General features: G+C 39.4%; 2 protein-coding genes and 1 long non-coding RNA gene across 4 annotated transcripts; 2 read left to right on the forward strand and 1 right to left on the reverse strand.

Moving 5' to 3' along the window:
* The first annotated feature begins 7,836 nt into the window (after positions 1-7,836).
* Positions 7,837-29,373, forward strand: RGMB (repulsive guidance molecule BMP co-receptor b). The gene is made up of 3 exons (XM_050328479.1): positions 7,837-7,982; positions 10,389-10,900; positions 18,543-29,373. The coding sequence occupies exons 1-3, from the start codon at positions 7,892-7,894 to the stop codon at positions 19,209-19,211; spliced, it is 1,272 nt and encodes a 423-aa protein (XP_050184436.1). The 5' UTR covers positions 7,837-7,891; the 3' UTR covers positions 19,212-29,373.
* A 5,041-nt stretch (positions 29,374-34,414) lies between these two features.
* Positions 34,415-91,126, reverse strand: CHD1 (chromodomain helicase DNA binding protein 1). 2 transcript variants are annotated; one of them, XM_050328477.1, is made up of 37 exons: positions 90,835-91,126; positions 88,867-89,075; positions 72,332-72,536; positions 71,170-71,274; positions 70,370-70,437; positions 66,090-66,239; positions 65,529-65,803; positions 62,137-62,362; positions 61,197-61,297; positions 60,761-60,939; positions 59,624-59,751; positions 58,882-59,098; positions 58,282-58,371; positions 57,291-57,481; positions 56,320-56,508; positions 55,849-56,011; positions 55,165-55,317; positions 54,621-54,692; positions 52,760-52,909; positions 52,031-52,179; positions 51,685-51,781; positions 51,463-51,558; positions 50,316-50,492; positions 49,980-50,140; positions 48,615-48,656; positions 47,766-47,896; positions 47,252-47,390; positions 46,375-46,525; positions 45,254-45,376; positions 44,772-44,909; positions 42,296-42,559; positions 41,732-41,872; positions 38,305-38,483; positions 36,917-37,013; positions 36,654-36,711; positions 35,589-35,799; positions 34,415-35,393 (listed from the first exon to the last, which is right to left on the reverse strand). In XM_050328477.1, the coding sequence occupies exons 2-37, from the start codon at positions 88,917-88,919 to the stop codon at positions 35,030-35,032; spliced, it is 5,433 nt and encodes a 1,810-aa protein (XP_050184434.1). In that variant the 5' UTR covers positions 88,920-89,075; positions 90,835-91,126; the 3' UTR covers positions 34,415-35,029. The 2 variants fall into 2 exon arrangements, with proteins under 2 accessions (XP_050184434.1, XP_050184435.1); XM_050328478.1 differs by lacking the exon at positions 42,296-42,559.
* A 1,454-nt stretch (positions 91,127-92,580) lies between these two features.
* On the forward strand, positions 92,581-100,987 carry LOC126646833 (uncharacterized). The gene is made up of 4 exons (XR_007630411.1): positions 92,581-92,655; positions 94,551-94,629; positions 95,706-95,771; positions 100,869-100,987. It is a non-coding gene; the product is annotated as an uncharacterized LOC126646833 (long non-coding RNA).
* Positions 100,988-144,179: the final 43,192 nt, after the last annotated feature.

Below are 144,179 nucleotides of genomic sequence, written 5' to 3' on the forward strand. Positions count from 1 at the left end.
CCTTTTTCCACTCATGTTTCCTGCCCTTTTTCCCTTCACATTTTTCTTCCTTTTCCCCTCATGTTTCCACACTTTTCCCTCATGTTTTCTGCCTTTTTTCCTCTCACATTTCTTGCCTTTTTTCACTGACTGGTTCCTCTCAGTGACTGTTTATCCCCAGTGGTTTGTGGACTTGCTTTCCTCTTTCCTAAGAGTCTGCATGTTGCTGAACAGAAAGACTGTTCTCAACCTGAAGAATCTCATTAAGAACAACCTAATCAGAGTGGACTTTCTGCTTTCGTATTTTTTTCCCCCCAGTTCTACACAGTCTTCATAATGATCTAAAACAAAGAGGTAGACTTCGGGATACACAGTTTAGATGAGCACCCATTACATGATCTGCTTCCAGTAGATCTCTTTCTGTATCACCTTGCAGTCACTATGACTTCTGCCTGAAAAACATCTGTTGTGATGCCTCTTTGAGTTAAAGGAAGTCCACCTGTATAGGAAATGCTTTTGGGCCTTTGTTGGTTTGATCTAATTTTCAAAGGTGCAAACCAGGGAGCTGCTTCTTGTTTCCACCCATTTCAATTGACTTAACATCAGATTAAAGAACAGACAGCCAAGGTTACAATCTGGCTTGAGTATCTTGATGTGTACAGAGCAAAGATGCAATACTGGATTATTTCACCAGTTGTCTATTGATGTCCATCTAAACAGGTGGCTGAAAGTGGGGCCTCCGCCCACCCTGGGCTGCTCCAAGGCCTCTCCTGCCCCAGCCACCATGCTGTGTGTGGTGGTAGCCCCTGCCGCCATCTTGTGCGTGGTGGCTGAGGGCAGGGACGCACATCCCCAGACAGGGGTGTGGGCGCTGTTTCCAATCTTTTACTTTCCCAGACTGGGATTTGGAAACGTTTCTTCTTCCCTGGGTTACACTGCTTCTTCCTTGTCCATACACAAGCTGCTGTCTTACTCATTTTATACTAAGAAATAGGAATAAGAGGATTCAGATGAGCATCTAAACCATCTCCGATCTCTGCAGCTTCAGCCCATGGTCCCCTGACACTCTGCTTCGCTCTTCCAGCCTTCTCTCTGCCACAGCAATAGATATCATTCAGCCCTCAAAGCTTTCCATAGGATCTGTTCCTCTACCATCTCATGTTCATTAGCTGATTTCTGCCTCCAAGCTCCCCATAAGGCTGCTTTCTCCATGGAAGCATCTAGGCATGCATTTCTGCTCTTGCTCTTCATTTGGAGAGGACCAGCCTAACATTACAAGACAAGGATAAGACTAAGACAATTCTCCAGGGACTGCATTAAAAATATAGTGATTAGTACAGGTTTATGTATTTTCTGTAGCCTTTTTTGACATACATTTTATGTTTTGACATACATTTTACAAAACTGTTTATGCTACATAGCATTTCAGAAACAGGTCTTTAAAATCTTTTCTATCTTAAATAAAGACATATATTTGGGTTCCAAAATCACATTTCCTAAGCTGAGTCCAAACTACAGACCTTCTGGAGGTGCCTGTCCATACCCAAATTGAAGCCACGCTTTCTTTGTCTATCTACCTCTATACCTCTTCTCTTCAGCTGTGCAGGGGAGAGAAAATATAATGAAAGACTCATGGGGTCAGGACAAGGAGAGGGAGAGACCAGTCACCTATTACTATCATAGGCAAAACAGGCTCTGCTTCAGGAAATTACTTGGGTTTATTACCACTTAAATCAGAGTAGGATAATGAGAACTAGAACCAAATCTTACAATACCTTCCCCCTACCTCTCTCTTCTTCACAGAGTTAACTTCACTCACAGTTTTCCCTACCTCCTGCCTCCAAAGGCACAGGAGGATGGGGACTGGCGGCTGCAGTCAGTTCATCACATGCTGTCTCTGCTGCTTCTTCCTCCTCATGGGGAGGAGGGTTCACATTCCTACCCTGCCCCAGCGTGGGATCCCTCCTGTGGGAGCAGTCTTCCATAGGCTTTTCCAATTGGAGTCCTTCCCATGGGCTGCAGTTCTTCACGTACTGCTCCAGTGTGAGTCCCTTCCAAGGGCTGCAGCCCTTCAGTAACAGGCTGCTCCAGCTTGGATCCCCCATCTGGAGTCTTATGTTATGGTTTAACAGTTAATAAAACTTTAAAAATTAGACTTCTGTGTTACTACAAGCACCTCTAAACACCTCCACTCCTGATCTTTCTTTCCCAGAGCTGGAAATATTGTCATCTCTCCCTTTTAGTCTTCCTCTGGAGTAAATTTATTGATTCTTCTTAAGCTGGATTTTTTGTGCTGCTTCCAGTAATTCTTCCATTTTCATCTGACTTACACTTTGCTCTTCTTTTGCCAGCATAATACTTCCACACATTAATCATCCACCTTATTTGTGATACATCTTTGCCAACTTTTTTAATCCTTAATGGCCTTCCTTGGGAGCTTTCATATGCATATTCAAATTCTCAACTTTGTTGTTCAAGTGCATTCCTTGCTGTCACTTTTGCCTTATTCTTCTCACTAATATCCTAACTTGCTGCCATCTCCTGGAAATCCCACTAGTTACACAGTTCAAAAAATGTCCAAACCCCACACAGTCTTTAGACTTCCATCCATTCCTACTCTACATTAGGAACAAATTCATCAGATGATACAGAAATCTCTACTTTTATATCTCTTCATGCTTTAAACACAAAAGATAAACCAGAGTAAATTTAACCTAAATGGGACTGGTAAATAGTGCTTCATCATGCACTTCCCAATTTTATTGTTCTCCCTTTTATGTCGCCTATAAAGGCTCGCTATATACCATTTGTTACAGCATGCTGGTCTTGCTACCACCTGCAAAGCTTGCCAACTTTTGGATTCACACATTAAAAGTAGGGAGGAAAACAAAAAAAAATAGAGAGAGGAACACATAAGCTTGATCTGAAAAAAAGACAAGAATTTCCACACACACACTCCCTAGAAGAAATCAAGAGAAAGCACTTGCAATTCAGTTCCAGAAGACAACTTACTATATGAAACTACAAAATAGAGGAGGAAAACTGTCCTTTTCACCCTTAAATATTTGTTACCTGCAATAATACGTCCTAACTACGCTTTACATGTGGAACTTTGACTAGGCTGCATCCCAAATATACTATAGTTTAAATATACAGAAGACTAAAGATACCAACACACAGTCAATTGACTGTAAGAAATATCACTAGTACCTGCTTTCTAATCAGATCTGATAACCAATTGTCTGGCCAGTTTGTTCCCTTCTTTCTGCTGCCACTCTTTCAGCCATAGCAAGGGCTGCCAAACGTCTTGACTGAGTGCAAAATACATGACATAGTGTTCCAGTGTGGTAGCAGCTGTCAAGAAGAGAGTGAGTGATCTGTGAAGAAGTGGTTCAAATTCACTTTTTAGTTTGAGACAGTGATAGCTTTTTTACCACAGTGAAACAATTTAAATGCATCTCAATATTACAAAGATTGCAGAAGGCTTCTCACTAGGATTATCACTGACAACTAACGCGAAGGGACATAAAGGCAGCAAAAAATAAATTTATTTAATTTAAATAAATTTCTTTAATTTTCTTTTTCTTTAAAAAGAGATTTCAAGTACGATGTGTTTTTAACAAAAAAAAAAAAAGTTGAAGCATCTGTCCCCTGCCTCAGGGAAATCTGTAAGAAAAAGCCAGGAAGATAATCTTTCATTTTAATACAATATATACTACTCTGGATGCTAAGAGCAGACCTAGCTTTAGAAGCAAAAGGATTACAGAAGAATCATAGCTACTTTCCCTTCAATGTTTTATATTATTTTAATGAAAAAAGTAAATCTATCAGAAAATTCTGCAGAATCTGAACTTTTCTGGGGAGTCAGAATTTCAAAAGCAAGAAAGTGAATTGGAACACAAGATTTTTGACCACATAGGAAAACAAAAGCCTTAAAACTAACAGAAAGTAACTGCTTATGACAAATGTTACAAAATTGGCATTAGTTTTATAAAAATAATTATATCTTTTTTCACTAAAGAAACAAGGAGTTTTTCCCAATCCAGTCTCTCCAATAATCAAAACAATTTTATTGTCTACCATTTTTACGATTTCCTCCTATTTTTTCAAATTCTGATAGTGATTGCCTGAAGAAATCAAACTCCGATTCCCCTCTTTTCACTGGATCCTGGGGGATACCATCATTAAGGCTTCCACTTGTCTTGTTAATTTCTTTTCTGTGAAGAGCAAGTTACAAATACACAACAGAAGAACACTAAAACACTGTTTAAAAATTGAACTTTAAAATTAAGATTCCTGACTTTATATTTATCCCTGTGGGTAAACTGACAAGCCCATCACACACTTAGAAGTCATATTCATAGCAGTAATATTCATAGCAGAAGTCATATTCATGACAATGTGTCCTGTTAGGGGGGTTGAAATAAATATTTTTCAAAGGAGGTACACCTTTCATAGACACTTTGAACAAAAACAGACTATCCCAGTGCACTGATCTCAGTCAAAAAAGTTACAAGTATGAAAAAGGGAAATAGAAACTAAACAAAATCAGGGTGGTGTATTTTCCTGGCCTTTGAATTTGTGTATACATTCACATCTGCAGAGTTTGCCCAGAAATATCCACTGTATAGTTAAACCAAGCATGTAGTCGGACAAAAAAAAAAAAAAGTAACTTTACTGTGATTCATATGCCTTCTTTCACATCCTCCCTGGTCTTTCATGCCCTCCTTTCAATCAGTCTTACATAACATAATGCTCTAGTCCAAGATTTGTTCTTAAATCACACCAATTGAACTGTGCTATATCTAGAGCTCTGGACCCATGCGGCACAGTGGGATGTACTAGAGAGTAATGCATAAGTACAAGGAATCTGCACATTTTCTATGGAGGCTACTTCACATTCAGCATTGCAAATGCTATCCTATAATGTCTTAATCGTTATTTTCTGGAAGAATGGAAAGCTTGCTGTAAATTCAATTATACATTTTTAATGTGATTAACAGATTGATACACTAAATTACAAGCTCTGTCTTGCCATGCAAAACACAGACTAATAGATTAGGAGAATCAAAAATACATTCTTGAGAAGTAAAGATAAATTGTACTCTACTCCTTAGGTTATGCCTTATATTCCTGAGGAACTGTATTTCAGTACTTTTGTTAGCTTTCCTCTGTTAATTAAACAATCCCATTAAACAACTGAAACAGCTGAAAACAAATAGTAAAGTAAGACTTAAAGCAGGCACATCATGAATGAGACACATCCAATAAAATGAGGCATACTGGTACAAGTGTTTTCTGTTTACTACACCCAGTCTTGCACACAGAAACACAACATAACTCTTACACTCACAACTGTTAAAGTAATAATTTTATGAAAAGCATTGTTTTTAAAACAAAACAAAACGTCGTATCAAGAGTTTATCTTCCAGTGAACTCTTTTCCATTCTTGAAATCAAGAAATCTGGAGAGTAGTCTCTTAGGAAGAGATGATTCTCTATTTTAAGATGTTAAAATCTAATTTATAAGGTGAAAAACCAAAAAATAAACTTCTTGCTTTATCAAGAACATGAATTTCTATAAGCAGAACAGACAGCCTCATTTTCTCAAGGGGATGTTCTTACACAGGATGACAGTAATACCTCTCTCTTCAATCTCAGCCCACAGATCTTACATGAAGTCAAGAAAATTAATGTGTTTGTTTGGAGGGAAGGGTGTCAATTAGGAAGGGTGCCAATGAGGAGGAGACAGAACAGAAAGGGGTTTGTTTCGTTACTTGGATTGTAGGTTGCTTTTTTCAAATGGTGTTGGTTGACAAGACCATATCAGAAGACACACTGAATATACCAGATTCAACAGCATATGGCATTTCCTCACTCCATCTTTGGCAGAAGTTTTGTGTGTTTTTATTGTAACAGGAAAACTGAATTAAACTCCATACAGCATATTTTGTATGGAGAACCAAGTTATAAAGTTCTGATCGTCCTTCTTCCTTACAGTCAGGTATTGATTTGCTACTTTTCGGGGAGGGGAAAAAAACATATTTTAGGAGTAAGTAACCTACTCTAGGTTAACTTTTATCTGCCAAGGTACGAGTGTCTATGCAAAACCTTTTTAAAAAACAGAGCAGGTCATGGTGAGAAGTCTTTTTTATGGATCCATGAAATCCACAAAACAGTATATTGTCACAGGCAGAAGTTGCTGGAGGTAGATGAAAGGTGGTCTTTATAAGGCCTGCTTTATTTCTATGATGCCTCCGCTACTTAAACCTGGTATAGAAGCACAGGGTGGTGCAGGAAGTACTGTGTGGTACTCCATAAGTATCTAAAGTGATGTTTTCTAATGCATATCCACATGCTGAACGTAAAATAAAACTGTTTAAATTTAGGCTTTTTGTTACTATGATTCAATATGTAAATAGAAAAAAAAATACTCAGATACTACCAAAAACAGCTTGGATACTTGCATCATTTCTTCTTCTAGTGATCATGACTTTTTTCCACAACTTTGTAGGTCTTTACCTTTAAATAGGAATTTACTTTTGCATATTATGATCAATGTCTTACATCGAGGTCTGCTATATGTAAAAGAAAATTGTGATGAGCACATATAAATTAGGTAAACTCTCAAGCATACACATGTATGAAGATGGGGTTAGGAAATTGCTAAATTGATATAACACAGTAAAGATAACATTCATGTATTTGAACTCTCTGACAGAGTTCTGTGTAATTCCCATAACATAAAGTATATTTTCTAGTGCTTTTTCTCCTTTAAAAAAATCTATCAAAGTACACCATGCCTATATCAAACAAAGTTACTTTTACTCTTCATTTAGACTTGTTGTAGAAGTTGTCAAAGTCTTCTCCCGTATCAAGTTGTCATACACACACACACACACAAGCCCAAACAAAATTCTGCCTTTGCGTAGGGCTGATATCCGCCTTAAAGTAAACCGGCGGTGCTCAGGTCGGGCGGGAAGAGCCGTCGGCGGTGGAATTAGAGATGCTGTCCAGAGCGGAGCAGCTCCCGGCTCAGGCATCCCACCTGCCTTCTGAAAAGAAAACACAGCTACTTCAAAATCCAGCAGCGCTTCTTGTACCAACACGGCCGTGAAACTCCGCTGTTTGTCCCGGTTCTGCTGCGGGTGTTCTGTGAGCCTTGATGGACACGAGTAGGCGCTGAGAACCCTCTGGCTTCCAAGAAAAATCCGCGGACGTGGCTTGTGCCGGGACAGCTCCGTCTGCAGCAGATCGAGTCGGTCCCACCCCTGCCTGGCGTGGACACCTGCGCTGCTCCAGCCGCGGGGTCCCTACCCTGTCCCGGCCGTACTCCCAGCCCATCCCGGCGCTGTTCCCAGCCCCGTCCCGGCCGTGTTCCCAGCCCATCCCGGCGCTGTTCCCAGCCCCGTCCCGGCCGTGTTCCCAGCCCGTCCCGGCGGTGTTCCCAGCCCGTCCCGGCGGTGTTCCCAGCCCGTCCCGGCGCTGTTCCCAGTGGTGTTCCAGGCTCTATCCCGGCAGCGCCCCCTGGTGGTCGCGCGCGGCCTCTCCCGCCACTCGGGGCCCGTTGAGCGTGGTGCGGGAGCGCGCGCGCGCGCGCGGACGCGGTGACGCACGAGGTGGGCGGGGCAAGGCCACGGGAGGGCGCCGGGAGTGGGGGACAGCCTTGACGGACAGCAAGGCAGGCCAATGGGAGGCGGTCCGGCGGGCGGGGCGGGGCCGCAGCGTTCTGGGGCCGCGGTGACGCAGCGGGCCCGGCCCTTTGTAGGCGCCCAGCCCCGGCCCGGCTGTGACGGGGCCGCCCCGCGGAGCGGGAGGAGGAGCGGGAGCGGGAGCAGGAGCGGAGAGGGCGGGGGAGGAGGGGAAGGACAAGCACCGAGGAGGACGTCGCCCGCCCGCGCCGCCGCTGCCTCATGCCGCGGCCCCGTCCTGCTGCCGGGGCTGAGCCGCGGCTGAGCCTCTGGCCGCTGCTGGGGCTGCTGCTGCTGCTGCCGCCGGACGCAGGTACCGCGGGGGGCGGGCGGCGCTGGGGCGGGAGCGCGGCCGGGAGCGGGAGCGGCGCGGGCGGGGCCGGGAGCGCGGCCGGAGCCCCTTTCTATCAGGTAGAGCCGCTCCTGAGGAGGGGCGCGGGAGCTGGGCCTGTTTACACAGCTGCTTGTCCAGCTGAGAGGAAATCTCGTTAGTGCACATAAAATATCTCCAAGGCGGGTGCCGAGAGGATGGTGCCAGAGGCTTCTCGGTGGTGCCCAGCGAGCAGTAGCTATGAACTAAAACACAAGAAGTTCCATCTCAACATAAGGAAGACCTTCTTTACACTGAGGGTGGCAGAGCCCTGGGACAGGCTGCCCAGGGAAGTCTCGGACTCTGGAGGCATTACAAACCCACATGGACACGTTCCTGTGTCACCTGGGTTAGGTGACCCTGCCTTGGCAGGGGGCTTGGACTGGAGCATCTCTAGAGGTCCCTTCCAGCCTTAACAGTTCTGTGAATCTCCGATTTATTCGGCTGTTTACTGACTTGCTCAGCTAGCATGATTTATATATGATCAAAACAATATCACGAATACAACTGAGGGAAATAAAGTGATGCTTTGAAAGTCAGTCTCTGAACCCACCATTACCTGTGTTATTTTGCCTGCCACAGGGTTTTTTTGTTTGTATATCAGAAAACACAGAATTTGGTCGGATTTTGTGTAGGTTTTTTCTGGTTTTTTGTAAAGGTACGTACAACTCTACAGTTGCACAATGATGCACAAAGATAGAGAAAAACTTTCTGCTTACACAATTCATGATCGCACTTAGCTATAGTTATAGAGTGCCTCATTCTACTCTGTATTGTCCTGGGATTTTGACAGGAGATTTATGTTAGCTGTGCATCACTGGGAAAACATATTGCCGTTATAAATTCATGGTTTGGATATTCAGAGTAAGTCATGTGAGTACTGACTCAGGAGGGTCAGCTAAGGGGCAAGCAAAGAAATTGTTAATATCCCCTCATTGCTGTGTGAATTGCAGAAGACAACTGTTTAAAAATGAAAGTGCTACATTGATCTGCAGTCCGTTTTTCGCTTCTCGTGTCTCAGGAGTTTCTGTTAAATATATTGCATATTGTATTTTCCCTTTTTTTTCCTCAACACTTCCGTTTATCTTTGTAGGCATTTTTGTGGTGTTCAGAATCTGTTTTATGGCAGTTTGAAATTACAGATTAATATTTCCACAGTTGAGTTTTATAGGTCATAAAAGTAACAATGCATCATGTTTTTAGTAGATAGTTTTGCATACCTGGAGAGCTGTTGCATGAAGTTGCACATATTCTTTATGAAGGGTCTTTGGATGGGAGAGAATGCTAGACTAGAATCCTAGACTAGGGTCCTCCTGGTTTTAGAGTTTCTCCTGGAACTCTGTGGCTCCGTTTCCCTTAGTGTGTGTGCAGTCCCGTTCATTTTGTTTCTGTTCCTGGTAAGTTCTTGGGTAAAAGTCACCAGCAGAAGACCATTGCTGTGTGCCATGTGAATCTGGAAGGATTTCAGATCATTACTGTGAGAACTGTGGAGGAGAGGACTGTTCAACTTCAGTTTGCTTGCTGGGATTTTAATTGTGCTCTTTTGTGGAAATCAGGTGATCAGATAAGGCCTAACTGGTTTGTTCGTGTAAAGTGAACTGCGTACCTGTTGCGTACATCTGATAAGTACTTCAGGCTTTCGTGGCTAAAGGGTTTCTTTGCCCCGGTCTTACTGAATTACGGTGTAAGAGAGGCTGCTACTGCAGTGTTCAGATGTCTTAGCTCGAAACTTGCACACTAGACAGCTGTGGTTTTTTTTCACTTATTAGCCTCCAAAAAATGAGCCATGAAGCTTTAGCTCTGACAGTGCCAGGGAAATAAAGCAAACTGCCTGCTCAGTTTCACAGTTTCCTCCCCTCTGCTGTGCTTTCTAGAAGAGAAACTCTGATTTCTGCTTCATTCATTCTGTTTTTGCTTGAACATATATTGCTTTGCTGCCTTTACCGCATTCTTCTGAGGAGCAGCATTCTGTAACTTGTGTAAAGCACTGAATGACTAAATAGAGACTTTCTCACTAAGTGATTAACTTAAGCACAGAATTGCATCATCACCTTGATATCTGAAATGTTTGGCTTACACTTGACAGGACCTAGTGCTCTTTATTTTCATCTAGACAGTATCAGGTGTTGGATTAAGACATGCATGGGTCCTGTCATCCTCTGAGATACTCTCTATTCTCTATCCTTCTGTCTCACAACACCTTTTTCTCTGTTATGTAGTGCTTCCCTAATGGGTGAGCACTGTAAGTTTCCTTTGGGTTGTTTTCTACATCACCTTTGGGTGTGGAATGGAGTATTGCCACCCAGGAGGTTTGCTTGATTTCTCTCTACCATCTCTTTTTGTGCTTAGGTGACTGCCAGCTGCACACACCTTGTGGAATCCAGAAGTGCACCACTGATTTTGTGTCCTTCACTTCCCATCTAAACGCAGCTCTTGAGGACTTTGATCTGGAGTTCTGCAAGGCCCTGCGTGCATACTCTGCGTGCACCTATCGCAATTCCAAAGTATGCCGTGGAAACCTGGTCTACCATTCTGCAGTGCTTGGGATCGGCGACCTCATGGCCCAGAGGAACTGTACCAAAGATGGACCAACGTCCTCCACCAACCCTGAAGTGACCCATGATCCTTGCAATTACAGTGGCCACACAGAAGCCAGAGAACATCAGGGAGGGGAGAAGACTCCTGCTCCTACTTATCTATTTTGTGGCTTGTTTGGTGATCCTCATCTCAGGACATTTAAGGATCACTTCCAGACATGCAAAGTGGAAGGTGCTTGGCCCCTCATAGACAATAACTACTTGTCAGTGCAAGTGACCAACGTGCCTGTGGTCCAGGGATCCAGCGCTACTGCTACAAATAAGGTACAGATTTATTTTAAGCTCTGTGCATGCATGGAGCAGTAAAAGGCCAAGACAGCAAAGTAAGTCATTTAGCCCTTAATGGTTAAAGAATTGTAACAGCTTGAGAATCTTCTATACAGTAGTACAATAAAGTAAACCTCTTACCCTCTTCATTTCTGAGCATCAAACAAAACTTAAAACAGATTCTTTCCTTCCCTCTGCTTCTGCCTATGGCAAGAAAACTTGTGCTTATCTCCCCATAAGCCTGTAAGGACAGTAGATACAACACTTCAGAACAGTTATCAGATTATTGTGCATGTGTGACTGCCTCTGCATTAAGTAGAAATTTAAAAAATCATAGAATGCTTTGGATTGGAAGAAACCTTAAAGAAGGAAGGAGTATAAGTCCCTGCTTTTCATTAACTCTCTAAACTGTAGGGCTATAACAGTAGAAAATTAAAAAAACAGGTGGTTCAGAGCAGAAACAAGGAGGTAACTGCAGAGAATTAAAAGAAGCAAAAAAATTACATGGAAGCTAAATGGTTGTCAGAAGGTCTTAGTACTTGAAGCAGCGCCCTTAAAATTCTGCTGAGCGTATTAAGCCCCTGCTGAGACAGGCAAGACTTAAGATTGCTCTCCTCTCAGGAACTTGAGGAATAAATGCACTAGTATTGATAACTTATGTCATTTCCTTAACTTAAGAAAAATACTTGTCTCTTCCTGCTGAATGCAGGCAGCAAATGGCTCCGTCAATAAAAGTTACTTAAGTGTACATCTGAAGCTGATGTTGTCACAAAGCTCGTTCACTTTCTGGAGTGAAATGGCCTTTTTTCAAACTGTAGTAGTGTAGCTCTTGTCTTGTGAAGGTCAGGCTGTGTGAACATCATTTCAGTACTATCGATATTGGAGAATTTTCATCATTTTAGTAAGCTTGGAAGTAGGCTTTTTTATTACAGGGTTTGGAAGCAGGAGCTACTGGTCACAGTAAGTTAGAGCCTACATATCTTCCATGGAGTTGGCTGTGCAGGAGAATTAAGGGAAAATCAGCTTTGCTATTAAATTTGTGCTGGATCCTGAGGTACTGACTAATGTCATTGTGTGTGTGAGTGAGCAGGGGTTGGACTGAAACTCAGATTAACTTGTGCCTGTTCCAGGAACAGTCTGCATTGTGAATGAGTTCTGAAGGTGTATAAAATAAGGCAATGAAGCTGACCTGAGTAAGCTTTGCAGAAGAGATGTCCCTTGCAGTCTGCTTTAGTGGCTTTTTTTTCAAGACTCCTAAAGTGTAAGAAAAAGCTGCCTTTCATAATCTGCAGTAAGCTTTTATCCTCAGTTCTGCTATACTCTTGTAGAATTTTCTTTATTTCCTTGTTCCTTGTAATAGTAGAGGAAAAAGCTGAGACTCTTGTGAACAAATTGTGTGACTGTGATGGTTGTAGATAGGTGATCTTAACTTAAGCCACATCCTGAAAATTATTGACTATGGAGCATGTTATGCTGGTATATGTTTTCTCCAACAGACAATCAAGAGGAGGACCCAAGGAGATAAATGTTTGTACATACTGAGGGAAAATATGTTTTTAAAAGGCATGCCTGCTGTCTTTACTTATTGCCCTTTTTTTGGTGTTTTTCTTTGACTTGTCATTCTGGGCAAAACGGCAATACATCTCTCTTTAGTAGTAGTGTTTTATCATCCCTGTCATTACAAAAGTATGTCTAAGTATGAAGAAGCAATTAAATAAGACATATGGCTTAGGATATTAGAAATATATTTAACGGTAGTATATGTTACAAGTTTTACAGTCGTTGAATTGCTTTTTTTTGGCAGGTAATAGAAGTTACCACACGTGTCTGTAGGCAGTGGAGGTTATTTGAATGTACAAATAACTTAGCAAGATAAGTTTTTGTATCTCTAACACATCCTTCTACTTCTTTTGTTTCTTTATGGAACAGGCTGCTATAAATGAAGTACAAAACGCTTGTTTAACTGTGCTGCCACTGCTAATTTCATTCCTGTAACATTTTTCTCTGCAAGAATTCCATTTTTACTGTAGTGCACTATCTGCTGCTGGGTGTACTTAACTAATTTTGGCCACAGGGTAGCTTAAAGGACTTTAAAGAGGTACAGGTCAGCGACATTTATCTGCGTAGTGTAATCCCTAGCCAAGAGCATCCAAAGAGGTCTTCTGCCTTCACAAGAAAAGTTTCCAGAACATTATCCATTGTTAGTCTGGCTGTTTTTTCATTGCAGTATTTGAAACAGAAGTTTAATAGGGAATAAAAACAAGGGTATATGCTGAACTTAAATCATGCAGAAGCCAAAGCAAATATTAACCTAATTAGCCCCCTCTAAAACACACCTAATGAAAGGAAGGGAAATAAGAGTAGAAGATTTAGTTTTTCCTGTATGCATTTTTCTTAGGGTAAGTGACTTATGAAGCTGTAGAAACATAGTATTTAATCTTCACCCCATATGTAGTGTGCTTCTGAAAGGTGCGAACTGTCCGTTGCCCTTGTAGGAAATTTCGGATTTGTCTGAGCTGTCTGGGGTACTAACCTGTGAGGCTTGAGTAACCCCAGTAGCATAAGGGCTGCCCATTAATTTCTTAAAGGACAAGAGAAGGTAGGAGGACACCTCAAGTAAGAACATGAAGAGTAAATGTATGTTGTTTCTCCCCCACCCCCCAGCGTGCATCTGGCATGAAAGTATGAAAAGCAGGATTTGGAAGGGCACATTGTGTGAGAGTTGTGTATTTATTCTCAAAATGCTCTTGGCAATTTGTTTGTAGGTGTTTTGCATATTTGTGTTGCCCGAAAAACATCTGTTTTTCCACCGTGAACAAAAGCTATTTTATATTCTGTGGTCGAGCTGAAACTTGAAACTCCAGTTTTTTTGAGCTTGCCTGATGTTCTTATGCCCCTTGGCATAGGATCCTCCGGTTTTTCAGATGGAGAAGGATCATCACCAAGGAGCTGGGAAACTGAGTTAAAGCTCCTCTTTTCTTTTTCTTTCTGACAGACTTCTTGTGTGGGTTTTGAGTAGGTCACTGGCATCTTTTATGTGTGATTTCTCCAGCTATAGATAAAGAACTCCCCTGTCTTGGAAGTGGTTTTGCAATTTCCTGAGGATAAATGTCTGTTACAAGGGACTGTAGAGGGAGTAAGTAGGAAGGGTATTGTAGAATGCATTAAATAAAAGGTTGGGCTTTTTTAAATTGTGTGCTTTATTTGGAGGAGTATGAAATCTGTATTGCCTTTCATCTCTATGACAGGTGTTCTAGATATCTCTGGAGTAGTTGTCCTTGAATAGCAAATGAGACAGAAGCTTGGGCTTGCCAATGGAAAACTTTGCTTCTTGTTTGCATTAATTGGCAACAGAGGTTTTCCTACCCAGGTGTTTTGTAGTAGATAGCTTGAGGGTGAGAGAGTGAATGTAAGGACACAGAGAAAGAAAAAACCACAGAGCTTTTTACTGTAATGAATATATTGGGTATAAACCTTGGAATCTGGGAATTGGTACTATTAGCAGCAGAAGGTAACACTGGATATAAATGTTCATTTTCCTAGAGCCAAAACACTTCAAGTATCTCCTTTTGCAGCATGGTTTCTGTTTTTTCAGGAAATCATTACAGAGTGATCACAGTGTACTTGGTCTCCTGTAAGTAATATTAAAATGTTTATCTTCCAGTTACCTTTCAGTTGTTTTTCTAAGTAGGAGCATCAGATGTCTGGTTATGTGTCATTATTCTTTTCATCTTTGTAGACATCTTGCCTAAGGTGGAGATGAATTTGTCTTTCTCAGAAATAGTACATACTGCAGTTTTGTTGGAGAATATCGTAGAATCATGTAGGTTGGAAAAGACCTTTAAGACCATTGAGTCCAGTCACGAACCTAACACTGTGAATTCCACCTCTAAACTTGTTTCTTGAGTGCCATATGGCTTTTAAACATTTTTGGGGATGATGACTCAAGAGGCTGGGCAGCCTGTTTCAATGCTTGACAGCTCTTTCAGTGTAGATATTTTCCCTAATCTGAACCTCTCTGGCGCAGCTTGTGGCCATTTTCTCTTACCGTGTCACTTGCTACTTGAGCACGATTTCCCCCGTGTCTACAACCTCCCTTCAGGTTGAGAGTGATAAGGTGTCCCCTGAGCCTCCCTTTCTCCAGGCTGAGCAACCCCAGCTCCCTCAGACATTCCTTGTAGAACTTGTGCTCAGACCCTTCCCTAGCTCTGTTGCCCTTCTCTGGACACGCTCCCGCACCTCAATGTCTTTCTGCACTTGAGGGGCCTGAAACTGAACACAGTGCTTGAGCTGTGGCCTCACTGCTGTCCAGTACAGGGGAGCAGTCACTGCTGTGGTCCTGCTCCCTCACTACTGCTGATCCAAGCCAGGATGCCCTTGGCCTTCTTGGCTACCTGGGCACATACCAGCTCATGTACAGACAGCTGTCAACCAGCGCCTCTAGGTCCTTTTCCACTCTGTCTTCCCCAAGCTTGGCAATGCTACGTTAATGGTTGGAGTCCATGATCTTAAAGGTCTGTTTCAACCTGAATGATTCTAGGATTCTATTAAATGCATAGTAAAATAGCAACATATAGGGGTACCTACAGCACTGTGATTGCTTTTTTAGCAGTAGGAAAGACTAGTACAAGAAATCAGAGTTGAAAGTCTTGGTTTTGTTTAAAGCACACAAGCCAGGCACCTTCTACATATACCTTAAGGTCATCTAGAAACTGCAGTTTGACAGCTCAGTAACACCATGTTTGAAAGGCCTTGCCTGTGCAGTGGAATTTAGGAGATCTTTGTGATCAGTGCAGTCCTCAGTACTGGTATCAGTAGCAGTGGGAGGATGAAGTCCAAAACAAAATGTGCAAATGGGACGTGCGGGGTTTTTATTCGTTTAGTACTCTTACTATAGGTGATGTTTGTTTACTGTATCTTCAGGTAAGTCTCTGGAAACGTTTATATTCATCTTTCAGGGTTCCTCACTGCAGAAGAGCTCTGTATGTGACCAGAGAACAGTACTTTCAAAAATCTTTCTTCATCTGATATTTGGATCTTTTGGTCCTAGGTTTAGAAAGAGCAGCTAGTCTCTAGTCTGTGAACCATAAGCAGCTTTGTGGAGGTGTTCTTGCAACCAGCCATAGTGTAAAAAGTGCTGTAGGTGCACAGACACATATAATACATGTTAAATTTGTTTGAAATCACTTTTTCACTTCCAGTGCTTTCTGTTACCTTGAGAAGTTAAGCAGATAAAGCTTTGTAAGGAGATCTGCTTTATCTCTCTTTGCAACAAACTCTGGAGTATCTCTTAATACCAGGGCATGATATTGAGGTAAGAGTGTGTGATAAGGGAAAGACCATGCAGAATTCTGGTTTTACTGATCTAGCCTGTGGATTAGATGGATGTCATGTGACATACAACACAATATTCAAACAATATTCAAAACTAATGTCTTGAGCTGCAGTATTTAAATTTGAGTATGTCCTTGGAAAGTCTTAATGGTCTCTTGATTCTCTATTTGGAGTGTCCTTGCAGCCTACATGGAGGTTTTTATTAATGTTATATATTATAATGTAATGTTATTGCTAATCTTGAGTTAGGGTGGTGGCTTCTCTTCTCCCTCATGTATCTGAAATTGTGTGCGTTTCATTGTTGCAGAACAGGGGGGTTGGAGAGAACAGTTTAGTGGCTGCTTGCTGATAAATTTTGCCAGATGCCTTGCTTAAATGTTTTTATCCAGCAGCCAGTTCTGTGTCTCATTAAAACAATTAACTCTTTTTAACTCCAGGCCTATTCAGGTACTGAGCAGACAGAGCTTTACTTCTGTAAATGTGTAAATCATTCTCTCCTTGCAGAGCAATGCAAATGTGCGTGAGGAAAAAGAGGAGTGCTTCTTTGTCTGAGCAGGCAGAGATAGAAGTCTGCTTCATCAAAACTGTGTTATACAAAATAAAAGACCTGATTTACTGCATGAGGGTCTGGATTATATGCAGAAATACTACTTCCATGAGAGGTCTCAGGTTTCTCTTCTCTGGGTTGCTGAGCTTACTTTACTAAGCACAGAGTTGTGAGGTTGTCTTTACAGCAGTGGGGGTGCTTGGACATATTCTGAATTTTGGATGTAGGCGTTCCACAGCTTAGCTGTGGTCCACAGACATCAGTTTACCAAATGGCTTGACTACAGGTGGTCTCAAGCTTTGTAGCTGATACAACTCAAGCTGTTCAACTGATTGACACAAGGAAAAAACGTTGGAAAAATAAAATCATCACATGTGGGAACATACAAAAGCAAAATAGGAAGTATCATCTGTGTTGAGAGACAGAAAGACAAAACATCAGCCAACTGGGACAAGCCAAACATTGAAAATAAATTAATACTCTTATTGTGGTAAGAAGTCTGCACAATCCACAGGAGAAACCGTTGTAATGGGAGGAGAGAGATAGACCTTTGTTTTATACAAGTGATATGGAGAGGTGAAACTAATGAGGGTACAGGTTTTATCTGAATTGTCTGTTGACTCTTTTTTAACCTCTACCTCATACTTCAAAACAGAGGGGCAGGACACAAAAGCTGTTGTGCAGAAGTGTGCTCATTAACTGATACAAGAATGTGAGGTTTCTTTAAAGCAGATTTTAAGCAAAAAGTGTAACATTAATTTTAAAATACATTCTGATGTGTTTTGGGGTAATCTGAGTGTCTTAGCAGACGGTTTAAATCACAGATTATAAGTAATTTGATGTAATCAGTCAATGCTGAAAATAAAATAGTGTTGCTGGTGCAGAATTTCTTTTGACCTTTTCCAGAAGTTTCTCCCCTCAGAAACTCTAAAAAAAGTAGCTTTATCTGTTTCTAATATTTTTTATGTGATTCCTCATTATACTTTTTATTTTGGGAAAAGCCACTAGACTAGGTCTGACACATAGCCTAGTTACTACCTTCAAGTAAGACTGGAAGACCTGCTTTTTCAGTTGTGACTTACTCCAATAATTGTAAAGGTTTAAAAGGCTAGTTCTAACCTTAAAAGAACGAGTAATTGCTTTATGTTCCTGGTTTCCGTGTTGGAAGCCACTCTTCAAAGGTCTGTCTTTGGGTATCTTTCAGTCTTGCTTTGTTTCTTCATGGGCATATTTTCTACCAACAGAGGACTGGAAGTGTCAAATCTCCCAGTTCCTAGGACAAATGGATCCTGGAGCCCAAAGCAATTGTTTGACTAGTTGTTCTTCCCTTCCTGGTTGTGATTGTACCTTTCCATGATTTGGCACAGTCTCATTCTGGTTTTGTCGTAGTGGCCAGCATTGTGGAAATGACTTGGCACTTCTCTGTCATTGCAGGAGCCGTTCCAGAGCAATCAGGAACTGTCAGGCAGAAGGGAATTGTGATGCCTAATTAAATAGAAAGCCTTTTCCTTTCCTGACGTCACAGTTGTTGCTAATAGTCCTTCTTCCAGGACAACCTAAGAACAAATCTAACAATTGGTAAAATACTACTTTAAGCATGTGGACCGTCTGTTTACCTTAAGGCTTGAGTTGTGGACAACTACCAGGCTCTGTGGTAGTGGTCAGTCCCAGACAAATTCAACTGCAAAATAGAAAAGAGATTGAGATAATGATTTTTTTTCCACTAACGTTGCTCTTTTTGCCCCCTTTCCCCTCCAGATAACTATTATCTTTAAATCATACCAAGACTGTACAGAACAGAAAGTGTATCAAGCAGTGACTGATGACTTGCCTGCAGCTTTTGTGGATGGTACGACAAGTGGAGGTGACGGGAACACCAGGAGCTTGCACATCGTGGAGAAGGTCAGCGGGAAGTACATCGAGATGCACGCCCGGCACATCGGAACCACAGTGTACGTGCGGCAGCTCGGGCACTACCTGACCCTGGCCATCCAAATGCCTCAGGAGCTGGTCATGGCCTACGAGGAGAGCCAGGACCTGCAGCTCTGTGTCAACGGCTGCCCCTCCAGCGAACGCATCGATGACAGCGGTCACTTGCCGTTGCCTGTGATAAGCAAATTGCTTCCTCGGGGCAGCACTGCCCATCCCCGATCGGTGTACACGCTGGAAACCGCCACCACCAAATGCCATGAGAAGATGCTGGTGAAGGACATCTACTTTTACTCATGTGTATTTGACCTGCTCACCACAGGTGATGCCAACTTCACGGCTGCTGCTCACAGTGCCTTGCAGGATGTGGAGGCACTACACCCCAAAAAAGAGCACTGGCATATCTTTCCCAGGAGCAGAGGTGGTGCTGTGGGCAGGGATAGCAAATTCTTTGTCTGTCTTGGACTTGTGTGCTTGATCCTTGTTGTGTTTTTGTAGGTTGTTTTTTTTTTTGGTCTGTAAACAAAGCTTTGAAATATATATTGTCATAATATATTGAGTAAAGAGGAGTATATATGTATATACCATGTATATGAAGGGATGTTTTGTCTTGGGACATCCACCAGATTGTACATATTGTGTTAACTGTTTTCATGTATGTTTGATGCAGTGTTCTTTGTATCTATTTGTTTTACAGTTGTTGAAATGTTTTATAATGTCCCTGCACTGGGACATGATAGAGAGCACTTTATTTTTTACATATTAAATATTTAAGTGTGTATCTGAGTAACTGTGTATTACACATAAAATACTCAGTGCTCCCTCTAAGTACTGCTTGGTTTAACACATTTTTTTAAATTGAATTAACTTGTGGGTTTTTCCAAGAGAGCTTTACTTAATGCCAAACATGTGGGATATTTTGAAGCTAGTGAATGGTCTTTGGAGAGAGCTTAAACTTAAAGGGAACACGTGTTTTTTCACAGGCCCTCCAATTGTCTGTCTTTTAGAAGTCTACAGATTTATATTTTTTTTTCATGCTAGGAAACCCCACAATGTGTCCGTCTTTGCAAAATGTTTTAGATGTGGTTCATCAGTATACCAGTAAGTATATGTGTGCACGTGAAAGAGTGGCTGTGCAGTGTATAAATATTTTGAATTATTATAGTAGACAAACAGTTGCCTGCCCTGCTGAGGAACGTCAGTAATGTGGTGTAAGTGACCCCTGGTGGGGTGCAGAGAAATTGGGGATGTAGGCCACATACTGGGCAGGCAATTTATAATGAAAGGCTCAGTTTGTCTCTTAGCCAAATAGGATGGATAGGATATTGGATAGGAATGTGCTGAATACAGTTCTTATACTTCTTTCAGATGGTTGTTTTCCCTCTACTAAACAAGAGGTGTAGTTAAATTTATGACCAGCAGCTGTAAATCTGGCCAGTTTGTTAAAGAGACAGTGTGTGAGGAACCAAGAGCAGGAACCATCCCCTCAGGGTCCCAGTTGTACAGTTCCTTTGCAGTGTTTGTGGAGATACTTAGAAGAGCTTTAACAGTTATCTCTGTTATTGGTGCATTCCTCCTGAGAGGTGTTATAAAAATCCTCTTTTTAAGTTGCTGTAGAACTCTCAGACCAGAAGAACCCTGGAATAGAAATTATTTACTTTAAAACTAAATAAGAGATGGTGAAATGGGAAGAAAAAATTATATAGAAGAGTCCATAAGATTACAGAACTTTTTGATCAGGATGATCTGCTGAGTATGTATGGAAGCTGTAATACTTCATCTGCAGGGCTAATCACACGGTGTGAAGGTAAATTCAAAGTGCCAAAAGTTAAAGATCCATAAAAACCAGAGCTTTGCATGTTGTTTTGCTAATAAGCTCGTGTTACAGCTAGGATTTGAGCTGTGTGAGGAACAATCTTATGTGGTAAATATGTGAGCAAAATGATCTATGGAAGTTGCTGTGGAAAGCAAAGGGAGCTTTAAATATGTATATGTTTACTGTACACAGAAGGCAGCTGTCATACCTGCAAGAATTCACTCTCCCAGGTGTTGATCTATCACCATAAACTCTGCAGAAGGCAGTGTAACATGATTATCAGTATTTTTATTGCCACAGCCTGTCAGCTGTTACTGACACTGCCTGTTGTGGGCCTTTGTCTTAAACAAGCTAGGTGATGCCTTGGATATTGGTGGCTTATCCAAAACAGTTTTTTAAGTATCTTCTTAACCAGAGTGTTTCCTAACCATATGCTAACAATGGTTGATGATGGTTCTCTAGTTGCCTGACAACTTCTATAGGAAGCATGTTGCAGGACTGAGCAGAGACTGTGTGCTTAATCCTTCATTTTGTGTGTACAGAAGGCTCCTAAACAAGGGTGTTATGAAAGGAAATAATAGGCTTACCTGCCTGTCAAACAAAAAATACTTTTTTATTTCCTGACTGGAAGAAAAATCTGCATAGAGCGCTTGTTAAGTGGAACACAACCTGAGAGAACAACCTGGCTTTTGTTCTTATGGCCAAGTTACGGCCCTTCAGTATTGCATTTCTTTTCAGACTGCTGCTGTACTGCCAGAAAATAGATCACCAACTATTTATGTTTTCTTACCTTAGCATTATGGCTACCATGCATTTGTTTTATGAGTTTTGAGGCTGTGCAAGTGCCTATTTACTTACGTACACTGCAAAGGGAAGCAAGCAATGTTGCAAGCTTTGTACTGCCTAATGAGAGTTTCGTTAGTGGACATGTTTTGGAAAAAAGCCCAAGAGTCTTGTGGCTTTCTTCTGTTTTGACAGACACACAGAACAGTTTATAATCTTGCATTTGTTTTCTTCATGTAAGTACAGCTGTGGTGTTTTACTGAAATTTTCGTGCTTAGGTTATTTAATTCCCATCTATATCTTGACTGGTACAAATTTTTTTCTGTCTTTTCCAGTTATTACAGACTGCTATCTACACAATGTCCAAACAGGACTAGTAATGATTCAGGTTTTTTTAAAAGGTACTCTGTGTTTTTTACAAGATAAATGTTCTCTGTGTTGTGCTGCTACTTCTCTCCAGATGTATTCAAAACAAACAAGAATTGTGGGGATCAGTGTTGTTCATGAGTTTGTGGAGAGCAACATAGCCACGGATCAAGTACAAGTATGCAGGTAAATTTGTGATGCTGATGTAGAACAGTTGCATCTGATCTGATTCTGAATTCTTTATGTTTGTAAACTAAAGTTCATTGAAATTAAAAGCTGCTGATAGTAAAGACCTGTGAACAGTAAGATTGATTACAGTCTTTGTGCTGGACTGTGTATCAGAACTCATAACTAGATATAAAAAGGACATTGTGTCATACGTGGAGTGCCAATAACATTTATAGGGATTATTTTCATGATTACAGTGGTTTTAAAGCTTAATTTCCTCTTTTATGTACATCCCAACAGTAGACAAATACTCCATTAAATACACAAAATATGCACATGTCATTGATTCTAGGATGTGCTGAGGGCTGGGTCTGCGGAAGATCTTATATGTGTGGTTGGTGTGTGAAGCATTTAAATCTGAAACTGAGACAGTTTCAGCTTGAACCCAGATGTTTCTTTGGGATCTCTACTTTCCTTCTTAGTCCAGTAAAGCCCCTCAAGGAATTTGGATTAAAGCCTCTCAGTATTTTGTTGCTGAGCCGAGAAAACAAATGTGGTCTTGAGTTTGTGCCTGCACCCTAGTCAGATTTACATGTTGTTCATCTGCCTGGTTTACTTGCAGGACTTTCTTGGCAGGTACCTGACCAGCTCACTCATGTTTGGCAGATAATAGTAGGAGTTATTTAGACTGTAGTGGTGTTAAGCACTCTGCTGGAGTTTTGGAGAGGCAACTTGAAATTCTTCTTCTGTCTTGGTCTTTCACATCTGGCGAGAATAACAGCTGGGAGCTGTTATGAAATAAATGCCATTCTGTGGTGTTACTAAACATGTAAGCCCTCTCTGTATTCAGTGAAGTAAATTGCAGTATTGTAGGTTGGGTTGAATTGCCTTTTGGAGATGCCTACTGCTGTTGTTCAGTAGAGTGGGAAGCCCAGACAGCTGTTTTAAAATGAAGTCAGGTGAAATTAGTCCAGCCCTGATGGGAACATTTTAAATTCCAGCCTAGGTTTGTATCCAGCGACAACCTATGCTTGGTAGAGACAAGCCAGCTGCTCCGACACTTGCTGCACAGCACCCCATCTGTCTCCCAGGCCTGTCTGATGGATACATCGTGGCCTCTGAAAGCCTCACAGCAGACCTGGGCCTGGCCTGTACTCTGATTCTCTTGAAAGCAGATGGCAACAAAGCCGCCCTTTCCTTGCTGTACTGGCCCCTTCTCCCTTCCCAAGGCAGTTTTGTGTGAGGCACGGGAAGGCCAGAAAAGAAAAAAAAAAAGCTGGAGTTGGGAGAAAGGAGGGAAACTGAGGGGGTAAGGTCTTAGTGGTAAGGCTTCTTACCTTAATTTTGGCCTCTAAATCCCAGACTGTTTACTTTTTCCAATGGATGATGCAAAGTACATAACAAGTCTGCATAGGAACAAGGGTTGTATTTTCTAATTAGAGTGATTTATCTTTTAGTCTGTTCTTTTGTGTCCTGTGCTGCCATTACCATGCAAGTGTTTTACAGAAAGCAAAAATTTCAACAGCTGAGGTTGCCAAAACCTGCAGTCAAATTATTAATGTTTTATTAGAAAGTAAGAGATTGTGTGTGTTTGAATCCCCACTCCGATTGTTTAAAGGAAATGTGTAAACAAAGGTTTCTTGCTTTCTGAGGTGGCTGGAATAATCTTTATCCTGCTGGGTTTACCAGCTTATATCTGGCCAGATCCAGCTGCTATCCTTTCTCAGGAAGAATGCTCAGCTTTTTCATACCGATCTACTTGGAAGTGTATGAGACCTGCCTTCAAAGGGTGTGTTAAGTTTGAAACACACCCTCCCACTTTCTGTAGGTGTTACATGTCAGAGGAATAACTCTAACCCTGTCTCTCTGTAGAGGGAGCTGAATGGTGGCTACCCTTGTGGTGGGTAGGGCAAGTTAAAAAAAGTCATGTACATCACTGTCTGTGATCACAAGTCTCACCTCTTCTTGCAAATGAGGTGGCACTTATGTATGGTAAAGGGGTCAATAATTAGTCCCATTGGGACATCAGATATAGATACTCCTCTATAATAAGCATAATTGCTGAAAAATCAGATGTGCCTGTGTCTGTGCAATCACAGTCTTCTGCTCTATTTCCACAGCTGGTCAAGGCTCCTGAGTCAAAAAATACCAAGTCCTTCAGGGACTACCCTCTGTGTGTGAGTCCTTGAAAGTTTTCCACATGCATGTTCATTGACAGAGGTGCTACGAGTTTCTTCTTTGACAGCAGGTCTTCTTTACAGACTACGGATTACTTTTTGACTTTCGTTGGGTGCACAGTTTTGTATTATTGGCAGTCCTGATGTGGCTGATTCAGTGACAGAAACAGAGGGCCTGTACAAGTGGAAACGCTTTCTACTTTAGGGTTTAGACTCTGGTAAAAATCAGAAAAACAAGACAAAACTTTTTTCAGAAAAGTGTTAGGATATTGCTTCTTCATTGTCTGATGGGTGCAGAAGTGTAGTGAGAAATCTCTACTTCCGTTTCTTTGAGTTATTTCTACACTAGCTCAACCAGAGCAAACCGCTGTCAGCAGCTGGAGTGTGTTACATGATCTTCTGAAACATTTTTTCCCATTTAGTTCCACCAGGAAAGATCCATTTCATCCAGTCTGAGATGTGAACCAAAAGCAAAGTGAGAGGGAGAGTGAAATAAGGAGGTTGACTTCAAAGTGAAAACATTACCAGCTCTTTCAATCTTAAGAGAAAGTCACTTCTCTGGTGGCGCTAACAATTGTAATGCAAATACTTACAATCAATATTGTATGTAATACCTCTCTGGGTAAAAAAACAATCAAACTCCACAGCTCTGCAATCTAAAACCAGGTCCTTTATAAGTGAAGGAGTTAATCTAATGACAAGAAGTAAAAGCCCTCCCAGTTTCAGCTTTTCTCAGAAGATATTTTTACTGGCTATTTAAAATGCCAGTTAAATGGCAATGTATTGGCCTCTGGTGGAGTACTTGCCTTAAACCAAGAGCTGTTTAATGCAGGCTAATTGTAGACAATAAGGGTTATCTGAACAGTCAGTAATGAAACGTCCCCACGTAACAATGTAAGTATTTGTGGGTTTTTGTGTGTGTGTGTGTTTTGGTGGTGTTTCGGTTTTGGTGGTTTTTTTTGTTGTTGTTTTTTTTTTTTTTTTTTTTGTTTTGTTTTGTTTTTTTGTTGTTGTTTTTGTTGTTGTTGTTGTTGTTGTTTTGTTTGTTTTTTTTTTTTTGTTTTGGGTTTTTTAAGCTAATTTCCCCTCAGTGGGAGTTCTTTATTAAATGTGCATATGGGTCACTATGTACATAGAGAGTCTCCTTTATTTTTAATCTCTGGACATAATTTTCTAATATGCAAGAGTAACTATTTGGTGATTTAGACACTAAGACAATTAGGAATTTCTCCATCTTTTGTTTTCATCTTTTCTTTACCCATAGGGCCAGCATTCAGTCTACCCCCTCACGAAGGACGAATACAATTCTTCCATTCTTCATTTATTTCACCCTTACACATAGCTTTGAATACAGGGATTAGAGTATTGTGTATCAGCTTTGGCTGAATCTCTGAATCTTGAGGAAGCTCTTTCCCCGGCCTGTGACCTGCAGAGTTTTGTTTCAAGCTCGTAGCACTTACCATTAGCTGCATTTTTCTGTAGAGGGACAAAACACTTCTCATAACTTCCTTACACTGAGGAGGCAGCAGAGCTGAAGAACATTTCATCCGTAGCTATTCAGCAATGCCTTCCCACTCTGCCACCCACAAAATATAATTCAAGCAAGCAAATATGCAGCCAAAAGAAGAAATTCACATTTCATTTTGAAGTTGACAGAGCTTTGCGTTCTCACTTTCCTACTCCTACAGATTTTCTACCTAGAGAGAAAAAAATCCACAACATAACCTACACGTGGATAATTCCTAATCTGTTTCTGGGGTTATATCAAGAAAACCCTTGCCAAAGTCTGTAACTCCTGCAAATTAACAAACCCCATTTTTTTTCAGTTGACCTTTGATTTTGAACATCCACAAATCTATGCATCCCAAGATCCTGAAGGATCTGGCAGATGTTGCTAAGCTGTTGAAAGCCATGGCACTGAGATGAAGTCTGTAGTGACTACATGCACTGTGTATGTAGAGAGGTGCCCAGTCGTCGTGATTTTCTGGAAAGGGTGTGAGAACTTTCACCATAATGCAGTCCTCTTTGCACATCCTTATTTGTGTGGGACCAGCCTCCTTCTGCCCTATTTTGCTGGCTGCAAGGTCTCTCTTGTCCACATCACCTTCAGCCCTTTGCTTGTCAATCCAGGTTGCAACTTCTCTTGATGGTGGATCATCATCTTCCTAGTTCAAAGCTCTTCTCACCAGGCCTGACAGACGTGAGAAGCTGTTCTGCCACACTCAGTCACATGGGACCAATTATCCATCCTTATCTTCAAAATGGCCTGGTGGTCATAAAAGCTGAAGCCTCTAATTGAGACCAGCTGCAAAAGTGGTTGTTGATCCACAGGATCTGTCCACTCCTCAGACTCCTTCTTTTCCTGGCAAATGGCACCACAGGACCCTGTTTCCCTTGATCCTCAACTCCAGAGCAACACAGTCATTCTTGTTCTGCTCTGGGTCTCCCATGGCCACATGGCTGGTGCTTGAATTGGCCAAGAACCAGAGGAGCGTTGGCAGCTTCCCCGCAGAACCCATGTGAAGCAGCAAACCTCCTTAGACCATGGCCTGGGTCAGTCTGGTCACCAGGACCTCTGCCCACCACAGGCAGTTCCACTCTGCTGTCAGTTCCCACCTCCTCCAGTTGCTGCTGCCAGAGGCTCAGAGGCTGCCAGATGTGGGGGTGTCGCCAGCCCCTATCTGCCACCAGGGCTCTGAATCTCTTCTGTAGGCACAGATCTGCAGGTGGAGCAGGATACCCTGCAGTCTTTACCCCTGTGAGTCTGCATTTCCCACACCTGGATGCATGCATGGACTCTGCCTCCACCCTCCAGTGCAGCAGTTCAGGCTTCTGAGACAAGCTGACGTATCCCTTACAGCTGCAGTCAGGAGACATGATTGCACAAGGTCAGGCACAGGTTAACAGGACTCAGAAGCACTGCCCTGGACTGTAATTAAGATCAGTGGATTGCTGGAAATACTCTCCTTTGCTCTCTGTCTGCTTTCCTCTTTTTAATACACCCTAAGGGTTCTGTAATTCTATTACAGTATTAACCAAACACATGATGCAAGTTTCACTTTCTTTATCCACCAGCTGCAACATTCATTTTAAAGGTCTTCTCTTAGATTATGTGATCCTTTGCTCTTCTGTTCTTGTCCCTCTTTCTGATGTTGTAAACTACCTCAAATATTAATCAGTAAAGTATATAAGAAATAGCCATTATTATCTCCTTGTATTTGTGCTATAGTGGTCATTTTAGATGTTCTCTCAGTGGCACTCACTTCACAGTCTAGAAAGATCTGAAATTAGCAACCACCTAGTTCTCAAATTTTTAGTTTTTGGATTCATTGCAAGAATGTTGCTCTGATCTGGAGCTCAAGATACAGTTGACATACATCTGAATTAGGTTTGAGAGAAATACATAGACCACAGGAAACCCAAACATTTGATGCGTCAAATTTTACTATTCACAAAGCTGAAAATTAATACAAATAATCTCATGGTTAATCATTACATATTTAACGTTAATAAACAGTTGAATATTAACAATGCTTTGGGGAAAAAAATATCCATATGAAAAGCTTTCAGGGTACTGTATTCTTTGAACATACCATAAGTTTAGAGAAATCAGTATTTATTTTTTTACATATGACAGCCCATGCAAACATTTGCAAGTAGATTTCTTTTAACCATTTAGGCATTAAGCTTTCACAGTCACAGTCTCAAAGAAGAAACCATGCTCTGAATTGTCCAAGGGAAGCATTTCAGCAGCTCACTTGCTGTTCAGCACAGTTTGGAAGTGCAGCTCCTTCCAGTGACTCAAATTGCTCCTCTGAATATCTGACAAGAGAGGTAACATTCCTCCTTTCCCCACCCCCATCTTCTACTCAAGATGGAAAATCATATGAGAAGGTTTAATAGCAAAGGAAAGCAGAAAGTAAATCAAACAAAGAGAAAAGAAATTTAAAGTGAATTTACAAAACAAAATGAATCTGAGCTTTGTAAATAAACGTCTTGCACTTCAAGAAGTACTTTCTGATTGGTAAACAATGTAATACTTGCTGCTCACTCCTAAAAACCACTTCAATTTTAGCTTTCTAAGATCACATTAAAAGGCAAAACCAAGAGCAATTGGTATCTAAAAAGTGGCCATAGAAATAGTAAAGTGTTTAAGAGATTGAAACTTACAAGAATATATAGTAACTGCTACAGGGCTGTTTCTTGGTGACACATATGCAGGAAAGAAATAATAATGAAAAAGAAATTAGGATAATCCATCAGAACCTTTCTTTTCAGTCACATTCCACTTCATTCAGTAAGTACAGTAATTTGTTCTGTCTGTTGAGTTTTACTGGAGAGAGAGCAATTATTTTTTGTGTAATACAGAATATTTGGTGCAAACAGACAGTGCCTCACCATCTCGTTAAAATTCTTAATTGACAAGCAAAAAGCGAACAACACCTGAAACCAGCTGGTACTGTGGCATATTTGCACCCCTGGATGGAAGACCTGGAGTAACCACGAAAGCACTGGGGTTGGCACAAAAATGGAGATGTGACATCCCTGAATTGGCTGGAAAGCACCAACTGAGTGAGACCTACCCATGATCATACACTGAGTAATGATAAAATAGATACTGAATTTATTTCATGCACTCTGTGTACTGTACTCTTATGATGTACTCAGTCCAGCAGATGAAGTGGGCTTCCATAGAAAAAGATAATTTGGGGCACTGTCATTAAACTTGCATTGTAAAAATTGCAGAGAGGGGTTTAAATTAAGATTCTGAAAACAAACTTAATGCTATAATCTCCTAACTTTTAAGTTGTTTTGCAATTATGCCAATGTCAAGTCACCCTTAAATTTTAGGGGGGGGAGGGGAAGTGAAGATACTGTAATCCAAAAATATTCTTACCTTGGTTTTGAATTTTATAGTGTATTTATTGAAAACATTGATTTTTTTAAAGAAATGGTACACTGTCAGTCCATCTATTTATTCAGTATGTAATTACTACAAACCCATATTTTAAGCCTTTAGGTTATGAATGGAAAACTAACGTGACTCACAGTAAAGGCAGGCAAATTTCAAATTAAGGACAATGTCTTTTTTGTAATTATGAAAATATAGGTTGTGGTTCTAATAATAAGGTCTGGTTTGGGTCTTATACTTAAATAATATTGTGTTGTCCTTATCAATATTTTTTCCACCGCAGTATGAGTGATCCTTACAAGTACAGATAACATATTCAAAAATTTTAAAGCAAACTGGGTAGTTTACAAGTAAATCGATGCTTTAAGAGACATCACACTTTCTCGTTTTCAGTAGTGGCACTTGAAATAATAAAAACTCTTTCAACTTCACACTTTCTCCCATTGTGACAAGGTTAGTTTTTTTCCCACTTGCACTCACATTTATGGAGTTTTCTCTGGAATTTTGAAAATGCAGGACAGTCATCTATGACTGTCTGAGGTTATATCCTTGAAAACTGTCACAGCTGAGCATATGTTTATTTCTGATGAGTTTATGTTCGTTGTTGAGCATAAATTAATTCATTCAAAACAAGATGAGGAAGGCTGCACTGACAAAATAAACATACCAGGTCAATTTGTGTTTTAAAAACTTGTCCAGATCATACTAGAATATGGAGGACCCACGGGGTGATGTGCTGTGCCAGCTCACCAATGTACACTCCAGGTATCTCTTTTCAGGCACTACCAGTGACCGCCCCAGTGCAGTACATTTGAAGGGAAGTGCACAGTTTTAAAACACCAAACTAGAGAATGCAGTGCTTTGTGAGTGTTTTCCTCTTCATTAAACCTCATGGAGTATCACTTTCCTGTGCGTGTTTCCCTATGGTGTTACGGTTAATGAATAACTGCTCCCTAACTCTTCAGATGTATTTATTTGGAATTTGACATGATTTATTAAACCCTTAAGATCTCAGGAAGTAATTCTCCAGCCCTGTTTACTTTCATGCCAAGAAAAAGACTGGGTTAGACCTTTCCCTTCTAGATTTGATAGTTTTGATAGAGTTCAGGGAGGCAAAATTACAATTTTCTGTCTGAGAGCTTTCAAAACTGACCTCCTCCTTATTCTGTTCTGGACAGAGAATTCACCTGCAGATTTCATTACAGGAAGAATATCGCCAAGCCCCCCAAATCAAATTTACTGAAAAATTTAAAACAGAAATCTATCTCACATATTAACAACTCCTTTGCAAGCAGTACCAAAAAGAGATGGAGCAGTTAGTTCCAGACAGAAGAACTGAAAGGCATTTGAGGGTGTGTGGACCTCTGACAGTGCTGTTAGGGGTACTTGATGCCATGGTAGTTGTATGTGTTTCTCAGACATCCACTGCATTGCACAGTTCCAAGACTGGAAAAGAATGCTGTTCTAATATGCTTACAAAAATCAGAGCTTTGATGTCCTCTTTGCTCCTCTGTGATTAAAACAAATGTTAAAGTAACATTTGGTCTATACAATATAGGTAGTCACTTACCAGTGCTAGAATTTCTGCAAACCAAAACCAATAGCTAATTTTAAGTGATGAGTGAGATTACTTTGCAAATGCTCCTGTTATTTCAGCAAATACTAGCTCTATTGCAAATAAAACTCAGTGGAGGTCTGAGAGTACTGCAGAAATAAAAAGTCTCTTACTACTTTCTCATATTTGATCAGTGGTATGTGATTTTCTGATGGGATTTCTGGATGTTTATTTTTAGAGAAGACAGACTTAAAACTCTGCTTGATGAAAAACCTGTGTCAAGTAACACACTTACTTTTAGCAAATAAATAGTAACAATAATGTCCAGGTTTGTTCTTTGGACTTGAGTCTTGGTGCACAAATTCGGTCTAGATCTAAAATTTGTATTTTAAAACATCTCAAAAGTCTTGCATCAGTGATTTCCTAAGTCTTCAATAACTATGTGTTTTTCATGTCACTTTCCATAAAGGTCATGCAATGTGCTTTGACAGTAGCTACTCATAGGACAACAACTTTTTGATTGCAGTATTTAATCCACCATGAAACTACTCTGATGATCTGAAGAACTGTCAAAAAAAAGGGCTAAATGCACCATCAAGCAGCATCTGTAATAAAAGCTCTATGCTCTGGGGCACACTTCTTTTACCTGTTCTAGCAATTCTCCCAGCTCCTTGTTAACAGCTGGTTAATTGCAGCACATCTCACCTTCTCTCTCACCTTCATCACTCTACATGATTTTTAGACTAGCAGGTAATCCAGTAAGCCCCTATTTTAGCTGTATGAACTTGAAACCAGATAGGAACTCTTCATTAAGCATTTCCCAAGAATGCACTGTGCTTTGGAGAATCCTAGATACATTACATGAATGACTTTTCCACTGGGTTATCTTCCTTTTCTATTCTCTAAAATTTCCTGTGGTTGATTTTGGGGAGTAGTTTGCCTGGGCTTCCAAAATCCTCACCAAAATGATAATTCAATCTCTGAGAGCATAAGAATCGATGGACCAGAAGGTACTCCCCATTGCTCAGGTGTCCTCAACTTAAATATCTTTAGTAATTGGACTACAAGAGACAAAAAAATGAATTCCATTCCTCTTCATTCTGCTCTTACAGCATCTCACACAACTGTATTTCTTAGCTACTGCTTCTGGAGTGTTTCACAAATAAAAGCTTCAGCATAAAATTTTAAGAACAAAAATTTCAGGTGCACCCACAGTAGTTTGTTGGAAGAATGCAGACATAAAGTGACAGCACTATACACCTGTCCCAACACAGTTCAGTAAAACAAACCTTGTTTAGTACAAATGGATGACTCATGACCACGTATTACTGATTTTAACACTTACTATTCTCTAACAGAAGGAAGCAAGAGATTGTCTGCATTTATTTTTTCTAAAGACTTCATTTCATCTTAGTACACAAAAATAAGCCAGGATTTACTTAATTTGTTGGTCAAATACAACTTTATCATGGAGAAGATTGCAATAAAATGTCTCATCAGGACGAACTCCTATAGTGTCTTCAGTCTTGCCAATCTTCCTAAGTAATGTTACTTTCCTGCAAGAAAGAGCTATTGTCACTGAAGACAACACTAAATATAACACTAGAGATGGAAACAGCTCCTTAGAGCTGCCTTGCTACCAGACTACTTCACTGGGATTTTATAAGGCAAGTGGAATCCTGCAGCCATCCAGTAAGAGCCGTAGAAGTGACAACATCCACTTGTGGATGACAAACTATCACACAGGCACAAAACAAGCCAATCAAGATTCAGAAACAGAGAAGACAGGCATCAAAGATACTCATCAGGAAGTCAGTGTCTCAAAAGGAGGTCAGGGCACTCTCCTTTTGTAGTAGCATCATGTTCCAGCAGTAACTGCCACCCTCTTGTGGTTGGTGCTTGAATCCTTTTCAAGTCCTGTTGACTGGTGGAAGGCTCTCGGGACTCAGGAGCCGAGTGCTGCTCAGACACCAGGACATCTGCACTGAGGATCAAAATGGGGAAAACACGGAGCGGCTGCGAGCAAATGATGGTCACATCACTTCACAGCCCCTGACAAAGAACAGCAGCCAGAAAATGCATTTCCCTGTCCTTAAAACTAAGAGCAGCACAATGTTTTTTCATGTGCTTTTTCAGACTGACCAACAATCTATTCTTTTTAGGTAGTACTGGAAATGGTAGACTAGAAATGTGCAACGGGATTAAGATGGAAATCTTAGACTTCCCTGTGTGGTAGATGACACCAGAATGTTTTATCAACAGCCGTCTGAGGAATTCTCTTGCAATCATCAGAATTTTTACTTTCCAAAACCTCTTGACAGACAGGCAACACTAGTAACTGATGGATGCTTCAGAACTTGACACACTGCTTGGAGACTGTTCATTACAAATGAACACAGGAAAGATCAAATTTATGTGCATTGACTGAATGATGTCTCATTTGCAGAGGATATGGGATTGCATAGTAAGATACACCACAACAGGCCTCATAAGCAATGGATGTTATCTTTGTTAAATTGTAAGTACCAGCAGTTTGATAATGCAAAACAGAGGGGAAAAATTAAATGGAGGCAAATGTGATTTGTGTATCTGTAAATACGATTGAATGAAAGTTACAAAGCCTAAGTAGACTAATTCCCAAAGATCTCCATCATCACAGCCACCCATTATTTGAGAGACCTGAGGTATCTTCACTGCAAACACCTGCAGACCAACCCCAGTGACACTGGGCACAGTGAGTGAGGTCACAGTGCCGTAACAGCTGAACTGGTGTAGGCTCTGTGGGATGCCCTGTCTGTGCTCTCCTGATGGATCTGTACAGCACTTCCTGAGCAGGGAGAATTGGGTCAGGGACCAGAGATACTCCCACTTCTAGATTTTCCCCCCTGGAAGGTGCACCTTATCAGACACCACTCCGCTGCCTTAACACTGCTGCAGCCATCAAGCTTGACAGCAGAACAACTCAAACCCTCCAGATCCTGTCAAAATGAAGAGTTAAGAAATGAAGCGGCATTAATTAACGAAGTCCCAGCCTACACTACATGAGCTTAATACTTAATGTGCCTACACTGAGATCTAAAAAATACTCCGAGGACAGATTTTTGGTTCTATATTAATGCTTTCATACAAACCTGTCTAATTGGAAAAAATGCTTAAGATTGCAAGAGCAGAGAAAAACCAGAGCAACAAATACAGCTCCTGCCACATGAGGCCAGGCCAGGTATCCTCCCTAGTTGTCACAAGGAATAAAGTTTAGTACTTTTAATGCTTTTATGGGTAAACCTGAGAAAAAGTAACAGAAAAACACAGGAGAAAACTACAAGACCCACATGTCCTTTTAGTTTAAATTTAATTTGTCAGATAGAAGTTATCTATGTACAATCAGTGTGCATTGTAACAATTCTGTCAATAAATTCATAATTCAAATCTTCTAAAATATTAACTAGCTGCATAGCACATTTGACATTATTGCCCATGTTGAAGAGGGAACACAAATGAATTTACAATGAATTTTGACTGATTTGGATACTGAAGTCTTCTGATACTTAACACTCCTCCTTTCAAACCAATGCACCTGAAAAGCTTTCCAGAGCACAGTTTAGCTGGGTATTTCTTACCATTCTTACCATTTCATTACAATCACAACACTGACAGTTTAATAGGGAAAAAAACCCAAACAAAACCCCAAAACGTGTATCTAAAGTATCCAATAAAGGGAGCACTAAGTGGAATAAAATGTTCCCTTTCCCCATTTTTACATTCTGAGGAGTGACTCCATCAAGATCTTTTATTGAAACATGTAAGTACACTGATTTCATTTCATACTTGTGACAAGAAGGCCTGAGTTGGTGGGACAAGGAACAGTCAAAAAAAGCCTGAGGGGGGGAAAAGCTAATTTAATAAATTTACAACAATTTACAGCCATTTGTTTGTGGGGTTTTTTTATTATTTGTTTGTTTTGTAAAAAGGCATTGTAACTGATCACAAACAGGAGAAATCCTGGCTATTTTACAGTTATAGGTACACAATTTAAATATTCAAGCTTGTGATGAAAAGCGGCAAGGTGGTCGCAGTGTACAATGTAAACAAGTAGCTTTGGAAAGTGAACAAAGTCCTTGAGAGTTCTTTACTAAGAAAAAAAATAATCTCCCCATTCCCTCCTGAAATATGAGCACAGGTCAGTGTTTAAAAGTTCGTTTACAAACATAACTTAAAACATTATCAGCCTCAAACCACTCTGACATGAAGAGTTTTATAGTAAGATCCAGTCTGAAATGGGCAGTGTTGAGGTCCCTGTAAAAGTAAACATCTTCCATTTCTTAAAAAAAGTGCCACAGCATTTGCAGCACAGTGCAGCATAAACTTTAAATACAAAAATATTTTTCTTCTGTTGGGATAACAGACCTTGCATCCTGGAAAGAAGTAACAATACTGCTACTGATAGAATATCCCGTCTGTATCTTTCAAGTCATGTAAGGCAATTACTGTGTTAGTTTACTGTATATGGCTAAAGGAAGGTCCAGCAAGTGTCAGTCTTTGTTATGTTTTCCGGCTGCTCCATGTATGTTCAGGGGTACTTTTATGATCTGATGAGTGTTCAAATGGAGATCGGTGACCTAGGGGAGATCTTGAACCATAAGGAGACCTCTGATCCAGTGGTGACCTTGGGCCACTACCCGAAGCTCTGTGGTCCATTTGCCAGTCTGAGTGATACCTATAGTCTCTAGGAGATTTGTGATGGCTGTACTCAGAAGTGGAACGGTGATCCGAATGTATCCTGTGGTCTGAATGGGAACGGTGATCCGAGTGAGCCCGGCTGTCTTTTAAATTTCCCTCCAGGTTAGACCTGTGATCTCTGCTCCTGTAGTCATCTAATTTTCTATGTTTACTATCACCGTAGTATCTAAAAAATATTAAATTATTCATATTAGAGTTACTGAACACAGTGAGAGCCACAATTATGTCAAATCGAGACAGAACGACACCAGAGGCAGATCACTGTTGCAATTCTGCACTGCTCAGAAGAGATGGTGCAGTGCTTGCTACAAAAACAGCAAAGGAATTCTGACCGCATTTCAAAACTGCTTGAGAAACTGACCTGCTGTCTTGTTTGTAGTGATCCCAGTCCCTGTGATCTTTTCCGTTGCTGAAGGCTGAGTAGGGCCTTTTCCTTGAGTCGCTTTTCTTGTAAGTGTCCCCCTGATGCCTGTCTTTGTGATGATCGTGGTATTGTGACAAGTGTCTGTCAGAAGAGTAACTGTCCCTGCTACTGTCATCGTGGTTTGTATTCTCCTTCAGTCTTTCCACATCTGTTTAATAAAGCAGAGGTTAAAAGGAAGTCTCATAAAGTCTTTACTTCACCTAATTCAAACAGCACTGCCACCTGTCTGAAGCAAAGCAGTATGAAAGTGACATGATTTAAACAAAACAACGTCTAAGCAGTTGAAAGACAAATGCTCTAATGCCAGTGAATGGGAAGAAGCCCCAGAAGTAAGAGGGAAGCATGGTGGAATGCAGATGTGTAGGACTTGGAAACTTAACTTCTCAACCTCCCCATTCAGCCTATGAAGCAAAGTGTGGTCCAAATAAGCAGTGAGTAGAGGTGCCTCCAGCAGAGCAATTTTAGATAGAATGGCAGCAACAGAATTCCAGTGGTATTCCCAAAATACATGATGCTGATTTTAAGGCCATGAAAATTTACTCAAAGTGTTCTATCACACAAGACAAAAAGAAGTATTACATACAATAAGGCATGTGTGGGAACACAGGAAAAAAACCAGTGTTTGTGTAGCAATAAAAGACAGCCTATGTAACTACAACTGCAAGGAGTAACTTCTTTGTTACACTGCAGTGACATTACAACACCTACAAAAAGGCACAGAATTTCCAAGAAATTTACAGTTTTTGAGCAGACCTCTCATCCTCCCCAAAATTTAACACAAAAAATGTTTCTGAATTTTTTTGAAGGACAGTCAAATAACCCTGTAAGTGCCAGCTTCAGTCTGCACTCAGCTGGATTTCATCAGCAAACCAGTGAAGCCTTGTGAATCAGCCTTCCTTTATGGTACTCAGCAGTGTGGAAAACAGAACTAGGAGATACGTTAAATGAAATAAACATGAAAACTTAGATATCTAACACAAGATTATACTTAAGGTTTCTTACCTGGATTTCTAATTACATGTGTATTCACATTGGTGCTAATATTCTGGTCATTGTGTTGCTAAAAGAGACAAGTACAAAAGCTTATTGGTAAATCCCAAAGTTCATCTGGATGCACTAGAAATATATCCCAGTAAAAGAGACTTCAATACTACAAACACAAATGCTACTTGAACTGTATTTCTGTGTTCCTTATAACCCTTTAAAGCTAATGGAAGAGTTATAATACTTAAATATATATATATATATATATAAAAATGTATTACCTGAGACTCTTGCCGTTTTTTGATTGCGTGTTTATACAGTTTGTGCAGCTTTCTGGCATCAAATTCTGTAAACTTGGAGACAAAAATCCACAGATTTCTGAGGAAGAAGAAAAGAGAAGTTATAATTCTTCCATAAATTCATTTTCCTTATATTTTGCAACAGAACATGGATTTAACTGAAATTATTTGAACAGTATTTTAGTAAACCAGAAACACTATAAAATCTACACAGTGCTGCCTAATTGCACGACAAATATTATGCACCTGTAAATAAAACATTTGAAAGATTCTTTTAACGATTAGTCACTTCTTAATATTTTTGTAAGTATTTCAGAGAGCAAAGTGCATGGAAAGTAGTACTAGTAACAATTCTGTTAATTTTTGTGAAATGCTTAAAAATGCAGCCATTGATCTCTGTATGTCTTCTAAATGCTTGTTTGAATTCTGAGTATTTACCACATAGTAAATAAAAAAATTAAGTAAGAAAAAGCAGTAAAACTTCTTTCAAACTTGAATTCTCTTACAATGTAAGACACTTGACCAACAAGCTTTATTATATGAGAATACTGGGGAGAATTCATAAGTCTGGTCAAAACTTTTAAAACCAACTGAGAATTGTGTCAGACAATGGAAGTCATACACCAATAAATTTGTGCCTAATCTTGTGCTTGAAGGAATCAAAGAAGAACAAATCAGGTCTTTTGTTGTCAAGATGCCAGAATTTTTAAGGACACATTTGCTTCTATAATCACAGATAAAGCTCTTTCAACATATATAGAATTCTTTTAGTCAAATTTGGAGGTGGAATGCTTGAGTCTACAGAATACTGGTGTTGAGAAATATTTGAAGTCTGTAGGCTCAGGAAGCAAGTCTGCTCCTTCACTGTGATTATTTAAACATGGTAAGTTTTGTCTAGAAGTTTGCAAAAGTAGACAACCAGTCCATGCTGAGTCTGAGACCATTATAACTTTAAATAAGCTACACCACTTCTTGTCAAAGATAGCTGAGATACGTATTTTATTAATATACATATAATATTGTAGCATTATTATGAATAATAGCTCTATTACAAGTTTCTACTTAAAAAATATAACATTTACCAAAAGATTAGTGATGAGTTCCTCAGTGTCTGCTTTCAGCATTAAGCAGTGAGATGTCTCACTCACTGGGCAAAATGCACTGATGTGCAGCAAATGCTTAATGTCAATCCATTTAAAGTCAGAACAATGTATGACTACCTTTCTACAGATTCTTATTTAAAAGAGCAGGAAGATACAAGAAAGACAGAAAAAGGAGAAGTAACTAAAACCCTAAAACCTATTCTGCTTCATAGAAGCAACTACAGATTTCCCTTTTTCAAGCAAACCTAAGGAGAATAAATAACTTACTTTCTCCACTGTTTAATTTGTTCAGGATTTGTGTACTCCTTTAGACATTCAGTAATGTGATCCCCAATTTTGATAAGACACTGTCTAGTGTGTTCCAGCTGCTCTCTTTCAGAAAGGCCCTTCTCTGGTCGATCCAGCTGTTTCAATGCTGCTTTGACAGGTCTCATTCTTTCTTTGCACTGTAACATGGAAAAAATTATTTAAGTGATTAAAAATATCAACTCAAAAGGAAAAAAATATCCTAAAACATGATCCACCTTTTACTGTAATATATATATATATATATATATGCAGGCAAAGACAATATTGTTACAAGTCAAATGAAACACAAGACTTTCTCACACCGCCTGAAAATGTTTTTCAAGTTCCCTTTGGAACAAGTTGTATTATAAACCAAGTTGGACATTCATTATCTATGAAAGACTGTATAAAATACAGATATCAAGGTGTAGAAGCCTAGAAGATAAGGGCCCTAATGTGTACGTCTCAAACTCTGATAGCTGGACAGCTGTGGAGCCAGCGAAGGATTGTTGTGGCTGGAGAAGGAAACCACACAGAGTTAGGGTGGCACTTTTTCTGGGACAAACATCCTTGTTCTGGCTCCTGAAGATAAGCACAACACAGTATAATGCAGGCACAGGACTGAAGCTGAGGCATGGACTGTCAGGGGGACAAGACGACCCACAAAGCCCTCCGAACCATTTCCAGTAAGGCCTGGAAGAGCCGACTGCCCATGGTCACTGATCTGCATAGCAAGAAATCTGACTTCCAAGGAGGGAAAAACTTATCTATAAAAGGGTTCCCCCACAAAGCCCAGGTGTGCGGGCACCCCAAGGGCCCTGGATACCTCGCTGGATCCATGCTGGAGCCAGGACTGCTGACTGCTCTTTTTCCTTCCCTTTCTCCCCACCGTGTGCTCCTTTCTCTCTCCCTCCCTCCCCTTTCCCCCCAAGCCTCTGTACAAAAACCACTGTGGTGGGCTAATGTGGCAGGTCAGGGACTAATGTATCAATTTCCACGTCAAAGGTGTCATTTACTAAAAAAAGTTGTAAACTTTTGCAGACTCTCTGACTTCTGTCATTCTTTTTGACCACGAGCATCTACGAATCTCGTGTGCTCCCTTCGCCATAATGGTGGGAATGCCACACAAGCACTAATTTAATATACAGGATTTCTGAGGAAAAGGACTTATTACAAATGGATTTTACGATTAAAACTTTGAGCACAATCATGTAGGACAAGAGTTGTTCTTTTGAGCACCTAGAAAGCTATACAAACTCAATGCCAAAATCAAATAGGAGAGTTTTCAGTACATCTCAAACAAATACTTCCTGCAACAATTACACCTGGCACCCAGCAAAGGATAAAAACTGCTTCTACGAACATTCTTCAAACCTCACTCCTATGCAGATACTAGCAGAACTTGTGCTACCTAGAGGAAAGCTAATTAGGGTATAGAACCATAAAGGTTGGAAACAACCTCCAAAACCATCAGGTATAACCTTTGACTGAACACCAGCATGCCCATGCAGTCCCACATCCAGTTAATTTTTTAACATTTCCAGGGATGGTGACATGATCACCTCCCGGCAGCCTGTTCCAATGCTTAACCACTCTTTCAGTGAAGAAATCTCCCCTAATATTCAACCTGAACCTCTCCTGGCACTACTTGGGATGCTTCTCCTTGTCCTGTCACTTGTTGCCTGGTAGAAGAGGCCGACTTCCACTTGGCTACAACTTCCTTCCAGGTAGTTTTAGATGGCAATAAGGTCTTCCCGAGCCTACTTGTTTCCAGGTTAAACACCCCCACTCCCTCAGCTGCTCCTTATAAACCTTGTGCTCCAGACCCTTCACCATCTCCACTGTCTTTTTCTGGACACACTCCAGTACCTCAATGGCCCTCTTGAAGCGAGAGGCTCAGAACTGGACACAGCACTGGAAATGTGGCTGAATAAAAGGGATGCTTAGACCAGCAAAAACAGCGATGTCAACTCAGATAAAGATTGTGCATTCTTGACTTTTCACACTTTGAATCCAATGTTTTAATAATAAATCCAGATAAACCCAGTTGGCATGGTTTAAATTAGAGACACTTGCTTAGGAATACTATCAAAGCACAGTGGCATGGTAAACATGAAATGCATATTCTGCTTGTCATAATCAGTGAAGTTCAGCCTGAAAAACCCACAGTAGGAATTTCCATTTAAAAGTGCAGTTAAATGTTTAATTAGACTGCACCTGACCATGGTAGGTGATGATAAATGTGCCTTCCAGAACAACCGCCCATGCCATTTTCGTATACACTATCAAACATAGAAAAAACAAACAAATATCTGGAATGAAATTAAATGGAACATTACCATTACCATGTAAGCATCTAGAGACAACTCAGAAAAACTGGGGAAGCTGTTCCATTGCCAGCTCATGCCACTAAATTAATTAAGCATTCGGGTTACATACCGCATTAGCCACAGATTAAAGTAGCCTTTAAAAAAAACAGCTTCTAAAGTGCACTTCTTAAATATAGAAGTGATCAGAAAAATATAACTTAAGATTTTCTAGCCACACAAACATATTCACCTGAATTACTCAAGGCCAATGCTGAAAATCACAAGTGAGTTGGAATGTTCAGACCAGGCACTACAATAGTCAAGAGAATCCTACTGGCATGTCACACCCAGCACCCACAACAGCCCCAACAGACCTGACTGGCAAAACCACACACAAATGTGTGAAATCTGTACGACAAAACCACAACAGGAGAGCAGCTGCTCAAAGCAACTCATTGATAATTTTTTGATGGACCCAGCCAACCTATAAAACTTCCCATAAATTGTGTGTACATGCATTATTCTCAAATGTTAATTCAGTTCTTAGTCAGAAGTAGTGATTAAACAGAATTATTTTAGTGTCACAGACATTACCTAAGCAAAGTATTTCTAACGCTTCAGCATTTTTTTCTTCCTGTGTCTACTAAATTAAGTCTGCAATACTTCAGGAGACAGTGCTGAAACCTAATTTTTCTTGCTTTCTTACAAAGAAGAAAAGCATACATGATAAGGTGAAGCCAGAGACTCTATAAATTGCTTTTAAGTTCATTCATGTCTCCTCTTTAAGAAGAAGGGTACACAAGTGACTCCTGAGGATGTATCTGTAGAGTTCATTCATCACGCAAACAACAGGATAAGTTCTTGTACTATCCCGCGTAAATACAGTAAAAAAGCAAAATAAAAGTGCTGGAATGCATTAAAAAATTCTTTCTGTACACTGTCAATAGCATTTATTGATCTGAGACTTCACCTGGGAAAGATCACCTGTCTTACTGTGCCCAGTAAGAGCATCAAGAATATCAGAAATTGTCCTCATTTAGACTATTAAGTATAAACTTAAGTATAAATATAATCTGACTTATCAAAAGGGGACTTACCACACTAAAAGTTTTCTGATCCAGTTCTTCAGATTCTTCTGATATAGGAACTGGTTCACTAGTTGCAGTAATATGAACTGGAGTATCCAACAATGGAATTTTTTTAGTTTTTTCTTTATTTTCAGATTTGATTTCATTTACCTAAGAACAAGATACAAAAATATTTAAGTACACTTTATTTTGGCTCTGGAATTACCTTATAATATGCAACGCTCACCATAACTACTGCATTCTCTTCAGTAATAAGAATAAAATCTATGCTGACATTCAATGACAGTACATTTTACTTTCTCCATGGGATGGAAATGGAACGTGGAAAACGTTAATTTCTGCACACACTTGTACTCTCAGTCCAACTAAGCGATGTATCACTGAAGATGTACTTTCCCACTTCAAGTCCCTGTCCTCATGGTTTCAGGTAGGAAAAATAAAACTTCAAATTATGTAAAAGACTTTAATGAAATGACAGCTGATCAGATCTAAAAACACCTTTTAATCTCAAAATCATTCACATAAACCTAGTGGCCTTTTCTAGTGCTATGTAAGACAAGTAAACCTAGTTACCTTCTCTTCCTTTACTTCTTTTTCTTTCTGTGTAGATTCCTTTACTTTGTTTTCTCTCTTTTCTTTAATATCCTTTTCTTTTAATTCTTTCTTATCCTCTTTTTCTTTTTTCTCCCTTTTCAAATCCCTCTTATTTTCCTTTTCTTTTGTCTCTCTTTTTTCTTCAGTTTCCTTCTTTATACCAGTATCTGGCTCAGGCTTTTCTTCATTTTCTTTCTCTGCTTTAAATTTTTTATGTGGATGTTTCACTGAAACAATCTCATCCTGCAATATGCAAGCATATATGTCACATCAAACTGAGTTTCTATCTATACAAGTTTCACAACCATCAGATTAAAACACTTTCTATCTGTGCATTTTTTCTTTCTGGACATACGATTGAACATCTATCAAAGAGAACTGAATGCAGTTGCAAAGACAGATGAGAACTATGCACTCACTTCCTTGATGTGACAAAGCAAGTACTGACATGGCAGAGGCAGTGGGTGTGAGAAACTGTGTCCATTTAACTTAGAATTAACTTCAAATTCAGTCCCTTTAAAGGTACTTAGACTCTGAAGAGCTAAAATCTAAAACGAGGCAGGTCTTGCAAAACTGAGCTGATTGGTCAGGACATTCAAGTGATGGGCATGTTAGAAGACCTCTGATCTAGTTATATTTTTCCCAGTAACTTTTTACCAATCCCATATTAAACATTCACAGGAGAAGGTTAACAGAGTCCTGAATTTCTCTTTTCCAGAGCTGTTTGTTTTACTAGGCTAAAAAGCCTTAGTTACAGACTGTCTGATAGGGGCCCATTTAACTGTTTGAAAGAGAAAATCTCAGTTCATGACTTCACAATTCTCACTTATAAGGCCTGACAATTCTCACATATAAGGCCTGAAACTAAAATCCTTCCAGACCCAAGAAAAATACAATAGTAAATAACATGAGTATTGCAACACAGGTGCAATAATCTATTTAAACACACACTGGAAGGGCACATATAGAAAATGTTGCAGAAAAGCAGACGAAGGAACGTCCAATACCTGAACTGAACAAGTATTTAGGTGAGGTATGAACACTTAGATAGTGTTTAGGTATCATGGAAACTTTCTAGCAACAATCCAATGACTTAAAAAGTTTCCTGATAATTCTAGCAGTTAAACAGGTAAGTTTTAAATCCTGCATATAGTATGGCAGCTACGTAGCTGAGGCCAATCATTTAGGTATCTCTTGTATATAGCCCAGTTTTCAGGAGTGCAACTGATACTCACTGTCCAAAAGTACTGAAGTGATAAATATCTGTTATTAAATACACAAAAGAGGACAGCATTCTAGACAATTTCCCAAAACACAATAAGTCAATCAACTGGCTGGTAGTGTCTTCTGAGCAGAGATGAAGTCTTAACACTTATTTTTAAGTAGTCTGAACCCTTAAATCTGCTTAGTTTTAGGGTTCAGTTGCCCACGTTAATTTACTGAAAACTAGTTAACACATACAGTTCTTAAGTCTTTCATTTCAGGTAAATTATTCTAGGTATTAACATAAGACAGTCTACATTGAATTTTTTTTCCTCTGGCTTTAGATTTTGTTTTTCATTGTACAATTTGAATACATACAGGAATGCTTTAGCTGAAAATTACTATTTTTTATAGATTTATCATGGTCCTTCTAACACTGAATAAATTTTAACTTTGTTTTTCTGGAAATAATTTTTCCTTTATAACAAGTTGACAATTATAATGGTTTGTAATGGTTTACTTTGAAGCTAGTAGGGAGTATATTATTGCTACATTCAGATTTCCACTGATTTATTTCAACTACTTTCAAAATCACAAAATTAGCTATGACATGACCCTAAATTTTTATCTCTACCGGTTTTCCTGTGATAGGTGACAGCAATAAAAAGATCTAACAAAAGCAGAGGCCTGAAGAAATACCAGAAGTAACAGAACACAGAAAGGTTAAACAGCCAGTAAAACAGTCTTTTTGGATAATGAGAGCCATGATGCATAAAGGAGCTCTCACATGCAAGCCTTTAAATACAATTTCTTGATGCTCATTCTAATCAAGCCTGATGATTTTCCAGAGCCTGAATAAAAGAACTTTACCTTAAGAATCACTATCAGTAGTTATAACATTAGCCAAAACAGTTAGTTTCACAATTGTGTGTCACACTGGGTTTCCATTTCTATCAAATAGTGTTGAAATCTTTAAAGAATGCTGAAACTGAGCAATATCTCTGGTAACTAGATTATAATATTTTTTATAAAAATTTGGAAGACTACTCGTAACGTCTCCATTACTGGTTTATAATTAGAATAGATACAATTTTCCATGTCCTTGTACTGATACAACATCAGTTGTAGTGACCACAGGAAATGGATGATGTTCAGGTGCTTTAATTTTACTAAGCCAAGCAGAAGACAAAGTACAAACTGAAACTAATAGGAAAAACTAAATAGCCATCTCTACTGTGTGAAAGACGTTCACCTTGTTATCCTCATCATCTTCTTCATCAGATTTTTCGGAGGGCTGTGGTGAAGAATCACTTTTTATTTCTTCTTTTATTTTTGCAGCCTTTAGCATCTTATTCTTCTTAGTTCTTGCTTTCCTCCTCTTTGAATTGCCCTGAAAGCAAATTGATCTCCTTAATAAGCATCTTTGCACTACAGCTGCAAAAAAAAGATTTGTTTTTACATCAAAGAGAGGGTTCCTTTTATTTATTGCCACTGATGACCACTGTTTTTTTCAGGACTGGAGACAAAGCATAGTGCAACAGTAGAGAATACACACAAATTATAAGAGAATAACACAGTGTGAAACTTGCAATGAATTAGTCTAATGTACTATGATTAGCAAAAGAGTAATACCACACAAATAAAAAAGAACAGAACTAAAAAAAGAAAAGGATCAGCTGACACGCCCAGAAGCATATTGTTTTATTTCACTAATGAATGCCAAATTTTACTTACTGCTCCAGCAAGCCTTTGTGCTTCCTTCCTTGCAAGGTCTTTATTCAGCAATTTAATGAGGTAGTCTGCACGGGTCTGCAACTGCTTGGCCTGGGGTTTCTTATCTGGATCATCAGGCAAAATCTGAGGAGAACAATGGTCATGTCACAGCTGTGAGTACATATTAACAATTGTAGATGTTAGCCCACAGAATAGAAAAAACTGTGCAAAAGGAACTGGTAAACAATTCACTCCAACTATACCTAACAAATATGCCAGAATGCTTGGAGCAATGGAGAATTTCTTAAAAGTTTTCATTTCTCTCCAATCAAGCAACCAATGCCGAGCCTTGGAAATGGCCTTACAGTTTAAAACCAGTTCAAGAAAACAATCTCAGATTTCTGTCTCCATTCTGACAGTTCATCTAAGAAATTCTGGGCACCTGCACTGGTCAGTCACTGAACTCCTGGCTCTGACTCATTTATCTTCTAAATGCAGAACTCACTACAGTGTATTGCAGATGCCAAAAATACAAACATGTGCTTTCAAAAATCAGACAAATTAATGGAAGGCAGGAGTAGGTATCATTATTAAACAAATCTGGGCACAGACCTGGCTCCTCACATCCCAAATCTATAGGCTGGTGCCACAAAATTTACTTCATTCACCCCAGTCTTTCCCTCAGAACCTGTCTCTCATTTTTGCTAAGAGGCTACTGCACTAATTCTACCACAGGTACTCTCAATGCTGGGAGAGAAAACAGCTTCAACTGAGGAATCTGGGGAATAAGTGGGCATAGGAAAACTGAACCAAGTATATAGAAAAACGTCCCTTCTCAAAAGAACACAAAATTAACAAAACCAGAACATATGAAACAGTGAAGGAAAAGACTGAAAAGAAAAATTCAAGTGACAGAGGTCCAGCCACATGAGAATATGGCAACACAATTGACTTCAAGAAGGATACTGCAACCAAACACACAAGACCCTAAAATATAATAATACAGAAGAAGGATAGTCTGAAGTATAACTGACATATAACTGCAATTTCATTTATTATAAAATAAGCTTTATCAGTAACTCTACTTAATAGTATCATTACCTAAACAAATAGTCCTTAATGAAATGTTGTAGATGACATACCTTCTGCGTCAAACTGAGATCAGGATCCATTTTTATCATTTCCCAGCTGCCATAACCATATTCATAGATGCCTATTAACAAGTTGGAATCATCTTCCTTACCCCATTCTATATCAAAATGAGCAGCCTTCGTGTGGCATGGGATGACATATCTAGAAGAAATGGATTAGAAAGACAACTAAAGGACTTTTACACCTGAAGCTTAGTGAGGGAGAAGGGAACATACTAGAAGTGACGTAACTAGATTTATTTTCTTTGCTAACAAGTTGGTAAATTTAAGAAATTAATCCAAGTGTTTATCACTATATTTTATTAACATTTCCATAAAGTATTTATTGAAATCAGAACTGAAATGCCTTTTAAAGGTTATTAAGATTAAAATATGAAGAACAAACATCTGTCTGTTGCCAGAAGCTGCATGACAGAGTTTGTTAGCCATGAATAAAAGCAAAAATCATTATCCAACTATAACTGCTAACTATGTGAATAGTTTGGACATTGTGATAAACAAGGTGGCAAGGGAAAACCTTCAGAGAGCAGAAATAAGTACTGCTGTGCTTCTTTGAATAATCCTCTCAAGCAAAGACATTTAGCAGCTCCTGAGCAAGCCTGAGTTCTAGTCCTAATTATTATCAGTAACTGAACACAGTTCCTAGGGTATAGAGTTGAGAAGTCAAAGCTATTAATGGCTTCTATAGCAAGGGAAGAAAGGATGAAGTTCAGATGTTGACCAGGTTAGTGCTGTCAGTTCTTACAGGGATTAGAGGGACAACACTTTTAACAGTGTCCCATGAGTTCAAGTTGTCAGGAAAAAAGATAATAAAAGCTGACAAATTTTCTGCATTACTGCTCCCTTTATAAAATTTAAAAATCAATACCTTTTTCTTTCTTCTGGATCTGAAGGAATGGATTTGTGCAATGGCGCCAACTCTTCTTCATGAGAGATAACTAGCTTTGCATTCACCTGCACTCCTGAGATTCGGAATGTTGGGCCTTTAACTTTCCCAAGTCTCCCTCCTTAAAATAAATACAAAACTATTAAACTATTTGCCTTTACAAATACCATCAGAAAAATGTAAACAAAACAATTATATTAAATGACCTTTTCTTAACTAAATGTTTGAAGTAAGCTCCAGAATGAAAGAATCCTCCAGGTAACAGGATTACTTTTAAATTTCACAGCAAAGCAAAAACATACTGCATTCTCCAGTGACAAGTCACACACAGAAAGGCAAAACAGTCACCTTACTATAACCCCTTTTTAAAATCACCCAATATTCCAACATTTTTGTATTGTCCAACAAAACTGTTTTCTGTTACGATCAGAGTGCATGAGTAATTCAGTCTTCTTGACACTTTTCAATGACCCCTCAAGCCCCCTGAACACTGTACCTGCTCTTTCTTGTCCAGATGAATTGTCCTTTAAGGCTTTAATGCATCCATTATGTACAAGCTCTCCCAAACGTCTAAGATCTGTCTCTGATTTATCAACTAGCTCAGCATCTCTAGCTACAGCATCTAACCTGTAATAAAACAAATACACATTTTTATACCTCTGAAACTTTGGCAAATTTGAATGACTCCTTCAGTCTTTGGTACTATAAAAATGATCACATAAGTTACCAGCCATCTGTGCTTTCTGTACTCTGCACAATTTTGATCCAAGGAAAAAAACTGTATACGATTCAGGTAACAGAGAGTGTTAAAAAACAAAGTATAAAGGACACTACCCTAGTGTTGAGTTAAATTACTATACATTTTTTTAAAAAAGGAATGATTATACCACATATATATGTATCATATTTTCATATGAACTATTAATATTTTTGAGGAAAATAAGGTTGGGAAGTTTTTCTTAAAATAGGAATAAAGAAGAAAGCTTAAAAATAGGAAATGGCAATATGAAAAATGCAACACTGACAGTGGATAAACTAACAGGCTTTCAACAGGTTATCAAACATGACAACTGAATGATTATCATAAATGAAGATTAAAAAAGTTAGCAGGTAAATACAGAGAAAGAGAGTAAATATTCCTGTAAATGGAAAGGTCTGTTGGGTGGCTGTTGGCACACACACCATACATGAAAAAGTGGAAGACTGTCAGCTTAAGTCATGCTATATTCAGGGCAAAAATACAGATGATGTATATTCTCTACTGCCTAAGGTTTCATGGTACATTCCAATTTTTATGAAAACAAGATTCCAACTTGCTACACAAATAATCATCAAATAACTTTACCTTTCAAGAGGGCCACCAAATTTCTTGTAACTCTTGATAAACCTAGTAACAGAAAATAATTTTGCCATTTAAATATATTCTTAACAAACTACCTTGCTTTTAAAATTGTGCAAAATGATACATGGGCAATGGTGGGGGGAAAGGTAGAGTGAGTAGGGCAGCTTCATATATTTGGATAACCCAAACAAAGTCAGTTTTATCAGTTTAAGAAATGATGTAAATAAAACAATAGAAGGTGTAATTTATTTCAGAAATTACTTTATTAATTTCACAACTCCAAAGATTCAGCAGCTGTATGTATCTAATCATAAAAAATGAATGTGGATTTACAGTATATCAAGATTTCAGACATTATGTTATGCATTATATAGTAATATAGTTCTTAAAAGGAGCAATCTGCAACAGGTTAATTGGAACACTTTGGAAAATGACATGAAAAATATCTGTGTTGAAACATCTAAGTGATGGAGATACTCAGAATAGAAAGAAAATTAAATAAAAATAAATAAAAATAATTTAAAAGAAGAAAGAAAATTTCCTCAATAACCAAGGTCTCAGATTGCTAGTGCAAGCACAATAATAGCCTTAAAAAAAGTCCCAATTCGTTGTCTTGTCAGATGACATGAAATTCAAAAATGATCTTTAAAGTTATTCCTCAAATCAAAATATTTTGGAAGCTTTACAGCATTTTAGAGAAACATGAATACTTAAGATTTCAGAAGTAAAGTATCATTTCACAAACCCAAAAATGTGAAGCAAAACAATTCCTCCTCCTACCAAAAAATATTTTAGCAAATATTTAGCAAATACTGAAGGGACCAATAGTAGTACAAGTTTCAAAGAAGATTTTTAAAAAGCATGATATAACAATTCAATTACAGTGCTAAGAATTTAAAAAAAAAAACAAAATCCACTCTATTTTTTTTTCATTTGTCACCAAATAGATTTACATATTCTTTCAGCACTGCAGTTCTTAGATGATGTGGTGAGAAGCAGATAATTTTGCTTATTTTTTAAAAAAGAAAAGTTTACCCATTGTAAAATCACTGTCAGTGATCACACAGTGAAATCAGTGTCTTCATGCATCACAAGAATTAAAATAAACCAATCAAGAGTATTTTTCAAACCTAATTTTATACCTCATTAAAATGGGTTCAAATTCTTGCCATGACAGTTCGCTATGTCAGCACCACAAAGTACAAAAGGTAAAAACATTTAATGCCTAGAATAAAAAAATTTCAGACAACTTCTGGAAAAATAGATTGCCTTTTGTATTTTCAAGCCTAATAATAATAATAATCATCATGCTAATAATAATGGTAATTTCTTGCCCCTTTAAACATGACTTGTGGTCCCGTATCTTACCGCCTGATCTCTGCATCGCTAAATCCTTTAATATTTTCTCGAGGAATAGTTCGTGGTCTTCCACGTTTTTTTGGCCTTTTTCTTTCTGAGATGGAATCACTATCAGATCCGGAGTATCTTCTGCTCCTACTGCGCCTCCCTTCACTTCCATTAAAGCTTATCTAGAATTCCAGAATAAGTAGTTAAAAGCTATGTGATTAACAAACATAAGCAAGTTTTACCTACCGTGTCAAAAAAATGTGTTCAGAAAAGGAAAAAAACCCAAACAAACCCCAACAGTAGCAAACTAAACCAACAGCAACAGAGAACTACAAGTTAGTCAGAACCAAGAGACACCTGTTTTGCACAGTTTCTCATCCTTGGAAGCATGTATATTTCTTCAAGTTCTTTTTGTCTTTCTTCCTCTTCTATTCTTCGCCTCTGGACCTCCGGAATTATTTCTTCCCAATTTCTTGTATTTCTTTCTGGTTCCAGCTCAATATCATCTTCATCCATATTGGAAAAGTTGGCCACCTTGTATATCAGAATATACATATTTTCATAAAATCAACACATGAATCTATTTGAAAAAGACCAATCACCTACTATTTTAGGAATGCAAAGTTACAGATGGCATATTTTATGCATTTATAAGTATTACATATTTATATTTCTATTTTTATATATGCTTGTTTCATAATCTACATAAAATTTATACATATAACTTGCTTCATGAAAAAATGAAACAAGTCTTAATGAAAGTATTTTTCTTCATTTAGGAAAAACAAACTCCTTCCAGAGGCTAAGATGAGAAACAAGGAGAATCTTTTTCTTCATTTAGAAGTTGATTAATATGGGTGCACAGTGAAACACCTCCCCTGTAGCTGTATGATTGCTGTTTAAATTCCTTCAAAACAGGGCTAACACCATTTGAATGCCTGACTTAATGTGACACTAACTAACCAAACATTAATATGCTGCAGATACCAACATATGTCGTGAGTAAGCAATCAGTAGGAGACCTATTTAATAATCTCCTGAACTAAACAAATATATCATGCTCTGCATTTTTTTTCTGTTCATATATTTAATGTGTTTAAATGATAACACTTATAAATACCTGATGTTCAAGTTTAGTTAGGGGTTAAAAACTACTTGGAGAAATTATCAACTGTGAAACACAAACTATATATTGCATTCAGTGATACTAGAGCTGCTTGACAAGGCAGTAAATAAAACACGTAACTATTTGGATTTCTAATAATTAACACATTCATAAATATACCTCATTTTATCATCAAAGTATATCATGTATTTTTAACTGCTTATACTGGTGGTAGGTACCATGTATGGGTGAAGATATTTATTAGAAAGTGATACAGAGTTGACTTACTGAGGCATCTATTTCCTACAAATGAAGAGACAGATAGGTACACAAAAGAGAAACAGTACTGTTTATAAATAAAAGTATAATTACGGTAGGAAGAAGAGAACAAAGCCATACCTTGAACTGTGAAAGCAACTCATCTCCTACAGTTAATGGACCTGGCTCATTTTCTCGAGTTTCTGCTCTCTTCAAGATTTCATCTATATCCATTTCCTAGGGATAAAAAAAAAAAAAAAAAGGCAAAAAACCACAGAACCCCACAGAAGTTTCTCTTTACAGTTAAATACTTCATACATACTTTTGGCTGCTTTATCTATCTAGTTCAGAAACACTACTTACTTGGGGCTCCTGTTCTTCCCCTTCAGGTTCTTTAAAAAGTTCCTCAGCACCAAACTTCAAAATTGCTGATAACTCCTCCTTATTAAAAGGTGTTGAGCTGAAATAAATGATATTTCAGGAAAAATATCATTTTTATCACTTTAACTTATTAACTTGAAAAAGTTCTCTATAGTCATGAGTCATTTAAGACTTCTTTTTTACTGCTGAATAAAAACTCTCCATATATTTATGATATATATTTAACATGCAAATAAAAATCTAAAAAGACTTTGCATCTTATTTTGCCTTTCATTAACAGAGTGAAATATTCCTAGGTAGGCTGGTATAGAAACAAACACAAATATACCTTGAAGGAGTAGAGCCAGTATGTAGTACAGTTTTCCCTGTAGTGTCCATTCTCTGAATTACTAAATGATCTAACACCATCTTTTTCTTGGCTCGTTCAAGGATATCTTCTTCCACTGATCCTTTTGTGACTAGTCGATAAATATTTACCTATGCGTATTTAAAAAAAAAAAGGTAACAGCAAGGAGAAATCTGAGTCTTCACGGAGTATCTTCAGAATTTACTGATGAGTTTCAAACATGAAATACTGGTTCAGTTGTGTTACCAGTCTTTACAGAAACATTTAAAAAATCCCAGATAACTTAATTCTTACACCTATCTTTCATAAACTTCAGTGACTCTGCACAAGCATTGCCACAGGCAATAATGTCATACTTCTAATTTTTACTGTATGTCTTCTGCAAGAAAGAAACAATCCTGAAGAGAACTAAGAAATACTTAAGCAAGGGGGATTTGTCTGATATAGCAGTTCTTTTCTGGAATGACATGATGTCAAGACAAGCTCACAACTCTTCTCCCTTTCCCATCCAAATACCACAATTGCCATATTATTTGTCCCTATAGGGAGATTCAGAAAAAAAAAGTGAGCACTCCTAACATTTTTGCCCAGATGCAGAAAGTATTAGTTATTCTCCATAATATGTGAAGACTGAATAGTGCAGACAGAGAGTAAACAGCTAATGTACAAAACCCTCCTTTAGGTCTGGAGCTTAAAGCTGAGTGTGTGTACCTGTTTCTTCTGTCCAATCCTGTGTGCTCTAGCCTGTGCTTGCAGATCGTTCTGTGGATTCCAGTCAGAATCAAATATAACCACAGTATCAGCAGATGCCAAGTTGATACCTAATCCTCCAGCTCTGGTGGACAGTAAAAAGCAGAAGTCCTGAAATCATAAAGTAAGAAATAGTTTTCTATCCAATGACTGTGATATTCCTAATGGAAGCAATATGACACTTATTTATGCAGTACGTAGTGCACACTGCAAAACCACATACTACCAATTCCATAACTGGTTTAGGGTTAAAGGTTTTTTAAGTATAAAGCAAACACTGATTATCATATTCTTTCATAGTTACTGACTTCTGAAGAGTTTAAAGGAAGCAGCATCCTAGAAGATGTTCGCTGACCAAAACACCACAACAAAACAAAAGACTGACTCAACAGTACAAAAACCTTACTGTTAAAGCCTTGAGTGTCATAAAGAACCCCTCCCACCCCCTGCCCTAAGCCCTGGAAGACGAGGCAGCCATGTCAGTGCAGGCAAGGTGCTTTAGCCTACAACTGTTTAAGAGATAGGAACCAAAAGTCTTCTGCTAAGTTTAATGCTGTTCAACACACTCATGAATAATATGAAAGTGAGATAAGCAAGAAGGTGAAAAAAACCTGTGACAATATGGAATTACTGAATCACAGATAACTATGAAAGACTGCAGAAGGATCTTGAAACATCAAATAAAACAACATATGAAACACAAGATGAAATAAAACAGGTTAAAAAAACCCGCAAACCCAATTTTCAGTATAGTTACAGGAAACAGCAAACCATTACACTCAGGAAAGAGTCCTGAAAATTGTGTTAAACATTTCCAGGTAATCCTTAGCCCAGTAACGTAAACATTACACAAACCCCACACAAAATGCTATGAAATTTTAGGAAATAAATAAAAAATAAAACTGAGAAAATTTTTGCTGCACAAATCTATAGTGTGCCTCAATTATGGAAACACATGGTTTAAACTCCTCATCTCAAAAAACGTACAAAGTAACCGAAAATAAAAAAATCAATGTCTGTGCAAGAAATCTGAAACAGAATTAGCTTCTGCATTTAACAAATATGGAGGCCAGTCCTTCTCCCTTCTACAAAGCAGAAACAAGCTCAGAAGCAACTAACAAATGCTATCCTTCAAATACCAATTAAAAAGCCAAACAAACTGAACCCAAAACCCAATGACCAATAAAATTAAACAACCTCCCTTCCCCCCAGTCTACCAGTAGGACAAAAGATTTAAGCTGATCAAAGGTATGGAATGGCCTGCATAATAGAAATGTTAAATAAGCTAGCAGTGTTCAAGTTCAGAATCTAAGGAATCACAAGAGACACCTACATATTCACAGGCTGCTCACAAAGAACTACTAAAAATCAGTTCTTTACTATTTCTTCCAGGGAAAGCAAAGAGGTGGCAACAAATGATGATAACAGAAGTCATATCTGAAACAATTAAAAATATGGTTGTCTGTGTAAGGATATACGAAGTTAGTTCTGCCCACTGCCAAAGGAATTTTTTGATGCTAACTGCTTGTCTAAGTTCAGTGCTCTTGTAAACATTGTGAAGCTCTATACAGGAACAAAGCTGAGGTTAAAATTCTGCATAATTTACAAGGTAATTTGCTACCATTTTCCTAATTTATGTGTTTTCTACTTAACCTCTTCTTAATAAAAGAGATTATATAAACCTTATATGCTAGGCAGTAACGATGAATTTTCAACATTATTGATATATTCCTCACTTTTCTCAGCCTTCCTTTTTTGTGAAATTTTTTTTATACTTCTTGGGAAAAAATAAAACTGATCCTTCAGGGAAAAAATACCATACCTCTGATCCTTCTGCATTAAAATGATCCAGTGCTTGTTTCCTCAATTCCCCTTTTATTGATCCATCAAGTCTCTAAAGAAATGAACATTACATTTAAAAAGTAATTCTTATACTATATTCAAAATCAGAGCAACTTAATTTTCAGGTCCTAAAACTGCTGTGTGAAGGAAAAAAAAGTAATCAAACACTTCCCACAATTTTTAATTCATCTGTTTCATTTCAAGGTACTATTTATCACAGAGCAATTGCTAGTCCCTTTTCAGAAAAATAACACATTTTATTCCCATGTTTTCTTAAGCTAAGGGTAAAGGTCACAAAATCACAAACAGTTTAGGCTGGAAAGGACTGACAGGGTTCATTTTGTCTAGATGCCCTACTCAGGCAGGGTCATGTCCAGGTAGTTTTGAACCTCCACAGGGGATGGGGATTTCATAACCTCTGGAAAATCCTGTTCCAGTGCTCTGAAACCCTCACAGTAGAGAAAAGATTTTTCTTATATTCAAGATCAAAGCTTCTCAGCCGCTACTACCACCAAGATTTTTACCTGAAATGGGAATTGACGGTATTTCAGATACTCTGCTAGGATGTCCAGCATCCTCACCATCTGTGAGAAAATCAGAACCCTGTTGCCACGTTCTCGCAGACGAATCAGTAGTTTGTCAAGAAGAATTAGTTTCCCGCTGCTACGTATTAAATGCTACAAAATACAAGAAATACATATTGGAAAATAAATTAATCTCAACACTAATATACTCTGCAGTTGGTTATAAGGTTTGCTTTTCTATTACTGTGGGCAGAAAAAAAAGAAGGCAATCTTCAACACTCAACACTTTTACAGTTAAAAACATTAATATGATAATACGCAATTAAAACGGGTGAAATTTATTGAGTCAATTCTCTGTCAATTATTCAGTTCCAATTAAGAAACAAAAATTACTTCAGTGTAAAAACCCAGGATAAACATTTTCCAGAGAACCTGTTTTCCCTAATATAATTCAGTAAGAATTAATAAAGTGCCAGAGCACTATAAAACTGTGTGAATACTACAGATGCAAAAAGTGGGTTTTTTTGTTTTGTTGGGGTTTTTTTGTTGTTCGTTTTGGTTTTTTGTTTGTTTGTTTGTTTTGGTTTTTTGTTTGGTTTTGTTGTTGTTGTTTTGTTGGGTTTTTTTTGTTTAGTTGGTTGGTTGGTCTTTGTTTTTTGTTTTTTAACTAAAAAGTGACATTACCTGTAAGGCCTCCTGTTTATTATAGAATTCATTATCATCTGGTGGTTTAATGAGGTAGCAATGGTTGCAACACTTCTTGAGTTCCATCATGATGTTCAAAAAGCCTGAGGTACTGCCTTTTGAACCTTTGCTGAGAGCTTTGTAATTTCTGGTTAAAATCCACCTATGATATAAGAGGTAAGATATTAGTAACTTCTAATCATACATGGAAGTAAGACAGATGTAAACTCTCAAAATATGAACAAGGTAAAGAACAGCTCCTACAAGAACATGTAACTATGCCAAACAAAAGAAACTATACGAATAGACACTAGACCACTGTAATTCCTGAGCCCTTGCTTCACAGATTTGTATTGCTGTAAAACCCTATAGAAGCCTTAACTTCTGTACAGTATACAAACCATTATAATCAGTAAACTGCACACAGAAATACTACTGAAACAGCACAATTTTTAACAAATTGGTACATACTTGTAGTATTGCTTCTGCAACGCGCTCATTTCCATTCTCAGAATTTGTTCAACTTTAGCAGGTAAAGATTTTTCTACATCTTTTTTAACTCTTCTCAGCAGAAATGGCTCAAGCTCTTTGTGAAGACTTGCATAACCATACTCTCTCCCTTTGCCATGCTCCTCTTCAAAATCTTCCCACGAGGAAAACCTTTAACATAATAATAAAGCATAAGCACAAAATAGTGACATAATGTAAATAACCTGATGAAGTAAAATTCAAGAAGAAAGGTAAGATAAACACACAACATGTATAAATATACTGTAGGAGCACACACACATTCAGATTTCTTCCCTACTCCCTTCTGTTTTGTTTATTAATCTACTTATGTGTTGCAGCTTGTATGGTCTAGTGAAGTGTTGCTGTGGTGTGTCCTAACAGCCTAGAACAGACTATGTGATCAAATGAAGCCACTCAGCCACAGCAGCTTTGCTTGTAAAATTCCAAGAAGTCAGTATAGTCCATGGCTTGAACAGAGCTATAGTGCTTAGCACTTACAAGATGTCTGACAGGAACATGTGCTTTCACATACAAGCTCTAATTTACCTTAGGTCTAAACAAATCAGTACAAAATAAGGTCAATACAGTAAACTTACTGTATGCCAAACATATGGGAAAAGCAGCCATCTGACTGAACCACAGGATACTGGGCATCTTGGAACATATTTGTTTTCATTAACAGTGCTAACAAATAAAAGACTCCATTCTACTTCCCCTGAGTAAATCCATACAGTTCTCCTCTTAGGCTAAGATGAAGCCTTTTTTTCAATGTTCTGATTTATCAATCCAATTATTTACTTGAAGCAGTATGAAAAGATATGCACCCACTTTACAAAGAATATTCAAATTATCTTTCAGTACAATTCTCTACCTCTACTGATTCTCAAATCACTACTCTACAACAACAAATTTGACAAAAACTCTTTTCTTACTTTTCTGGCATGATGAAGTGCAACAAAGACCAAAGCTCTTTGAGGGAGTTTTGTAGAGGGGTTCCAGTAATAAGAAGACGGTGGTTCGACTTAAAGTCTATTAAAGTTTTGTACAGAAGAGAGTCGTCATTTTTTAAACGATGTGCTTCATCAACTCCTATGAATGCCCAATTCAGACCACCCAGGAATGACTTCAAGAAATGGAGAAGGGGGGAAACATTATACAAATGAACATATTACAAATTTCCTACATTATATAATCAAGCTATAAACAATTTCTTGATTTATTTCAATAAAATATGGACAACTATATGTTTTTAGTACTAATTATTGCTTTTACACTTGCCAAGTTCAATGAAAAGCATGCACACATCCCAAGAAAGCCAAGTTAAATTTATAATTTCAAAAAGTGGCCAAAAGTCTGACCCACATTAATATTTACATGGCAGAAAAAAAAAAATCCCTATTGACTTCTTCCCAGTTCGTACAAAGTAAAAATGTTCTGCTTCATGAATATCTGTAAAAATTTACACATACTGTTAGGAAGATAAACAATAACTGTGTGCTACCACTATGGAGACTGTATTAATACATGTACACATACACTGTTTGCACAGTATCACAGAAAAACTATATGGGATTTCATATTTCTGTATCATATTTGGGGCTAGGGGTTGGGTTCTTTTTCAGCTCCTTGAGGCTCGTCTGCAAATAGGTAGAGCTTGAAGATGGGAGAGAATTATCACCGTAATGAGACTCAAGAAAACTGGAGAAAACGAAATGTTAACTACTTCATAATATGGAAAAGGGCTGAAAGCCTTACCACACATACATAAAATCCTGAAGTGCTTAAAAAAGATAAGTCCCTCCAAGACATAAAACCCCAAACACTCTCCATAAATTTAATGACCAACAAACAAAACACATGAAGGTCTAAAGAGAATTCTATACTACAGAAATTATTTTATCTCCCCCAAAGAAGTGCAATTACCTTATCCTTCAGCAAAATTTCGTATGTTGTTAGAAGTATGTTAAACTTTAATCTCTTGGTCTGTGGATGCATCCATTCATGAGTTCTTATCTACAAAAAGAATCAAAACTATAAGCTACAGAAAAAAGGTCTTGCTGACTGGAATCAATTTTAGCACTGCAGTGATGTAGATGTTTAACAGCATACAATAATATAACAAAACAGAGGGCCAAAACACATATTTACATTTTATATATGTGTGACATATACAATAACTTTTTGCTTTCATGGATAGGATTACTAATGTTAAGAAAACAAACCAACAACATTTCAGAAAATAAACTAAGCTCACGACTCACTTTCTCACTTATTTTTACTATATCCACCTAAATAACCACATGAAAGAAGACAATTCATTTTCAAATACAAGACTAAATTTTTAATTCTGTTTACTATTAAGCAGAAAGGAAATTTCTCAGACACATTTACATCAGATCAAAATCTAACCTTTTAATTTGCATCTTGAAGTCACAAGGCTTCAGGGAATATTTGCTCAGTCCTAATCAAAAAGGTGAGTCTTTTTATGCACAAGACTTTCCAATGATAAAGAGAGACACTCACCATGTTTCTGCTAGTTATATCTCCCAAGTAAACTACAGCATTCATCTGAGGAGCCCAAGTTTGAATTTCTCTTTGCCAAGATGTCAAGGTAGAAAGTGGCACGACCAACAAGAAAGGCCCATACAGCTGATGTTCGTGAAACAGGTAGTTCAGGAAAGAAATCGTTTGTATTGTTTTACCCAGACCCATTTCATCTGCAAGAATACAGCTATTCCCTCTAAACAACAAAACAAAACAAAACAATTCAGGGGAGGTGTAGAGAGGTGGAAGCATTAGATAAGATGAAATTATTCTCTTTTGAGTTAAGACCCACTGATCCACGTTTTCAATATTTTGCAACTATACATTCTGAAGAAACTTACTTCTATTGTTTTTCCATAAAAGTTATTTCCAATCCCCCCCTTCCTTAAATTAACAAAAAGCTTGCAAGTATTCCTTGTATTATTTTAGAAGTATAACAGTAATGTTGACATTTCAGAAGAGCTTGCTCTGGGTTTTTTTGTTCTATTGTTTTTTGTTTGCTCACTTTTCTAAAAATATGACTTATCATTCAGAAACTAAAAGCAAAGTAACAACAGATCTTAGTTGCTTTTTGTTGAGAATAGCTACAGAACAGTAAGTTTTGGTATTACTTAGAGCAAAACCACTCCCCTCAGATCTCTACTTTGAGCTTACAGTATGAAAATGTTTTACAAATGCTTACAATTAACAAACAAAAAAAATCACTTCCGACTATACTTACTTGCACCACGAATGAGCAAGCCAATTCAATCCATTTAACTGATAATCTCTTAACTCAAGACTTTCATGTCCTCCAATGTAAGATGGCTGCTTCTTCAGTGCAACAAACCGTGGCCTCTGTTTTAGAACCTGTGAAAAGCAAGTTGATCACCAGTCCTACTACTGACTGTAGTTACCAAAATGACTTCCAAGAGAAAAAATAACAGTAGGTATCCAATAGGTCATCAACTCTAGTTTTTATTAATCTACAAAATTGAGGCCATATAAAACTACCCAGTAATTTGCAAGTTGAAATTACTTTGATTGCTAATCTAAATTTCACAACAGGAGTGACTCATACAAAGTTTACTTACAAAATACACTACAATACTAAACAAACCCATCTTTGAATGCTAATAAAAATGCAGGGAACTGGTATCTACAAAAAACTACTCTTAGTGGTGCTGTTTTCCCTATGTAGTACTATACATCATTACTGCTATTCTGAAAAACCTCCTAGAAAAATTCATAGTATGTATCTCATATCTGGATTCATAGAAGAATTTCACCTTTTTACTATTGCAACTGGTGTGGTAGCTTGACCCTGGCCAGCAGCCAAGTTGCCAGCCAGTTACTTGGTTCCCACTCCAGAGGGACAGGGGAGAGAACTGACAAGGTGAACGTGACAGTGGGTCAAAATAAGAAGTTTACTGGGTGAAAAAAACCCCACCCACCCAAAATAAAAACCCACAAAGAAAAGAACCTCCCCCATGTGACAGAAGGCAAGTCACACATTAATTCACCAGCAGACTGATGACCAGCAAGTCTCCAAGCACCTCTTGCTGAGCCCACCCAGTTTTACTGCTAACAGTAAGTAGCACCAAGTGTCTCTTTGGTCAGTCGGGGGGTCAGTTGTACTGCTGTGTTGCCTCCCAGCCCACTCATGGTAAGGATGAAACAAAGCAAAGAGAACGCCTTGATACAGTACAAGAGCTGTTCAGCAGCAACCAAAACACCTGTCTGTTATCAAACCCGTGTAGGTCACAAATCTACAACACAGGCTGTAGAGATTGCTGTAACAAAAATGAATTCAAACCCAGTCAAACCCAGTCAAACCCAGTACAACTATTTATAAATACATCATGAATTACAAACTCACCTTGCAATCCTTAAAGGGAGTGGTCTTGGATTGATTTCTGCTGAAGTACTCATCAATGCGTGCCTGAAACTTTTTGGCAATGAGAGCTCCATCTTCCCAGCTACATTCTGAATAAGGCAGACCTTGCCATTTACAGTAGTAGTCTGGATAACCAGCTGCTGATTTCTGATTTGAATGAGCTGCAGAAACATACCAGAGAGACCTATCAGTTTTTTACTTCTGCACCCTATGAAAACATTCCTTTTAGGTAATAATACAACAGAAGCTAGCTTCACAGCACAGACAGTATGACAACTTTTCTCTTTATCTGAAGTTTTGTTTTGGATTAGAAAGTTAGCAATACCTATATTCTGAACTTCTTAACTACCAATACAACATAAGCTTAGAACATACAGAATTCTCAACCTTATTTTCTGTCTACAAGTTTGTAACATACCAATTATTCTTTCCACTATTTGATATTGTTTATGTAGATCATCTGTAAGCTCCTGTTGGCAGTTGTAATATTCCACATCTTCTGGAGAAGCATTTTTCAGCCTGTAACAGGAATTAATTTACAACATTTAATACGTTGTATAGTTTTAAACTACAAAAAATCAGGAACTCTATAGCTCTGAAAGTAAGCATCATAGGAATCTTGCTTAGAAAGTTTTTTGGAAGGGACAACGTAAAAAGTGGTTGCATCTGGCCTGGGTGCCTCATCATTAATGACTGAGAATACTGATTGTTGAGAATAAGTATTCTCCATGAGCTGCATAACTAACACCACTGGTAGCTGCAGGACTTGAATTTCTTGACAAGCAGTGTACTTTACAGAGTATTTTCATGGAACAGTATTCAGGGTGGTTCACTCTGTAAGAATCCATCTTATGATTAGTTGCCAAAAATCCCACCAGCATTCATTGAATATATTAAATATATTAATAAAACTGAACACTAAAAACATGACTTTAAAATGCATGGACTTCTTCAGGTTTTTGTTCTCAGGTTTGAGCCTCAGGTTTGAGCCAAGAATTATTCAAAGTAATCAAGAATGGCTAACACACCAAGAAAACACTGATCCCTGCAGGAATTCCTGAAAAACTCTGATCAAAGTATAATGGAAAAATTACTAAAAGGTTCGATTTATTATTTATTTTTAAACATTACCCATCTTGTTAAAAATCCATTTAAAACACACACAAACACTACTCAGGTTCAGAAAATCATCTTACGGGAACATATAAAGAGGTCTAAATTTTTTAAGTTTTTGTCTTCCTGTTGCACAAACACTCAAAATTATGCCCTCAAAACCAGGCAACAGGTCTCAGAAACACAACAGAGCATCTATATTGTTTCAAAATAAATATCATGGAAGTCTACATAAAAATATTCACCATCGCTTTGTTTCTTGATCCTTTTTCTTGTAATTGTCCAGTTTCTTCATTCCTTTAACATTTTGTTGCTTCAGTGTTTCCTCAGTTTCCCAAGTGTTATGGATGTGTGACCAACCTTTCCATTTAATGAGATATTGTATTTCTCCTGGCTCCTTTGACTTTTCAAACCCAGCATTTGGGTCACCATCTGCTTCAACTGCATAGATGGTGGTTGCAGCACCTGTGGCTGAGAAAGACACCACATCATAAGCCTTGAGTAAGTGCCGTAAGTTAACCAGTTAGAAATGTAACAAAGAAAGTAACTGATGATACTTTTAGATGAGCATATACTTTACTAGCATCTACAGTACTCGTGATTATTTGAACAATTATAATGCAGGTGTGTCAACACAAGTGCAAGTAATCAAAAGAGAATTAAAAAGCAATGAAATTTCTACATCTGTCCTGCAATATCTTATCTTTCCTTGTGAGAATTTTATTTGCATTCCTAGTTTTTAAAGAAGTCACCAGCAACGCTCCACTAACACTATCATCATCTGTTATGTTACTCCCATCTCTGAGCACACAAAAGACATCTCATGTTATGCTTGCTCAACCTTGAGACATGGTGAACCTACTACCAGAGACATTAGAAATCTGTTTCTTTCCAAACATGTTTTGTTACTTTTTCCACCTCTGTTATCTTACTGGGCAAAAATGTAAATTTAGTACAGACTGTACAGCAGCAGCAGTAAACAGGCTCATTTTTGTAAGAACAGCCTGATAAGGAAATGAACCCCAGCTGCTGGGGCCAGATAGTCACAAAAAGAGGCAACACCAAAAAGCATCACAAGCAGCAACATTATCTGAGTAGGAAGAATGTGAGAGGTTTAGTTCCTAAGGTTCTGACCACAGCAGTAACACCAAGCACTGGAGGAGGATATGTCAGAATATGGGACAGCACTGGAGAAAGAATTTGAGAGGAAGATTAGAAGTTCTGAGAGCGGTAAAAAACTTTAGACAGTGGGTATAACTCCAGGAGAAAGGCAGCCCTGAAATGCAAGGGGCTCAAGGTTTACATGGGGTTTTTTTTGTTAGTTTGTTTTTATAATTAGAATCCTAGTATGGATCCTCAAGGAGAACCAGTTACCTAGGACATGGAGAAGGCAAAGGTAACTCAACAACCATTTTGCCTCATTCTTCACAATCAAGTGCTGCTGCCACACCAAATGAGGCAGACAGGAACTGGGAGAATGAAGAATTACCCACTGTATGAAAAGATCACATCTGAGACCAGCTAAAAAAACTGAAGGTGCAAAAGTCCATGGGACCTGATGAGAGATGTTGTCGAGTCCTGAGGGAACTGGTGGAGTAACTGGCTAAGCCACTGCCCATCACATTTGAGAAGTCATGGTGTTTCAGTTCCCACTGACTGGAAAGGGGAAACATAAACCTGATTTTAAGCACAGAGAAGGAAGACCCAGGGAACTGCAGGCTGGGCAGCCTCACCTCAGTGCCTGGCAAGATCGTAGTGCGGATCCTCCTAAAAACTGTTAAGGCACATGGGAAATAAGGAAGTGACTGGTGAGTCAACATGGCTTCACTAAAGGCAAACCACTCCTGACAAGTCTGGTGGCCTTCTACAACTGGGGTTACAGCAGTGGTGGAGGAGGGAAGGGCAACAGATGTCCTATAGATGGACTTGTGCAAAGCATTTGACGCTGTCCTGCATGACATCCTTGTCTGTGAACTGGAGAGATACAGATTTGACAACTGGACCATCTGGCAGTTAAGAAACAGATGTTGCATTCAAAGAGTTGTAGTCAACAGCTCAACGTCACAGTGGAGGTCGTGGAAGAGTGTCATTCCTCAGGAGCTGCTAATGGGAACGATGCAATTTAACATCGTCATCAGCTTTATGGACAGTGGATGGAGGGCATCCTCAGCAAATCTGAACATAGCACCAAGCTGTGTGGTGCAGCTGACAACAAGCTGGAGTGAAGGCATGTCATTCGGAGAAGCCTGGACAGGCTTGAGAGGTGGGCCTGTGTGAACCTTATGAAGTTCAACAAGGCTAAGTGCAAGGTTCTGCACCTGCCTCAGGGCAATCCCAGGCTGGGCAGAGAATGCATTGAGAGCAGCCCTGAGGAGAAAGACTTGGAGGGGTCTGGTGGATGAAAAGCCCCATAGGAGTCATCAGTGTGCACTGGCAGCCCAGAAAGGAAACTGTGTCCTGGGCTGCAGCACAAGCAGAGTGGGCAACAGGTCAAGGGAGGTCATTCTGTCCCTCTACTTTGCTCTTGTGACACCCCACCTGGACTGCTGCATTGAGCTCTGGATCCCCCAGCAGAAGAAGGATGTGGGCCTGCTGGAGTACATCCAGAGGAGGCCACTAAGACAACCAGAGGTCATCACCTAGGAAGACAGGCTGAGAGAGTTCGGGCTGTTATGTAGGAGAAAAGAAGGCCCCACGGAGACCTATAGCATCTTCCTGTTCCTAAAGGAGGCCTAGAAAGCTAGAGACAGATTTTCTATATGGGTACACAGTGGTAGGACAAGGAGTAAGTGATAGGATAAGGGGTAATTGCTTTAAACTGCAGGAGGGTAGGTTTAGGTTTAGGTTAGGTATTAGGAAGAAATTCTTTACTGTGAAGGTGGTGAGGCACTATAACTGGTTTCCTAGAGAAGCTGTTGATTCTCCATCCCTGGAAATGTTAAGGCCAGGTTGGATGGGGCTCTGAGCAACCGGTCTACTGGAATGTGTCCCTGCCGACGGCAGAGGGGTTGGAACTGATGAACTTAAGGTCCCCTCCAACCCAAAATATTCTGTGATTCCATGATTTTAACCTGCAGACTCTAATACAAGCAGAACTGCCAGACACTGCATCTCATTGCTACTGGAAATATTATATGCCTACCATTATTCACATACAAGTGCACCATTGAATTTCAGATGCATTTTGTAGCCATTCCACACATTGTTCTGTATTTGTATAGGAGTTACCGAAATAATGATGTCAATGCCAACACTATCTTTCAGCGTTCAGACTATTAGTCAACTCTCCCCTTTAGTCCACATTCTCCAGTCCACTGTATATAATTTATACTGATCAAGTATCACTGAAGTGTACAAAGAGTGGCAAAACAATATGGTGTGTATTTATGCAATACAGAGCTATCTTCAATTTTTATTTTCTACTTAGGCATGCAATTTTTCTATATTTCTCTCTGCAATACTTAGAACGGACTTTGAAAAGGAACATCCTTATGAATATGAAAGGCTAAACAATGTGACTTTTTGGTAACTTTAAAATTATTGCTGTTTATAAACCTCACAGGTGACCTATAGCTGAGATTTCTGAAGTTGCACTACAATGCACATCAACATTTTAAGACCACTGAAAAAAAAATACCTCCTTTTCGGCCAACTCGACTATCCATAAACTTTTCTATAGTTTCAAATTCATCTTCTTCAGGTTGTGGGACATCTTCCCCACAAACTTCTAGCAAATCATCAGAATCTGTCTTGGTTTCTTCAGCTTCCTTGTAACTGATGTTGACTGTTGCTTGGCGACGAGATCCCCTCTTATCATAATCATCATCATCATCATCTTCCTCCTCATCCTCTGACGAATCAAGTTGTCTCTTTTTTGGTCCTGCGCTCTTTTTGCCACTTTTTGGCTTAATTCTTAAAGACAGTAAGATACGACAAACAATGTTTCAAAAGTGACAATAAATCTACTACACTGCTTTCTGAATACCCGTATTTCATGCATGCTCAGTTACTCCACTTTCAGTTAAAGAAGACAGGAAAAGGTATTCAGAAGAAAGTATTAACATGTTATTATATTATTATTAAAAAAAGGGTACTTTTCTAAAGAAAAGGCTTTAATGTTTTCAGTCATATGTATTGTGTAAATACTCAACTGCTTATCAGAAATAGTACCAGAGTATCCAAATGCCTGACTTCTTACCTGGTCGGAGGTTTCCGGCTTTTGACCTTGTTTTTTGGCTCATAGTCAGATTCACTCTCTTCACAACTGCTTTTCTCATTATCTTCCTCCGATTCAGATTCAGAACCAGTTCCTGATACTGACCCGGATCCTGACATTTGCCAGTCTTCACTGTACATATTGAAAAACAAAACAGTAATTTACGTTATTGGGTTTTTTAGAATAGTTATTCACCCTCAAGGGATCTGCTGTAATTTCAACATTCTCCCCAGAAAAAAAAAATCTCATAGTCATTTCAGTTGAAGAGACAGAAAACTATCATCAATGAATACTAGATAATTAAAAAAATGACCAATGGGAACTGGACTAAGTTTTCTGTTATCAAGTAGATTTAAAATCTCAAATAACAACAGTGTAAATTTAGCATGACAAATGAGTTGATATTAAGAAAACAAAGTACTTAACAAGTCTAACGGGAAAGATACACAGTTATCAGAACTAACACATGCTCAAATTATAAAGTGCTGTCATACCATATTCTGCAGAGACCCATACCGTTTAGTGCCTATGGCCCCTGTGGTCCATGTGAAGAATCAGCAACTTTGGCATGAGAACCAAAAAATAATACAGGCAGTTTTAAGAAACACTCAGAAAAACCTGAACTGCAGTAACCTGTGAGTGGCACTGGCTCCCAAAAGCTCCCACATTAGTGTTTCATAGCCAGGCATGGTACCATGAGTAAGACACTTGTGACTGATCAGCAGGATCTCCTTATTTCTGCTTAACTGAGATCTTCTACTTCACGACAGGAAAGACATATGCAGTGATGACAATATCTTGATTCACACTCTGATATTATACAGGTGAATTTAATCTTAATAGCTTAATGTACAAGAAAAAACAACAACAAAAAAAGAGTCTGGCATACACTGCTGAGACACTGATAAACTTTTAAACTAACATCAGGTTTAGGTCTACTTGACCAGGGTGCTAGAGCAGTAGTACTGTTCATCAAAACTGGAAGTTTTTAAGAAGAAATATCTTCCTTAAATTTTCAATCAGGAAGCCTAGGAATAGGTGTTTTGATCCCTCCTCCCTTTCTTGTCTTTCAGGACATTGTCTCCTGGAGGAAATTACATTATCATTGTTTCAGTCATTCCAGATAGATCTTTTGTACAGATGACACATGGACAGTGGTACAGAACGAATGGTTTAGGTTGGAAAGGACCTTAAAAATTATCTAGCTCCAACCCACCTGCCCTGGACATAGACACTTCCACTAGACCAGGTTGCTTAAAGCCCTATCCAACCTGGCTTTGAATACCTCCAGGGATGTGGCATGCACAGCTTCTCTGGGCAACCTGTTTCAGTGCCTTGCCACCCTCACTGTAAAGAATTTCTTCCTAACATCTAATCCAAATCTACCCTCGAGCTTAACACCATTTCTCCTTGTCCTATCACTATATGCCTCTGTGAGAAGATTCTCTTCAGCTCTCTTATAGCCCTCCTTTAGGTCCTGGAAGGTGCTATAGGGTATGTCCAGAAATCTTCTCTTTCACAGGCTGAATAGCTCCTATAATCTCAGTCTGTCTTCACAGGTGATGTGCTCCAGACCTCTGGTCATCTTAGTGGCCTCCTCTGATGTGCTCCAGCAGACCCACATCCTTCTTCTGTTGAGGGACCCACAGCTGGATACAGTACTCCAGGTGGGGTATCACAAGAGTAAAGCAGAGAGACAGAATGACCTCCCTTGACCTGTTGCCCACTCTGCTTGTGTTGCAGCCCAGGACACAGTTTCCTTTCTGGGCTGCCAGTGCACACTGATGACTCCTGTGGGGCTTTTCATCCATCAAATACCCCCACGTCTTTCTCCCCAGGCTGCTCTCAATGCATTCTCTCCCAGCCTGTATTTGTGCTTGGGATTGCCCTGAGGCAGGTGCAGAACCTTGCACTTAGCCTTGTTGAACTTCATAAGGTTCACACAGGCCCACCTCTCAAGCCTGTCCAGGCTTCATTTGGATGACATCCCTTCCCCTCCAGCTTGGTGTCAGCTGCACCACACAGCTCGGTACCATGTTCAGATTTGCTAAGAATGCCCTCAATCCACTGTCCATGGCTCTGATGATGATGTTAAATGGCATCGTTCCCAACAGCAACTCCTGTGGAATGACACTCTTCCACAACCTCCACTGTGACATTGAGCTGTTGACCACAACAATGGTCAATTTCCATCTAATTTTTTATCACATATCCTTCCTGAGAGGGCCCATATTTTCCCTTGTCTTTCTTTTATCCCTGATGTACCTAAAGAAGCTTTTTTTGTTATCCTTCATATCCCTGGCCAAATTTACTTCTGCTGGTGCTTTAGATTTCCTAACCAGATCCCTGGCTGTTCAGACAATTTCTTTTTATCATCCCATCATTCCCTACTTCCATCCTTGGTAAGGTACCTGTTCAAGTTTGTCCAGGAGCTTCTTGTTCATCCCTGCAAGCCTCCTGATGTTCTTTGATTTCCTCATTAGAGGGATGCATTACTCTTGAACCTGGAGGAGTCAAGCTTTGAGTATCATTCAGCTCTCCTGGGTTCCTTTTCCCTCTAGGGCTCTGTACTCTGACACTCTGCCAAGGAGATCCTTGAAGAGACGAATCTGCACTGAAGTGCAATGAGTTTGTTGTGCATCCTCCCCACTGTCCTGAGTATCTTGAGCTCTACCATTTCTTGGTCACTGCAGCCCAGGTTACCCTTGAGCTTCACATTCCCACCAACCCCTCCTTGGTGGTGAGAGTAAGGCCCTGCATAGCACCTCTCCTTGTTGGCTTCTGTATCACTTGGGAGAATGTGAGGTTGCTCCTCTTTGTCTGTAGATGGCCTCATTGGCTTGGTCTTCCTGATTAGGCAACCCACTATAATGGGCAGACCCTCACTATAATGTCACCTGTCCCTGCCCTCCCTTTGATCCTGATCCATAAGCTCTTAGTCACCCATCTCCAGGGCAAGCTCCATGCACTTCATTTGGTAACTGACATGGAGGGTAACAGCACCTCATAGTCTTCCCAGCCCGACCTTCCTGAAGAGCCTGTATCCTTCCACTCTCCAGTCAGAGCAGTCATGATGCCAGTTAGACAGAGCCCTGCAGGTGTGCACACATCCCTCATTAATCCCATTTATTCCCCACGCTGCTTATGTTACCAGACAGGCATTTACACTGGGCTCCCAATGAAGTTGACTTTCTGTCTGGCGTGGCTGGAATTCCTTGGTGCTGTCCTTAAAGAATACTTTTTCTACAAGTAGTTAATTAAAAAATTATAACATGAATCCACAACCTGTATTTCTTTGGAAATATAATAAACAGATAGAAACCACCATCCTCTAAGGCTTGAACATGTACTGATTTATATCAGAGAAATCTCTGATCTGCCTGTCAGATAACAACTACAAACAAACTTTCTCATATGAGCCACAGGATAAACATTCAAGCACTGGATCCATGAAGTCATTTAGTTACAGTTTCCTGAACTTTAATATCTTTCTTGAATGGAGTATGCTATTAGATGCAATCAAATTCATAACTAACAAAAGAGTGTGAATAACAGTCCATTGCTAAAAAAGTACCATTTTGCAGAGTGCTTTTATTTATGTCTCCTTTTTTTTTTCCACCCAACTAACATTTTCTGAAGATATTACACTGGCAATACTTAACCCTGAGGTAATTTATTAATTGGGAGATGAAGACTGATAGAATGGCTCAATTTCTACACACCGCTTATAAAAGACACAGGTCACTGACTCCTCATAACTGTCACAATTACAACATATAACCTATCATTTAGAAGGAGCCTACTTTCAGTAAAAGCAAAGTTATTTACTATCAAAAGTACAGAACTTTTACACATGCCAGAGAGGGAAAAAAAACCAAAACACTAACAACCCCACACAAACCCAAACAAAAAGAATCTGGCATTAACTAAGGGATTATAATTTGAATTTGCTGTGAGACAACCCATTTCTACATGAATTATTTGAGAGGGCCTTCAGCTCAAAAATAAACTGCAACAAAGTATTTTAAAAATAAAAGCACTGATTAATGTTTTCAATAATGTAGGCTCTTTTGCTAAGAAATTAATATAATAGAGATGTTCATTTGAGAGTCTATTTTACAAACTGCAAAATTGGAAACGAAAGATCAAGACGAATTAAAAAGGGAACATAAGCATTTCAAGGATGAGGAAATGAAGTAAAAATTATGAGCATAAGTCCCTATGATAAAAAATCTGTGTTATTACTTATGAAAATATCTTACTCTTTATGTTTTTTCTTCTTGTTTTCACTGGATGAGTCATCTGCTGAATCTTCACTACTTGAGGAGTCCTGCAGGTGAAGGAAAAAAAAACCCCAAACCCAAGTCATTATCACAAAAATAATTAAGTACTTTTAACATCTAAAAGATAAATCAGCTTCCACCTCCATACTGGAGGCATATGATTCATGTTTTACCCTCTTCATCCCCCGCAGTGTAGACGTTAATACAGAATGAGATAAAGCCTGCTATTGTTTTTGTATATATCCATCTAAGAATATGCTGTGCCAGCACAGTTCTGGAGAACACCACAAAAACCCCCATCTTAAAAAATTAACGTTGTGACTACACACATGGTCATGGTTTAAGCAGCCTCACGTTAACCAAGATGATGGTTCTATTGAAATTCTAATAAAATCTCCTACCCTGAGAATGAGCCTTCTCACCTTCCATATTGTTTCACATTAAAATAGCAGTTTAAGAAAACTCTGAGAATAGCATGCTTTTGCTTTCTTCACACTCAAAGAAAAAACAAGAATCCTCTTAAACTTAGATTTTGCTAAAGCAAATCTCATTGGCCTAAGTTTAGATTTAGATTAACTTTTACCCTGAAAAATATCTTTCAGGGATATAACTATTTTCCTTATAAAACTGTCAGTTATTCAAATGTTACTGTTACAGCCTAAACCCAGACTTCTATGCACATTCAGAGAATACAAATTGGCCCTACAAATTTTATTCTAAAATATAAGACAATGAGACAGGTATATTTACATTTTAAAAATCTGAATTATGTTAATCACCTCTTCTGAAGCACTGTCTGACGAGGCTGCCTTTTGTTGTTGCTGTTGTTTCTTGAGCACTGCTGATCTTTGCACAGCAAGTATACTTGGACTAGACTTCCAAAACTAAACAGGAATAGAGATGCCAAGTCAGTTAAACATACTGAGTCTCCAGGTTACCATATATTTACTTTTCCTAAGTAGCATCCTATTAAGACTGATCTTTATCAATTACAAGAATTCACTACAAAATACTGCATTAACTAACAGTATTAGATAGTTTTTTAAAGTGGTAAGATTTTTGTAAAACAGAATGTTATACATTAATTGCCAGGACAATTACTACAACACATTTAACAATAGTTGTGTAGGTACTGTCAAGCTAAAACACTGAAAAAGTACAGTTTTAAACTGCCACAGATAAATTCTTTCAGACCACTTAACTGCTATGTTTTTGTTTCATACAGTAACACCAAAGTACATGAAAAAACAATAACAGAGAATTCTTAACAGTCTTCAATTCTTGTGGTAACTAATATACTACTACCTTTCATAAATACGGTCTAACACTCCAGTAAAGTCCATACAACATAGCAGAGTGCAGGTAATTCTGGCCCACTGGATTCAAGGGATTTCTAAAAACCACTTTTTCCTGTCTTTAGCTGACTTATTGATAAAGAAAGCCTGTATGTAAGCTTGAAATTTTTATACCATCATTTACTGATGCAAGGAAACCAAGTGTTGGAGAAAAAAATGTAAATTATTGATACAAGGAAACCAAATGCCAGAGAAACAATGTAAAAATAGAATTTCAGAAATAACATTACATGTGTCTTTATCTTCTGTAAATTCCAATAAATTACAGTATGCTTCACTCTGATGAAATTTAGATAGGCTTTTAGCTCAAAATACTTATGAGTATTTATAATTCTCACATTTATAAATGTGAGAATTTTAAAAGCACAAATTCAAGTATCTACACATGAGAAACTTGCCCAATGTTTAAGGCAGATAGGGAAATGCATTCACTAATCCAGTCAAGTTAAAATCTGACTAAAAACACTTCATTATGTTCTTTTATTTTTTAAATGAACGCTGCTCTTGAAACTAACTGCACAGAAAGATTTTTTTTAATATTTCCCCCTCCTTTCCCCCATAGGGTTCATTTATTTGTCTTGTTTACCTCAGATCCGTCAACTTTTGGTGGTTTAGACTGAATTTGTTTCTTCTCTCTAGATGTGTCAGACTCTGATTCTGACTGAGAGCCTGACTCTGAACCAGAGTCAGAGTCACTGCTGCCTGACTGGCTGCTGCTTCCATCGCTGCTGCTTCCAGAGCTTGAACCAGATCCAGAACCTGATGCTGAACCGGAATCATCATCTGATCGGCTGCAACAGCAAGTTAGTAGGATATTACACAACCGCCAAGGTAACAGAATTAAAAGAAAAAAATAAGGTTTATATGTGAAGCCCTAGCTTCACGTATAAACCAATTAATAAGTTAGACCAGACAAACAGGTAGCACAGAAATGACACAGATGATAAGTTCAGATGAATAAAGTTAAAAATATAGAGGAAATAAAAATTCAAAGTGTAATCAGATACTCTCTGTGAAGCCAAAAAAGGAAAAGATAATGCAAAAACATTCAAATTAATATGGCAGAGTCAAGCGAGGGAAATAAAATATGATAAAAATGTTTTTTAGCCACACAAACTGTCCACCTTCACCCCCTCCAAAATCCTTGCTTAGTTCCATCAAACCCGATTTTAACAGTTAAGTCTATTTCATAAAGACCTGTCCAACTAAAGACTGTTTTCAATCTTTATAGATCAGCAGTACTGCTTAAAAGAGAAAACAAAAAGCTACACAGACCATGTTTTTCTATTAAAATAAGAAGACAATTTTCCCATGCAGACAATTCCAAATTTGTCATGTGTGGTATGACTTGTGCCAAGGGACTCTCCTTGGCATACACTTGAGCTGCCAGATTATTTCACCTGTATATTCCTTTTACACCAGATTTAACATACTCAGAATGACCAATAAATATTTTATGACCATTCAAAAACTTTACATTTGTTTTTCTAGAACAACTTCAAAGAGTAGCTGAGTTAAAACTTTAGTAAGATTTGTCAGTAAATTAATAGTACCATATTTCAAAGATAAAGTGACAAAAGAAACATCACATAGCAAAACAACTTTAAATTCTGTACACATTGACCACAAACGCTTACAAACCAGAGTAAACATGAAGCAGAATCAAACATGTTAAAAAGTGGTATCAAAGCCCAGCCAATCTCTGCCAGCACAATTCATCTGCCTGACAGTACAGTCAGCTGGAGGTGGGGCAGGGGAAAGAGCAGACTGATCATCTGCCCTAGAACACACTTAACTGACAACATTTTAAAGCTACAAAACAAAGCAAACCCACTCCTTTCTGCTTTTGCTGGCATCAACAAAACTGTGCCAGTGCAGAAGAAATGAAGCTATTCATAAACAGACCCCTGCAGGCTGCACCTCCATCAGCCATCTGCAATTGGCAATGACGAAAGAAAGAGAGGCAAACAGGCAGACCGTGGTGAAACCTCCTTGCTCTGGAGGGGGAGATGTGTGCTGCTGGGCTTCCTTGCACCTGCTGAGAGGAAAACTGGGAAGCAAAAAGGCTGCTCCCAAATTTCCATTTCTTTCATCAAAGGCTTACTTCAGGCATGGTGCTGTAACACCAACCTCACCTGCCAATAAAGCAGGTCATCCACTACAGAACATGACCAGAGGTTAAACTGTGCCAGAAATTAATGGTACTTGATGATGATCTTCCAAAGAGATTTTCATTGTTAATAGTGTTTTTGTACAGAAATGTTGCCTGACCTTAAATGCTGGGTAAATCACACCATTATAAAACAATTGCATTTCTCAGCAAAACAAAGTGCTATAAATGTCAGTGGGACTACAGAAGGCAGCACTAACTATATGTGAAGAGAAATAGAAAAAAAAAACTCAGCATGAAGAGACAAAAGTAAATACCAGACAAAGTTAAGGTGATAAAAAGTCACCAAAAATGTGTAAATGCTTCATAACCTTGTAGGAGGGGAAAAGGAATTAAATACCTCCATGTAGGACAAGACTTGCTCAAAGAGGACAATAATAACGTGCAAAACACTACGCCATATGGATAGTAATTAAGATAGTTTTCCATAGAGTAGTAAAATACTTCACACACATCAATACAGTGCTAACTGTATGTTCAATTACACAAAGAGCCACAGGCAACCAAAACAAGGTGCCTGTTTTCTAAGGTAGCAAGGGGAAACTAACACTGGAATAAGCCATCTTGGTCAACTTGCTAACATTATGAGAATCACGTGAACAGGAGACAATGATGGAGGGAGAACAAGGACAGAAAGAAAAAAATAAATTTTCCAGTCAATTATTTAGATAAGTAAGCAAAAATTACACTGACTGGATAGAATCATAGAATTATCAAGGTTAGAAGAGACCTTTAAGATCATCCAGACTGACTGTCCACCCAGCACTGTGACTGCAACCTCTAAACCAGATCACCCAGATCCAGACTGCTCTTGAACATCTCCAGGGACAGACAGTTGATGAGAAACGTTGTCTTGTTGTTCTTCACAGGAAGAATGGAGTGGTAATTTCAAAACCAAAGGATCTGAGGTAATGAAAATAAAAGTCTAGTGGATAATGCTATTTGCTGTAGAGTTGGATGCAAAAAACCCAGCTAGTGCTCAATCTTATTATTTACAAAGAGATGAGCTATCATCTAAGGTCACTGTCAAATAATACCAAGGGATGTGGATTACATAATATTCAGAAAAAAAACACAGACTCCTTATCTTGCCAGCTAGCTAGCTCTCAACAAAGCTGGGATTCTGGTAACGAATTCCCATTAGGCTTATGAGAAGGACCAGCAAAGTAAAAGCAATTCCATAATCCCTGGGATTGCTCACAATAGACTGGCCTCATTTGGATAAGAGCAGACTCATAAAACTCAACTGGACCACAGTAATATCTAATGAGAGCAAAAATCTTAATTCAAGCACGTTACTAATAAATGCAAGACTTCAAAACAAACCTGCAGGTAGAAGTAAAAGGGATGAGGAGAGGAAGTAATGAAATTACAAGAAACAGGAACGAAGAACAAATAGCAACATTCACCACAGCTCGTTTAGAGCTTCCCTAGTGACACCATATATAAAGGACAATGCAGGATGTCTACCAGAGACTAACAGCTAATTGGTACAAAAAAAAAATAAATAGTAGTATGAAATTCAAAGGCCTTAGTCAGCATCAGATCAGCACAAGGAAAGGTGAAAAGACAAACCAAGTAGCAGCATGTAATTTTAAAACTAGGGAAACAGTAAGGACTTGCTCAAATATTTATCAAAACTTAGAATGCTATAGCAGTATAAATGCATAAAAGAGAGTCTGAAATTAACTCTTAGAAAGCACTACAGGAGTTACAACACTCAAGGCTAGTCTATGCTGATCAGAGCCTACTTTAATCATAATCATCCAAAGTAATGCAGATGTATGAAACTATGAGATTCTGCCTGTACACTTCCCCATGTGCACCACATATTCCCTGACATCTTCAGAGACCTATAGCACATATAAAAAAAATCAGGTAAGATTAACAAATATAGCTTCATTTCTACTGAAATGTGAAGAACTTCATGGATCACTGGCCACAGGAAAAGTAACTGACAAGCTCTGAGGATTAGAAATGGAATATTTATTTTATCTTGTCCTTTCATACAGTGTTTCAACCTGGGCTTCAGTAGAACACTGACTTGGAGTCACTCTACAACTCTACAAAGACAGCACTGTAACTCAGGAACCTAAAGCTCCTGTTTGCAAAGAATGTAGTAAGTGAAGTAATAAATAAGTAAACTTTGCATGACCACATGCAATAAAGGCAAATGGGAGATCGTTAAGACAGTACCAAGCAGCAGTGCATGACATGTAATACCTACAAATCCCCAAAAGCTGCAACAGTCCACACATCAAAAGACTCTCCTCTAGTGAAATTTGAAGGCTCTGAATGAAAAGTAATAGTGATGCAGAGCCTAAGGCAAAAAACACACCCTACACTAAGAGCTACAGAGTTCAAGTGCTCAGTTTTCAGCGTATAAAACATTTCCATTATTAGAGAGAAAATTAGTATTTTTCTTCTTATCACTTAAGTCACTGCAAAGATCCTAAAGAGAACACGTTTATGCCAAGATTAAAATATTATACACTTCTGAGTGCAGACTGTCCTCTTGCTTTTTCTACTTAAAAAAAATAAATTCGTCTAGCATTCTAATGATAATTATTTTGTGTAACATAGCAGTTTAAAGGAAACCTTTTTGTATCAACACAACAAAAAAAACTCCCAACCCTCTACTGTCTAACAAGAGTAGCTATCTATTGAAACAGAAACTGAATAGAATTCTTCAGCCTAAGAGTTACTTCTTAATTACCTCTGTATCTACAAGGCAGAAAGAACAGACTTGATTACCAACTGGATTTTTTCTTGCTTCTATACATATGTCACGTAAAGCACTTTTAGACCAACATCCGACCACACCAGTGATCAACTTCTGATATAAAGGACCATCTTATTCGTTTTTTACAAAATACTTGTAAGAAAGCAGCAGCAATAAAGTAAAAATACAGACCTATCTAGCTTTTTCTAAAAATCAAGAAATCCACCAGAACATGCAGAGGCTTGTCTGAGACAAAGAAGATGAGTTACACAAAGAGAATAAACAGCTACCTTTCCCCTCATAACAAATTGAAAAGCAAAATATATCTGTGGCATTTTCTAGCCAGGTCTCTTAAGTTGTGTCCATAATGAAGAAACAAGGCACTGAAAATAAAGTCCTACTGAACACCCACTACAGCAACACTTTGCCATTTCAACTTCTATTCAGAACAGATACTAGCAGTTTACTATATCACAGCAACTCAACATACAGAGACAACCATTACTAGCACTTTGCCTCTGCAGATGTAACATCACCAGAACTTTGTACTTTTTATTTTTGTTTCATATGTAGTGCTGATCTACACCAAACTTAACAATGAGTCATTGCGTTCCATTATCACAAGAGGAGAGCCCAGTGACCCTGCCTCAGGACTTCACTGCGAAACTATCTCTGAAAGCCAGCCTCCTTAGTGAGGAAGACAATCCATTCTTCTGTTAGCTGATGTAAGGAAGACCAGGATTTACCTAAAGGCTTTACCTTTTCCTCTAAGGAACCAATCTTTTAGCTACAGTATTTACCCTAAGGTGTTCATGAAAGAGAAACAGCTTCCCCTTCTCCCAGCCTCACTGCACCTCTCTGACAAGACAAACCACTGGAACATGAATGCAGTCTTCAAAGAGGGGTGCACACAACCAGAAGGTGTTCAAGACAACCCATGGGGGTATTTGAAGAACATACTGGAACTTCTATTTAGATTTATTTTTATCTAAAAAAAACAAGCCAAGTCAAAAAAATCCACCCAAACCCACAGGCACAACAAAGTAACAATCCAGGAAATAAATAAATAAAAAAACAAACAACAACATCCCACCCCAAACACCCACAAATTCAGCTTCACAAACATTTAATGTATGGTTTGACACTAGTAAGCTCACTCAGTCCACATGTTTGAGGGGCCTGTGTCACATATGGCAGCTGTGGGGTCCCAGGTGAAGTCTGTGTTCCACAACTCAGAGTGGTGACAGTAGCGCAATCACTCCATTCCTTTTCTGTGCAATGAGACGGACTACAGACTGCGTCTGCCTGATTAGGGGGATTTATGGATAGTATTACTTAGTTTTAATGAAACGAACCTTTACAAAATGGAGAACTGGTTTAAAAACAGCCCTGTAAAGAAGTAGTGGAAGGTAACACTAACACTGTGATTGGAAGTGAAAAAGAAAATGGCAGAGCTGGTACTTCTCCTCCTCCTGTACAAGCTCTTCATCAGCCACACTACAAGATAAAAAACAGTGACAATCTAATGGCATCTGACATGAAAGAGAAAGAATTGGATTAAAAACGTCTGAATTATCAAGCCTGTCTGAAATAGGTATTTACATCCACCATTGTTAAGACTTCCTCTCACTCTAGATGTGTACTGACCAGCCTTGAGACACTGGCCAATGGTAGCATGAAGCCACCACAATCAGCGAGACATATGAAAACTAACCATCCAGAACATAAAGACAAACATTCATTTTTCCCAGGAAGGTTTCAAGTCATGTGATATTCAATACTGCACTTTACAAAATTTCATTTAATGATAAACGTGTAGCAGCCTCAATTTTGAGGTTATTTTACCTAGGCTAAAAAGAAAAAAATGCCACATGCCATCAGAGAATTTACTTTTTGCTACTGTAACAATGGCTAAAACAATGCACAGAAAACTACAGTGACAAACTGAAGTGCATTTCTTTGTCAGCAAATGGTGTTGAAAGACACACAGAAAACAGTGGTGAAGATCTGAAGAAACAACTATTAGAAGAAATCATCCACTGTAGGAAGTTTGCTCTATAGCTGGATGAAAGTATAGATGCTTCTATCACATCCCAAATTCTGGTATTTGCTACTTTCTCTTTCAATAATGAAATACACAAAAAACTACTCTTCACGAGTCACTGAAGGAAACGTATTAGAGAAGCTATGTTATGAACAGTAAACTATTTAATTAAAAAAAAAAAGTTTTATGGAAAACATGTGAAAATGTAACCAGCAATGATGTGGTTATTGGAATAAAAACTATACTCTAGTAGGGGTGATAGATACTGCAGCACAAATGAAATTCATCTCCTGCATCAACCAGAGGCAATTTATTGCAGCAAAGAATCTGGAGTCAGAGGAGAACAAGATGTCAATGATGTTCTTACTTTTATGAAAACAAGACTACTAAACAGTAAAGTACTTAAAATACTTTGTAATGAGATAGAGTGACCATAAAAAAGTTTTATACCATGAGAGGTTCAACTGCTTAGAAGTACTGTTGACCGTGAATATTAGTTTTTGGTGGGCTCTAGGGTTGTTGTTAGTTTTAAAAAGAAGTGTTTCAAATATAGTGACTGCTTCTGTGGAACCCATCTGTTACCAGTAGAAGGCTACACAGTGGACATTTTTGAAAAAAATAAACTTTTCGTACTCCTTCCAGGTGAAGATGACATTTCAACAACGAAAAAGCAACTGCTTTTCAAAAGAAACTAATGCTATAGAGATAGCATTTTGAAAACAGATGTTTGGAAAGATTTCCATCATTATGTCATCTTATTACCAAAACCAAAGCACGTCACCTATAAAAGCTATTGTACTTGTACAGACAGAAATTTCTAATCTGTTTGAAAATCTTCCGAAAATTTTCAATGAGTTTTGAACCCATCTGTTAAAAACACTAAGTTTTGCAATCTCTTCAGATTAAATATGCAAGAACTGATTAACAGGGTAGGTAGAAATTTTTTAGACAGAATTTAAGAAAAACCTTTACATAACTATTTGATATGATTGAAAAAAAAAGTACTGTGATTTAATAAGTTCAGTCAACAATGCACTTCTTCCACCTGAAGCCATTTATCTTTGCTAGCTATCTTCTTCAGCTGTGTCAGTCATTACAACAAGGTACAAAAATAAACTTAATGGAGAACCATACCTTCAAACCAATGTCGCACAAAATGTTAAACCAAGATTTTAATAACCAAGAATAATCTGCATAATTTTTTCAGTGACTGCTAAAAGGTTTTTTTTACCAATTAAACCCCAACATTTTCAAATATCATTTAATCTTTACCTCATACTTCTAAGTCTTCTATTTCTTGTGTATGTTTTATAATGTATGTACTAGTACAGGTGTTACTGCATGTATATAACTTATAAATGAACTATACATACATTAAAGATGTGTGCTTAAATATTGATAGGAGTGCACAAACAAGAACTTTGGAAACCACTGCACTATATGATAAAAAAAACAAAGGAGAGTAGCTTTCCTTTCTCCTTAACCCAGACATATTAAGCAAGCCTTGGCTATTAAAAATGAACACAGATTTGTGATTCCTTTTGCAAGAATTAACTATGACCGTCTTCTACATGAGCAGTAATTCAAATTAAATCCTAGTATGCTAGATGCTAAACCTAGCATACAAGAGTAAAGACAGAATTATTTAAGAAAAGGTACACACATTTACACACACACACGTTCAAGAGCATTTACATCTGTCATTTCTTCACAGTACAGGGAGAATGCAGAACCAAAATACGCAGAACTACAAATTTCTCCTTAACTACTCCTACCTTTGCTCTGAATTACAGAAATTTTCACACAATTCAAACACCGCTGGAAACAGTATGAGCTACCACACCTTGAAAACACACTCAGTCCTCACCAATATGTTCACTTTTTTTGCTGCCCTCTTCAATTTCCCCTATGGTGTCAGTACCATCAATAGAGAAAACACATAAAGCATTTTAAACCAGTCTCTGTTTTCATAAACATTCACAAGTGCCTATGAAGAGGGGGAAAAACAAGCCAGAGTGAATGGACAATATTTCTTGAGACTGCTGTCCTGAAACTGGAAATCAATACAGAATTAGAAAAAAAAACTAAACATATTTCAAATGAAAAAGGGGTCTTTGGTATTTTTCAGTTTTAGTACATGCATACACATTGCATCGTGACACACTGTAAGTCCGTTTCCAAGTCTTTAAACTACTACATGGTGTAATACTTTCTCCCTTTTCCCATGAAGTATGGCACTGTGGATGTGACTAAGAAAAGGAGTAAGAGCATGCAGAACTCCCAACACACTAGGAGTTGGATGTCTGGACATCTACCAGCGTCATCGCAAATTTAGAGAGCCTGTTCACCAGTTTTTGAAATGCAACCGTTTGAGTTTTTGAAGTTCACAGGAAAAGACAGACACAATCCAGAAGTTTCACCACATTTGTAGTAACTCAGTTGAAATTTTCTTATCTGCTAAAGTGGACATCCTAGCAGCCAGCTATACCAAGGCAAAAATAATCATAATAGCCTTGAGAGAGGTCCAAAAGCTTTTTCAGAGCTCGAAGACAAGTAATCTCTTATTTTAACAACTTCTTTCAGCAGAATTCCAGAAATGATTTATCTTCCTTGAAAAGGAAAGAAGATGCAAAATAAGAAAACGTATATTTTCTGTAAATAGCAATGGAAGGTACCACTGCAAACCAAATGATAAGTGAGGGTTTTTCACACTGTAATAAAATTTGATTTTTAAAATCATTGCTGCATTAAAGACAAAAACTCTCTCTCTGATAGCGAGGAAGCTTACTTGCATTAAAGAAACAGAACCTAAGCTCTGAAATATAGATGTTAAAATATAAATTCAAGGAGATAAGAGCTGTGAGGTCGTTCTAACACCCTTGCTTGCTTTCTTGTGCTCTTTCACCTATGGAATTCCTAATTTTACACCTGCATTTTTTGAGTCACAGTCTGTAAGCAATTTATTTTCTAGCCAAAAAGCCTTAAGTGTCAGCTGATGTAGTCTAAATAGGGTCCAAGTAATGCCCATTAGTGCAAAGCAGCATCACTGACCTCCAGAAAATTAATCACCTGAATTGGTATTACTAATTACTAAGATTCTGGTATCATATCTCTAGGGGTAGGATACAAGAACATTTCAAGTTTCCTCAATGATGGACTGGAGTATTGTCACAATCAGCTGTCTCCTGCCGTCTAATGCTGTTACACAAATACTGTCTCAGGAATAGCGCTTCCAGTTCCCTCTCTTCAGAGTCCCCCTTGCAGAAAAGGAGATGCACAGTGTGTTATTTCTTGACAATTCCTCTTCTTGTATAGGCCAGGGTCTTTGCTTAAGATGCTCCTATTAGAAACAGTTCAGCAAAACACAAAAGTGGATATCTTACCATGCTGCTGGAGGCATTTAGGACAGAGAGAGATGGTTTTAGTACAACTTAACCAGCCTTTTTTTGTCTGTGCTCTGTGCAACTGTATCCATCTCTTTCTTCCAAAAAAAGCCTGATTAAAACTGGAAAGTAAAAAAAACCTCCACTATTTTCAGCCAGTTAGCATAAATGAGGACGTTTCTCTGTGTGTGTCCCCCACTCTTTCCTAACTTAGTCAAGAAGGTCTCTCTACAGGATACTCCAGAGCTGGAATCTGCTTTTCTTCATTCAACTCCTCTGAAGAAAAGCCACACTTATCTAATATAATCAGCTAAATAGCCAACATATAAGAATTCTTTCTCAGTTAACTGAGAGTTTGCCATAAACCTGTGTTCGTCAAATTCACCCTGTTTTACTGTGTCACATCATGTCTTTGCTCTGGTCTTGTAGTGCTGATGTCTTCTAACCAATTTCACTTGGTGGTCCAACTTGTTTTTTTTTCCTTACCTCCTTCCAAGATTAATGGATTCGAAGCAGCAAAATGCCTACAGAAATGATGAACACCACAAAGACTAGAACAAGAAGTGTAGATGAAAACAAAAGGGCTACAAAACAGAAGTGGTGTTAATATAATAGATGCAGTAAAACAATGTTTACCATGATTAACCATTAAAGACCATTTACTTTCTCTTGCACACTTAACTCCATTACTGAAAAGGAAATTACTGCTTTTCTGAGTTGTCCTTCTATGTGTCACATAAGCCTTCTTCCCTCCTCCAGCTCCAAGCAAATTACATATATTACTTATTTTTAAAAAAAGTAATATGAAAACAGCATTATATGTTTAAAGGTGCTGAGTAAGAAACCTTATATTGCATTCACTTTATTTAACAGAAAAGGAAAAAATGAACACCCAAAAAGACGAAACAAAAAGCCACCAAAATAAACAAAGACAGTAATACAAAAGACTGTACTAAACACTGGACCATCATAAGGCTAAGGAAAACAGAAACAAACATGATGGATAAAGCACTAATGATGATTTCAGTACTGCTCGAGTGAGACTATTTCTCTACCCTGCAAACAAACCACAGCAATGATTACAAAGTCAGCTGTCACTAACAACTTTCAGTAGCAAGGAAGTATACACTGAAAATGAGTAGCAGTTCCCAGGATGGAATTTCTAAAGGAAAATTATAGTTTCATGCATATTGACAAACTGAGGTGTAAATTCTAGAAAGAGTACCTTTCAGGGTATATACTTAAGAAACTTCTTACCTCCAGCCCTTGACAGTTGCATTTGTACAGTAGCTCACGTCAAATCTGATTTGATATGGAAGTTTGACACACTGAAGGAATTTTTCTGTTCTTTTTTATAAATACTGTCTCTGGATAGTCCCTAGATACTCACAACAAATGCATGCCTGAATACAGTGTTTATTTGCAGACTCCTTTGAAAGAAAGCACCATAGCGCAGTGAATGAGAAGAGGTAACAGGTTAAAACAAACATGAATTTCTTTTTTTTTTTTTCCAAACTACTCCCCCTAAAAATGAAAAAGGGGAATGTTCTGGGGAGATGACAAGCTTAAAGCAAGTTTCCTGACACAGAGCCATTAGTTCTCAAGTTTAGTTTCACTAGCTTATCCCTTAAAATAAGGTGCCCCTGAAAGGATTACACATTGAGGAACTAGGCACTAGAAATACAAATCCTAAAATGGAAAGCTAAACAAGTCACATTGTAAAAGAACTGGCTGAGCATTCAGACTCCTGTGTAAGGTCTAGGATAATAATGGATCCAAGAGCGGGTAGTTTATCATCACAGATTTTAAGTGCATTCATTAGGTGTAAGTTAAGTTAATAATGTTCTTTATCAAGAACAGCAGGAGAGTACCAAGTTATGCAAAATTAAATTCAACATACTAAAAAAAAAGATTACGTTCTGCACAGCCTTTGAAAAGTATCTGAGATGACAGCGGACTGTCTGGTTTTTATTTGGTCGTTGGTTTGTTTTAAAACAAGCTGAAGGCAGGCAAGCACTTGAATATGAACTGCCAAGTCACAGACTAAGTAACAAACTTCTAAAATTGCAAGTTCACAAGTAAGTTTCTTTAGTTAAATACCATGTAAGTGAAGGGTTTCTTAGTTTTATTTTTTTCAAGAAATCTTCACTATTTATTTTGACTTAAATGCATAAGGATGACTTATGTTATTTATCACTGCCAATAAAAACCAGAGAGCATAAAGAGAATTATGTTCGATCTACAAAATGTTGCTGATTACCTACCAACTTTCATGATGCTATGAACCACACTGAAGTCTTTGAGAGACACAAATCACTCATCTTAAGAGCAACCTTAAATATGCAGCTAGACTGAGATGCAACGCTATGATGTAATTCCCAGACGCTCCTTGCAGACCACCAACAAAAAAGTATTAAACAGAAATTAACTGGAAGAAAAAAAAGCCACTTGATGGGCCACATCTCAATAAGTCTGGTGTACAGACAGCCTGTATCACAGAACTTCACTCTGTTTTGAGGAAAGCAAAAAGCCTGCATCAGCTAAAATCATGAAACTCTCAGAATGGTAGAACTGTATCTGTATGTGGAATAGGTATTTGCCATCCAGTTAGGTTAGACTAAAATCAGGACCTGGATAAACTCAGCAGGAAGCCCAAAGCCAAACTTAAAACTATGTGAATGATCACATCTGAACCATGAGTTTGTAATTTCTTTTCTTAGCTGGAAAGGTTTCTAGACAAAAAGCTCCAACAAACAAACAAAAAAAAAACTCCACACCAAAAACCCCACCTGAGTTTTAATACATGTTCGATCTGAACTCTTCCAAAGTCAAAAGATGCTTTTAACTTGGATAGGGACACCTTATCATGCTTCAGTATGCTCAATTCTGTAAGAGATCATTCCTGATAAGAGAATAATTTTCTAATTAAAGAGAAAAATACTGCTAACAGAAGTGAAGAGCTTGCTTTAGTCACTAGTTGTTTGCATAAGTTCTACCAACAGCTTTCTTTACCATTCAGGTTCTTTCATTGATCTGAGAATTCCTGTGCAGTAAGTATCTATTTACAAACATATTGTTTTATGTACATGCTCTCTCTTGGTGTATACACACACTTTTATTATCTATTAAACTACTACCAAAAATAATCCAGTGCATACTTGGTCAATCTCTGTTTTAGCTCCCACTTAGATTTCAAGAAAGAACGAACCTAAAGTCGGGGCTTTCAATATATCTTTTTTCCTTCCTATGGAAGGTATGAATTTATATAGTGAATTGAAGCCTGCTGACAAAGTCTTTGGTCTTCACTTAATTACCTTTTGTGGTCCACAGACTATTCAATCCACAAAGTGAATTAAACCCACTGAAATTACTATTTTCTACTACCATCAACTTTTAAGCGTGTAAACACTTGTAGAAGTCTTTAAGGTGTAAGCAGCTGCCCTCTGCTTACTGCAGAAATAGGAGAACTATACCCCAGCCAGTTACCATCCAGTTACACAGCACTGAGCACACATCGTTTTACCTACAGAAAGGAAGGTTTGGTCAAGTACTCTATATACAGTGTTCTGCAGGAACACAGGAAAAGCAATGAGATGGGAAATCAAGATAGTTATTCCATTAGCACCATTTCACTGCTGTAGTCCCTGTTCTACCTGGTACTTATCTTGCAGTTCAGGTATAACTACCCTTCCTTGCTGATTAAGTTTTCTTATTACTATGTAACTTGAAGGTATTTATTCATATTGAACTGAACTCTTTTCAAGAACACTATACAAAGATGCCTTGCTTGAGAGTCAGCTTCTCAGAGTACTGCTGTAAAGTCTGTGTGTCTACACTCACTGGCTCTCCAGATGAACAGTACATATGATATTTTACCTTGAGCTACTTAAAAATACCAGCGTAGTTTCTTCAAGTAAACAAGAAGCTGGAGAATAGACTCCGCTGTGATTACTGGAGAGAAATCAGAACTCCAAGCAACAAGACTAGGTAAGTGTTTATGCTAGTCTACAATTTCCATCAAGCTTGATTCTCATATTGATCTAGAGCTTCAGAGGTTGCTGAAATAGGCAAGGAAAGTCCAAATAGTGTGGCCATGCACTTTTCCACTTGTAGCAAGAACTTCAACACCAACACCTGCAGCAAGGGAAAGTTTTCCAGTTATCTAGCAGACAGATGAATACAGGCAACCCTGGATAAGTGTGCAGCAGAATGGCGTTTGCCATCTCTCTCACACTCTTCATCTCCATATAAATCATCTTCACAGCCAGACACAGTGAGTTAAGCAGAGCTACCATTCTTTAGCAGAAAGCTGATCCATGCATAGTCGAAGGTTTATGATCAATCCCTTCTCCAGCCCTCATACTGCTGAGAATACTGCAGGCTTTCCACAGCTTATGCAAGTCATAATATTTCTGTACAACAATATGATGCTGTGCCCTCTGCCTGTGTATTTTTGTAAACACAACCCTGATCCACTGCTTAACTTTCTAAAGTGATGATGGTGGCTACCCTAAATCAGGCTATATTTATTATCAAGATTGTTACTCCAGAAGGACAGCCACAAGAGTTTACACCAGACACGAAAGGCCAGTGAATGGCTTTACTGCACTTGTAAAGCACTAAATTTATAAACTGACGCAAATTTTCAAAGACTTCTTGTAGTTATCACCAATGCTGTTGCTGCAGATTATCACTGTTTTTACCTTCGTCTCTTCTTTTATCCTACTAATTCTTGAATTTGATCTTCTTTGTGCTTTACTGCCATCAGCACTTCTCAATGGCTTTCTTCACTTGTTCCACTTCCCTCCCCTAGCATCAGCATGGAATGGGACCACTAGAAGCTTGGTAAACATATTCTGTTACTGATCTCTACTTCCATTCTGTAAAATTCACATTTTCAGATTTGAAGGCTAATTACAGCAACACTTCTCAAGCTACAGTTAGCTATCTGTCTGCAGCTTGCTAAGGCAACTCCCCTCGGAGTGAAAACCATCTTGAGTACTGGAAACCTACAAACTAAAGAAAAAAAAAAAAGACTAAAAATCAAGGGCAAGTCATATAAGGGTATTCCGTATTATTTTAATAATGGAACTAGGTTAAATAGAACAGGGTTCCATCATGTAAGGTTTTCACATTTCACTTACACGAATGGTTTCCTGATAATGTTTCTTAAACATGAAAGTAAGCTTTCCAAGACTTGCCTGTAAATTAGGCTATGGGGTTAACAAGGGATACAAGCCTAGGAAAAAATAGATTTTTGCATTTTAAATCTTCTTGAAGTTTTAAAATGTGCTCAGTAAGACATTTAAGATGAAGGACAAAATCTCACTCCACAGGCAACTATCAAGATTTAAGTTATTTATCCTTCTGATACTTACTTTTCCTTAAGCTGCTGGGAACTTTATGACATTTAACTGGTTTAGTCTTTTGAACTGCTACAACTTTTAAATAGCTTTGACACACTGGTATTTATGGGCAGTCACAGTTCAATGCAATGTAGTTTTTCTACAGACCTTTAGCAAGGTGGCTTGTTTCAAGTAGTAAGAAAGTTCACACACAAAATCATCAGACTTGTCCCAGGTAAGTTCACACTTGTTGGAATTTTTTGTTGTTTGGTTTCTTTTTAAGTAACAAGAAATATTTTGCCCCTCACCAGAAGAAATTCAAACTTCTTAACCAAAACAATACCAACTTTGTCGGACGCAGAAATTTTCAAAAGTTATTATGTATTAGAATGTACAAATTATTCACTAAGTTGAGAGTTTACTATCTTTCTGGAACAATCCTGTGTATAATAGGAAACTTGACATAAAAACACACAAAAATTATTAAAGTATCTTCAGTTTTACTGTTCACAGATTTCCTTGTGATTTGCACTTAAGAGTCGCCTAAAACTCTTCCCCTTCTTCCTAGTCCATCATACACTGTGCTAGTTGCAAGCTTCATGACCAGCACATGATCACAGCCTAAACCTCACCTTTTATTTGCATTTAAAAGTTGACTTTTAAATGTTTAACATTCATCATATTTCTAGTTTTAAAAATTTAAACTTTGTAGTGCAGGAGGGACTTTTCGAACTTGAAACTGTTCTAGTAAGAGAACTTAATTCCACCGCTACAAATTGGCTGTCACACTGCATGGATGTAAGGATGTTCTAATCAGGCTTTTCCAAACACGTGAACACTCAGCACATGCTGTAAGACTGTAATTTAACTTTAAAGTCTGATTTTTATTTTTTTTTTTAGTTAAAAACACAGCTTGAAAGAGTACTTTCACTTCAGATAACAAATACAAAGTAGGATCTGCAGTTATACTATTCTGACACCTCTAAACACTAACAGAATCATGAAGTACTCCTTATCAAAAACTGAAGTGAAAAACCACTGCCCCAACTACAGACAGCCTAGTCAAGGTTTTATACAACACGTATATGCATGTGTGCCTTGAACTTTATAGACGGTAGCTTTATTTTAACATTTTAATTTAAGGTTTCCACTTTGGACACTTCAAACACATTATTTCCTCAGAAGAGCAATACTACTCTGTTGGATGCTGATGTCGCTTTAATACTTCTTAAGCTTTATTATGTAACACGTACACAAGATCATTCCCATTCTTAGCTGAAGCCATGTGAATGTAACAAGCAGATGAAGCACCTGTAAGAAAGCATATCCAGTCCTCCTAGCTATGATCCCCTTGCTAACCATGAAGCTTTAGCACTAAGTTCAAATATAAACTAGTTTTAGTAAACAAAATATAGGAGCATACTATCTAGGTAAGAATAACTGAAATGAGTGCTTACCTTGACTCTCCACTACTGTTTCTTACGCTTTCTTCATCACTGTGCCCATTCATTGTAAATAGTAGGAAGTTTAAAGGATAGATAAAAGTCCACTCAGGTTACAAGGTGGATATTAGGAATCCACTTCTTGGTACTCTGTATGTCTTCCAGACTCTGTACTTGTTTACTTTAGTGTTCTCAGTGGGTATTCAAGGTTTCTCCAAAAATACCTAAGATAGTAAAAGAAAACATTAACACAATTTTGAAGAATGTTTGCAATTAAAGGGATACCAAAAATAAGTTGGTTTTTTTCCACTAACAGTGAAAAGGGGCCTGTTTGACATCATGTCTGTAATTCAAAACCAGCTTTTTGTATGCTACCTGTTCATTGCTGATTCATTTTATCACCTTTTTCTTGTCTGAGAAAAAAAAAATTGTTTTTCCTTCTGTGAAAACAAATGAAAACCAGGTTTTTTTATTAGTTACACTTACAAAAAATGGAAGAGCTAAATAAAATACACAAAATGCATAGAAGACCTGTCTAGCTTTTTGTCTGACTGCATCTGGGTCCCAACATACACTTCTTCATGCAATTATGCTTCTTTATGAAACTTTTCATGGATGGTGCTATGAAGATGGTGATTTCTGCCAAACCACTAGCTGTGAAATACGAAATGTTATGGAAATTACATTTCTTTAGTTCTTGCAGGGTGATAAGAACAGTTTACTGCATATTTGTACTATACCTCATGGCTTAACTTTCGCCATAGTATTGACTTCAAAACAAAGCAAATCTAAATTTTAAAGAAAAAAATGTCTACTTGCACATGCAGGTAAAAGCCCATAAATATTAACGGTTTGCTAAGATCTGCTTAGTAAAATGTTTTTCATACACAAAACTCAGTGGATGCATTTCCAGCTACAGACATAATGCTTACATACAGCTGTGGGTAGCAGAAGAAAAATAAAGACTGTCCCGTTTAACGCAGGAGTCCCCACTAAATCACACCAGCAAGATCTCACAGATGGAATGATCATTACTCCACATGCATGCGTATCTTAAGTCAAATCGCTCCAGTCAGTATCCGGTGCATTCAGAGAAAGTTTGGGCTCACGGTAAATGGGCCGCAAGTATAAAGTCACTGATAATCAGATAAAGAGCTGCGCCCTCGGAATCAGCGGTGTGAAGGCGATTAGGGTCTGCCTGCCCCGGGGTGCTCCCCTCGAACACGCCACAGTCCCAACCTCGACGGCAGAGGGGGAACCCTCGCTGCGGGGCGGGCGCTGCCCCGCGCTCACCTCGCCCGGCCGGGCCGCTCCGGCCTGCGAACAATGGCGATGAGCTCGAGCAGAGCGACAGGAGAGCGCTCCGAGCCCGGCGGGGCCGCGCAGCGTGCTCGGGGATCCCGTGGAGGCGACGGCGGCGCCCCGGCCGCTCCCGCGCGGGCAGCGCCGCGTACGCAGCGCCCCGGGAAACACCGCGGGCGGCCACAAAACTTTCTCCCCGTTGCTCGCTCCCCGCTGATCTCTATCCCCGGCCGCCCGTCCGTAGGGAGCCCGGACAGGGCTTTCCGCCCGCCCGCCCCGCTCTCGGCGCGGCCTGCGCGGCCGCCGCTATCTGGCAGCGCCTCCAAGGCCGCCGCCCTCCACGATCGCCTCCCCCGGCGCCCCCCACGGCCGGAGCGGAGCCGCGGACGCTCTCCGGCCGCCCGCGCGGCTCCGCACTGGCTCCCCCCGCAGGAGCCCGCGGGAGCGGCTCGACCCCACTGCCCGCCTCAGCCCCCGCGGATCCCTCCCTTCCTCCACGGAGATGAGCGAGGGGGCCCAAAGACCCGGCTCGGCACCGGGCATCCCCCCCCCCCCCCCCCCCCACTGCCGGCAGCGCGCCTCGGGCCGCATCTCCTCCGCACCACCCGCCCCCCACCCGCTCCCATCCCCGGCAGCTGCACGGCTCCCGGCCGCGGAGGAGCCATGGCGGCCTCTGCCTACCTGCGGTGCGCGGGGCCCAGCCGGCCCAACCCTCCCCGGGGCGCCCCCGGCCCGAGGCCGCTCTGCGCCCCGCGGGGAGCTCGTACGCAGCCCCGTGTCGCGGGCGGCTCCCGCGGCCGCGGCGGGGCCTGGGCGGCCGCCGCTCCTCTCGCCGGCTCCGCGCTGCCTGCGCCGCGGGCTCACTCGCTCTGCCGCTCGAACAATGGGGCCCGGACCGCGCTGGGAGGGGCGCAGGGAGAACCGGGGTGGGCACCACTCTGCTCCGCCGCCGCCTCCTCTAAGTGCTGCCGACCGCCGCCATCACGCCGCCGCTCCGCGCAGCCTCCCCCTCCCGCGGTCGGATGGAAACCCCGGGCGTGATGTCAGCCCTGCGCCCTGGGACCGACCGGCAGCGGGAGGAGGAGCCTGGGCCGGGGGTGGCGGGCAGCGCTGCCGGGCCCCGCACAGCGCGGCGGCGGGGTCGGCGGAGAGCGGGGTGAGATACCGAGCCTCTGTGGTAGCTCTCGCCCGTCAGCCCCAGCCCCGTCTCTCCCTCCCTGCCTCTCAGCCTGGCACAGGGAAGGGCTCCCATGGCGGTGTGCGGGCGCAGGGCGCGGCCCGAGGGGCGCCATGGCCCGAGCGCAGCCCGGCGCGGTTCCGCGCTGCGCGGCGCGGGGGCTCGTCTGGGGTTTGTCGGTGTGAAATCACAGCCCGGCGACAAACGGGGCCGCGTTTCTCAGCCCAACGACGCTGTTAAAAGTGGTACCGGCACATATTCACGAATGCTTGGGCTGTGCCCTGAATAGGGGCTGGACTTGCTCCTTGAATCCAAGGAGCTACGCCCGGATCTACACCTCTGCCTTGCAAAGTGATCATCGTTGGTCCGATGAGATTCACGGTAGTTATGAGAAAAACACCCCAAGACACAAAAAAAGTCGCTTAAGTTGCATGCCAAAAAACTCCCAGAGAGGCAAAGGAAAGTAGCAGCTGAATGAGGGCGTGCTGTAAACAACAGCACCGCCTTGGAAAGAAGCAGCAGCTTACCTGCCCCTCTGCCAGGCGCAGGCACACCCGGTCATAAGGCTCTGTCGCTGCAAGAGGATTATGGGGACATTACTGCCTGACGTCTGGCACCAGACCTTTGAACACCCTGCAAGGGTGCAAGGGGTCAGATCACCAGGAAAACACAGTTTTCTCATCAACAAAGGGAAGCTTGAAAGAAGCCAGTCACCGTGTGGGTACATGAGAGGAAGGTGGTCACAGCAGCTGTCAAATCAGTTCAAGCTTGAAGAGTTGTGTTGGCCAGGACCCAACATCAGAGCCACAGTCCGTCAGCTGGAGACCTCTTGGACCTATAGCTTACCTCATGGCTGCTCTTCCAGGGTGAGCAGTGCTCAGTGAAGTGTGGACAGCTGATGTACCCACCACCCTTCAGCTGAGTTGCTGGAGTTTCCTGGAGCCTACCAAGGAGCCTTCAGCCCACCTGGCACAGTGTGATGTTGGCTGTTACACACTGAGGCACTGCAGAGGCCAGATGAGGCATACACATGAGCGCAGCTCTCAAGCACTACGTAGGAAATGACCACAAAATCTCAGTGGGGGATGTCAGAGAAAAATAGTTACCCCTAGAGTTAAAAAAATACATTAGGAATTTGTCAGACAAGAAAACTGCTTCAAAAGTTACAAGAAGGGTATAATTACGCTATGTTTCTTACTGAAGCATTAAAGTTTACCCAAATCAGCTTGAACAAGAATATTTTGTGATAGATGAGCTCTGCAACAGCAACAGGCTGAAGTTTAAAATCAAGAATCTCAAAATGAAACTAACTGTTTTAAATTAAGGTAATTAATAACAAAATAATTTGCCTAACCCCTTTCCATGGGCAGGCAGTGTTCATCCATTCCCAGGAGAGCAGGGCCCCTTCACGTGTAATGGTGATTTGGTAAAACAAATATTATCACTCCAGATGTCTCCCCAGCCTCCTCCCTCCAGCTTTATGTAGTGAGAGCATGATGCTGTGTGGTCTGGAATATCCCTGTGGTCAGCTGGGATCAGCTGTCCAGGCTGTGTCTTCTTTCAACTCCTTGTGCACCTCCAGTCTGCTCACTGGTGGTGTGGGGTGAGGAGCAGAAAAAGCCTTGACTCTCTGTAAACCCTGTTCAGCAGTAACTAAAACATGCTTGTGTTATCACGACTGCAGCACAAATCCAAAACATAGCCCCATTCCAGCTTCTGTGAAGAAGATTAATTTTATCCCAGCCCAAACCAGCACATCTACATGTTTAGTTATGTTTTACTCAGTAGCCTTCTCGGCTTCTTCAGTCTCCTTCAGCTGGATTCCTTTGGTAGAGTTTCTCTGCCTTGAAAATCTCTTTTGAAGATGTGGTTTCACAGTAGGTTAAACAACTGGAGTTAGAACTGCTGTGATTTCATCCTTGTCTGCCATATGAGCCAAAAACTAGCCCCACTCAAAACCCATTGCTTTCTGGTCCTTTAACTTTCCAAACTGGGTCACCATGCAGCTGCACATGCAGGCAGTAATTACTTACGGTGGTTAAAAATTGACACAACAGTATCTGGAGATTTTTCTCTAAATCTGTGTGAGAGAAGAACTTTTTTATCACATCAGAACTTCTTCATATTGCATTTTTAACCAATTCCTTTTTTCCCAGATGGCATAGTAAGGTATGGATGACATTCCTATCTTAGCAGCATTTTACACCTTATTACATAAGTAATACTGACTTCCGTTACACACAGCCTTCAGTCTGCATCAAGAGAGAAATGTAACACAACATTTTAAGGACAGAGGGATAAAGCTTTTTGTTATTACAGAAAGCTACCACCCATGGGAATAAGCTGTCTTCTTCTGAAACTGTTATTAGAAGTTTCTGTACCTCACCAGGATGTGGGTGAGAATATTTATTGTGCCCAAAGTGTCACTGATTTACCCCACATCTAACTCCACAGCTGTTCATGCGTTGGATTTTTGCTTGTAGACAAAACATAATCAATACATTGTCCAAGATAGGTGCACTGTTTTGCAATTAGCATAATCCATTTCAATGTCTGTGTTTTCAGACTACTTACCCTAATGTATCTTTTGGGTTGTGGTGGTCGTTGATGTTTATCATAGCATTTTATATTTATAAACAAACACAGTATGTTTAAGAAAAGTCTCTGTGTTAAGAAAAGTTCTGTTCTTAACATTTAGAAATTCTTCTGGACAAATAAGCTTTTTCATTTATTAAGTAGGGAAGGCTTAAGTACTGGATCTAGCAGTCTTTAGTGAGGCAAGATGGATATGAGAAATATCCTTAAGTTTTAAGTACTTAATAACTTAAGTTATTAACTGGGTTTTTTTGCTTTTTTTTCTCTTCTTTCTGAACAACTCCCTCAGCATACTTTGATTTTTGTCCTTCTACCCTTCAGTTAGTTCTAAAACGTGTGCCAGAGAGCTCAAAGACAACAGCTTGAGATACAATACACTAAGAAATATTTTCTTTCTCTTCAGTAGATGTTATATGCAGCAGGCACAGCCTAGTTTGCTTCTTTTCATTAATTTTGTACCCCTACTGTTATTCTATTTAACTTTACAGTTTCTCTTCTACTAAAAAAAAAAAAAACAATTTATGTAAGCCATTATCGTGTGACTTAAATACTACATCTTTCTTCACTTCTTTACCTGTTATAGCTCACTCTTTTTTTTTTTTTTTTTTTTTTTTACCATGCTCAGAATCCCTTCCTCACTTGGGCCCCACCAGCCAGCAAGCTGAACAACGTTAAAGGTTATGGAGAATTAGAAGAAAACAAAGGTGACAAAAATTACTTATTTTATAGAATTAGCTAAAAGAAAAATAAATGGATTCTAGGAGGAAAAAGCTAGTCTAAACTTTTTGTCAGTTTAGCCTGTGGGCCATTTTCAGACTACCCTTGTTAGAAATGAGTTTAGGTTAATCTGCTACTTGCTTAGGTCTTGTTTACACATACAGCTGATCAGGAGTTGTTATTTCAAAACAATTTTGTGTAAGATACAAAGTCTGGTTAAATTTTAATTTCATTAATCTGTCAATGCTTAAAATGCAGGTAGATTTGTTAAATACAGTGCATAGAAACTGAAATTATGGAAGAAAAAAATTAACTGGTGACTAGTTTAAATAAATTAGCTAAGTTTGACCAAGTAAGTAAGGATTTTTTTCATAATTTAATTATAAATTCTTAAATTATTTGTGCAATTCCTTTAAAAATATGTCAGTACATCATCTTCAATTAATTGATTTTCAGGTTAAAAAAACAGCTTCAACTGGTACAAGTGTATGCATAAAATTTCTTAACTACATGAGTTTAATTAAAGTGAACAGCAACTGGTAACTGAACAAGAATGGTTCAAGGCTTTACTTACGCCTGATCTATACTACTATCAGGTAAAGTTTGAACAGATTGCTGCCTTGTCTGAACAGAGTATCTGTTCATGATTAGAACATTTGAACAGGAACAGTTCAAATGATCAGTGCAGCATTGGCTGAATATTTTGCTGAGAAGATCAGAGTAATAGTTTAAACAGTGGCATTTAAATGGTTATAGTGAGACTTTAAAGTTAGCATCTATCAGGACAGCTAAGAAACTTTCACACTTTTCTTTAAACTGTTGTTTTGTAAGGTCTGTCTAAATTACCATTGATTTTTTTGGAGGCATTAATTCTCCAAAAAGCAGCTGCTGGGTGTAGACTTTGCCTGCTTTATATGCACAGTATCTATTAATGTTTTCTTCTCAATGTTTAGCTAACAAAAGTCTAAACAGAGTTTGAAGTAAACTTTTTTTTTCTGCTGCTTAGGTGATAACTTTGGTATTTTTAATGTAAAGATAAACCTGTGACTATTTTTTTTTACAGTAAACTGCTTTAGACTATGTTCGGGAGTAGGAGACAAATTATTTACTGGAGACTTACTTAATCATGGTAAGCACTTAAATGTTTGTGTATAAAAATTTTGATTATAGTGTTTAGAGTTACAGTAATGATTCTTCAAGTCACGAGTAGTCTTTGTATAAAGAATTGTCGTATGCTAGTTTTGAATGTGTCTGTTTTCTTGTTATCATACTATTTTTATAGCCTTTTTATTTCAAGTCAGAATGGTCAAAGTAATTCTTTCAGAGAATTTCAAAACTAAATATGAGACTTTTTTATTGAGAAGAAATGCTTGTTACGCAGTCAATTCTAGATTTTTCTTACGTTTAGCTGGGGTTTGGATTCTGATAATGAAAGAAGTAGACTGTTTTTTCTTAGTTGCCTTTATTATCTTCATTGTTTGGTGATATCACCAGCCTTTAGTTTTGGTGTGTCTGGAAGAGAAAGACGTTTTCTGATATGAATGGAATGTGGGTAGTCTTGGTTTGTTATAGCATATTGGATGGCTTTGGTTTGTTATTAATATATTTATTTTTGGCCTCTGCTTTCAGTTCTCCCCACTTCTGTTTTCAACAGCCTCAGGTTGTTTTGCTCATGGATGTGCAATTACAGCTGTTGCTGTAATTAATGAAAGTTGTAGCCTTAGTCCACGTCCATATGAGTAACTTGGTTGTTTTAGGTCTTTGGGTGGTTTGCTTTTGTTACTGTTTTGTTGTGGTTGTTTGTTTTGGGGTGTGGTTGTTTGGGCTTGTTGGTTTTTTTTGGGGGGGGCTGGCAGGGGAAACATTCAGTGAGTAAACATGCTTAGTACATTGAAAAGGCCAGAACAGACCAGAGACAGGTTTCCTGCTACTTTTATTTGGGGTCTAGTAAAGCCTTGTTTGTTGGTGATGGTAGAAGTTGTTAGCTGTTCTAACAATGACCTCTACGAAACCATTGCTGAGCAATACCACCATCTTCAATCTATATTTCCACTTGCTACCATTTTTCGTTTAGAACAGGTTGTGTTTTCTTACAATGTTTATTTAGTGCTTCGGTTAGCTGGAAGTGTGTATGTGTTCAGCTGCAGTGTCCAAGACTGCATACATCGTACTTTGATTCTTGCCATTCACTTTGAAAATCTTATTTCAAAAGAGCACTTTGGTTTTAAAACTATTTGGTTTTTAAATTAAAAACAGAACTGCCTATTTTTTAGAAAAGAAAACATGATGACATGAGTAGAGCCAGTCATAAGCACACTGGGTAGTAGATATGGGGTTTTTGTTTGTTTACAGAATGAGACTAGTTATCTTGTTGCAGGTTCATACCATGCTGTATCTGACAATTTACAAGTACTTGAAAGAAAAAAGACAAGTAAGTGTTCCAGGAACAGCTAGCTAAGATGTTTATTTCTGCACACTTGTGTTCCATATAACAACATCTCAATCTTTGTTTCTTAATCTTTCTCACTCCTCAAGTTCCTTTTCATGTCTACTAACTGTGCTATGTGCATCAGGGTAAGAGAGGGAAAAGGCAGGGGAAGGCTGACTTGGCTTTGTTGAATAGCGGGGCATTCATTTAGACCTTAGTTTATAACCACGCACTTGGTACTTTCAAAGTCCCAACACTTTTGATAGATTGGGTTGAACTTACAAGCTGATTTCAAAAGTTACTGCAGAAGAAGATAATGAATAAAAAAGTAAATAGAGTCAATGCAACCACATGTGTGTTTTTCATTAGGAAGCTCTAGTAGAAGAGTGTCAGTAATGTGTGCGAAAGAAAGTAACCAGTCTTGTAAAGACACTCTCTAATGTCTCCTTGCAAAATACTTCTAAAAATCTATGTTTAAAGTTACTTAAAACATCCCTTCAACAATCAAAATGTCAGCTCCTACTTAAGACATCAGAATTCTGTTTTAGAGAGCTGTTATAATACCATTTCTAGGGCAGACTGCCTTTTTTTCAGGATTTGCAACAATATTATTGTACAAGTCTTGTTCAACCGGCACCTTTCTTGCTTCCCTGGTTTTCTCGCGGTGTATCATGTACTTCTAGTGGTCTCATTCCTCATCAGTCTTCCAAAATTTAGCTGTTTGGCAGCTGGCCTGGTTTGTATGGCGTTGGCCAGATCCGCGTGGTAGGTGGAGTGCAACAGCAAAATGCATTGTACTGGGCAGCTGTCATGAAATATGCACCTTTGCTTAATGAACTCCTTCCATGAAGTGTTTTCTGTGCTGCAGGCCCTTCCTGTCACCGTGTATTACTTAGAACCTATTTTTCATTTGATAAGCACTGTCACGTGGCCTTATGCATAAAATGCCCATTATTGGTAACATGTCACTGCAACCTTAGATTTTGTAATTCACTGGAAGTTAAGAAGCATAAAATGAATTTAACTATATGCTACTTATATAACACTATATTTACACCTGGAATTGTTGTTTGCACAGCTATTTCAGTCACAAGCTTCTCCTACTTATATTCCAACTTGACATAGCTTACTACAAGCATTTACAAGGCAGATATTTGGAGCTTCCTCTCTGCTACAGGAATGCCAGTCTTAGGTGTCAATTTTAGTAAACTAATATATTTTACTCTAACATCATAATTATACTGGTCAAAACCGTAAACACTGTGCCTCTTGCGTGCTTGAGTAATGCAATTCTCTCACTAGAGCAAATAAAATCGTGTACTGTGCTACACTTGGTCCAAGTGTATGACTGCTTTTTTCTTCTTAGGTATAGTAGTATAAATGGTAGGTTATACTAATGACTAGTCTTTCAGTACTTCAGTACTTTTAGGTGTAAATAAGTTTATAAAAAGTAACTGAGTGTTTTCAGTGTTTGAGTTAGTATAGACTAGGTCTAAGGACTGTTAAGAGTGTGCAGAAGTCAGCTCAAAGCTAAGGTTTGTTCCTTAACCCTATTGCTGATGGGAAAAACAGACTAAAGAAATTGAAGAAATCATATGTGAAGTGTTTGTTCCAGTTACTAAATGGAGGATAAACAGTTCTGTCTGAAAGAGGAACCATTCTTCTGTACCTAACCACATAACATACAAACCATATAGAAGTCTGCTGAGAAGGCCTGCACTATATGGCTGTGTAAAACGGTGAGAATGGGATGTTTGATGTAGAGAGTGGTGGAAAGCAGTGATTTTGAAGTTGGGAAGAGTTGCAAAAATGTGAAATATATTCATTCCTTTGAAGCGTTTATCCTATCACTAAGAATGGAATCCTCAAAATTCTCCTGCAAGGCACAATAAATGAGAATTAAAATGATACAATAGCAGCAGGAGAAAAAAGGCTACAAAACGTTAAGTGCAGGAATTTTAAAGCAAGGTTACAAAACGTTAATTGCAGGACTTTTAAAGCAAGACACTAAAGACAGAACATGTGACGCGGCTTTGGAAAACGGGGAAAGGAGCGAACCAGCGTCAGGGGTTCTTGCGCTAACCTCCAAGGAGATGGTCTCCGCTTAGGGCAGCCGGCGGCAGTTAGTCTCGAGGAGTGCGAGACAACAGAGCACACTAGTGCGAGCCAGGCAGGAGTAGCGCAGCGCTGCTAAGAGTCCCGAGCCAAGGAAACACGAGACTAAGATGTTGTTCAAAGCAGTGATCAGGGCTGATCCAGTTTATTTAAGGGGGTTCAGAGTTTATATAGGGTCAGTTGGGGTAGGTTCTGGAAACTGGGCAGAGGGAAGGAGGAGCATGCAAATCCTCCTACAAACATTGGGTAGGGGAAATGAATGTGGATAAAGAGGGTGGTAACTGGGAGGTAACAATCAGGCTTTCCTGCCAACAGGGCGGGGGGAGCCTGCCAAACCCTTCGATTGGTCAGTACCCCAGGGTATCTGGCCAATACAGGAATTGTTGTTGTACCTGCCAAGGCAGGCACCGAGTCCTTATGGGAAGAAGATGAGTAAAGTAAAATGGAGTCCAACCTAAGATTAGGTTTTCTTCCCAAACCTAAAACACACAGTAAATCAGTCCATCATGTAGTAAGCGATTTGGTCGATGTCTCTTCCTCGCCAGCACCTTTCACTGTGCATGCCTTCCATTCTGCAAAGGATTTCTCCACTGTCTCGGTGTTTCCCTGGTCCACAACACATGCCTTCCACATTTCATAGGTGTTCTCTTTCTCCCTACTCCCAACAAACATGTGTCTGTCTTTTTTTCAGGACACTAGTTATGTAATCCAATTATTACTAATGTAAATAAAAGAATAGGAGCCCCTGGTGGTCTAGGGGTAAAGGCGCCGCGCTATCACCGCGGAGACCCGGGTTCGATTCCCGGTCAGGGCCACTCCCGGGCAGGTGGAGCTCGTTAGCCCTTAAAGGCAACCCACCTACGTCCTAAGGACCTCGCTGCCACTGTCCAAGCTCACTTGGCCCCGGCAGATGAACCTTAGGATTAAAGGGTGGGCTCAGTTCCGCGCACACTGTGTCTCACCTAAAAAATCCAATGCGCAGGCTGGAAGGTGTAAAGACCTTCCCCGGATCTTCGCTCGCGAAGACTGGCCATTATTATTAAATAAAAGAATGGCAATGGGACCTTCTTGAATTTTTGAGGCCATGTCTGAGACAGTTCATAAATGTATTACAATGCAAATCCCTGTCTTCAGGTCTTACCAACAAAATGGTATAAAAGTTCAGTTTGAAATTATTGATATTAATTTTCCTACCAAAAGATTAGAAGTTAGAGACTGTAGAGCTGAGAACTCACTATAGTAGGAAGAAACACTTAGAGACAGGAACCTGTTAACTGAGGTAAAAGAGAGCTAAGTCAACCCTAAAACTCAAAGAAATACAGGAGAGATACTTCTGCTGTCAGACTATAATTTAAGACTCCATTAAGACTTACAAGGCAAGGAAATAAGAAGAGACAGTTTACATAATTTGCTCTATGTGTGGGTAGGAGCAGAAAAGATAAAGTTCTGTGAGTTCATGGTAAGTGTGAAATGTAGAGGCAATTTGACTCACAGAGGTTCATAAGCTTCCTTAGAAGGTGACATGAGTAAGGAGAAATTGTAATGTGAATTTTAAAGTTTTCTCTTTTGTTTGTTTGTTTCTGCTACAGTCTGTGATTTTAAGTGAACAAGTTATTTTTGTCCTTATAACTTGTCTGTTAATGAAATTGGATCCTTTTATCTGACTCTTCTGTTTCTTCATAGTGAAAAATTCCACTGCATGTGGTGCGTTGGCCTTGGCTGCCTGCTGGATACCCACGGAGCTGCTTTCTCACTCTGTAACATCAACAGGATGGGGAGAAATCATGGGTCAAGATAAAGACAGAGAGAACTTACTAAGTAAGTAATACTTAGTACCATCACAAGAGGAACAGACTGGCCTTGGGAAAAAAAAAATAATTAAAATAGAGTTAGATGGGGAGAAACAAAGACAAAATATCGATACTGCCTTCTGTTCAGCCTCCTCCTTTTTCTCAGGCTCAACTTCACTCCTTCAATCCTGACTCCTCTAGCTCCTCTTCCTGAGTGGCAGAGGGGTATGGAAAATGAGAGCTGGGATCAATCTGTAACAGCTCCTCTCTGCCACTTTTTCATTCTCACACTCTTCGTGTACTCTCAGGGTGGCACCTTGCCTTGGGATACAGTCCTTTGCAAACTGCTCTAACGTAGGTTTTCCCTGGGCCACAGTTCCTTCAAGATAAACCTGCTCCAGCATGGGCTTCAAGGGAATCACTGCTTCAGTGCCTAGGGTACCTCATACCCTCCTTCACTGACCTTTGCGTCTGCAGAGCTGTTTCACATTTTTCTCACTTCTCTCTCTCAACTTTTGTGCAGCATTTTTTACCATTTCTTAAATAAATTGTCCAAGAGGTGCCACCACTTTGGCAGCAGGGCTCAATGTGTCCATTGGAGCTGGCTGGAACCACCCAGGGCAGCCCTGGCTGCTCCTCACAAAGGTTGTCCTTGCAGTCCAACCCCAGCAACCAAAATGTTACCTTGTAGACCCAATGCAATAAGATACCAGGTCACTGTCACAGTAACAAGGGCTCCAGTATCTCCAAAAAGTTTTTATACCCTCACTGAGCTGCTCAGTTTAATTGAGAGCTGGTACCCCATAATACTGAGTATAAGAATTTTTTTCTGGTGGCTGACTGTAGCTGGATACATATCCAGATAACAGTGGCATTTCTGAGCCTTAGAGGGAGTGTGTAGTATTTGTGCTGGGACTGGATAGTCATTCTCAGCACCACTTGGGAGGCACAACTCCGGACTCATCTTTGTCCCATGGAGGGCCATGAATTACGCGTGCACCAAGTTACGCAAAAGAGATTTAGCAATTTTCCTTTTGATGGCTCTGACAAAGTCATTTGCTGAGATGCTTCTCCATTTCCTGAGGAAGTCCTAGTAAATTGCTAGCTGTGTGGCAAGACTCAGAGGGATCTGATGACTGGAAATAAGAGCACTGTATTGCATTGCAGGAAGTTGTGTTCTTACATCCTTATATATATGTGTAAAACACAAAAAGCCTTGTAGCAGCAGAAAGCAGGAGGTATGGAGCTGACAGAGAGCACAAGCTGTGCCTTGCCTGCCTTTCTGTCACAGGAGGCTGGGAACAGCTGGCCCCTCCACAGCTAACAGAATTTCTTGTCCTTCTTCAAGACATACAAGATCTGGAGGGACTAGCAAAAGTGTTCAACCTGTTTCAAACCTGAAAAAAAGTCAGTGTTTGAAATTTAAATCAATCTCCCTAGAGGGATCCAGTAAGGAGCTGGGAAACTGTGTATTGTTTTATACATCTGTATGTCTGTAAGGCTGGATGTGTGCTTGCTTTTAGCCTGATATTGAAGACAGCAACATAAGAAAACCTGTGTGTTGGGATAGTGGCAGATCAGATCCCAGACATTTCAAACTCTGCATGCAGAACTACAGGACATCTTGTCTAACTTTCTGCAGTGTGGCTCTTCAGGTGCAGAGTGGAAGTGAAAGCACTGGTATAACTCTGTGAGATTTCATCAAACTTAGTAAATTACTATGAAACAGGAAGATGCAATAATATTGTTTGTTAAAGAAAAGCATCACAGTGAATGAATACTTTCATGTTCATGGTGGGATTGCATTTGGCCATTCCATGTTTCTAAATTGAGAACATCCAATGATATGGATACGAACATTCCTCTGCATACTGGGCAAAGCAGCAGTGTCATATCATTTCAATATATGACTGTCTTTAAGAGGCCCATAGTCATTTAAAGAAACGGACAACTTAAAATTCAGAAAGTGTCCAGTCAAGTATGTATGGACAGTCTTAATCCAATCTTTTAGTTGGAAATACGTATAGAAGTACAAAAATTAGAAATCCTACTGCAAAAATACACATACATTTTTTGGGAATATCCATTAAAAAGGAAGAAAATCCCAAACCCAAAAACTTTACTATTGATGTAACTGTTGAGTTTTTTTTTCATTGAAGACATGAGGAATAAAATACCAAATCAGTAAATCGTGCCAGCTGTCTTTATTTAAATAAACCTTTATTGCTCTATTGGTAAGTCCTCCTGGTCAGTCTGTGGGATCCTGATGATTCTAACTATTATTGCAAATGTAATAAAAGTGTTCACATTAAATGATACGCTTCAATTCAGCTTGTCACACAAAATGCTTCTTTAATTTTATTTTTGTTATTGATTGAAGATACTTTCATACATCAGAGCTCCTATCACATCTTTCTATAAAGACATATAATAATTATATTAAAATAATTAAATACAGATAAATAAAATACAGACATTCTGCTCTCCCCTCCTTTTCAGTGTCAAAATTTAAATAAAAAAGTAAATTCAATTATTGAATTTGGAGTAGACTAGGTACTGAGTTTTAGCTGAAGAAAAGAAAAAGTAAGTTTTAGATCAGGATAAAATGGCAATTTCTATTTTAAAAGTCCAGGAAATGTAAGTCTAACAGTACTTTTAACTTTGACTTTGCAGTGAATACCATACAGGAAAATATTTTCACAACATTAAATGTCATGGTAGTGTAGAACAGGAATGAATTTATTTTGATTTCATATGGTTTACCAAGTAGTTTGATAAATCATTTAAAATATATGCTGACATTAAGGAACTACATGCATAATCAAAGGGAGAAAGCTATTTACTTATGCTGTGTGTTACTACATTTTATTCCTGAGCTCCAAAAACTAGAGAAATGTAAAGACTAGTGGCAAGGACAGAGTGCTCCAAAACATGAAGAGAATATATGTATATGCCTTGCTTTGGTGCACTCTGTTGCCGTGAAAAAATTCCAGAGTTGCATTTATGAGTGAGAAGATAAATAAGAAAGTGATTGTGAATTGCTTGAGATCACACAGCTGCATGAGACAGATCTGGCAATTAAGGAAAGTTTGCCTGGATACAGGAATAGTGATGGATTATGCTTGATAAGATACCTTCAAAATCATGTGATTGAGGATGTCTCATATGGATTTTTAAAATAGTGTTTATTTCAAAACTGCTTGGTTTTGTTTGTTTGTTTGTTTTTTAAAGAAGTATATCACAGTCATGAGATAAGTCAAACCTGAAGAAAGTTGCTTGGGGCTCACGACTCTAAAACATGAATTCTCCTGTTAAAAAAATAGTGTAAAGCAAACCAAGGAATTTATTACAGCCTGACTAGGAATACTGGGAGGATTGACTCAGGAGTGTGGGACAGGCTGTAGGTCAAGCAAGAGTGAACACTTTATTAAGATGGCTCCCCTTTATATAGGGGAAGCAGTGAATTTGCTAGAACAGTGGGTGTGGATATAACAAATATGGAAAGGGAAGGAGGGAGTTTGCCCAAACTAAGAAAATATGGGAGGAGTTACAACTTAACGTGAGTAAAGAGGGAAGGGTTACAACCATATAGGGAACCAACCAATGAGCAACCAGGGATAAAAAGGAGTAAACAATTTAAGGGAACTTTTACAAAAATTATGGGGTGTAATAAATAAAGTCTGTTTTAACAGTAATTCAGAACTCTATCAGTAAAGTCCATTGTCTCTAAAGGTGTTCTGTGTCTCCAAAAGTGTTCTGTGGCTAAAAACAGCATCTTAATCTTCAGTTGACTTGTTTGTATTTTTAAAATTTTTTTGAAAATCAGCACTTAAAAAAAAGGCTTAGGGGCCCCTGTACAACTCGTAAATGAGAGTAACAGTATATCTGTCTCTACCTTTGGTAGAGAAGCCTGGATTATAATACAGATACGTTGCTTCCTTCAATACACATTAATTCTTTCACATCTTTACAGGATCTAGGATTCTGAAGTAATGGTATCATACAGAAAAATGCATTGTGGAATTTTGCTTACAAATGATTGTATTAATTCTGGTTCTCCTGTATATTTACAAAGCATATCTTCGCCAAAAATGATACAGAATAAGGTGTAGTTTCTTCCTTTTGTTAGAATGTAACTTTGGGAATCAGCTGCCTGAGGACAAAAAAGTTTAAGGAAGGAAGAAGTAAGAGTAATCAGAAAAGGTAGTAAATCCATTGTTTGGGTCCTCAGTTGACATTTAAAATACCAGTTTTACTCTTTGTTCTCTGATTCAGAAGTGGGATTTACACGTGTTTTCTTTGTGTGGGAACCTAGACAATAAATTTAGAAGCAGTCATCAATCATTCAGCTAGAATGTAAGATATGTCACTGGATTTTTTTTCCATTATAAAGTTAAAAACAGTGATAGCGAAAGGTCTTATTTATGGTGAAACAAAACATCCAATACTGGTAGCTTGTGGGAAAAAAATCTTAGAGCAATGGTATTACCTAAAATCTCTAAAATAAATCAAATTTCAGTCAAAAGTTTACCTTAAAATTCTTCTTTGCTGCTATAACTGAAGTTTAAGGCCTTATAAAATTGCTGCTGGACTTAACCATACTGAATTTGTTAGTCAACATTTTTTCTTTTAGTAGAATAAAAAATGGGAAAAAATTTTTTTCTGTATAATTATTTTATTTCTTTCAAGGAGATGTGAAAAGGCTGCATACTACTTTGACCTAAAAAGTAAATTCATCTTCTGTCCCGATCCTCACATTCCCATCTCCTGGTATGGAAACTCTTCAAGATAATCCACAGACTGAATTAAAGAGGTGCTTCTTGCTTTTTGGATAAAGAAGTAGTTATGGATTGAGATAAGGATAGTTTAGTAATGAAAAAGAGAGAGAAAAAGCAGCAAGTGATGCTCAGGCAGTGACTTCCCATCTCCAGCCAGCACATGAATGCCTACCTTGTGTCAGAGTATTGGCTACTTTGGAAAAACTGCACATCCAGTTTTGGCTGCTGAGCATGTCATTACATGGCATATGGAGTTTGCAGCTGGTGAGTTTGGATCATCTGTTCTGGTTGCAGCTCCTCCCAGGCTCTTGCTCACCTCTGGCCTTCTCAGAGAGACAGAGACAGAGAGGCCTTGTCTGTGCAAGCCCTGTTCAGCAACCAAAACACCGGTGTGTTATCAACACTGCCTTTGTCACAAATGCACAGTACAGCACCATAAGGGCTGCTTTGAAAAATTTAGCTCTATACCAGCCAGAAACAGTGCAAGTTACAGTTCAAGTGAAGTTTTCAGACTCTCTTACTATGGTGCAATTTATTATTAGACAGTCTTCACTGCTTAGTTGCTACTTCCTCTTTTCTGTACGTAGAGAGCTTTATTAGATCTCAAAAGTGCTTTCAAGCACAGTTCTGTTATGCAAAGTAGGTTACCGTTCCTGCAGGGTTCACTGAGAGAGGTTCCTTAAAAAGCATCCCCAGATGCACTGCGTTTGCACTGAGACTGGGGCATTGCAGAAGTGAGCCGTGGAGGAGACAAGGCTTCTGCTGTTGTGCCTTGGAGAGGTATTCTGAACAAGCAAACTGTCATCAAGAGAAACCACTAGAAAGTGCTCTTTAGCATCGTTAATGCAATGGAAAGGCTGGAATGAGTGTCACCAGCCACTCAGGGAGCTGAAGCTGCACTGGTAGTTAATATGCAGACACTGAATGTGGATTAACAATCTGACACTGTTCAGGTCTGAAAATTGATAGGATTCTAGATACTAAAGTCAATGTTATGTATTTATCATTTGGTTTTGTCTGTGCTAAGATTAGACTTGGGTGATGTTTTAAAGTACTTTAAACAAATGTTATCTGCCCCTAATTCCAGTCATCTGTAGGGAATTTTCATTTTTACATCCAAATTATTTACATAATTTCTTGAAACCAGCCTAAATTCAAAGCACAAATGAAGTGCATTGTAGATATCAAAGTCTGCTTTCAGTTTCTGAAGAACTCTAACATATTTTAAATCACCTTAGTTATGACTTTTGCTGTCCTTCTGCTACACTAGCAAATCTATGAGTGTTACTTTTCCTGATAAAGAGTAATTATTTTCCTACTATCTTGCATGTTTTTCCCTTCAAGGACAGTGTGATTGGATGAAAGGTAAAACTTGTTTAAGTAAATAAAAAATTGAAATTGACTAACAAAAAACCGAAAAAACCCACTCTAGTAAGGAACGTTTAAAAGATATTTTGATGGGGGCATTAACATTTTCTCCAGAAGACATCATGATAATTTCATTAGAACCTGAAAAAGACATGTTGCTTTCAAGACTAACATTTTTTCTTTTCTTTTTTTTTTTTTTTTATTTTTCTAATGTTGTAGATTCATAGAATCCTAGAATGGTTTGGGTTAGAAGGGGCCTTAATGATCATCTAGTTCAAACAGCAACAGCATTTTACTCCTTATGTCCCTTTCATATAGAAAATAACCTAAAGAAACAGCAGTGCATGGTGGTGTATGAATTATGGTTGATGTGAGTGGTTGTTAGCCCTAGATAAATTATCGTAAACAGCCCAAACCAACTATAAAACCAAAGAGAAGAGCAATCTAGACAACAAATGAAAACTAAACTGTCTTGTATCAGATTTTTTAGAGAGATATAGAGGATTTATAGTTAAGAAAAAATAAATTTTATTTTCAGTAATTCAAAGGCCTTAGTATTCAGAAGTTATTAGGGGGGGAAAAAAGGAAAAAGGGAAAAAAAGAAAACCCTGAAAAAACTTCCGAACTGCTAAGTCCCCAAATCCAGTTCTTTCATTTTCTATATGAAGCGTTTTGCCAGATAGCAATCCAATTTAGTATTACAATAACACTGGTATGATTACAGATAACATATGAAAAAACCTTTTTCACACAGTGAAAATGCGGGAGAAGATAAGTTATTCATACTAAAGGCCTACTTGAGCATTCTCCTTGTTACACTTGAAATTAGCGCTATGTTCTCCAGCTGTAATCTTTTGTACATGGTTAAGCCAGGCTTGGCTGTGTAGTTTCCTGAATGATGGTTTAGTGAATGCTGCCTTTGGTTTACTGCAAAATGTACATCTCGTGTCCAAGCTGCACTAACATTGCAGTATGGCTGATTCTGTTCTCAAACTCCCCAGCAGCTCTGAGGCCAAAATCTTTCTGTGAGGACTGCCAAAGTTGAATGATGAAAGTCTTACTCTGGCTATTTGTTGTAATGTCCCTCATAACTTCCATATAATCCCTATTCCTGCTTTGCCTTACAAAACTGAGTCTCAAATATACCTGTCCAATAACAAGTATTAGCAATGCACTCTAAAGTTATTATGTATTCTGAATTGTTCTTGGTCACTGAAAACAGATGTTGAGACAACCCTGTTCTGAGCATGAATTAGTACAAGATGATTAAATGTAAAATAACTTCTTTATGAGTGCTAATATTCAAAAGCATAACGTGTTGCTATATCCAAGACTTTTAAGTTTAGCTGCCAAAATTCCTGTGAAATTGTACCAGCAGTAGTAAGCCTATATCTTTTTAACATCCTCCTTTTAATCCTGCAATAATATATTGCTGTTATTAATAAAACTAATATACCTGCAGTAGCACATTTCTCTCTACCACAATAACTGCTAACATAGGACTAGACCGAAAACTTGGAAATACTGATACTTAAAACTACGTATTTAGGGATTTTGGCTCCCTCTAGTGAAAAAAGGCATAACGTAACATTGTCTCTCCCGTTCAGATACGAAAGGGAAAAGTCATTCCGGGGTGTTTAACTGCTACATTGCAGCGGCTCTAGCTGCTACACAAGGCGATCGTAGGACTTGGCTGACATAAAGTATCAGTACTGGATGATCTTAATCTGAAAGACACCTACATTTTCCAAAGGAGAATTTTAAATTTTTTTTTCTATACAATCACATAGAAGGAAAAGCTACTGTCAGATTGACAGCTGTTGGTGTGGGGTTTAGTTGTCGGGGGGGTTTTTTGTGTTTATTTGGTTGGGGTTTTTTTGTTTTTCTTGTGTGTGTGTGTATGGGGGGGTGTGCCGTTGTTGTTTTTATAATGTTTGACAGCTGTTCCTTTCGCAGTAAAGTACATGTGAATACTCAAAATAATGAAAAGAATCAAAAGAGGAGGGGAATTAGGTGGAGTGTGGAAAAGAAGGCAGAATAAAAAAAAAAAATCAGATCCACTTCTGAATAGAAGCGGACTCCAGGTACACCTATTCTAGCTGCCTTAAATCAACTTTATTTTTCTTCTTCCCCTTTTTGTTTTTTTAAGAGTAGAATAGAAAAGCCAAGTGAGAGAGAAAAATCAAGGAATATAGCAAGAGAACATGTCTAAAGAGAGAACAATAACATTGTCAATGAGACAAGATAATGACTATTGTTGCCAAATGTTCAGATGAGGAATGGCTTGTCACATCTCAAGCTCTGTTGATGTGGTTTAAACTATTTATTTCTCCTAGTTGACACAGCTAGGAGCCATAATTTGTCAATTAAAATTTCTGTTTCCTTTGAGTGTGTTTTTTGTTTGTTTGTTTTTTTTTTCTTAAGTCAAGGCATAAAAAGCAAAACCTCATTTCCAGTTTTCTGCAAATATCAAAAGAAAATAGTCTGTCAGGGCTTTTGTTCTCTTCATTTCAACCTATTCAGAATTTATTAAAAGAACATTTTAAGCAAACATAATTTTTCACAAGTAAGCTTTATTTTCAAACACAATGACTAGCAATCTCCAATAATTTTTTTGTTGTATTATTTAGGAACACAGAGAGTTTAAAAAAACACAACAAAACAAAACAGAAGAAGAGTGAGAAAAAGGACTAAATTCATTGCCTGTCTGAATATCCTTTTAAATTTCCTTTAGATGCATCTCAAATAAATCCAGTCCCTTAATCTACAGTTAATTCTCCAAAGGCATATATCAATTCCCACAGATGACTATTTGAAGGGTAGATGGGCATGGTCATTTTCTTGGCAGGTGTTCAGATTTTTCTTTAAGGGTGAAGTTATGGGAATTTATGTGTATTACGCAGGTAAATTGCTCTTTAATTTGGACTCCTTTGTAACATACGTACATCAGAGTGTAATAAACTACCTTGAATTTGAACACTTAAGTGTTCAAAGGACACAATGGATAAAGTAAGAGGTAATAAATGCTGGAATAAAAGTCCACAGAAACCTGTATCAAGGAAAAAAATCTCAGAACTTCCTAATGTGGTAACTTACCTATAGGCATTTGCCTTTCCAGGAAACGTACTGTTTTTATTTCTGCTCCACACAGGACTAAGAGTGCACAAAGAGAAATGTCTAGGCATGGTTCTTCTTTGGGTGAGAGAGAAAAGCTTAAGCCTGGTTTTATCAGAAAACTGATCACCTAGTCTTAGGAAATTGCCTGTCCACAAGTGAAGGTGTCAGTAAGAAGAGTTCCTGATGCCCGTTACCTGTGGCTGGAGATGCACCTTTTTTATTTTTTTTTTTTTTTTTTTTTTAAAGGACAAAATTTATTGTTCTATTAGGAACTTGGGAAGAGCTTGTATGAATATTGCAATTTGAAGTCTCAGATGATGAGCTGCTCATGACATGCTGTCTCTTTTAAGTAAAGGTGCAAGAACAGACTTGGGAACTTGGTGTGTTTTCTTCAGAAACAGAATGACAATACTAGGTTTTCCTGCTGTATGAGTAGGACTGAGTTCAACAGAATGAATAGAATTTTGTAGGAAATAAAAGGTAGCCCAACTTCTGGGCTTTTCTCAAGGTTTTTTTTCAAGCTTTGCCTGAAAGGAGTATCAATTTACATTTGCTGCTTAGCAAAGCATAATAGCTGTTGATGGTAGTATACAACAGAGGAAGGTTGAACACTAAAATCAAGTTTGAGTTAGTTTTCAATGTACTCAGTGATTATAAACATGCAACAAAAGAAGCTTGTTCTGACAAGTGAGATTTTCACAATTAATAGAAATCAGGGAAGATGAAATCATTGTGTAACATACTGAAACTAGATTGTAAATCATTCAGTAAAATACTGCAGTGGATTTTAAACTACTTAAGCCTGATGTGATTTATGTGAAGTGGTGTAATATTTTCTAATAATATTTAAAGTTTTAATAAAGCCCAAGATGCTTAATTTCCTGCTAAACATTATAGAAAAGACAATTAAATTTTCTCTGTTGTTTCTAAGCTTCAGTTGTGCAGCTGGGTTACACTTTCTCCATAACTTAGGGACTAAAACCATGTCAAGGAAGCTAAAAGAAGTTTGTGAGAGAAACAACAAAGGCAGTATAGCTCACAATAAAAAAAGGCATATGTTGTCAAGGGAGAGTAACCAAAAATACAGTACTTGTGCACAGTGTAATAATTCCAGATCTGTGGAATATTGTTAATCATTGGCCATACATATACATTCTCCATTCATTCAGAAAATGAGGCCTAGATTCTATTGACAACTGCTTTTGAATAAATAGGGAACCACATTGCAAACATTATTGGTGTTAATGGCCAAGTAATTAACTGGACAAATCTAACACTCTGAATAATTTTTTACTTGACCTGCATGGGTAATACCTTTCCTGTAATTAACCAGAGTAAAAGAAAATACAGACACTCTAATAATAAATTTAAGACAACTAGACTTCCTGAAATAGTCCCTTTTGTCTCTCCTAAACAGAAACTTTTCCCTTCTTGTCTTCCTATTTTTATATAACTTACATAATTTTTAATACCATGAGATGATGTATTTTACCTGATTTCTATATCTTTTTCTGGTGATACTGTTGTACTATAATTTAGATGATAGAGCAAATGCCCTGCAAGGGAAGACTGAAAGAGCTGGTAGAATAGCTTTTGGAGAAGAGGGATGAGGGGCAATGCAATCAAAGCTTACAAAATCATGAAAATGATGGATAAGGTGCATACAGCAAGTACTGTTTTTATCAAGTCTTGGAATAAGAGGCACTCATTGAACTAGTAGGAAATAGCTAGGAAGAAAAACATTTAAAACTTAGAAAACAAAGCATTTTTCTTTTTCCCTACAAAACCAGCAGTAGAGTGTAGAAACACATAACATCAAGAAGTTCAAAAGGGATTTTTAAAAAAAATCATAGACTATGGTCTGTATTGAATACGAAGTGGAAGAAGGTAGGGATATACCCTAAATAACATCTGAGTTTTTACTACTTTCAGAAACATCTGAAAAGAATGGACCCCTACCCACATTCTTAATAACTCCTCTCCTTTTCTAAGGAATCCTCTATTCTTGCACATGACTTCCAACACACTTTTTTTCTATCGGATTCCTCTCTATCTTCTTCAGGCTGTCACTTTGCCAGTGACACTGATCCTTTCTCATACTTACGTGCTGTTTGGCTGGGATCGTCTACTCAGAAGCAACCTGTGTGACCAGGATCCATGGAGCAGATGTCTAACCTGTTTGAAACACCTTTCTGCTACAGCAACAAACAGAATTGGCACTAGGTTGTTCTGGGATATGTGTTAGGGAAAGTGTGTGAAAATGTAGATCTGCAGTCTATTTCTTCTACTTGTAAGCGGAACATTCCCTGCTGTCATGGGTTCAAGTGGCTGAATTTTTGGTAATAGGAGGCCACAGAGATGATTTCTAGAAGCTTTTGCTGTTCTGTGAAAAAGCCAATGATAGCCAGCTCCAGGAAGGACTTCCTGCTACTAGCCAGTGATATTCACTTCTGTGTTAACATATTTAAGAACACAGAAAGAGAAGCCTGTGTCACAGAAGAAATTCCAGCAGGAGAGGAGAGCAGAGGAGAACATGAGATAGCAATGTAGACTCCAATGTCAGTGTTGCAGGAGGGAAGATGAAGAGGCCCAGGGAGGCCTCCCTTTCCCCCTCCAGCAGGGGAAAGACTGGAAGCTGAGACTCTTGCCACCTGTGGAAGACCATGGGGGAGCGGAGACCCGCCTCTGCAACTCATGAAGGAGTCCATGCTGGAGCAGAAGAGTGCATGAGGAGGCTCTGACCCTGTGGGAGGCCTAAAATGAAACAGTCTTGCTGGAGACCTGTGGCCCATGGAGAGAGAAACCTGCGCTGGAGCAAGTTGTCTCAGGTAGGACTTGTGGCCCTGTGGGGGATTTACGCTGATGCAGCTCATTCGTGATCCAAGGGACAGCAGATTATGGAAGAACTGTGGCCCGAGGGATGGACCCATGCCAGAGAGGTCTATCAAGGACTGCCTCCCATGGGAAGGGACCCCACAGAAAATGGGGAGGACTCAAAACCATTACCCCCTGTAACTGTGGTAGTGACCATGGTGAAGCAAGTTGTCTCCTTGCAGCCCATGGAGACCATCAGAGTGCAGAGGGAGGGAGACCTCTGCACCTGATGGAAAAGTGACCTCCCAGGACAGTGAACTAGGAAGAGTTCCTATCTAAGAAATGGATTCAACTGCGCCACAGGCTTCTCTTCTGTTTTCTTAAATATATAAATAGCAAAGGCATTACTAAAACTTTTGATTGGCCTTTTCTCCAGAAATCCACTTAGACAAAACCATCCTCAGCCCTAGGGGCTGGATGGTGGGCAAAACCATGACACAGGGACAAAGTTATCAGAAAGGTTTTTCACAGGTCCATACAAAAGCATTGATAGAAACACAATTCAGGAGCTTGCTAAGGAGACAATCAGACTCCTGAAGACAAACAAGCTTTCACCTCCCTTCCCATATGCCCAGGTGAGAGGGATCTGAATGGAGAAAGAGGAAGGAGAGGAGAAAACTGGGAAGGGCCTTTGTCTTGACAGTCTGTGTGAGAAGATGACCGTGGAGATGGTCAGTGTGTCAGGACAGGTGTGAGAATATGAGAGATTGGGGAATCTCAATACCCCAGATAACAGGCAGAACAGTGGTGCTGAAGCTCCAGGGAAAGAGCAAGACTCCTTTGGAATGTCCCTTTTGAAAGGCCCTGGAATTGGTAGAGCTCTGCTGGGAGTGAAGACAAACAAAGGTTGCACCATCTGGGACAGGGGCCAAAAGTGCAGGCCAGGGAAGCACAGGCTGCACAAGGTGCCTTTGAGGAGCAGTGAGACAGGGAAGGGCTCCAGGGGGTGACGTGTCTGGCACCTGAAAGAGAAGAGCAGGAGCAGGGACTGTCCAAGGATAAATCAGGCCCCACCAGCCTGGTGGCCTTCATGATGAAGTAACTGCCCTGGTGCACAGGGGAGGGCAGTGGATGTGTTTGACCCCCACTTCAGCTCAACTCTTGACCTGGTTTCCCTCCATGCTCTTATGGCCCAGTGAGGCCATTCCAGCCTGGGTGGGTAGACAAAGAGAGGGGCAAAGCCCTAGCTGGGTGATGAGGCTGAGAGAGCAGAGGGGAAGGGCTCTCACCCTCCCTGCAGGGCACTGGGTCATCCTCGGGCATTGTGAGGCAGGACAAGGGACTCTCCTGGGACCTGGGCACTTGAACACCTGTACCATTCCCCAGAGCAGGCAGCTCTGTCGTGGTTGTTGATGGCACTGAACTGGGAGGACCATTGCTGGAGCTCAGGGAAGCACTTCAGCAGAACCCTGGCTGGCCCCAAGAGCATCTTGTCAGGAACTTTATGGAAGAGAAGGACAAAGGCCAGGGCAGGCACCTGGGACAGAGGGACACCCTGCAGGGGCACGAACTGCCTGACTGGGCAGGAGAGCTGTGGAAATGGTCGTGCTGGTGAGCAGGGAGCAAACCATGATCCAGCAGAGAACCACACAGACCAGTGGGAGCTGGGGGCAAAGGCAGCCAGCATGTCCTGCAGGATTTGACCAGGATACTCCCCAAAGAAGTGAAGGAAGCGATATGTCCCTGCTCATCACCTCTTAGACGTCCTGCCCACCATTTGGTCTTTTTGGGGCCCTTGGTTCAGGTGCACTGGGCCTGGCTGGCAGATGTTTCTATTCCATTGGAGCAGCCCTTCTGGTTGCTGTGGGGCAGGGATTGCACACCATCAAGCTCTGCTCTACTTCTCACTCCTCTTCCTCCCAACAAGTTCCTGGATGTGGACAAGAAGCTGTGGGGGGAGAGGGGTGTATTGGGACAGAGCCAGGACAGCCAATCTCACCTGACCCCACAGAGATTTGTACAATCACATACAAGGGATCATCTGCAGAACCTGCTGTGGGACAGGGAGCCTACAGGGGATCATCCAGCACCATCTCCACATGCTTCCTGAAGCCATCCATGACGGGCACTGTACCACGTGCCTTGGGTGTCAGGAATGAGTGGTTTGGGTGTTTCAAAGAATCATTGTCAATGGAATTGGCAAAAATCAGGCTTTAACATAAATGTGTAAAAGTGTGACCAAGCAGAGTTAGGTGACAAGGTTAATTCTATTTCTTACTACATGGCTGAACCAAACATGGAAAAATCAGATTAGAGTCGATTTAGAATGATTTACACAGAGATCAGAGATGCAAAAGGCTCACAGCGTAAAGGTGTAAAAGATAAGGAGGCAAAAGAAATCAGTAGCACTTAATCGTTGACCAATTTAATCCTTATAAAGGGATTCAACAGCATTTGCTGCAATCATAACAGTGAGAATTACTGATTCACTGTGACAACATTCATAACACAGTCAAGGAACACACACAGAGGGAGAGTTGTGAACATCTGCGTGTGTAAAGGTACCTCTCAAAAATTCCCCTTGTCAGGGAAATGCTCCTGTCAAATCCCTTTGTGTTCCCAACAGACAAGGGTGGCATCTCGAGGAGTGTGTGTGTGTGTCTGTTGTTGGGTATCAGCCTAGGCCTCCTTGTCAGTAACAGTCTGCTGAACGTCACCAACTTGAGGGTTCCCAAGCTCCAGGAGGCTCCAAGAGTTGTCCCACAAAGAGAAAGGTGCTGGAACAGCCACTGTGGCCCAAGAGAGCTCAAAGGGCCTCACTCAGGACTGCTCTTGGTAGGGTTGCAAGATGGTTGACTTTGGCCATCACTAAGTTTCCCTTCTGGACATAACCCAATTCAGGAACTACTGGACTATCTTCCCAAAGTGCAGTAAAAGCTGTACTGCTCCCCTGGGGCTACAATTCCCAAGGGTGCTGCTCCACTGGGCTATGATTCAAGGCTACAAATGGTAATTGCACCTCCTTGGTAGGGCAGCTGATGATTGTGATTGTTCCATCTCTACCATGCAAGAGCTCCTGGAAGGATCAGGCAGTGCCTCGTGGCTCCACTGGGATGCTGCAGGGACACTTCACTGCTCAGCCCCTTCCGTCAAGGCTTATCAGGAGCTTCTGGGATCAGGCCCGAGGATGGGTAGGGGATGCACCCCCAGACACCTTCCCAGCCTGGCCATAACACCAAGGGCACAGTGTGGCCTCTTCTGCCCTTCACCTGCCTTTCTCATGTCCCCTCCAGGAGCCCTGGCTCTGCCCCACAATCCCCCTGAAATGAGTTCTTACACAACCCAGTCACACCCTGGGAAATGCATACTGATATTTTCTTCTTCCAGCAATGTTCCAGCTCAGCACAGCTCCCTCCAAGCCCTCCCAGCTCCCCTGCCACCTCTCCAGCCTAGCCCAGTCTGCTCTGGCCCCACAGCAGTGTCCACCCCAGGGAGCTGCAGAGCTCTGGGCACTCCCCCCACAGCCCCAACCCCTCTGAAGGGCACAGCAGCTCCTGGGGGCAGAGGAGTCAGCACAGAGGTGGGTGGGCAGAAGGAAAAGGAGGTCCATGGCACCCTGTGGTCCCTACAGAGGGTATCCTGAGAGCTCTGCAGCCCCTCAGTGCCAGCACTAGCCCTGCCCCTGCAGTTCCCTCAAGAAAAAGGAACCAGCCCCAAGCTGGTGCAGCCAGAAAGTTGTTTTTCCCTCCCACTCACTCCTGCTGTTGTTGAGGATGAATCTTAGAGAAAGAAGTTGCTAAAGGTTAATTTATTTTGTTAAAGGAAATGGTCTCCCACTTATAAAAAGTCTATGGGTCACACAAGATCATAGGATCGTCCATCCTGTGGGTGCTGTGTGATTGCACTCAGGGTGATCTGCTCCATAACCTTGCCAGGCACTGAGGTCAGGCTGACACGCCTGGAGTTTCCCAGGTCCTCCTTGCAGCCCTTTTTGTAGATCAGTGTGACATTCCCAATTTCCAGTTGTCTGGGACCTCCCCAGAGAGCCAGGACTGTTGGTACATGATGGAGAGCAGCTTGGCAAGCTCTTCTGCCAGCTCCCTCATCACCCTAGGATGGATCCCGTCTGGTCCCATGGACTTGTGTGGATCCAGGTGGCTCAGTAAGTCACTGACTATTTCCTCCTGGAACATAGGGGGGCTGTTTGGCTTCCTATCCCTGTCTACCAGCTCCAGAGGACAGTTGTCCCAAGGGCCATCTGTTCTACTGGTGAATACTGAGGCAAAGTAGGTGTTAAGTACCTCAGCCTTCTCCTCATCCCTGTTAACTATGTTCCCCCCCATGTCCAACAAGGAATGGAGGTTTCCCTTGTCCCTCCTTTTGTTATTAATGTGTTTATAGAAGCACTTTTTGTTATCCTTAAGAGAAGTAACCAAATTGACTTCAAGTGGAGCTTTTTTCTCTCTAATTTTCTTTCTGCATGACCTAGTTATACTCCTAAACTCATCCTGAGTAGCCAGCCCTATTTTCCATAGTCTGTAAGCTCTCTTTTTATCCCTGATTTCCTTCAGAATCTCCCTGTTCAACCAAGCTGGTCATCTACCTCGCCGGTTTGCCTTTTGGCACATTGGTACAGCCTGTTCCTGTGCACTCAAGACTTCCTTCTTGAATCACATCCATCCCTCCTGTACCACCTTGTTTTCAAGGGTTTTTTTCCCAGGATATATGTTGGAGATGAGGTAGTTTATGAGGAGATGGAAAACGCATTTGTGGCGTGGAAAGATGAAGGGAAAAGAGTGCTTTGATGAATGGAAAACTAGCATCGACAACACCACTACCGAAAGCAACAACACCAGTGTTTAAAGACGTTGTTGTGGCAGCCGTGTTAAAGTCCTAAAACCTATTCGTAGCTTGACTCCCTTATTTTTGTCTCCCATTATGGACATTCTGCCTGACAGGCATGGAGACAGTTCCTGATAGGTCAGTGTACCATGAGGTACTGACCAATCATGTTCCCCCTGGTTAACTCCTCCCTTGTTAACACCCAGCGATGTTTATTCATGTCCCTTTACCCTATCACTGTTAGCAGATTTGCATGCTCCGCCCAATCTCTGCCCTGTTTCCAGAGCCTTCTCCCCATAGCCATATAAACCCCACCATTTTGTCCCAGTAAAGTTAGATCAGCCCTGGCTGTTGGAGTGTTGATCTCTGTCGTGTCTGCCTCTTCTTAGGTGCGTGCGTCAAGGGGAACTTAACTCTCAGCCACTGCTTATCGCCCTTCTAACACCGAGTCTACAGGCTAGGCAGAACCCTGACACTGGTCTGGTCTCTTCCCAGCATGGAAACTGTGTCAGATATGCTCTGGAGCAGTCTTCTGAACAGGCCAAAATCTGCCCTCCGGAAGTCCAGTGTGGAGGTTTTACTGGTGGCATTCCTTGTATCCCTGAGAATTGCAAACTCTTATTATTTCATGGTCACTGTGCCCCAGACAGCCTCCGACCACTACATCTCCCACCAGCCCCTCTCTGTTGTAAACAACAGGTCTAGTGGGGCCCCACCCCTGGTAGGTTCATTTACCAGCTGGAGCAGGAAATTATCCTCTATGCACTCCCGGAATGTCTTAGAGTGCCTCTTCTCTGCCGTGTTGAGCTGCCAGCAGATATCTGACAGATTGAAGTCGCCCACAAGAACAAGCGCTACAGACTGGGGACAGAGTGGCTGAAGAGCAGCCAGGTGGAAAGGGATCTGGTGGTGCTGATTGACAGGAAGCTGAACAGGAGCCAGCAGTGTGCCCAGGTGGCCAAGAAGGCCAATGGCATCCTGGCCTGCATCAAGAACAGTGTGGCCAGCAGGAGCAGGGAAGTGATCCTTCCCCTGTAATCAGCGCTGGTGAGGCCGCACCTTGAGCATTGTGTTCAGCTCTGGGCCCCTCAGTTCAGGAAGGATATTGAGGTGCTGGAGCAGGTCCAGAGAAGAGCAACCAGGCTGGTGAAGGGACTTGAGCACAAGTCCTATGAGGAGAGCTTGAGAGAGCTGGGGTTGTTTAGTCTGCAGGAGGCTCAGGGGAGACCTCATCACTTTCTACAAACTACCTGAGAGGAGGTTGTAGCCAAGTGGGGGTCTGTCTCTTCTCCCAGGCAACCAGCAGTAGGACAAGAGGGCACGGGCTTAAGCTCTGTCAGGGGAGGTTTAGGTTGGATATTAGAAAGAAGTTCTTTTCCGAGAGAGTGATCAGGCATTGGAATGGCCTGCCCAGGGAAATGGTGGATTCACCATTCCTGAAGGTTTTTAAGGTGAGGCTGTATGTGGCACTGAGTGCCATGATCTAGTAATCACAGTGGAGTTGGATCAAGGGTTGGATTTGATGATCTTGGAGGTCTCTTCCAACCCAGTTAATTCTATGATTCTATGATTTTAACAGTAGCAGAAACAGCCTCTGGCTGTGACTTTCCCCGTTTCCTGGGGGGAGTGGAGGGAAGATGTTGTGTTTTAAGACTGTTTTATTCTTTTACTCTTTAATTCTTATTCTACTAGTAATAAACTTAGCTTTTAGTTTAAGTTTGTTAGCAATAAATTTAAGTTCTATTCCCTTTGAGTTTGTTTGCCCAGGAAAATTAGCTGGTAAGAAAGTCTCCCAGTTCTCTACTCAGGAATTTTCTGACTGTTTTTTTTCCCTCTCTACTCCAAAAAGAGCAGAGTGGGGGAGGAGAGGGGGAAATGCAGTTTTCAGTAAGTATTTAAAATCCAGCCAAAGTCGAAACCACGACACCTGCTGCACCTTTTTTTTTTTTTTTTTCTCTTCCTTGTATCCTGAAGATAGTTTGGGGGTTTTTTTGGTGCTTCTTGACATTGTAGAATAACTGACACAGAGATTTGAAGAAAAGCACAGTTAGAGCAGGGAACAAGCTTGGGTAGAGCAGAATACACTTATTAAAAAAAGCTTCTTTGTGAAATTGTTACATCATTAACCTTTTAACAGCTTACAGTCAAAGAACTGCAGGGAAACAGGTCTAGGCAACAGAGTAACTTTGAATTCTTCCCATATAGTATTGTGTCTAAGCTCCACACTATTTGAAAGCAGAGGTATTCAGGTATTGTTTACATTTTGTGTACTACCTTATTAGAACTGGATTAAAAAGGAATTTTTTTTCCCACTGAAAATGAATGGACAACATGAAATAGGCTATTTTTTTATATTAGCTATAGGAAGAAGACATGCAACATTTGGGTATCTGTATAACTTAAATCATGGACTTTTAGGAGAGATCGAACTGATTTCATGTTGCTACTTATTTTCTTCCAGTTATGCAGAAGTAAACAATTATCTTTGATTTTAGTATCTTAGCTTAGATCATTCCATAGGCAAATATGTAGATTTTAAAATATCAACATATCTGCACTGTGTCAGCATTTCTAAGAGAATGTCTACATAAAACTTGCAGAGTAGACTTAATTGTATTTTTTTTGATTTTATAAAATTTTTTTGTATCCTTGGATTAATATTTTAAAGACCTTAGTTAGGTTGTATTTTGGACAAAAAAATCCCACTTAGATATTAAAATGGGATTAGTAGTTATCTTAATTTTGTTCTGTAGCTTCTCAGCTAGGAACTTCAAATTCCCATGTGAGGAAAATGTTTTTCTTAGACAGTTTTTATTTCAAAAAGGAAGATTTATTATGGTTTGATCAGAAGTTGCACTACTGAGGTGCATAGCAGAACAGTCAACAGCAGCTCTGTTAGAGTGAAGCATCTACTTGCTGTTTTAAAGAAATTGTCTTTTCATTTTTTCTAAGTTGAAGTTGCAGTGTTGGTTCCTCCTCCTGGAGTTGCTTAACCTACGGTACATACTGCAATCACTGAGGCACTGCCTAACCATCTTGGGACTGAAATTTTGAGAAGGTCTTCTGCACGTGCAGTTGATGTTACTGAACAGGACATTTTGGTTTTCCTCCTCTGACACCAGCCTTACCTCTTCACCAAGTTCATCTAACTCACTGAAATGGCTCTTCACTACTGAATTAATTCTCCAGCATTTTTTTTTCAGTTAGATAGAAATTAGGTTGTGGTACCATGAAGCTGAGGATACAGGGAGATGAGGAAGAAGTTTTATCCATGGCTTCTTGCCTTGCTCAGATCTACTTGAAGATGCTTCTAAACACTTAGAGAGAGAGTAATATGTCTGATACTAACAGATATAGGCAGGGACTAGGTATAGGAAGGTTTAGGTTGTGATTCCTTGGAGAGGAAAACTGAAAGTGTCTTGCTGCTTCATTTGAAGTTCTTTCTGTAGTTCAATTTCAAAATCTCATGATTTCCCAATGTTTGCAATGATACTGTGAAGATAAAGTGAATTCGACTATCTGAGAGGGCTGGAAAGGAGTCTGATGATACATAGTCATCAAAAGTTTCTGAGATACAGGTTGTCAGGCTGCAGCTAATTCTTTATCAAGTTGCCCCTAGGTGACAAAATAATACATTAGATGATATAAACATATATGAACAATTATGTTTTTTTGTAAATAAACAGCAAAATGATTTTATGGTGTTGCCAGTATTTTTGCAAATGCAATTTAGAGAATCAACACTTAAAATAAAGCCTCATAATTTAAACTGAAGCAGTGGGCTACATAAAGCCGAGGGAAATGCTGGTATTGTGCTACCACGTTATGTTCGATTGAATTGGTTTCTGCATGAGACATTAATAATCTGCTTGGTATCCATAGTGTGGCCAGATTTTGTCATCTTTTTCAAATTTGTTATATGTCCATTTTCATATTACATATTTAAAACACCGTGGAAAGAGAGGTTTTATCTCAAACAAAATCAGGCTTTCAAATAACTTCTTCGAAGGTAAAGGAGAAGTCATTGGGTTTGACACTCAGCAGTTTCTGATTCTTTGTTTTCGTACAGTCAAGTGGGCTTCCAGGGCTCCTTGCTAATGTGAATATGAACTGCTCTTTTCTCATTACCCTTCAGATAGGGTTATGTCGTTATGGTTTAGTTTTAGTTAGTCCTACAAGGAGCAAGGATTTGGACCCAAAGGTCTTTATGGGTCCCTTCCAACTTGAGATATTCTATGACCCCTATGACCCTGTGATTCCATATGTGCAGCCAGGATGTCACTGTTCTGTCAATCAATTATAAGAAAAAAGTAAAAAAAAAAAAAAAATGCCTCTCCATAACAGCAATCAAGCATCTAACCAAGCAAAGGAATACCACAGCTACTTTACATGCAAATCCTCACACAGTAGCATATGAGAACCTAAAACCTGGATTGTAGATCACAAAAACAGGAAAAAGGAAACTAACATGGCATATATACCACCACCTTAGTTTACAAACATCTTGTTCCCATGCTGTTGTGTGTTTGTAGCACAGCAAAGCATGTCTAATAGATACACCATCATCCTCCCTCTTTTTCTTGTTTCAATAATAAGTAAAATAATGAAAAGTGCTAGGCATCAAAATGACTCCTGCTTAGGAAGAGGTAGATCTTGACTTGCTAAAAAGCATATTCAGAATATGAAATGAAACAGAATGGAATTTTCAGATCAAGATAAAAAGTTACTTGCATAAATGGATAGTTCATCATGACAATTGGAACATACCTCAAAATTCTCTTCACTAAAGAGAAAAAAGAATTTGAATTTAATGGCATAATGTAAATCCAGGATATTTAGCCCAAAAGTACTAAACTTGCCAAGCATCCCAAAATACTAATTGCTTTGCCTTTTTAGGTTTCTTCTGTGTATACTTATTTCTGTAATCTTTGTTCTGGAAAGTATGTCAGGACACTCCCATTTTCTGTGACCTCTTAAAAAAATGACATTCCGTCTTGTTCAGCAGGGTTTTTTTTTCTTTTTCTCTAGCCTATACCTGTCCCTCTAATGAAAAGCTGTGGAGTTTCTGTAAGTGAGGTTGAAGAAGGATGAAAGAAAGCTGAGAAGTCCATATCATTATTTGTTCAGTTGCATTTCACAAACAGCCATATGTATTGTGTTTCTTTTTAGGACAGCCTTACTACTTTTCTCAGTTCTTGGCCAAAAACCTTCTTCATTATTCTTCTGTATTATTCTTGAAAGAAAGTAAAACTTTAAGTGCCTTAAGATCCTGTCTTACAAAAATCTTTCGTCTTTGAAGGCTGTTAGACTTGGAAAGAAAACTAGACTTAAAACAAAATTACATTTTTCTTTTCCAATTTTATTAGTCTGGCTAAAGCAGGTGAAACTTTTCACATTTTCAAGATTGATTGCCCACTGTGAGCTTCTAATGTCTGCATTCCTGAATTAATTACCTACTGAAATGTTGAGACGTGATTTCACTAAAGGTAAGTTGCAAGGATGTGTTAAACCCAAATCAAAAGTTTCAAAATAGCATGCCCACGAGACTCTCCACAGTCCCTTCCTCCTTGACAACACTCTGGAGTGCAGCAGAGATCCTTGATGCAGATGATTTAGCTGAGACACTGGTAAAATCCTGTATGCATATAATGATGTTATATGATATGATCTCCTATTAAAGGAGAAACAGTGAATTTTGAGGTGGCAATGTCATGGATGTTCCTTTGTTACTAACATGCCTCCTCCTTATTTGTAAGTCTTTTGTAAGCAAACCATCTGCTCACTTCTGTTTAAAGCAGTCATGGTCTTTGTAGCTGAAGTGAGTATCAGCAGCTGGTCAGGTCAGAAATGAACATAAAATGCCACTACAGGCCTGTTTCTAACCTTTCAGAGTCTGGGTGGCATTCTTTTTTTAAAGTTCTGGATCCCAAAAAATAATATAATGGACTTTTTCAGAATTACTAACATTCTTAGATCTTTTATAACAAAGTAAAATGTGTTAATTAATTAAAGTTAGCAAAACTTTAATCTTCCAACTAGTAGGAAGAGTAAGGATTTTTCTTCATGTATGATTAGTGAAAGTAATTTCCCTTTCCTGACAAGTAAATTTGATACCTTCACCTTTAACTAGACCATGAGATAACTTGCATTTTATATGTGAGGGGTTTGTTTTTGTTTTGTTTCTAGGAGGTGAGGTTAAGGCTGAGAAATCAAAGGGAGCATGTTAAAACTATGTGGGACTTGTAATTGAACTCTTTAGGATCCTTTGCAATTCTGAGCACCACGTCATGAACACAACTGTGTCCATAGAAATGAGAGCCCCATTGTCTCTACAAACAGCTGATCCTCGGGACTGTACAGCCAGTGCTTCCAGCGTGTGTCAGAATGCTTCCATTGGATGGCAGCATTGGCAGGTTTTACCGGCACTGCTGGACTGAACCGGGATGATGGAAATGCAGGCAGGCATTTGTGCTTTGTGTCACACGGGAAAGTAAGGTCTGGCATAAAGAGCTCGAATTATGTTTTAAAGCTCTGCAGCAAAATTCCCATCTGTAAAGTACTAACAGAGCCTGTAAAAAAGACATTTATGAAAACTGGTCTGTAGAAGTGACATAAGGTGCATCTGTCATCTGAGTGGAGAAACCTGTGAGAACAGCTCTACAGTGTTGTCATTTATGGATTTTCCACAGTTGCTTACTTTCGTGGTATTTAGAAATGAGAGCTCAGTGAAATTAGTTATTTTATCTTCAAAAGTTTTATGACAGTGAAATGCGTTTCCTGCTTTCCTTCACACCCTTGTTGCCTTTCTGAGAGTGGCTGTGTAAAATGCAGAATTTGGTTGACTGGAAGTGGAATCTAGTACTTTTCATTTTAGGGATTATTGTCTGAAGAATTTGTGAATTTTCTTCTGGGATCTTTGTGTGATACAATAGGATGATGATGCCCTTCATACAAGCAAAATTAAATCTCCCTGTCAGTTTGGTCAGTAGGTGGCACTTGAGTTCTCTAATAAAGCTCAAAGCTTTATTAGGCAACTGCTTTCAAATCTATTCCCGTTGTGCCCTATGAGTCTGTAAATATCATTTTTATAACTGTAGTACCGTTGATCTGATTTTATTAAGCAAATTTAATAGGGTCACAAGAAATATAAATTTACAATTTTCACGTGTAGCTCATATTTCTGAAGACTACTAATCTCTTTGGAAGCAGGTATTATAACCTACGCAAATCAGTTTTGTAATTTTAATGTAGACTTTCTTAAAAATAAAAAATGTAAACATTTTATATCTTTGCATTTGATTTATATATTTCATCAGTAAGCAATTTTTATACAGTTTGGTAAAGCTGATATTTGAAGTGAAGCTTTATATTGATTTGAATAGCCTGTAGGCTAGTAGTAGTATGTTGACATTTACTCGTAAACTTTAAAAATTAATAAATTTATGAATTATATGTCTCAGGAGGCTTCCAGATGACTCAGTTTGGAAATTGCATGTTAAATCATTGAAATCGGGATTTTAAATTAATTGTACTCTGTGCCTCAAAGAAATGCATTAAAATGGCTGCCTGGTTCCTACTGGATTGTAGGTTGATTACTGGTATGCAAGATGCTGTTTCAATAAGCTAATAAATAAATCCCTCTGTAGCCTTCCACAGCCTTTGTCTTGATTTGTGTCAATTTTCCATATGCCTGCTTTTTTTGAGTTTGAAATGACAGGTGAATCTCTATTCATCTCTGAAGATGGCACGAATGAAAAAACTAGATGGTACTCTTGTCTAAATAGCTGCAGTGAAACATAGTTCTGTCCCTTTCTGTACTCACCCCTTTCTTATTTTGTCAGACCTAATAGTGCTATACTAAAATCATTCAACCTGCTTGTAAAGGACTACATGTTAAAAGACATTAGTGTGTATCAAAGAAAAAACTGACACTAAAATGTAGGTAAAATGACTCTCAAAAGGAAAAGAGTTATTCATTAGGCAAAAAGTTTAGAAATCCTGATTTTTCTAAGTATTATTTTTTTGTGGTTTTAATCATAATGATATCTTTCTTGGATCAAGATTTAAAGTTAGGGTTAACCACTTATCTGTTACAACACCTGTCCTTCGCTCCACTTCTAGCTCTGTCTCCATTCATGGGGCACAATAAGTGCAAGGAAGACTCCCTGGTCTTATCTAAATGCAAACATATTTGGTTTTATAACCTATATGATCTCTTCATTGATGAGATTCACTTCTTATTTGACTGCCTGAGCTGTGCTTTAAGCATTCTGTGCGGAAACCTGGAATTCTTCTTTGGTCAGCCAGGAGCTTTTTCCACCGAATTTTGTGTTGCTGATGTGCTTTGTTCTTAACTGTGTTAGTTGTGTTCAGTGTAGATTAGGACACCCTTTTTTTTGGTAGTTTTGGACAATGGCTGGGAATTTATTGTGTCTCAAACTGAAATAAATGACGCAATAGTTTCTCTTTTTCCGTGTCAAGCTTTTGAAGTTGTGCTGCTCTGCTGATAACAGAATGTTGTGTCTGCTTCTAGGAATGTTTTTGGATTGATGGATCATTCCGGCTGCCTTCTCTGCTGCTGATCATTGAGCCACTCTTGCAGCCAGCTCTGTGTCTCTGCCCACCCAGGACCCTGTACATCTTTGGATAACATGAGCTTTATTATATTTTTTTCATTTGTAATGCAGAATAAAGAAAACCTCAAAAACAACCACCTTGTATTTTATGATGAAAAATTTTAGGTTTTCGTAGAATTAATGGCTTACTCCTATGTAGTTCCTGTAACACACCACAATTAGCCCAAGGCAGGTCAAAAGCCTTTGGGTAAGAGTTTGGGAATGAGGCAATAAAGCAACCTCATAGTTGGTGTGTACACAGGCTGCTCAGTGAAGTGGAGCCTATTGATGAAGCCCTTTATACTCCAACCGCCAGGGGCCTCATGTTTGTTCTGATGGGGGACTTCAACCAGGAGACTCCTGGAATGCATGGAGCATGAGACCACCTTAGGAACCTGAATGTAAGTAAGCCTGTGGGACCTGATGAGATTCATCCCAGACTCCTGAAGGAATTGGCTGATGGAGCTGCCAAGACACTCCTTGTGATATGGAAAAGGCATGGCAGTCAGGTGAAGTCCCGGGTGACTGGAAAAAAAGGAAACATTGTACCCATCTCTAAAAAGGGTAGAAAGGAGGACCCTGAGAACTACTGACCTGTCAGCCTGACCTCTGTGCCTGGGAAGACCATGGAGGATCCTCCTGGAAGCTCTGTAAAGGCACATGGAAAACGGGGAGGTGATTGAAGACAACCAGCACAGCTTCACCAAGGGCAAGTCCTGCTGGACCAACTTAGTGGCCTTCTATGATTGAGAGACTACACCAATGGACAAGGGAAGGGTTACAGATGTCATTTATCTGGATTTCTGTAAAGCCTTTGACACAGTTCCCTACAACATCCTTCTCTTTAAATCAGGGTGAGATGGATTTAATGAGTGGTCTGTTAGATGGATAAGAAAGTGTCTGGTTAGTCCCATCCAGAGGGTAGTGGCTCAGAGTCCCGATGGACACCAGTGACAAATGGTGTCCCTCAGGGTCCGTACAGGGATGAGAGTTATTTAGTATCCTCATTAATGACATAGATCAAGTGCACCCTCAGGAAATTTGTAGGTTACGCCAGCTGAATGGTGCTGTTGACACCTGAAGGACAGGATGGCATCCAGTGGGACCTGGACAAGCTCAAGAAGTGAGGCCATGGAAATCTCATGTGATTTAACAAAATCAGGTGCCAGGTGCTGCACCTGGGTTGGGGCAAACCCCAGTATCAATGCAGGGGGATGAACAGATCAAGAGCAGCCCTGCTGAGAAGGACTTGGGGGTGCTGATGGGTGAGAGACAGGACATGAGCCATCAGTGTGCACTCACAGCCCAGAAAGCCAAGTGTGTCCTGGGCTGCATCCAAAGCATTGTGGGCAGCAGGTGAGGGAGAGGACTCTGCCCCCCTGATCTGCTCTGGTGAGACCCTACCTGCAATGCTGCATCCAGCTCTGGGTCCCAGCACAGAAAGGACATGGACCTGTTGGAGCAAGTCCAGAGGAGGGTCACCAAGATGATTGGAGGGATGGAGTACGTCTCCTATGAAGAAAGGCTTAGAGGATTGGGTTTGTTCAGTGTGGAACAGAGAAGGCTCTGGGGTGACCTAATTACAGCCTTCTGGTATCTGAAGGGAGCCTGTTAGAGAGATGGAGAGAGGTTATTATTACAAGGGACTGTAGCAACAAGACAAGGGGAAATGGCTTAAAACTGAAAGACAATAAGTTTAGAATAGATATATGAAAAAAAATCTTTACTATGAGGGTGGTGAGGCAGTGGCACAGGTTGCCCAGAGAAGCTGTGGATGCCCCATCCCTGAAAGTGTTAAAGGCCAGGTGGGATGAGGCCCTGAGCAACATCATGTAGTGGAAGGTGTCCCTGCCACCTGTCAGGGGAATTGGAACGAGATGAGCTTTAAGGTTACATCTAATGAGGGCTATTGTATGATTCTATGAATTCAAAAGCATGTACATTTCTCTGTCATTCTGTGACATACTTTACTAACTGTGATTTCCATGAGACATGGAATGGATGGAGGGAAAATAGCATAAAATGATTTTTTCCATTTTTTCCCTTTCTTTCATGTATTTTATAGTTCAGAAGTGAATGTTGTCTGTAATAGGCCAGGCACAAGGGAAAAAAAATACTGATTTAGATGAAGATTGACAGCTAAAAAAGATTTGCATGTTCAGTTGGTTACAGTCACTAAATAATGATGTGCTATTATTATCAAGGTAGGTTAAGCCCCTGTGCAACTTAAAATAATGTGCTGCTGCTTGTGAAGAGAAAGTGTCAACCAGAAAAAAGCTTTAGCTCCTTCTAAGAGCAAATTTCTTTTCTATTTCTCTTCAGAAAATTGTCACTTTACCCTTTATTATCTTAAAAATACATTTTTTTCCTTGTCAATAAAGATAAATACTGAAAAATAATTGAGAATGGCATTCCAATTCTGTTCTTTTGCACGGGGTTAACACTGAGAACTTGGACAAAAATTCAGACTTCAAAATAATTATTTTTAGGAAGCAGTGGAGGGAAACTGTGTGAATGATGGATTCAAGTTTTGACAGATTTGTACTGAATCAGGTATTGCTCAAGACCCACTCAGTCTGAGTGTCTTGAATCTCAATGTTATTAGTAGCTGATAAAGAGAACACAAGGTAGGTAGTTGAATGAATCTGTGGTCAGGTAAGATCATCATCATCAGAAACATCATCAGAACTTTGGTCACAGTATTCAGGTGCTTCTGCTACATAAAGATTTGCTATGCCTTATCTGAGCTGGAGGCTTCTCTTTAACCATTATTTGAAGAAAACTTCAAATGCATTGATAAGTAGTCAGCATGTAATTTTATAGACTATGGAAATACCCATGAACAATAAATGATTCCTTATAGATGCATTTATAATCTAGAACCAGTCTGTTTGAAGAATAACACTTAAACTGGGCTTAAAGAAGCAAAGGGGGAAGAAAAGTTGCTGCTCTCCATGTGAAAAGAAGGTAGAATGGAAGCAACACAGGTTTGTGTGTCACATGTGTGTCAGCTGCCCAAGGTTACCTTGTGTATTTCATTAATGGCACTTTTTCTGTGTCCAGAGATATTTTCTCCTCTGTGATGCATTGCACAATGATAGCTTGTGGAGGTGCATAGAGAAGGATGTTCTGTGTGCCGTCCCTGGAGTTTACTCTTGGTCCAATGCCAATTAGATTTAATGAGCTTTCCAGAATATTGCAAAGACTGCTTTTTTCATAAAATTTATGGGGAAGAGTGAAGAAATGTATTTAATACAGTTATGAGGTAAAGATTTTTTGTTTGTTGAGTTGCTTTTTGCCTAAACTTAACTGCAGTCTTCATTTTGAATTCTTAAGTCTTCAACTTAAAGACATCTACCCTTATTAGTCTGCCTATGTGTATCTGAAGGTACTGATAATATATTTTTACTGGTTCTCTTGGCTCTGTTAAGTTCCAACTGATGATCCAGTTACTGTTGCAGCAATTTCATTGCAGACCTGGATAAAATATTTGAGGTTTCAGCTGGCATATCCCAAGAGTCAGGCTTTTATTTTTATCACTAGTTTTCTGAAGGGGAGGAAATATGTGATACATTTCTAGGGACAAATGTTGCTGTTTACCACCGAGCTACAGTTTATTGCAATGGGAACATCTTGAATATTAGCCTAGTTTGCATCGTGAGAAGTTCTTTTAGTAAAGAATCTGGCAGTACTTGTATGTAAGATCATCTGAATTTCAAGTAGTACTGTAAAGTCCAAGAAAATGTGTGTCTTTTTTTATATTTATGTAGGTGGACTTATATAGCTGTTATAGGTTTTACCTAACTGAAAGGAAATAGTTCTGCAATGTGTGCAGTGTGTTAGATTCTTTTGAATCAGTGAAGTTGTTGACTTTTGAATTGGTGTTCCTTTGTCACATTTGAGTATAAAATATTGGAGTTTTTTGTTGTTGTATTTTTTGTTTTGTTTTATAGTGGTGTTTTTGGTTTGTTTTTTGTTTGTTTCTTTGTTTTTTCTCCCCAGACATGCTTCCAGTATTTTTATTGTAGGTTAAGTGTCTTGTTTTAAAGCAAGCTACCTAGAGACCTTGGTGATTTTTGTACCTTTATGTGAGCCAGTGAGCCCAAACACAATTTTTGATGTTGTTTAGGCAGTTTGTTTTTCATCGAGGAGCTGGCTTCCTCTTGAAAATGGAATTAGGATTTTGTTGTCATGGTAACAGATTTACGTACTTATCTCCCACAACTTCTACTTTCTATGTTGCTACAGTCCTGAGGCTTATTATCCACTGAGTTTTATCCACTGATATTTCTCAGAGGAGGAAGGCAGCTTCCTGCTCGATGTATATCAAAACTTTAGGTCTTTATTTCTGATATATAATGTACAGTTAAATTAGATAAACATGTTTAACAAGAGTCAACTGTTACATTATAGCCTGAGTGTTCTAATTAAAAACTACACATATATATTAAAACACATGTCTATTAAAACCATATCCTGTGATTTTCCTTTGTGGTCCAAACCAAGTATAGTTTAGCCACAGAGTTTGGATGAAATTATAAATGTGTTACTTAAATGGAAAGTAATATGGAGAATGGGAGGAAGGAGATAATGCTGTATACATATATTTGAAGTCTGATGTCATATTTGCAACTCATACTTGGGAAACTAAAATAGTTTGGTAATTTCCAGAAATCAGTGAAATTTTAAGTCCTGTCCTGAATCGGAGTCAAATGGTAACCAAATCAATAGGTGAGATGCAAGGGGAATAATAAAAAAAGAAGCAAGAAAAGGCAAATATCTCAAACTGTAAGTACCAGCAATTAAAAGGCATTTCTTAACCTTGAAGAAATCCAGACTAGGAAGAACCCATGCACTGCTCCCACAATTGCCTTGAGAGCAAGCTGTGCAGTGAAGCCCCAATGTGATAATCTAGAGCTCTAAGACTGTGTGAATGTCTTATACAGTAAATCTGTGCCACATTTACAAAACCCTACATGATTCAGCTTGCTCAGAACTACCTTAGTGAGTAATTTACTACCTAAATGAATAAAGAAATTATAAAGGGACAATAGGCCTATGCTGCAGACCTCATCTCTGGAGGATGGATATAATACTAGTTGTGGAGAGGTGCCTTGAAAACATACTGTGACTGAGTTAAATAGAACCATACATTTAGCCAGTTATTTAATTTTCTAACCAGGTAGTTTCTTTCAGATGAATATTTTATCTTATTGTATTTCTTTTTCTAATCTGAAATTAGTGCTGCCTATTGAAACACTAGATTTGTCTGATGTTTAAGAAAACATATGTTTATGTAACAAAGCCACACATTTCAGGCTGTCACATAGGATTATTTTGTTTCAGAGAGATATTTCTCCTTTTTCTGTCTCTCAGTCTTTATAAAACAACATCTGTTATCAGACTTTTACAGACCAAAAAGCAGCATTTTCAAATTCTACACACTGAATACTTCCATATTGTGGTGAGATTTTTTTGAATTATCCATGCAAAACATGAGTAAAAAAACACTCATATTTTTAATTATAGTAGTGTAATGACTTAAGTTTGGGCTTTATCTGTTTTAGTCTTTATTTTGTTTTGTCCAACCATGTTTTAACTTTAGAATCTTGTCTATGATATTGGGCTTTCCATGTCTGATCAGATTTTGTGTTGTTGTTGGAGCAGAGTATTTGAATAAATTAGTGGAGATATGTGCCAGGGTGCTGGGAAAAGATGCCACAAAAATGCTGAAGTGATAATCAAAACATTTTCCTCTAAATTTTTCAATTTACAAGACTCTAAGATGCCTCTATCTTTGATTACTTTTTCCTTGTCTATAGATCTTCAAACAAAATTATCTCCATGCCATTTAGCATATATATAAACTCCTGTCTCTTTCTCCTGGTTAATATTTCTAATAGCAAGACATGTTTCATCTACAATTTTAGACGATTTTGTTATTTTGGAGAAGCAGGACACAAGATGCAACTTCTTTTGGCAAGCTGATTAAATGCTGCTCCCCTCTTAAATGGGTACATGAGTATTCTTAACATTTTCTTTACCTTTTTCCAGCCTCCAGGAGAAGAATAAAATATTGATTCAACATCATTCACAAGGATTTTTATGCTCTGTTATATTTAATTTGGAGAAATAAATTATTTCTTGTTAGTGAGGGGGTGTCTACATTAAACTTATACCAACTGGTTGTCCACAGGCACAGTCAGAAGCTCCTTCTGCTTCAAGACCATTCTGTCAGGAACAGAGACAGCCTTCTCCCTTACTCTGCATCAGCTTCAGTGATGTGGACACACTGTGTATAGAGAGTTCACTCAGTTGCCTAAGAGTGAACTGAGCCAGAAGAGGAAAACTTTCTTTTCCCTGAAGGTTATTACAATGATCTGACTTGCTGCATGGCTACACAGTCACAATTACTGGTGCTATATGTGGGTCAGGAGAAGATAATATCCAGGCTAAACAGAAAAGATAGATGTACCCTTTTTAGAGATTCAAGTTAGGAAGCAGGGAGCTGTAGTTAGTACATGTATATAAGCTAATTTTAATATTACTGAGTACTACTATCTAGGTAGCCAAAGTAACCTACATTTTAATATGTGCTGGCCATCTGAATATATGTTGAGGGAAATCTTTGTGTAAGACTTTCAGAAATATCTTGGCTTGTGTTTGGTGTACCAGTTGACCTTAAGGACAGTGATCTTACTTTCATGCCAATGTGCAATGGGTTGTGACTAAAAGTTGGTTTTTGTAAGTGCCCAAATTCCCCATAGGACATTTCTAAATGGGCTTCCAGAAGTTGGACATCAGAAAGGGAGTGGGGATGTTTAGACAAAATTGCTCAAGGTAGGGCTTTCGATATCTGGCCCACTAAGGTAAAATGTAAGAGTGGGTGTACTAATTCAGACCAAATTCACTCCCTCAGAATTGCTTTCCAGCAGGATCGATGGAAAACTACTCATAAGTGGATAAGTGAGAAAGCAAACATGAATGATTCATCTGAGTAGTCTTCAGCCTCTGACCATTTCCAACTCTGTGGGCAATCTACTTAATAACCCAAAATAAATATTTTGTGTCCCTTTGAACTCATAGAAACTTTTTTGCATCCACAGCACCCTTATGTTTTTTTCTGCACTCTATATCCCCGCCTGTTAACTTTCTTTGAATCTGACCCTCAATTATTTTGCTTGAAGTTCCCTGGAACGCATAGTAGAAGAAACTGATTTTTTTTAATCTCATACTACTATTTCTTGTTTATACACTTCCATCATTTTGTACCCAAATTATCTCTTTTCCAGATGGAATAGTCCTAGCCTGGTTGGGCATATCTCATATATAGCCAGTCTCTCTATATTGTTGCTCTCTTCTGAACCTTTTCTTCTTTCAATATGTCCTGTTTGAGTCGAAGGGAAAGATGTATATAGGATTTGAAGTTTGGAAGAAACATTCATTTATACTGTAGCATTACAGCATTATCTGTTTTGTTATCTGTTCTCTTCCTAATATTCCTAATCTGTGGCTTGCTTTTTGACTTCTACCAAATACTAAGCTGGTGATTTCATGAAACTGTGTCATAACTTCACAATTTAGCTTCCAGCCATGCGAGGAGTGGCTGAGGTCCCTTGGTCTGTTCAGCATGGAAAAGAGGAGATTGTGGGAAGACCTCACTGCAGTCTTCAACATCCTCTTGAGGGGAAGTGGAGTAGATACTGACCTCTTCTCTCTGGTGACTAGTGACAGGACTCAAGAGAATGGCCTGAAGCTGTGTCAGGAGAGGTTTAGGTTGGATATTAGAAAAAGATTCTTCACTGAAAGGGTGGTCGGGCACTGGAACAGGCTCCTCAGGGAAATGGTCACAGCACCAAGCCTGACGGAGTTCAAAAAATGTTTGGACTGTGCTCACAGGCACATGATGTGATGCTTGGAGTGTTCTATGCAGGGTTAAGAGTTGCACTTGAAAATCTTTGTGGGTCCCTTCCAACTGAGAATATTCTGTGATTCTGTGATTTTACTCCTGAATGGCAAGGGTAATCTTACAGTCTTGATTTTAAATGTAAAGCTGTTTTTATTGTCCATGTACAATACTCTTTGTTTAACTGCCTTAGCTACATTAAATGCATGTAACTATACTGAGTTTCATCTGCCATTTTAATGGTTTTGTTTTTTAAAAAAATGGATTAAATGAATTGTTTTAACAGCAATCAAGTAGTCTTCTGTGGCTCTTCTTTTCCTAAGTGTCTATAGCCAAAAAAGGACGTACTTCTTACATATGGACTGATGTCATGACATAGAAACTTAAGGGACCATTAGCAAAGGAAAGACAGATTTTCTTTTAGATTTCCCTTGGACTAGAAGATAGCTTTGCTGCTGATGAATCAGAAAAGGTATTTATTTTTTAATGAGTATGGAGCCATTCAAACTTACTGAAGTGCTTAATGACAATGAGTCTATTAGCAAAAATTTTATTAAATATGCATGAGAGTGGTCTAAAGAGATCCTTGTGGCTTTTCTTCTTTTTCTTCTAGGAAATATTTAATGCAATATGAGGCATGAAGTTACAGAAAAATATTCAGAAATGTTATTTAATGAACAACATAAACTGCAAACTTCCTGTTTCTATACTTACTCTATATACTATGCTCAGATCTTTGTTACTTTGTATGTAGAATATGGACTTTCCCATGGTGTGTGGCTTTACAGTTTGGACCTCTAAGATAATTTTGAACTAAAGGAGAAGTCAGGTACTAGTTGTTAACAAGGCTAACTTTGAAGCTGTTGAATTGGGGCAGGGAATGAAAAGACATGCACACAGGCCTAGTTTAAATATTGCTCCTAAAGAACTGAAGTAAAAATAAGTATGTAACCTATTGTATTGTGTTTGATTGTAAAGGTCATACAGGCTAGTTTCTTGTTCCTTGGATTTCAACATTTTGTGCCTAATATCTAGACATCGTTATAATAGTATGAATTTCTTAGGAGGTCAGTGTCCATCCTAGAAGGGGAAGTTGCCATTTTTAACCTCCATCTCTGTCCCTTTTCTTGATATTCCCTTCAGATATATAGCTTTCCTTCAGATTCTTTCAGAATTGAAGAAAAATTATCCTGAAAGGACGCTCACTCTGTGTTAGAGGATGGCGAATCTGATAGTGTGCCACTTCTCCATGCCCCTAGGCCCAACCAGTAGCAATGCTGTATATGCGTTCTCAGAAGTCACACCAAATAGATGTATGTGGCCCACATCATGCAAGGAGGCAACACAGATCACAGGAAGAAAACACACCACTCTTGCAAATTCAGAAAAACATCAATGGCCTCAGACTGTTCTCCTCTCTGGTAGATAAATATCTGTTAGTGGAAAATACATATATGGACAAGTCTAGACCCCCAGACAAGAACTGACTCACATACTCAGTCATTCCAGTAACATACTCTGGATCTCAGATCTCTCCAGCTTCTGGGACATAGCCACACGAATCCCCAGGCTGGAGTCCACAACCTCTCTTATCATCTGTTCCCAGCATCTGACCATCTTTGTAGGGAAGAAGTTCCTTATTTTTCTGCAATTGCCTTTCAGGTTCTATGGATGGTGCCTTTGAAGAAGGAACAGTCTTACAAATGAGATCATTTGAGAAACAAAAGAACCAAAGATCAGTGTTGGTGAACTTTCTCTCCTGGTCTCTTGTGAAATGTTTTCTTGAAGTGGATTCTTGAAACTTATGCAAATGTTCGGAACTAAAATCATGATGCAGACACTGGTGTGAGGACTGACATGCTCTGTGTGTAGTAGTGTGACTTCTACTGTTTTTAATATGATTCTTCTTGACACATTTCATAACAAAAGAAAAATGAAAAGTTAGACAAAAAATAGTTAACATTTCTTGTGTTTCTAACACCTGAATTTGGTGATTGGTATCTCTGCATGGTCAAGAGGCACAAACTACAGTACAGAGACTGTATTGTGCCATAGCAGCAATGTTTATAGCTTCAATGTAATTGCATTGTTGCCAGTCCATTCATATTAAAAAAAAAAAAAAGGTCAAAAGACTGTTTTATAGTTCCAGTGGCACTGACAACAAAATTCTCTAACATTTCCATTTTGATGAAAATCCTTCTTTTATTAATGAAAGTCTGTGTTTTAACCACTCTAATAACCATAAAATATGCGTGATTAACTCTTTTTTGTTTTATGTACAACACAGAGCAGAAAAAAGAACAGATTCCTATATTAATAGCATCCCTCTTAAAGTGCTTTTGCCTGCAGGCTTGTACAGTGAAATGATTGTGAATGGTTTATAAAAATACCTCCTTTATACTTTAAGTACTGTGGAAGATTGTGGCTGAAACTGAGAACTTCCTACTTGATTTTGCTTTCTTGACTCCTGTCTTGACAACTTTGTGTCAAGAGCTGTGGCAAAGCCCTTAATAGTTTTGAAAATCTTTGCATTTTCCAATTTCTTTCTAGATTGATTAGCTCAATTAGCTATGAGCTAAGAGAGGTCAATGCATATTCAGAATTCCAAACATCAATATCACAGAATCATGCAATCATAGAATGGGTCAAGTTGTAAGGGACCACAGTCTAGTGCAACCTCCAGGTCAAGCAGGGTCATCCCAGAGCATGTTGCACGGGATTTTGTCCAGACAGTTCTCAAATATCTCTACTGAGAGTGATTCTATAGTCTCTCCAGGCAATCTGTTCCCGCATCCTGTCACCTGCACAGTAAAGAAGTTCTTCCTCATACTCAGGTGGCACCTCCTGTGCATCAGTTTCTGCCCATTGTCCCTTGTCCTGTTGCCTAGCACCACTGAGGAGAGCTGGTACAACCTCTCAACACCCTCTTCTCAGGTACTTATAGACGTTGTTGAGGTTCCCTCTCCGTCATGTCTCCTTGAGGCTGAACAGGCTCAGAGTTTTCAACTATTAAAAAAACCGACCACCACCAACAAAAAAGCCCACTTTTTTTGGTGAAGTATTTCGCTAAGCAGCAAAGGCCTTTATCAAGTGACTCCTATAAACATCTCCAGAAAATCTCTATTTTTTAACAATATAGTACCTTCTTTTTCTATCTAACTGTTAATGTTTCTGATTTAAGATTCAGAAATAAGAGCTGTATTGACAAATTTATTGTTTTAGTTGTTAATGACCACTTTTCACTAATCAAGACTTGCTACAAATTCTGTGAGCAGTGTTATTGAGGACAACCCCCTGTCAATGGCACTTCAGTGAGGCAGAGTTGGTTTTGATAAGGTTCATTATTCACCTTCTTTTCTCTTGTTTATTGAGAGATCTGCTTTACTCATCCTGTTCTGTTTGCTTGGATTATCTTAAAACAGTCTTCTGGAATAAAGAAGAATTACAGCCTCCTTCCCTGTCTTCTTACTTGTTTCATTTTGTAATATCTCTTATACTGTTTTTTATATCAACATGCTTAGTGACCAGGAGGAGCAGGGAAGTGATCCTTCCCCTGTACTCTGCGTTGGTGAGGCCGCACCTTGAGTATTGTGTTCATTTCTGGGCCCCTCAGTTCAGGAAGGATATTGAGGTGCTGGAGCAGGTCCAGAGAAGAGCAACCAGGCTGGTGACGGGACTTGAGCACAAGTCCTATGAGGAGAGGCTGAGGGAGCTGGGTTTGTTTAGCCTGGAGAAGAGAAGGCTCAGGGGAGGCCTCATCACTCTCTACAACTCCCCGAGAGGAGGTTGTAGCCAGGTGGGGCTTGGTCTCTTCTCCCAGGCAGCTCTCAGTAAGACAAGAGGGCATGATCTCAAGCTCTGCCAGGGGAGATTTAGGTTGGATATTAGGAAGAAATTCTTTACAGAGAGGATAATCAGGCATTGGAATGGGCTGCCCAGGGAAGTGGTGGATTGTCCGTCCCTGGAGGTTTTTAAGGTGAGACTGGATGTGGCACTGTGCCATAGTCTAGTAACTGTGGTGGTAGGAGCCCCTGGTGGTCCAGTGGTAAAGGCGCCGCGCTATCACCGCGGAGACCCGGGTTCGATTCCCGGTCAGGGCCACTCCCGGGCAGGTGGGGCTCGTTAGCCCTTAAAGGCAACCCGTCTACGTCCTAAAGACCTCGCTGCCACCGTCCAAGCTCGCTTGGCCCCGGCAGATGAACCTTAGGATTAAAGGGTGGGCTCAGTTCCGTGCACACTGTGTCTCACCTAAAAAATCCAATGCGCAGGCTGGAAGGTGGAAAGACCTTCCCCGGATCTTCGCTCGCGAAGACTGGCCATTATTATTATTATATAGTGGATCAAGGGTTGGACTTGATGATCTCAGAGGTCCTTTCCAACCTGACTGATTATAGGATTCTATGATTTACCTTTTTGTACATTAGAGGCTGCTCAGTGACTTACTGCGCAAGCATTTGATTTAACAAGTTTTGATTTAACATTTAACATGTTGTTGAAACCAGTTGAAACAGAGTCCAGTCTTTTTGTTTCATGGCATAATTTTCTTTCATGTGAATGTTTTGAATCCAGGATGGTAGAATAGTGTCTGGAATTTTTAATTCATAGAGACTTCTAAAATGCACTTTTTCAGCAGTACCAATACAACTTCATAACTTTTATAAACTTTTATCTCTTGTATATACTTCACTTTGCTAAACTTATACCATAATGACCTTGTTGTTGAATATATTGGTTGCTTTTAGTTTGTTCATGTGACTTGCTAAGTAGTCTTTTTTCTCTTTGCACTTGACCATTAGTGCATTTTTAAAAATGTAAATTATCATCAAATAATGGAATCATAGAATTTTAAGGATTGCAAAGGATCTTAAGATCATCCAGCTCTAAACCCCTGCCATGGGCAGGGACACCTTCCACTAGACCACGTTTCTCAAAGCCTTATCCAACCTGGCCTTGAACACTGCCAAGGATGGGGCATCCACAACCTCCCTGGGCAGCGTTTTCCAGTGCCTCATCCCCTTCTGAGTATAGAATTTTTTCCTAATATCCAGTCCAAATTTCCCCTCTTTAAGTTTCTACCCATTACTCCTTGTCCTATCACTACAGTGACTGACAAAAAGTTTCTCTCCACTTTCCCTGTAGACCCCCTTGGGTTTTGGTATACTGGGAGGTTGCTATGAGGTCTTGACACAACTTCCTCTTCTTCAGGCTGAACAGTCATGACTTTCTCACTCTGAATCAATTGACTATGTAGGGCTAAAATCAAAAAAGCTTCTCACACGTAAATCTGTAATTGCTAAATTTACTGTAAACCCTAAGAAAATGTCAGAATTTCCATTTTCCACACAACAGTGATTTCCCACCCCAGTGACTTTTTACCTTTAATTTATATTAGAAACTGGCAGCCCCTGGTGGTCTAGTGGTAAAGGCGCCCCGCTATCACCGCCAAGACCTGGGTTCGATTCCCGGTCAGGGCCACTCCCGGGCAGGTGGGGCTCGTTAGCCCTTAAAGGCAACCCACCTACGTCCTAAGGACCTCGCTGCCACCGTCCAAGCTCGCTTGGCCCCGGCAGATGAACCTTAGGATTAAAGGGTGGGCTCAGTTCCGCGCACACTGTGTCTCACCTAAAAAATCCAATGCGCAGGCTGGAAGGTGGAAAGACCTTCCCCGGATCTTCGCTCGCGAAGACTGGCCATTATTATTATTATTATATTAGAAACTGATAAGATACTAGACAGAAATATGCAACTAACTATGCCTTTAGGTGGGTTGTTTTGCCTCAGAGTTTTCCACGAGAATTCTGCCTCTCTGTCATGTGGAAACAGATGAAAGACTGTGGCCAAATAGTTTAAAGCTACAGAGCAAAGCCTAATCCTATCAAATCATTTTGATGCTGAAGAATGCTATGAGACATTTGAAAATTCTGTGCAAGTAGGAGGCAATAACCAGGAAAAAAATCATCAAGACTAGAAAAGCCAGTTATTCATGCATGAATACATCTAGAGTTTCAAAGTCTTTTAAAGTGAAAATTTATTTATTAACTTCTTAAAGAAGCACAAATATGCTTCCGCTCACACTTTGCCTTTTGTTTACTTACTAAAATTTCAGCTAGAAATGCTCCATGCACATGAAATGAAAAGCGAAGTTAGTCAATAGCTCAGTATCTTGCCTCTATTCTACAACAAGACAAAATGACTTAGCAGCCTTAAAATTACCGTGTAGAAACAGCTAGAAGCATTCTTCAGGTGACAAGCTTGCTCTTCTTGAACAGGACAGAATATAGGTCACAGTCTTTTAAAGGTTAGAGTTTTATTTTTGGGAATATTGTCCTAGAAATTAAAGGTCTTCACATTTAAACTTAGAAAGCTTTCCTAATGATGAGTTCTAGTAGCATGCTAGTCAAGTTTGAGTTTGTTCTGTGATACATTTAGTTCTCAGGAAATTTCAGAGTTCTACCTGGTTGTGTTTACCCAAGATTATTTTAGTGGTTTGAAAAGATGCCTCCTTCAATGTTGATATGTTCAGAGAGGAATCTGATTGACATAATGGAAAGGACAATGCTCTGCATTGCATTCAATTGATTTTGTTTCAGGAATTTGAAATTATGTAGTGTAAAAGGCTGCACAGAGATTTATTTCACAGTGGAGACGAGCTCTGAGGTATTGGTTCCTTTGATTGTTTGGAGTTCTCAGGTGGCATAGGAACGAAAATATTTCCACTCTCTCAAAACAGCAACTGTGTTCCTCACTCGTGGGGGCACCCATGATTTTTCTTGTGTGAATATTGAGTATTCAGCTCTAGTATTCAGGTCAATAGGAGATACACTCTGATACTTAAAATGTTCAGTGCTCTGAGCTAGAAACTCTCGAGCATCTTAAACCTACAGATTCATGCTGAACTTTTTGAAGTTCATTTTTTCTTGGCTTTGGTTTATATTCATAAAAAGGAGATTTTAACTCTGAGAGAGGTACTGAAACTTCATTTGGATTACATTTGGATTTAGGAGCAACAGAAGCAACAGTTCTGTGGTTTTCCATGAGGGTCTTTAAAGTTCTGTAAAAGTTTGGGCTGGAGCATAGCTGGAGAAGTAGCTCATAAAAGATAAACACATAAGTGGAAATTGTTAAGAGAAGCATCAGGCTCAAAATGATAACCCAAGAGAGGCGAGGCTGCCTCTGCTCTGCACCCACTGGTCCAACCAGCAGCAAGACTGAAAATCTATTGCCAGTAAGAACATGCATACAAAAAGCACGTATATACAGCTGCATTGGGTTTACTTGGAAAGGTTTTGGTAGAAAGGGGTCTATTGGGGTGGGTTCTGTGAGACAATGAGATGCCAAAATCTTCTGCTATGTCTGACAGAGCCAGTGCCAGCCCGCTCCAATATAGATGTGGTGCTGGCCAAGGCTGAGCCCATCAGTGACGGTGGCACCCAGCCCCTCTGGGATAAGAGATTTAAGAGGGAGCCAAAGCTGCTGTACAACAGCAGCCAGGAGAGGAGGGAGAGTATGTGAGAGAAGCAGTTCTGCAGACATCAAGGTCAGTGAAGAAGGAGGAGGTGCTCCAGGTGCCAGAGCAGCCCATGGAGAAGACTGTGGTGAGGCAGCTGTGCCCCTGCAGCCCCTGGAGGTCCATAATGGAACATAGATCCACCTGCAGCCCATGCAAGATCCCATGCTGGAGTAGGTGGATGTTTGAAGGAGGCTGTGGCCTTTGGGGGAAGCCTACAGTGGAGCAGGCTCCTGACAGGACCTGTAGTCCTGTGGAGAGAGGAGCCCGTGCTGGAACAGGTTTTCTGGCAAGAGCTGTGGACTCACAGGGGACCCAGTCTGGATCAGTCTGCACCCCCTGGCCCCAGATTGTACTCCATGGGATGGACCCACGTCGGTGCAATTTGTGAAGAATTGCAGCTTGTGAGATGAACCCATGTTGGAGATGCTTGTGAAGTCCTGTCTCCCACGGGAGGGACCCTGCATTGGGGCAGAAGAAGAATGTGAGGAGAAAGAATTGGAAGAGACAATGTGTGATGAACTGACTGCAACTTCCATCCTCCGTCCTCCTGCAACACTTGGGGGAGGAGGCAGAGAAATCAGGAGTGATGTTAACTCTGGGAACAAGGATGAGGTGGGAGGAAGGTGTTTTAAAATTTGGTTTTATTTCTCATTATCCTACTCTAGCTTTTGATTGGCAATAAATTAAATTAAGTCAGGTTTGTTTTATCCATTATAGTAATTGGTGAGTGATCTCTCCCTGTCCTTATCTCAGCCCACAAGCCTTTAGTTACCTTTGCTCTCTGCTCCCCAGCTGAGAAGATGAGTGACAGTGGCTAAGTGAACACCTGTCATCCAGCCAAGGTCAACCCACCACAACACTACATGTGCACATGTTCAGTTACACAGATATGACACACAAACTGTGAACATGCAATCACAGCATCAGTGTACCCTTTCTGTTCCCCTTTCTGACTGAACAGGATGGAAGTTCCAGGGTCTGCCTCCCACCTGCTGGCAGCTGGACCTCCAACACACACACACACACACATACACACACAGAGAGAGAGAGAGAGAGAGAGAGGGCTGAATCCCTCCTGAGAAAATCCCAGGATGGGCCTCAACAGAATGTGCCTCTGTGTGCCTGAGTCTGCCTGCCTTTGTGTCACTGTGTTCCTTTGGGCTTCTGATGGACTTGTGATTGGTCTATTACTGTTTATGGGCCTGGAACCATCTAGGACAGGGTATTATTTGGGCTCCCTTGCCTACCATCAGCAGTCCATGCTCTTTCATGGAAGTTTTTAACAAATAATCTGATGTCATAAATAGTTTACTAATAACTTTAATTACTGCCTGTATGAACTTGATTGGCTGAAAATTTTCGGTGATGCTGGAAACCTTTGACAACTGTGTTAAACAGATTGATAAATTCCCACTCCTCATATGATATTTAAGGATTTAGGATAAAATATTTTTCATTCCTATCCTCAGAGGAGTCCTTTAATGTGATAACCTGACCAAGCTCATTGAATTTCTGTCTTACCTCTTAGAGCCATTTAATTAGCTTTCTTATCCTTTTTTTTTTTTTTCAATCCTGCTGTAATTTATCAGCTTCTGTCTTAAAATTTAAATACACTTCCACCGTAATTTTTTTTAAACAACCAGAATTCTATTTTCATATAAGCAGCATTCACTTTAGTCTCTTTGAACAGTGTTACACTGAGATGACACTTATCTGATTAACAACTTTAATGCCCAGTGTTTTACACAGTTATTGCTTCTCATTTTAGACTGCCCTCTCCCTGTAAAAAGACTCTGCATAATTGATAATAGAAAACAATCTGGATTATTCTGGATCAGGAATTTGTGTTCTTTGTTACATATTAAGTACCTTTTAATCAACTGAAAATATGATCTAGGATATTGGCTCCTGCTCACTGACAGAAATTTTATTGAACTAAGGTTCAAGAAAAAACCACACGGGACTTTACTAGAACCACTTCTTGATTCTTTCATTACAGGTACATCCACAGCCTTAGCAACCAATCTTTCAGCAATGCAGTAAGAGCCACAGTAAGTCGGCATTCTTTTCACTTCTGATACAGAATGGCATAGGGGTGCCTTTCAGAAGGAAATGTCAGTATATTAAAGTGCTCTCACAGTATTATTTTCATCAACCAAACTGTTATACACATATGCATACAATGTTCACACAGTTTATCTGTTTTCCACAGATACTGATTGAAAAATATCCTCAGGTTCATAATAAATAAAGG

The sequence above is a fragment of the Myiozetetes cayanensis genome, unplaced genomic scaffold, assembly GCF_022539395.1.
Source record: "Myiozetetes cayanensis isolate MyiCay16 unplaced genomic scaffold, myiCay2020 scf4, whole genome shotgun sequence".
Lineage (NCBI taxonomy): Eukaryota > Metazoa > Chordata > Aves > Passeriformes > Tyrannidae > Myiozetetes > Myiozetetes cayanensis.

What these genes read in the sequence shown, in the direction of transcription:
- RGMB (XM_050328479.1), top strand. Translation starts at nt 7,892, where the DNA reads ATGCCGCGGCCCCGTCCTGCTGCCGGGGCTGAGCCGCGGCTGAGCCTC. An exon ending in GCTGCTGCCGCCGGACGCAG is followed by an intron (nt 7,983 to 10,388) that starts GTACCGCGGGGG and finishes TTTTGTGCTTAG; the next exon opens with GTGACTGCCAGCTGCACACA. An exon ending in GCGCTACTGCTACAAATAAG is followed by an intron (nt 10,901 to 18,542) that starts GTACAGATTTAT and finishes TTTCCCCTCCAG; the next exon opens with ATAACTATTATCTTTAAATC.
- CHD1 (XM_050328477.1), bottom strand. Translation starts at nt 88,919, where the DNA reads ATGAATGGGCACAGTGATGAAGAAAGCGTAAGAAACAGTAGTGGAGAG. An exon ending in TTGCAGAAGCAATACTACAA is followed by an intron (nt 56,012 to 56,319) that starts GTATGTACCAAT and finishes CTTATATCATAG; the next exon opens with GTGGATTTTAACCAGAAATT. An exon ending in CAAATTAAACAGTGGAGAAA is followed by an intron (nt 37,014 to 38,304) that starts GTAAGTTATTTA and finishes CTTCTTCCTCAG; the next exon opens with AAATCTGTGGATTTTTGTCT.